This window comes from Lutra lutra, chromosome 2, assembly GCF_902655055.1.
Source record: "Lutra lutra chromosome 2, mLutLut1.2, whole genome shotgun sequence".
Lineage (NCBI taxonomy): Eukaryota > Metazoa > Chordata > Mammalia > Carnivora > Mustelidae > Lutra > Lutra lutra.
In genome coordinates, this window is record NC_062279.1 from 11,270,927 (window position 1) to 11,415,105 (window position 144,179).

The 144,179-nt window shown below is 35.8% G+C and overlaps 1 long non-coding RNA gene across 1 annotated transcript in view; it reads right to left on the bottom strand.

The window, feature by feature from the left end:
- The window catches only part of LOC125094417 (uncharacterized), a 5,658-nt gene extending 353 nt beyond the window's left edge, over positions 1-5,305 (bottom strand). The window contains exons 1-2 of the long non-coding RNA XR_007125497.1: positions 5,229-5,305; positions 2,965-3,028 (exon numbers count right to left, since the gene is read on the bottom strand). This is a non-coding gene — a long non-coding RNA (uncharacterized LOC125094417). The remainder of the gene's footprint in view (positions 1-2,964; positions 3,029-5,228) is intronic.
- Positions 5,306-144,179: the final 138,874 nt, after the last annotated feature.

Genomic DNA, 144,179 nt, shown 5'->3' on the forward strand with positions numbered 1-144,179 from the left:
AAAAAAAATTAACAGTGCTATTTTTATTCATAATTTGATTTAAATACCTGTGCTAACTGTGCTATAGTATTAATGTGTAAATCCAGAAATTATTATGGAACAAACAAAAAAAGTGAGGCCAACTCCGAGGTCTAATCAGGGAACTATTGATCACTGCCAGTCTCGGGGCTAGCCAAGGAATAGATCAAAGAGGGGAAGGAAGAGGAAGAGATCCACACTGCCTTGAGAGTATAGACACTCCTCTGGGATTTTAGCTGTGGGGTAAGAGACTCATCTGGAAAATGGGTTCCAGAATGCAAGGATGTCACCTGGAAATAGGAAGAGAGGCTGAGGGAGGGCAGTTGAGCAGGCTCTTCAAGGTCCACTCTAGGCAAGTTAGGGCAAATACCTAGATTTCTGCCCTTACTTGTTCATTAATGTATTTAAACCACTTCACTGTCAGTTTTGCCATTTGAGGTGTCTGTTGACTACTTTCTCCAAATATTTACACTCCACACTGCTACAAAATTATTAAAGAAGACAAAATGATACAATTTTGCCGAGTTTCCAAATAGCCTTTCCCCCAGTTTTGGGTTTTTTGTTTGTTCATTTGTTTTCTTCCCTTCTGAAGAGCTGTCCTCAATTTATAGGACAGTTGTTTTTCATTCCTCAAAGAACTGGGTTGCAACCTGACCAATATCAAGGTGCCAACTCAGCAATCCAACTATACTATCTTCCCTTTGCTTCTGTGTATCAAGGAAAAGATCCTCGGCTAAGATAGAAATCAAAGGTCCCTATGTTCTAGATGTAGAGCAGTTTGTCTTTCCCTCTGAGTATACAGTTTCATTTATTTTGGGAGAGAAGGCATAAAAAAATTCTGAACAGGCTCTGAATATCACCTTCCAATATGGCCAACTTCAACCCACAGAGCTAACTTTAAAAAAACAAAGCAAAGCAAAACAAAACAAAACATTCCTTTGAAATATCTTGTCAGGTTTTAGCAGTGCTGAACAGTAAAATATTCGTGGCAAAGTTGAACAAAGCCTGGACACAAGAGGCATCTCTAAAGAGGGTGCAAAACCTCCTACCATGGCATGATCCAGAGTTAGTCCCAAAGTCAAGCAAAAGAAACAAAGACAAAGTCATTCCCCAGAGAGCCTGCCATAGTAGGTAGGATCCAAGCTTCATGCAAATGGAGGGCAACCATCACTTCTGTCTGGCCATATCTGAGAGGAACCCCAGCCTGACAGCTGCTAAGTTCTCAGAATGGGAAAGGAGACAGACAGGAGATGATGGCTGTCCCTGGGCGAAAAAAGATCAATAAACAATAGGTTTAAACTCAGAAATGAAGGGACAAGTTAAAATTTTATTTTCCTCTGGAGACAAATTGAAATTTTATTTGCCTGGGCCAGGCACTAGAATAATCCAGAAGAGCTCACTCTGGTAAATCCTCACCCTTGGCCAGTTTCTACCAGTTTTCCCAGGATCTCATCAACTTTGAGCAAGTGGAGTTTATCACAGAGAATAGAGCTCGCATATTTACCAGAATTTGGTGTTTTTTCCATGAATTTTAATTTCAGTTTCCCCTTGGCTGCTTAAGGGAATGAGTGGTAACATTTTATCAGATTCACTATGATTCCCATCAATCATCCCATCAACCCTTGGAGGGGCCCATCCTGGGGCTCTTCAGAGATAGCGTAGGAGCATCTATAAGACCACTAACATGGGGGACTTTTGTTTACCATATTGCAGTCTACTTAGATTGGAAGGCGTTCAAAGGATTAACAGGCTCTGAGTACTCTTGTAAATGTGGAGAGAGGGGAGTAGTAGGAGTCACATCTGTCTTATTGTCTTTGTCTTAAGTACTACCTCTTGTGTCTTTAATTTTTTATTAACCTCTTGCAATAAATATTTCAATGAAATTATTTTGAAATTTTGGAGCTTTTGGAAGTCTTCTACGTGCCAGTTAAAACAACCCATTCTTTTTGTTGATTTGGGAGCCCTTGTGGTCAAGGACATTTCTTAACCACTGAGCTACCCAGGCATCCCAAGGACATTTCTTAAATAAAGAGCTTGTCTCTCTGGAATGTTCCCCATAATGGCCATTGTAATTCTAGGTTGTTTTAGTAAGATTTTGCCATTTCTGTAAATATTCACAATCTCCAGGATGATGATTCTCAGACATAAAATAAGTTGTTATGCCGGAAAGTGGCAGGGCACACTCAGTTCTCTGAAACTTGAGGACCCCATTCCTCTAGCTAAGAGTTGGGTTCCTCTGACTGGAATTAATACCTAGGAAGGATATGCTGCCTGGCTGAGGATCTTACAGTATTTTCCAGTGAACCTTGTCTCACATAAATTTTCTTGAGGTTAGCAAGGGGTGTGGTGTCAATCTAGCTGTTCCATGACCAATGTATCCTAGCACAAGAAATCTTAGAGCTAGGTGGTGAGCACTCTAACAGCTTTAAAGCTCTCCAACCACCAGTTTGACATCTTGGCTTCCAAGATTCCCATTTGCAAAAGATTTATTATTCCTTTCACAAGATTTCTTCATAGTGATAGACACCTTGATGGCTTTTAATGGTCTGGCTTTTGCCCACTTAGATTTTTTTTTTATTAAATTTTATTTTTTTATATAAACATATAACGTATTTTTATCCCCAGGGGTACAGGTCTGTGAATCACCAGGTTGCCCACTTAGATTTTGATTTTGGTGGTCAAAATGGTCTCAGTTTCCTGTGTTAATTATTTCTCCATGTCCATCCATGATTTATGCTGTGGACTTACCTTATGGCATTGTAAGTCTCCTCATGGCCATCACCACTTTTGGACACTGGAATTTCCTTCTGAGTCCCCTCATGGTGCCACCTATTGCCGACTCCCAATTCCTGGCAACTCTCCAGGAATTTAATAAATCCAGAACCTTTCTAGGGCCCCCAAACCTTTCTGGGAACCAGAACTTTAAAGACTCAGCAGGCGCTTCACCTGTGCATCTCCTCCTACAGGCCACTGGCAGTCAGCCCTGAATTTCATTCCTGGTTGTCAAACACTGTTTAAAAAAATGATTAAAGAAGACAATTTAGGTGACATAATCAAAATTTAACACTGCTTGAAGTATACCATTTTTGTTACTGTTTTTCTTGAGAACTGCAAAATGGGGTGGAAGACAAGAAGCTTTTATAGACTAACGCAAGGAAAGAAGAGACAAACAAAACAGCTGATAGGCTGGGGTCCCACAGTCACTTTGTTTGTTGAGAAGACCCGGAGGAGGCTTGGTGTTTGGGAACAGGCTGGCTGTTTATACTGTGTTTCTGGGACATTACAGGGACATGGAAGTTATCTGAGTTTCAGTTTGCTGACACGGCACCCCAGGCAGGAGCAGCTCCATCATGGGCCTAGAAATGTATTTCAACACTACTTATTAAGTTGGCGAAGGTTGCAAAACAAAACGGAAATAAACAAAAACCCCAAGCACGCTAAATTCAGTTGTGATTCCTGGTTGCTTCACACAGTCCTCAGAATATATGCATCTAATAAATAGGAAAAGGAAGTAATAAGGATAATAATAAAGAGGCAAAATAGGAAATTTCTTGTATTAAATATCTCTTGTATTAAAAACACAGCCAAGCTAAAATAAAGGTTTCTAGGAGCATGAAAGAGATATAAAATTCACCTGGCAGCCATGAAATCTTGGTTAGATGCAGGAGACAGGTTTTGTGTTACGTGCTTTCAAAAGTTGGAAGATTTTTCAGCTTTTTTTTTTTAAGATTTTATTTATTTATTTGACAGGGAGAGAGCTCACAAGTAGGCAGAGAGGCAGGCAGAGAGAGAGAAGGGGGGAAGCAGGCTCCCTGCTGATCAGAGACCCCGATGTGGGGCTCGATCCCAGAACCCTGAGATCATGACTTGAGCCGAAGGCAGAGGCTTTAACACACTGAGCCACCCAGGTGCCCCTCATCTTTCTTATTTTCACGACCAATATTTTGGACATTGTGTACTAACACAATGTTCAGGATTACACCCCTTATATACTGGTAACATGAATATTTACGCTGCCATTTAAGACAACTGTAGAGTCCTAATAACTTGAATGATGGTATTTTCTAAAAATTTCAAAGCCCATTGAACGTGTTTGCCTCAATACAAACCCATACAACCTCCAGATCTCTAACATCCTAATGCTAACGACTGCCAGACATGGCACACTAGTGCACTCTTCATTTATATAACCAACAGTTGGTTGGTTGTATTTTTTCTTGGAAGTCTAACATTGAAACGTTGACATCAAAGTTAACATGTCCACAAACTAACTCCTGATTCCTCTCCTCAGCGATGTCTTCAGATCCTCCTCCACTGCAGTAAACAGTAGCATCTCCACTGTGTGGTTTAATCAGGAACCTAAGGAGTAGCCATGTTTTCCTCTCTGGTGTACATCCCACATGAATCAGTAAGTCAGACTTTTTACAATCTCAACATATCTCCAAATTGCCCAGTCTCTATACTTCCTTGCCAGCATCCTAGTTATAATTTTTCACCTGGACTATGGTGATAGTTTCATAATTTATCATCCACATCTATTCTTGGCTTTGCTCTCATCATTGTCCACATACACAAAAAGGGGTAGTTTTCCCCCAAAGATTATTTACCATGCTGTCCTCTTTTCTTCTGGCTACTCATCACTTAGCTCTCAACTCAAGCTCCACTTCCTCTGAGAAGCCTTTTTGATCTCTGTCACAGGGTAAGGTCTCTTCAATAGCTTTCTTTTTTTTTTTTTTTTTTAAAGGAAGACCCTCTTTTTTTTTAAGATTTTATTTATTTATTTGACAGAGAGAGATCACAAGTAGACAGAGAGGCAGGCAGAGAGAAAGAGAGAGAGGGAAGCAGGCTCCCTGCTGAACAGAGAGCCCAATGTGGGACTCGATCCCAGGACCCTGAGATCATGACCTGAGCCGAAGGCAGCAGCTTAACCCACTGAGTCACCCAGGCGCCCCTCTTCAATAGCTTTCATAGCACCAATCATCAGTCTCTTAGAGAAATTCTAACATTACCATCTTATACTGACTACAAGATTACTTAATTGGTATTTATCTTTCCCATTAGACCAGCCTCATGTGAGCTGGGCCATGCCAATTTTATCTATTTTACCCCAGCTCTAAGAACATCGGGCTCTTAGTGGATGCTCTAAACCTGTGTTAGGAGAATAAGTACATCCCTTAGATAAGTCCTCATAGATCTGGACATTAGCTAACCTTGCCGTGGGACTCTTTCCTTTGTCGGCTATACCCCAGTCACACTGAGCTTCTTTCACTTGCCAGAAGGAGTTTCCCATCTCAGAGTATTCCAAAGAGAATTCTCAAAGTAATTTTAGATATTACTTCTACTTGGAATACTCTTCTGATGGTTCTTGATATAGGTGGCTTTCTCTCACCGTTCCATGGCCTACATGTATCTTTCTCAGGGCTCTGTTACTTGAACTCTTTTATAGGTTGGTGGAACTTCTTGGTTTTTCTAAGTTATTGGTATATCATTATTTTCCTCCCATTGTTTACCAAAGTCATAATTCATATTCAAGTGTTACTTATATATTATTTCCTCCTCTATTCTATATAAGCTTTCTGTGGAGAATAACATTATTTTATTCACCAACATATACTCAGAATCTAGCACAGTCCCAGACACATAAGGAGTTAGTAAATATCAAGGGTCTGACTCTTGATTTTGGCTCAGTTCATGATCTCAAGGTTGTGGGATGGAATCTTATGTTCAGTGTGGAGTCTACTTTGGATTCTTTCTCTCTCCCTCCTGGTACTGCTGTCTCTCTCTCTCAAATAAATAAATAAAATCTTTTTAAAAATAATAAATCATAACCACATAAGAACACTTACAATTAGGTTCAAGATTTTCCTCAATAAATAATTTAGGATCTACATTATCTCATATTTGAACAGGTAAGACGAGGTAATAGAACACCGTGAAAATGCTTTATATCTAAATAATTTTAAAATAGGTCTCAGCAAATATGCACGAAGGCCATGTAAAAAAGAGTACACCCATAGAACATCCAACACTAACCAAGGTAATTCTGGTGTACTTTTAAGGGTAAGTTGAATGGGGGAAAAGTTCAACTTTAGTTAACTGAATATGATAGGTTGCTGTGTAGGGTTTTTAGCTATAAACCAGTTCCGTATTTTGAGAAATGGCATTTGTCCAGAATAGTTTCTTTCTTGGCAAGATTTAGATGACAATATCTGCTATTTCTTACAGTCAGCTGGAAACAGTATATTCTACTGATTTAAGACTGTGGCTGTGGTTTCAGACATACTTGGATTCTAATCCCATTTCTATACTAATAAACAGCTACATAGAAATTTGGGCAATTTGTTTAACATTTGTCAGTTTAAAATGAGGGAAAAAATGTTTGCCTCTTCTGTAAAATTAGGGAACATTACTTAAGACATTTTTATCATGACTTCCAATTTGTCAACCTAAACTAGGGTCACCTGTATATAGAAACACATATTATCTTTTGCTTTTTTATGATAAATCCAGGCAGAGAAGGGCTAGACAGCAGATGACCTGGGCAGGCTCCTGGAATGTCAATCTACAAATAGTACTGTTTCTCTGGGATTCTAAATATTACTGAAAATGTAGAGAACTGAATTTATCAGATTACATCACACGTCTGCTTCCTATGTGTCAGGCAATGTTATAAGCTTTTTAAAATATACTATACTGCTTGAATTCGGCTGCTAAATAAAGATAAATGGGGCAAACACTTTGCTCAGCCATCTACGGCATGCTGAAAAGCCTTCTAAATAATGCGTACAGCAAAGTGCAAAGTTTTATTGTGGTTGAGTGGCATATGCAAGTTTATGACAAAAGGGGAATTTCTAGGGACACAATATTGAGAGAGGGCTGACTGCAGTGGTCTTACTTTGCCTGTCCCTTTTGCATCGCTTAACCTCTTTCCAAGTAAATGTTGAATAAATATTTGAATAATTGGGTTTAATAGGGGAACCACTCTTTCTAATATACTTTAAAAAAAAAGATTTTATTTATTTATTTGACAGATCACAAGTAGGCAGGAGGGGGGATGGGAAGCAGGCTCCTCATGGAGCAGAGAGCCCGATATGGGGCTCAATCCCAGGGTCCTGAGATCATGACCTGAGCCAAAGGCAGAGGATTTAACCCACTGAGCCACCCAGGTGCTCCTAATATACTTTTATTATTTGTTCTACTTTTAGATGCAAGCATGTGACTAACATACAATTATGCTAGCAAATCACTGAAATCAAACTTCTATAAGAAGTTTAAAAGATTGGGGCACCCGGGTGGCTCAGTCGATTAGGCATCTACCTTTGGCTCAGGTCATGATCTTGGGGTCCTGAGACCGAGCCCCACATTAGGCTCTCAGCTCAGCAGGGAGCCTGCTCCACCTCTCCCTCTGCTCCTCCCCTCCCTCTGCTCCTCCCCCCTGCTCCTGTGCGAGCTCACAGGTGCGCTCTCTCTCAAATTTAAAAAAAAATCTGAGGAAGTTTAAAAGAGTATATTCTTTGTTATCGAATACAAATTATTACAGAAGTTATCAAAGGACCATTTGAACCAACCCTGACTTTTGGAGTAAAAATCAAATGTAGGTCATTCATGAATACCAGTAGTGGGCTTTGGAATCGAGTTCATTGAACTTAGTTGGCAACATGTTCCTATCCATTAAGGAATTAAACAAAAGTCAGAAACGCCCTGGCTTTAGGTTTTCCCACCTGGGTTTTGAAGTGGTAAACAACTACCAGAGCAGAGGCTTGTATGCTCTTCACGCACAATACTGGCCTGAATATCTCTGTTTAGCAAAGTAGCAACAAGAAAATTCATAACTTTAGAAGGCATATTAGGAATACAGATTATGATCTGGATGAAACAAAAAAATTATATATCTTATCCTAAAATAATATACTAATATGTATTCCTCTTAGGAAGTCTCAAAGTATTTTATTTATGGAATAGTCCTACAAATTAGTTACAAGATATATTTGTCTTCTCAAAATAAAAAATGTTAAACAAATATTTTAATCTATATTATATATCTATATACTCTATTATATATCTATATATTATATAGATATCTATAATATTAATCTTTGATTAATACCATTAATTTAATATGAAATACTTCTGGATTTAAAACTATATTTTAATGCAATAGTGAGCAAGTAGATAGATATAAACTTTATATATCTATAAATTATAATGCCACACTGGAAGAAAAAAATAGGCTTTCCTAAATATAAAATTTATAATGCCCAATAAGTAGTAAGGAAAAAAAGCGTTCTGTTGCTTAAAACACAAAGTTTAGAAATAAACTAAACGATAATGCAATGATAATGATAGCAACGTCTTGGACCTCATCTTGGGGACCTCCGCCTCTCCACCCTGCTCCCCACACCCTGCTCCCTCTGGCTGAGACCACCTTCTCACCTGCCGGCGCCCCTCAGCAGCGATGTGGCTTCTTCTGGGACACGCTGGGTCCTGCCAACCTCCTGCACCTGTGCCACCGTCGACTGGGAGAGAACGGGATGATTATAACCAGCGTCCAGTGAAGGAGGGGCGGGGCAGTGTCAAAGCTCCTCCCCCGGCCCCAGGCTCCGACGCCCGCCCTCAGGGGGCAGCCCAGCACCGGGGCTGATGTGCCTCCCAGCAGCTGTACTGGGTGCCTTCCTCCCATTAAGCTCTCAAACTCCTTTCACCTGCGGAGGAAGGAACGAAAACACAAAATTTGGAGGTAAAAGAAGTAACACGAGGATGATAATGATTTCAACATTTTTGGACTTCCTCTAGAATGAGATAACATTTTTAAAAAATATATGTTCTAGACGTAAGTGAAGCTGCACAAAAATAGAGGAAGGTAGAAAATCTCATTCCTCTTTGACAAGTAAAGGGGTAGAAACTTGGTCTGATTAACTTACCCACGGAAACACGGCTAGTAGGTGATTGAAATGAACTGTAACCCATTGTTGTGCCCAGAACCTACCTCCAAGTCAGTTATAACTTTATTATGTAATGGCCATTTCATCAAGATGTTACAGTAGTAAGGAAGTCTTACAGAAAATATTCTTGCCTATAAATATAATCCATGCTTAATACATCTGTATATAGTAATGAGTTATATCAAAGAAATTCATGACATATGCATTATATAAAGCTTTATATATTTTTCTCATTTATATATTAATCTTTATTTATTAATTTCTTCATTCATTTCATAATATATATATTAAACTCATCCAAATTTCCCGCTACTTTGCTAGTTCTTGTTTTCAAGACTCATAGTATTTCATTTCACAAGTATAAAGAGCAAGAGGATATTCTATAAATTCGGCAAATACTTTTTTTTAACATTTGCTTGATTAAACTTGTGAAACATTTTTTAGCAAATACACAGAAACATGATTAAACTACTTTTGGTTCTTGTTATAAGACCGTCTTAGCACAGTAAGTTTTAGGAGAAAAATATTCACCAAAGTTTTGCTATAGATTCTATCAGAACATTTGTTTATTTTTTGCTACTTCTTGTTTGTTTTAATTTACAAGTAACCATCTAAGCAAACTAGAGCAGGCTTATAAGATATGCATTATAAATTAAAGTCATCTATTTGAATCTCCAAATATTTAGATCAAGGCAATATTCATTCTTGACATATGCAGAAAGGAGAAAATTGACTTCCTGTTCTCATCATGAGCCCTGGTTTGCAAATGAGGAGTGTATACTTTAAAATGCATTCAATTTTGACCTCAAAATTACAAACTGTTAACTTCAAGAGCTATAGATATAGCCTCTTTGTAATGCTCTTGAAAAACCTCTTTAAAGTGCTCAGCATTTCTGGGCACCATCCAGAAAACCAATTAAAAATGTACTGTATGGGGCGCCTGGGTGGCTCAGTGGGTTAAGCCGCTGCCTTCGGCTCAGGTCATGATCTCAGGGTCCTGGGATCGAGTCCCACATCGGGCTCTCTGCTCAGCGGGGAGCCTGCTTTCCTCTCTCTCTCTCTCTGCCTGCCTCTCTACCTACTTGTGATCTCTGTCTGTCAAATAAATAAATAAAATCTTTAAAAAAAAATGTACTGTATGGAGATGGGGAAATACAGTTGTGCCACTAAAGCTTTTGCCATAAGAAGGGAGGCATTAGCTACATTGAATAACCTTACATATCCTTAGCACAATCACCTCAGAAAGTCTTCTCTTAAATACGCGATAAAGGAAACGCTTCATTTTCATTATAGTTCATTTGTATTGATTCACCACTGCATTACCTTTGAGAGTTTTGATACACTATATTGAATTTATGGAATTATAGAAATTAGGGTTGTAAAAGACCAATCAGCCTATCTTGCTCAACTCATCAGTTAAAGATTATTTGGTGTGACTTATTCTTTAGGGTTTAGCAAAATTGTAAATTAGTTAAGCAATAGTGCTTTTGGGAAATGACCTCAGTGATAAGAAAAGTTGGGACATGCATTTTTCATCATTATCACTAAAAAACGAGTTTTTAACCATATCCTAGCCATTGGGATTTCAAAAATACGAATCAGTTTTTTCAAGCATTTGAACTTTCCCATAAGGAACATGGTAATGCTCTAGTATATTTAGTACTAAATACTTCAGACAGAGTAAAAAATACTACTCAAGTGCCCAAGGTTATTCATTTAAAATCATGCTAATATTTTTATTACCAGGAAAAAAATGATTGGATTTTTTTAAAAATGTAGAATATAATATCAAGAAACCCATTCTGTGGGAAACCCATTCTCAAATGTTCTTATTCATGTCATGAATTTTCACAAGTCTGACTTACTAGAAAACTTTCCATGACTGTTTTCCTCACCCTTAGTTATCTCACATAATCCCTACAACTCCATCAACTCCTTTATTCACTCTGACAATCCTCACTTTCTATCTATGGAAATTTAAAAAAAAATGGTCACAGAATCTTTAAAATATTTCAGTGCAATCACCATAGGTTAATTTTCTACAAATGACATATTCAAGAACATTTCCTTCAGTAAGATGAAAGTTGAATAAATCCCCTGATCCCTCATCAAACTCTGTAAGTCAGTCTATGTTGATGAATATTCTGTTACAAACTATTGTGTCTGTTTCCTAGATTTAGCATGGAGTCTGAAATGGGGAAAATGAGAATTGCTCTCACATCCAGCTGCAATCAATCATCTTGGAAAATACTCTCATCCCTGTGAGTGACACAACATAATAATTAAAGTCCTCTTCTGTCAGAAATTGAATAGATTCAGAAACATTTTTGATAGAAATAGACTTTTTAACTTTTAATTTTCAATTGTTCCTAATGAATTCCCATAAGCACACATTATTAGCTCACTTAATTCTTTATTCTTTCTTGCAGAAGCGAAATCCTTTAAGCAATGGGAAATTATTATTTTTTTCATTTTTATTTCCTTCTGCTCATACATTTTATTATATTTATATCACATAGTAGAGGTTTTGACAGGATCATGTGTTTGGGAACTCTCTTTTCAATGTCTATTACTCACATGCGTCTATCGATCAGATGTAAAATACTCTTGATGCAGCTTAAAAAGTAATTTGAATGTGTTCATTTTAAAATAAATTAATTTTTACAAGCATATTTTATTTAGTACCATTGTTTTTGTGGTCACTGTCTCTTAAAATTCAAAATCATCTCTATTACTAATCCATTTCTCTCATCCTTTTTATCTACTTTTTTTCAGTGATTCTATCTCAAAGTGATCCAGTTGAGTAACATTTTTCTTTTTATGTAATCTGATTTTTCCTTATAAAATATTTTTTTTCTAAAGCTACCTTGAAGAAATGGAGGAACCAAATTTCTTACCTTGGTTCAAAATAGGTTCCCTTTCACATTTCAAATGCCCTTGAAACCATTAAATAATTAACTCAGCAGTAACCTCATCATAGTATCTGATCATTTACTCTGTTCAAGTCTCCAAGCTTAGCTATTCTGAGGAAATTAAAGTTTTGATGAATTTTAGATAAAAATAGATCTTTATGAACGATAGAACTCAGTGTAATCAGGAGTGATGGGAAATTTTAGCAGAGAGTTCTGAATGCATCCTTTAATTCACAGATTGATCAAGAAGGCACTGAGGACAGAGAAGCAGGAGAGAATGTTCTCCATGACAGAATAACTCAAAAACAGCTGTCAATAAAGAAAGATGTTTAATTTACATGTGTGCCTAAGGATGCTCATTAGTACTTTTTATATATTTCATTAAATGTTGACAGGGCAGTTAATGTATGTGAGGGACTGTGGTAGGTGTTGACAGAAAACGATTTCTTTCTTTAATATTAGGTAAGTGGAGTAGATAACGATTTTGCTGAGACATCCAGTAGTTTCTATGCAATGAATAGAATGAATAGTTCCTTCAAGTTGCTGGCAATCTATTGAAAGAAGGAAGCAAAAACCACCAAGAACAAAATTATAATCTAAGACTTTACTAACAAGATCTCTCCCAAAGTAGGCTGTGATGAAGTCAGAAGTGATTCATATAGACATCATATACCATTGAATGGAAGAAAGAGCAGTAAAATAACCGTCTACTGATTTCATGCCCTTGAGTTCCTCATCTGTAAGGACCTCATAATGCATGATACTGTGGTACTGTGGTAAGCGACAAATGAGATTACCTATACGATAAATAATATCTTGTATTATTCTAACTTGTGTCTATAATAAAAGGTACATTGTAAAATGTTCAGAGCTATACAAAGGTGGGATTTTTTTTTTTTTTTAGTTTCAAAAAATTATTGTTATATTTGTTATTCAAGCAGTGATTCCCTACTTGGGACAGTTTTATCCCACAGAGAACATTTAGCAATGTCTGGAAACAATTTTGGTCATCAAAACGTGAGATGTGGAGAAGCTACTGGTATTTAGTGAGTAGAGACCAAGAATGATGTGAAATATCCTACAATGAACAGAACAGCCCCTTCACCCAGCATAGAAATTTCCAGCCCAACGAGCCATTCTGCCAAGGTTGGGAAACCCTGTTTGAGAGCATTTAGGAAGTGACTCATAAGTGAAATGTAAAGGATACTACATCTTAAAGAATGGTTACATATTGAAGAGAGAGGAAGTATTCTTAGATGGGGAGGAAGATTGAGTGATAGTGAAGTTTCTGGAAGGAACCTTGTTTTTCATCTATGGATTGTGAAGGCAGCCATGGAGCAATAGAGTGAAGTGGGCTTGTTGGTGCAAATATCCTGGGCTGTGCTTGAGAGAGTGATTACTTAGTTAACATGGAGAAATTTAAAACTATTATGATTTTGGAAAGTTTATATGTTTAACTTGTAAGCAAATACTGAGGCAGAAAAGCCTAGAAACAAGGGGAAAAAAATCCAAAGCTATTATAATAGGCCTTGTTTGTGTTAAGGGAGACATGGCAATGAAAACCAAATGGAAAGGTTGTGGATTGTAGGAAGGGAGATAGAGGCACATAAAAAGAGGTTATCACTGGTTTATCTCAGAAATGAATATTTACTACTTCAGACAATGTAGAATACCATGATCTGTACTGATTATTTGATGAATTGCATATATTAGGATTATTTTGCTAAAGAACTCTAACTCTACTTCTCAGAGATTTTCATTGTCATAAGGTAAATAATATGGAATATCTATAATACAATGTACAAGGAACCACGAGAGCTCAGAGGACTTAGTACACCCTAGTCTCATTTCTGGTTAAAGACGTTTGCTTAGAGAAAATGAAATTAAAACAGAATCTTGAATTAGGGAGAATTCATCAACTCTGGGATTTCCTATAGTTAACCATCTTCAACTCTTTCATCTAACTTCTGCTTTCTTGGGGTAAAGAAAGCTTTGGGTGTTCTCTCACCTGTTGGTAGGTAGAGAATTTTGGGGGTAGGTACATTAGTCTCCTCTTTGTCCCCTAGCTGCTTGAACAGGCACACTATTTTTGCCTTACCTCCCAGGACCCAACAAGAACTAGATAATAAGCGTTCTTGGCTGTCATGTTCTCACAATATTCCAAAAACTATATTCTCTCTCCAACTAAAAAATACCGCAGCCCCACCCCCATCCAACCATGCTGAAAATCTAGCTTTCTCTACAGACCCTACTCTTCTCAAAACAAAACTTAAAGAATTTTATCTTGGCAATGAAAAATATAATGTGGGAGGCAAGGGGAAAATAGTTTTGTCACATAATGTGTACTTCCAAATCTTCTAGTCTTCCCCTCTTATAAGCGATTGAAATTAAAGTCCAAAATAAGAAAGAACATCTCCTCTCACTCTACAAGAGTCTCTGCACCTCCTAAGGTGAAAAGGGAGTATTTTGGGGGAGGTGTGGGGTGGTGGTGCTGGCAGAGATGCTGTCTCTGGATATCTCATAAATCATTTCATCCAGATACCTGTATCATCAATTTGAATGAGAACTGGCATTACTGACTCATTTTAGGCATGCTATCATACCAGCCAGGGGGAGAGACATTTAAACTTGCTTAATGCTTTGCTATTCCATAGTAGGGTCTGTCAAAAGGAGTCATTCAGTAAGAGTTCAAATGGTCTTTCTCAGTTTCTTTATATTACCATTCCTGCCAATCACCTTGTCATTCTTCCAATCAGCCAAGCTAGGAATGTGAGTATTAGTCTTTCACAATTTTCTTTTCTTACTCCATTATGTAATTTTCATGTCCTTCTGGTGCTTTCCTTACAATATTTCTTAGGGTTGTTCTAATCCCTTTTGTTTCTGATATTCCTACTCAGGACAGCATTTAACACAGTTGAAAAAATATGTATGTCCTGAGTGCATTTAAATCTTTGGTCTCTCTCCCCCAGGCTAACCTAAAAATACAACCCAACCAACAGAGGGAATGTAACTTTAATGTCACTGAATCTAAAAGTCAAAGGGTTTAAGACCGTTTCTATGCTATCATGATCATGGGTTTCCCTCTCATTGTTACTTTTACTCATCCTTATTTTTGTTTGCTATATGTGTATTTACAAATTGACACATATAAATTCTTTACATTCCATATTTACTTTTCAATGTTAAATGAAAAATGTCGTATGTTTATAAAATTACAACATGATTTTTCATAGAAATAAATGTATTGAAGGGGAGGAGCAAGATGGGAGAGGAGCAGGAGACCTAAATATCATTGGTCCTGGGAGCTCAGCTCAATAGTTATCATACCATTCTGAACACTTACAAACTCAACAGAAGATTGAAGAGAAGAATAGCAGCAATTCTAGGAACAGAAAAGCAACCACTTTCTTGAAAGCAGGATGTGTGGAGAAGTGAATCTGAGGTAACATATGGGAAGAGAGACCATATCATGGGGGGGTGGGAGGAAGCCTCTGTCAGCCACTTACCAGCAAGCGGTAGAGCAGCAGAGCACAAAATCAGGACTTTCAGAAGCCGACTCCACTGAGGGACATCACTCTAGAGGCTAAGCGGTGGAGCCCTCATGGGGACAGTGTGGTCTCAGGACACTTGGGGTCACAGAAAGACCAGGGGTGTCTGCATGTGGCAGAGCTCCCAGGTATCAGAGCAGGGAAGCCAGCTGCAGAGACAGAGCCGAGGAGTGAGCTCTCAGCTCGGGGTTACCTTAAACCATGATCTGAGGCTCAATCAGGCCACTGCTTTTCAAGCAGGGACTCCACAAGTGGCAGATCCAGGGAGACCCCTCCCTTCCTCCTTCGGGAGAAGTGGCATGGGAGAATGCAGCAGGAATTTGCTGGGTTTGGAGACTCCAAATGGGGCCATGCACCAGAGATAGAAATGCTCCATCACAGGCTGGGTGAGCTCGGAGTGCAGTCAGAGACAGATGGGAGGGATTGACTGCTTTTCTCTGAGGGTGCACTAATTTCCCTAATTAGGCAATGGAGGAGTAGGGCCCCAAGCTCTTGGCTCCTCTGGGCTGGAGATTAGGAGGCTGCCATCTTCATCCTCCTCCTCCAAGTTTGTATAGAAATCTTGAAGGGAACAAAAGCTCCTAAAAGCAAAACCACACAGATTACTTAGCCTGGCCCCTGGCAAGGGCAGTGCAATCCTGCCTCAGGCAAAGACATTTGAGAATCATTGCAACAGGCCCCTCCCCCTAAAGATTAGCAAGAACATCCAGCCAAGACCAAGTTCATTGAACAATGAGGGCTGCAGAACTCCAGAGCTAGGGGAATATAGCACATAGTGTTCATGGCTTTTTCCCCATGATTCTTTAGTCTTTCACAGTTAAATTTTTTAAATTTTATTTTTTCTTATTCTATTTTTTAAAAATTTTTCCTCTTTCTTATTTTAACATTTTTAACTATTAATACCTTTTTAAAAAATCTTTTTAAATTTTCATTGTTATGGTCATAGTCTATCCCTTCATTGTATTAATTTATTTTTTGTATACATGTAGGTTTTTCTTTCTCTACAATTTTCGGATACAGTATCTTCTAATAGATCAAAATATACCCTAAATCTAGTGCATGGATTTGTTCTAGTCTCCAGCCTGATCACATTCTTTCCTCTTTTTTTTTTTAACCAACTTCTTATCTTATCAACTCCTTTTTTAGAATCTTTTTAATTTTCATCTTTACAGTCATAATCCATCCCTTCATCATGTTTACCCTAATTTTTGTATATGTATATATGTTTTTCTTTCTTTAAAATTTTGAGAGGCAGGGCACCTGGGTGGCTCAGTGGGTTAAACTCTGCCTTTGACTCAGGTCATGATCTCAGGGTCCTGGGATCGAGTCCCATATCAGGCTCCCTGCTCAACAGGGAGTCTGCTTCCTCCTCTCTCTCTCTGCCTACCTCTCTGCCTACTTGTGATCTCTGTCAAATAAATAAAATCTTAAAAATATAATTTTGAATTTTGGGAGGCAGTTTCTTCTAACAGACTAAAATATACCCAAAATCAAAATCAAGTGTGTGGCTCTATTCTATTCACCAGTATGTGTGTGTATATATATATATACATATTTCTCTTCACCCCCTGGTTCCAGGTCTCTTCCGATTTGGTTAATGTGATTAGTGTATATTTTTCTGGGGTCATTGCTACCCTTTTAGTATTTTGTTCAATCATTCATCTATTCTTATCTGGATAAAATGACAATGCAGAAAAACTTACCTTAAAAGAAAGAACAAGAGGCAGTATTGATGGCTAGGGACCTAATCCATATGGACATTAGTAAGATGTCAGAACTAGAGTACAGAATGAGGATTATCAACGTGCTAGATGGGCTGAAAATGGAAGATACTAAAGAATCCCTTTCTTGAGAAATAAAAAAAAAAAATCTAACCAAGTTGAAATTTTAAAAAAGCTATTAATAAGGTGCAATCAAAAATAGAGGCTCTTACTGCTAGGATAAATGAGACAGAAGAGAGAATTAGTGATATAGAAGACCAAATGATGGAGAATAAAGAAGGTGAGAAAAGGAGAGATAAATAACTACAGGACCATGAGGGGAGAATTCGAGAGATAATTGATACCATAAGACTAAACAATATTAGAATAATTGGGATTCCAGAAGAAGAAGAAAGAGAGAGAGGGGCAGAAGGTATATTGGAGCAAATTATAATAGAGAATTTCTCTAATTTGGCAATGGAAACAAGCACTAAAATACAGGAGACACCCAGAACCCCCCTCAAAATCAATGAAAATAGGTCAACACTGAGTTCTCTTATAATAAAACTTACAAGTCTCAGTGACAAAGAGAAAATCCTGAAAGCAGCATCTGTAATATACAATGGTAGAAATATCGGATTGGCAGCAGAACTATCCACAGTGACCTGGCAGGCCAGAAAGGACTGACATGATCTATTCAGAGCACTAACCAAGAAAAATATGCAGCCAAGAATACTAAATCCAGCTAGGCTGTCATTGAAAATAGAAGGAGAGATACAAAGCTTCCAGGACAAACAAAACTAAAAGAATTTGTAAACACCAAACCAGCCCTACAGGAAATATTGAAAGGGGTCCTCTAAGCAAAGGGAGAGCCTAAAAGTAACAGACCAGAAAGAAACAGAGACAATATACAGTAACAGTCACCTTACAGGCATTACAATGGCACTAAATTCATTTCTTTCAATAGTTACACTGAATGTAAATGGGCTAAATGTTCCAAACAAAAGACACAGGGTATCAGAATGGATTAAAAAAAAAAAAAGACCCATCAATATACTGACTGCAAGAAACTCATTTTAGACCCAAAGACACCTCCAGATTTAAACTGAGGGGGTGGAAAACAATTTACCATGCTAATGGACATCAAAAGAAAGCTGGGGTAGCAATCCTTATATCAGATAAATTAGATTTTAATCCAAAGACTATGATAAGAAATGAGGAAGGACACTATATCATACTCAAAGTGACTATCCAACAAGAAGATCTAACAATTTTAAATATCTATGCCCCTAACATGGGAGCAGCCAACTATATAAACCAATTAATAACAAAATCAAAGAAATGCGTTGACAATAATACAATAGTAGTAGGGGACTATAACACCCCCCCCCCTCACTGAAATGGACAGATCATCCAAGCAAAAGATCAACAAGGAAATAAAGGATTTAAATGACACACTAGACCAGATGGACATCACAGATATATTCAGAACATTCCAGCCCAAAGCAACAGAATATGCATTCTTCTCTAGTGCACATGGAACATTCTCCAGAATAGATGACATCCTGGGTCACAAATCCAGTCTCAACCAGAACCAAAAGTTTGGGATCATTACCTGCATATTTTCAGAACACAATGCTCTGAAGCTAGAACTCAATCACAAGAGAAAAGTTGGAAAGAACCCAAATACATGGAGGCTAAAGAGCCTCCTACTAAAGAATGAATGGGTCAACCTGGAAATTAAACCAGGAAATTAAAGAAGAATTGAAAAAAATCATGGAAACAAGTGAAAATGAAAACACAACTGTTCAAAATCTTTGGGACACAGCAAAGACAATCCTGAGAGGAAAGTATATAGCAATACAAGCCTTTCTCAAGAAACAAGAAAGGGGGGCGCCTGGGTGGCTCAGTGGGTTAAAGCCTCTGCCTTCAGCTCAGGTCATGATCCCAGGGTCCTGGGATCGAGTCCCGCATCCAGCTCTCTGCTCAGCAGGGAGCCTGCTTCCTCCTCTCTCTCTCTCTCTCTCTGCCTGCCTCTCCGCCTACTTGTGATCTCTGTCAAATAAATAAATAAAATCTTTAAAAAAAAAAAAAAAAAAAAGAAACAAGAAAGGTCTCAAGTATACAGCCTAACCCTACACCTAAAGAAGCTGGAGAAAGAACAGCAAAGAAAGCCTAAACCTGGCAGGAGAAGAGAAATCATAAAGATCATAGCAGCAATCAATGAAATAGAAACCAAAAGAACAGTAGAACACATCAACAAAACTAGGAGCTGGTTCTTTGAAATAATTAATAAGATTGATAAACCCCTGGCCAGACTTATCAAAAAGAAAAGAGAAAGGACCCAAATAAATAAAATCATGAAAGAAAGAGGAGAGATCACAACTAACACTAAAGAAATACAAACAATTATAAGAACATATTATAAGCAACTATACACCAGCAAATTTGACAATCTGGAAGAAATGGATGCATTCCTAGAGAGGTATAAACTATCAAAACTGAACCAGGAAGAAATAGAAAACCTGAACAGACCCATAACCAGTAAGGAGATGGAAGCAGTCATCAAAAATCTCCCAACAAACAAGAGCCCAGGACCAGATGGCTTCCCAGGGGAATTCTACCAAACATTTAAAGAAGAATTAATTTCTATCCTCCTGAAAATGTTCCAAAAAATAGAAATGGAAGGAAAACTTCCAAACTCACTTTATGAGGCCAGCATTACCTTGATCCCACAACCAGACAAATATCCCATCAAAAAAGAGAATTACAGACCAATATCCTTGATGCCAAAATTCTCACCAAAATACTAGCCAATAGGATCCAACAGTACATTAAAAGGATTATTCACCATGACTAAGTGGGATTTATTCCTGGGCTGCAAGGTTGGTTCAACATCTGCAAATCAATCAATGTGATACAATACATTAATGAAAAAAAGAACAAGAACCATATGATACTCTCAATAGATGCTGAAAAAGCATTTGACAAAACTACAGCATCCTTTCTTGATGAAAACTCTTCACAGTATAGGAATAGAGGCTATATACCTTAATGTAATAAAAGCCATCTGTGAAAAACCCACAGTGAATATCATTCTCAAAGGGGGAAAACTGAGAGCTTTTCCCTTAAGGTCAGGAACACAGCAGGGCTGTCCACTATCACCACTGCTATTCAACATATTACTTGAAGTCCTAGCCTCAGCAATCAGACAACACAAAGAAGTAAAAGGCATCCAAATCAGCAAAGAGGTCAAACTCTCACTCTTTGCAGGTGTTATGATACTTTAAGTGGAAAACCCAAAAGACTCCACTACAAAACTGCTAGAACTCATACAGAAATTCAGTAAAATGTCAGGATATAAAATCAATGCATAGAAATCAATTGCATCTCTACACACCAACAGGAAGACAGGAGGAGAAATTAAGGAGTCCATCCCATTTACAATTGCACCCAAAACCATAAGATACCTAGATAAACCTAACCAAAGAGGCAAAGAATCTGTACTCAGAAAACTATAAAGTACTCATGAAAGTAATTGAGGCATACACAAAGAAATGGAAAACTGTTCCATGCTCATGGATTGGAAGAACAAATATTGTGAAAATGTCTATGCTACCTAAAGCAATCTACACATTTAATGCAATCCCTATCAAAATACCATCAACTTTTTTCAAAGAAATGGAACACATAATCCTAAAATTTATATGGAACCAGAAAAGACCCTGAATAGTCAGAATAACGTTGAAAAAGAAAATCAAAGTTGGTGGCATCACAATTCCAGACTTCAAGCTATATTGCAAAGCTGTAATCATCAAGACAGTATGGTACTGGCACAAAAACAGACACTTAGGTCAATGGAACAGAATAGAGGGCCCAGAAATGGATCTTCATCTCTATGGTCAACTAATCTTCGACAAAGCTGGAAAGTATGTCCAATAGAAAAAAGACAGTCTCTTCAACAAATGGTGTTAGGAAAATTGGACAGCCACATGCAGAAGAATGAAATTGGACTATTTCCTTACACCACACACAAAAGTGGACTCAAAATGGATGAAAGACCTCAATGTTAGACAAGAATCCATCGAAATCCTTGAGGAGGACACAGGCAGCAACCTCCTTGACCTCAGCCACAGCAACTTCTTCTTAGAAACATCACCAAAAGCAAGGGAAGCAAGGGCAAAAATGAACTATTGGGACTTCATCAAAATCAAAAGCTTTTGCACAGCAAAAGAAACAGTCAACAAAATCAAAAGACAGCCAACAGAATGGGAGAAGATATTTGCAAATGATATATCAGATAAAGGGCTAGTATCCAAAATCTAAAGAATTTATCAAACTCAACACCCAAAGAACAAATAATCCAATCAAAAACTGGGCAGAAGACATGAACAGATGTTTCTGCAAAGAAGACATCCAAATGGCCAACAGACACATGAAAAAGTGCTCAATATCACTCAGCATCCCAGAAATATAAATCAAAACCATAGTGAGATACCACCTCACACCGGTCAGAATGGCTAAATTAACAAGTCAGGTAATGACAGATATTGGTGAGGATGCAGAGAAAGGGGAACCCTCCTAAACTATTGGTGGGAATGCAAGCTGGTGCAGCCACTCTGGAAAACAGTATGGAGGTTTCTCAAAAAGTTGAAAATAGAGCTACCCTACAACCCAGAAATTGCACTACTGGGTATTTACCCTAAAGATACAAATGCAGTGATCCACAGGGGCATGTGCCCCCGAATGTTTATAGCAACAATGTCCGCAATAGCCAAACTATGGAAAGAACCTAGATGTCCATCAATAGATGAATAGATAAAGAAGATGTGTATATTATATATTATATGTAATATATAATATATATGATAAAATACTTTATATATATAAAGTATATATATAAATATATATATAAAGAAGATATATGTGTGTGTGTGTGTGTATATATATATATACATATATATATGTATACATATATACATGTATATATGTATACATATATATATGTATATATATATGTGTGTATATATATATATACATATATACTTTACATATATATGTAAAGTATTCCATTGTGTATATATACACAATGGAATACTATGCAGCCATCAAAAACCCTGAAATCTTGCCATTTACAATGACATGGTTGGAACTAGAGGGTATTATGCTGAGCAAAATAAGTCAATCAGAGAAAGACAATTATCATATGATCTCTCTGATATGAGAAATTTGAGAGGCAGGGCAAGAGGTCATGGGAGGGGAGGGAGGGAAAAAATGAAACAAGATGGAACTGGGGAGGCAGACAAACCATAAGAGACTCTTAATCTCAGGAAACAAACTGAGGGTTGCTGGAGGGAAGGGGAGGTGGGAGGGAGAGGATGGCTGGGTTATGCGCATTGGGGAGGGTATGTGCTATGGTGAGTGCTGTGATATGTGTAAGCCTGATGAATCACAGACCTGTACCCCTGGGTCAAATAATACATTATATGTTAATATACATTATATGTTAATATATATTATGTGTTAATAAAAATAATTTTTAAAAATGGGGTATTTACTATTATGAAACTACATAAAACTTTTAAAGATTTATAGAAAGTAGAATTGTATATAAATGTAAAATGATAAACTTGCAAGAACAACTCAAATTACTGGCCCATCCTGAGTAACCTAAACTATTAATCATGTGTTAGTGAGTAGCCAGTAAGAAAAGTTTTCTTCTTACATCCACACAAAGGCCAGTAGGAAATCTATTTTATCCCCTTGGATTAATTCCCCAGTCCTGCCACAACAAACTGACACAACTTGGTGACTTGAAACTACAGAAATTCATTCTCTCATAATTCTGGAGACCAGAATTTTGAAATCCAGGTGTTGGCATAGCCACAGTCCCTGAATGGTTGTAAGGGAGAAGGCTTGGCTGTGCCAGTTTCTGGTAGCGTGCCTCCAAACTGGGCCTCCATCTTCACATGGCTTTCTTCCATGTTCCTGTCAGTTCTCCCTCTCCTTTCTCTTACAAGGACAGGATTTAAGACTCAAACTAAATGGATAATCTCATCCCAAGACCCTTAACTTTGTTATCTCTACATATAACTTTACATACACAGGTAGGAGGTTCTGACTTCACATGTATTTTTGAGTACACATTTTTAGTTCATTAGACCCATGGAGGATTAAATTTGAGCTAAAAGCTTGCCTTTACTACTGTCATCCCCCTTACCCTAAAGTGAGATTATCGAAGGCAAACTTTTACCTCTTGTATTATCTGTATAACTGTGTTATGGTATCTACTATTACATGTCAATTATAGCATAATTCTAAGTGCATATTAGTTATTAGTCCTATTAATATAAACATTCTGATTTGTGATGGTTCCAATTACCTACTTCATATATATCATTTGAATATAAGTTGTGTGTGCAAATTAAACATTTTATTTTAAGAGTAAGAGCAATTAAATGATCAGAAAATGTCTTTCCTTGATAAAAAGGATATTTAAATGAACATTTATTCAAATAAATTTGGTACCTCAAATAGGCCATGTGTCATTTCTTTTGGTGACACTCCACTTTATACATTCTTCCTATGTTTGGGAGAATTTCCCTTATCATTAGTCTCTGCCACAGATCATAAATGCCAGATGCTCCTTGTTCCAGTCTCTTTTGTTGTTAGGGTATGGGGAGTGACTTTGTGCTTCAGCAATAAGATGAACCCAACCCACTCTCTGGGCTATACAGCAGGGATGTGGCACTAGCTATGGGAATGGGGACATTTAGTTCTCATGGTGGCAAATTGGGCTGTGTGAGTCACATGGGTTCTGCAGCCAGTGTGCTCTGGGGTCTTACTCCAGGTGGTACAGCATTCAGACCTGCTATGGGCCTTCCCAGAGATTACGTGGGCTATCTGTCATTACTTATTAGACTACTTTTCTGTGTCACTGGCAACAAAGAACAATGACTGATATATCAACTCAATCAGACTCTGTTCAATGGCAACAACAATTAATCCAATATTTCAATTTGAATTTTAAAACTGATGAGGAGGCACAGGGAATGAAAAAGGATCAGAATGTAATGGCTTCTCGTAACACAAAGAAATGAGTAAGACCCCAGATTTCTTCATCAGATACTTTATTTATATAAAATATAAGTTTTAATATGTAATCCGCTCTTCCTGATTTTCAAACTTGTCCAGAAGAAAAGGAATATTTTTATTTTTGTAGCTTGTCAATCTGCATGGAAAATAATAAGTAAAAATAATAAACAAGACAAAATGTATCTTGGTGAAAATGATTTATTTGGTATTGTTAAATCAGGCACAAGGGGCTCCTGGGTGGCTCAGTTGGTTAAGCATCTGCCTTCGGCTCAGGTCATGATCCCAAGGTCTGGGATCGAGTCCCGCATCAGGCTCCCAACTCCATGGGGAGTCTGCTTCTCTCTCCGCCTCTGCCTGCCACTCTGCCTGCTCATGCGTGCGTGCTCGCTCTCTGACAAATAAATAAATAAACAAATAAACAAATAAATTAAATCAGGCACAAGAACTGATGTCATCACCATTGTCAATTTTTTTATTATAAACTATGAATTTCTTAGAAATCTCTCTTATACTCCATAAATATTCTATTCTTTTCCCCAGTAATACACAAAGCCAAGATAAGAAATTTTCATTTTTATTTAATTTCACTATATGTATTTATTTTGCTACCAGTATTGTAAGAAAAAATAGCCAAGTTAAGGATCTAATTTCATACAAACACAAATAAACTTTGGAGAAATTAACCCAAGGATCTAATTATGATTCCATACAACTTATTTTAATCAAATGAAAGAATGTGTTCTAAGTTCCAAACAGCAAACTTGTATGTGAAGTTTTGTAACATCGCTGCCTGAAAACAGAACTTACTAATTAAGCTTCTTCCATAATGAAATAATATGAAGAAGTTATTAAACAATGTCATCGTTGAACGTGAAAAATAAGTTTCGCATATTTGAAAGGATGAAGGTTTCAGAATAGACTTTGAGATTTGAAAAAGTAGCTTTAACCTTCATCTTCAGTTTTTGAGAATCATCACGCAAATTGCTTTCATAAGAGCCATGGAAAGGTGATAGGAAAATAGAAAATAACAATTGTTGCAATATTAAATGCCAGAAAATAAACTTTTGTTTAATTAAGAACTTCAAGAAAATCATTTACGTGATGAAATCAGCAATGAAAAGTAGTGCCTTCAAATCTGTCCTTAACCCTGTGCTGTCTGAACCTTCAAACAAAACCATTCTGCAACAATAGGAGTCAATGACTCATTAAGAACCTTTTAAGAAAAAAAAAATCAATGTATTTTAAACTCCCTCTACATAGAAAATACATAGGCCACTTTAGCAAGCACTTAGAATACGTCCCCACTACAGCCACTTTTATTTGCATATTTGCTGGGTACCTGTCATTTGTTCTCCAGGCTTTTTCTCTTGGCTAATTCTTATTGTCTGACGAAGAGAGACATTCCACAGTTCGTGTGCTTGGGTTTAGTTTTCTTACATTTTTATTTTTTTGGAGATCTTTTGAGGAGAATTAGGCTGAAAAAAAAAAAAAGGATTGATTTGTATTTACCATTGAGGTCAAAGAATGCCTTCCTGAGTCAAACATCTTTAAGCACATTATCTTATATTTTACCGATATAGAAACAGGAAAAACAACGCAGAAAATTGCTGTAATTTAAGGTATAAGTTCTAAATTTAAAAATTATTTATATTTAAATTAATTTGGGACAATGTTTTTCAGTAATTTCTAAAATAATTTTAAAATTGTACTTACAAAAGTAATCAGTACTGATTGATTGATTGGTATGTAAGAATATTACATGACTACAAAATTTCTGAAGACATAAAGCTTGCTTAATGGTTTATGTGCCCTTAAAAAGTTAAAGACAGATAGACACATTGAAAAACACACAAATAATGTGGGCAGTTGTAGTAAAGAAATTTGTACAAGGTTGAGTCATAGCTTTAAAAAAAATGACCAATGATAACTGTGTCTCAAATAACATATTTTTTGGAACTCAATCTTGAAAATTAATTGGTGATTCAGTAATTAAACAAAATTTAAGGGAACAAATTATGGGAAGAAAGAATAGATTATGTAAAGGCACAGAGGCATGAAACAGTATGTTTGGAACTACAGATCCTTTATGAGTTCTAATGTTTGAGGCAAATGTACTACATGGTTTATTTCCTATTTTATTTATTAAGACAAAATTCACATATTGTAAAATTCATTTTAATCATTGTTGAGTGATTCAGTGGTTTTTAGTGTATTCACAGTATTTTGCAACCATCATCACTACTTAATTCTAGAACATTTAATTAACCCCTAAAAGGAATTCCTGCTAATAGTCAAACCTAATTCCTCCTTCAACATTTAATCTACTTTTAATTTAATTATTTTTAAGCATGAGTCATACATTTAATTTCTAAAAACTTCAGTGTACAACACAGAATGAGAATGAGGTAACTTGATAATTATTAAAGTCAAAAGGACTCAGAATTTTAGCTGGGCCCTGGGTATTAGTTTCCTAGAATTGTTGTAAAAAACCACCCTAAACTGGGGGGCTTAAAACAGTGGAAATATATTCCCTCATGGTTCGGAGGCTAGAAATCCAAAATCAAGATGTCAATAATACCACGCTCATCCCAAAGACTTTAAGGGAAGCATCTGCTTGGCTTCTTCTACGAGTTCCTGGTTGTCGTCTTTAATTTAATTTTTTAAAATCTACTTTCTTTCCCAGTTTTGCTTATTCTGGACATTTCATATAAATGGAATCATGCAATAAATGGTCTTTCGTTTCTGGCTTCTTTCTGTTAGCGTCTTGTTTTCAATACCCATCCATGTTGTAGCATGTATCAAAACTTTTTTTTTTTTTTGCTGATTAATGTTCCATTATATGACTATACTACCTCTGTTTATCTCTCCCTCAATTGATGGACATTTGAGCTATTCCCACTTTTTGGTTATTATGAATAATGCTGCTGTATCCATTTGTGTACGTTTGATATGTCTATATATTTTCATTTCTCTTGGGTATATACATAGAAGTACGATGATGGGGTCATATGAAATCTCTATGCTTAATAATTTGAAGAACTGCCAACCTGTTCTGCACAGATTGTAGCACTTTACATTTTCACAAGCAGTGAAATAAATACATACTATTATATAATATATATAACTATAAACTTTATATAAGTATATAAATTAAATGTATATAAAACAAGTTCTATAAGATGTAGAAAATATATATATAATTATATATATGTAATTATAGCCAGCCTAGTGAGTACATGATTGTGTCTCACTGTGGCTTGATTTTTACATTTCCATAATGAATGAGTATGTTGAGTATCTTTCATGTACTTATTGGCCGTTCATATATCATCTTTGAAGGAATGTTTATTCAAATACTTCACTTATTTTTATTTTTTTATTTATTTTAAAGATTTTATTTATTTATTTGACAGACAGAGATCACAAGTAGGCAGAGAGGCAGGCAGAGAGAGAGGAGGAAGCAGGCTCCCCGCTGAGCAGAGAGCCCGATGTGGGGCTCTATCCCAGGACCCTGGGATCATGACCTGAGCCAAAGGCAGAGGCTTTAACCCACTGAGCCACCCAGGAGCCACTACTTCACCTATTTTTAAATTGGCTTATTTATCTTTTAAAGATTTTTATTTATTTATTTGACAGACAGAGATTACAAGTAGGCAGAGGAGATAGGCAGAGAGAGGAGGAAGCAGGCTCCCTATCGAGCAGAGAGCCCGATGTGGGGCTCGATGCCAGGACCCTGGGACCACGACCTGAGCCGAAGGCAGAGGCTTTAATCCACTGAGCCACCCAGGTGCCCCCTTATTTATCTTTTTATTCTCAAGCTAATAGAGTTCTTCCTATATTGCGGATCCTAACCCTTTATCATATATAGGATATGCAAATATTTTCTCCCATTTGGGGTTTTCATTCGTTTTCTTGATAGTGTTCTTTGATGCACAAAACTTTTACTTTTTATGAAGCTTATCAAATTTTCAAGTTCTTACTTTCTGTGAAGTTTAATTTATCATTTTTTCCTTTTGTTGTTTGTGCTTTTGGTGTTATGTAGAATGAAGTATTACCAAATCCAAGGTCACAAAGATGTCCACCTATGTTTGTTTCTAGAACTTTTGTAATATTAACTCTCTTACATTTAGATCTTTGACCCACTTAAAAAAAAATGTTTATTGAAACAATCTCTACACCCCAACATGGGGCTCAAACTCATGACCCTGAGATCAGGAGTCACATGCTCTTCCAACTGAGCCAGACAGGCACCCTCTTTGACCCGTTTTGATTTAACTTTCACGTTTGGTAGAGATCGGAGTTCATTCTTTTGCACGTAGAGAACCAGTTGTTCTAGCACCATTTGTGGAAAAGATGATTTTCCCTGTCTACATGGTGATAGCATGCTTGTTGAAAATCAAATTTCATAATTTACAGATTTAATTTGGAACTCACAATTATATACCATTGATCTGTATGTTTATCCTATGTCAATACCACACCGTTTGGATCACTGTACTTTTACAGTAAGCTTTGAATTTAGGAAGTGTGAGTCCTCCAGTTTTGTTCTCCTTTTGCAAGATTATATTGGCTATTCACATCTTTGGCATTTTATTTGAATTTTAGAATCAGCTTTTCCATTTTTGTAAAATATAAGTCAAAATTTTCATAGAGATTGTATTGGATCTGCAGATCACTTTAGGGAATATTAGCAGTACTGAGTCTTCAAATCCATGACCACAAGATCTCTTTCCATTTATTTTGCCCTTCAGTTTCTTTCCACAATGTTTTGTAGTTCTGAATCTAGAAGTCTTCATTTGCTTAGTTAAATTTATACCTAAGTATTTTAGTTTTTAAAATGCTATTACAGGGGCACCTGGGTGACTCAGTGGGTTAAGGCCTCTGCTTTCAGCTCGGGTCATGATTCCGGGGTCCTGGGATCGAGCCCCATGTCGGGCTATCTGCTCAGTGGGGAGCGTCCTTCCCTTTCTCTCTCTCTGCCTGCCTCTCTAACTACTTGTGATCTCTGTCAAATAAATAAATAAAATCTTTATAAAAAATAAAATAAAATGCTATTACAGAGAGAATTGTATTCTTAATATCATTTTTCAGATTGGTCACTGTGTGCAAATACAACTGATTTTTCAATCTTCGTTGTGTATCCTGCAACTTGGCTGAACTCACTTATCAGCTTTAATTATGTATACATGCATGTGTATTCTTTGGGGGTTTTATGTATAAAGCCATGTTTTCTGCTAATATTTTTTTAGTTTTAGTTATTCCTTTACAATCTTCATGTCTTTTATGTATTTTTTTCTTTACCAGGTGCACTGGGTAGAAGTTCCCCTGCAATGTTAAATTGAGGTGAGGAAAGGGGACATCAATAATAATCAAGGAAATGCAAATCAAAACCACAATGAGATATAACCTCACACCTGTCAGGATAGTAATTTAAAAAAAAAATAAAAATTTTTAAAAAGATATCAACAGTTAGCAAGGATGTGGAGATATTGGGACCCTGTATACTATTGGTAGAGATGCAAAGGGTATAACTACTATTGAAAATAGCTTAGAAATTCATCCAAAAATTTAAAATAGAGCCACCATATGATCCAGCAATCCCACTTCTGGGTATTTATCCTAATGAACTGATATCATGATCTTAAAGAGATACAAGTATTCTTATATTTATTTCAGCATGATTCATAACAGCCAAGATGTAGAAACAAACTGAATTATTTCTTTGCGCATAAAGAAAAATGTGGTAGACACATATGACGGAACTCTAGTCTACCTTAAAAACAAAAAAAAGAGAGCAATATATCACAACATGGGTAAACATTGAGAACACATGACCTCCCTGATGCCCAGGTGTAAGTCAGAGTTTTTCAAAGCCCTTTCTTCCCAGACATTTAGTTGGTCTATTCTTTGCCCCTGTTGTTATCTGTTGCTTTAGGCAGGTGACACCAGAACATTTTCTGTAAATATTTTGACAATGTTCCCCAGAACAGTGGCTTTAAGCACTCTGTGATTTCCCAATCAGGAGAGTTAAAGACACACAATTTGAGCTGTTCTTCCAGGGAGTCTCCAGACAAATCACATAAAAATTCTTCATCAATAAAGTCTGTCCTGCTCCCTCAGGGGCAGGGACCAGAGAAATGCAAATTATTATTTTTAAGTCTTCTACTGAAATGGAGAACAGAGGACAGGAATAGGGTAAATTAAGACACCACAATTTTTGCTCTCACAGAAAATCAGCTGAGATTTGGCAGGGGGAGGGAATGGTTTGTTTGCTTGCTTGTTAGTTTTTTAAATGAATGATTTACCAGATGGCTACAGGCTTTTGGTTGGCTTCTAGGTTTACCAGCCTCCTCCCCAACAAAAAAATTGGGGGGTAGTTTTTTGTTACATTTGTCACTATTTTTACAGAGGGTGGCCTTAAACTGTTTTTTACTCTGACTCTTTCTCTGACATCACTCTACTACTTTGTCCTTAAACCCTAATTATTACTCCTAATTATTACAGTTTGTGGTAGACTGAGGCATCCCTCTACAACACAAGTGTCTGTTCCATAGGAGGATCTGGATAGAGCAGCCAGTGGAGAGTAACTTTCCTGTCCCGCCCCACAAAACACATTGGCTTCTGTTCTATAGTGGAGAAAGCCTGTTCAGGGGAATCTTAAGACCATTTTGCCCCTGTGAAGAGAACTAACTATATTTGGGTCAGACTGTGGATCAATATATGTCCCAGAGACTATAGAACAATAGAGCAATTAAAGGAAGCTGAGAGCTTGAACAGGAAATGTAATCTCTAAGGCACACTCAGATGCAGCATAATTAGTGAATATCTTTCTGGTTCAGAGAGTTTAAACACAATCTCTAACCTATCAGTAGCTGACCACTAAATGACCTTGATCCAAGAGTGGTTCCTAGGAAGTCAACTTCAAAGATAAAATGAAGGAAAAACTGTTTGAGCAGAGCTATCAGAGTCTGCATACTGCAGGGAATATTTAAGTAAGCTTTTGGTAGATGTTGTTTTTTTTTCAAATGATGGAGATTGATTTCTATTGCTGGTTGCCTGAATGGATGCTGAATTTTCTCAAATGATTTTTCTGCGTTCTTGGCAGTATCATATGTTACTTTTTTTTTTCATCTATTACTACGGTAAATTACATTATTTGATATTCCATGTTGAACCAACCTTGCTTTCCTGGGACGAACCCATTAGACTGTGATGAATCATTCTTTGTATGTATTGCTGGATTCAATTTGCTAACATTTTGATGACAATTTTTCATCTAATTCATGAGGGATATTAGTCTACAATTAAATTTTTTTTAATGTCTGATTTTGTTAATGCAATGCTCACCTCATGAACTTGAAGTTGAAAGTGTTTTCTCCTCTTGAAAACATTTTGTAGAATTGGTATTTTTCTTCTTAAATGTTTGGTAGAATTTATGACAGAACACATCTGGAGTTTTCTTTTTTGGAAGGTATTTGTGTAAGAGTTCTGTTTCTTCAATAGGTTTGGAACTTTTCACATAAATCTTCTTGTGGAAGTTTTGGTGGTTTGTGTGGTTCAATGAACTAGTCTTTTTCAACTAAAGTTCTGAATGTATGGACTTAGAATTGTTTGTGGATTCCTTCATCATTCAATTAGTATCTGAAGAATATATGCTGATGTCTTCTCTTTCATTCATGATGTTTCTTCTATCATTTTCTTGGTAAGTCTGACTAGAGGTTGAATTAATTGATACTTTCAGAGTCAACATTCCGTTGCAATTTTTTTCTATTGTTTCCTATTTTTTATTTCATTAGTGTTTTTATTTTCTCTTTTAATTTGTTCTTTTTTTTTAGTTTCTTAAGGTGCAAGCTTAGAACACTGATTTAAGAAAGATCTTTCTCATTTTTTAATTTTAGTGGTGAATGCTAAAAAACTTCTTTCCAAGCACTGCTTTAACTTTATCTGATAAATTGGCATATTATATTTTAATTTTAATTTAGTAAAAATATTTTAAATTAATTTTTCCTTTATCTTTAACACATGGGTTATTTAGAATGTTTTATTTTTTCCAAATTATTTGGAAGTTTCCATTATCTTTCTACTATTCATTACTAGTGTATTTCCTTTATGATCCAATAATATAGTTTTATTTTTATGTACACACACACACACACATATGTATAGTTTATAGTTTATAGAGTTTACTTTATGGACTAGAATACAGTCACACTTGTTGAATGTTCCATGTGTTTGAAAAATATGTATTTTCTACCGTTAATGAGTGTTCTATAAATATCAATTAGGACAATTTGTTGACAGTGTTGTTCAGGTCTTCTAATATCCATACTAAGTTTCTGCCTCCTTGTTTTATCAATGATTGAGAGAGGAGTCTGAATTCTCTCATCGTAATTATGGAGTTGTCTGTTTATCCTTTCAGTGCTGTTAGTCTTTGTCTCATATATTTTGAAGCTTTGTTGTTAGATGAATACAAATTTAGAATGTTTATGTTTTATTGGAGAATTGATCTGCATCTCATTATGTAATGTCCTTCTTTATCAGTGATAATATCCCTTATTTTGAAATTTCACTTATCCAATACTAAATAGCCAAATTTTCTTTTTATTAATATTTGTGTCATGGATCCTTTTCCATCCTTTCACTTTGAACTAACGTTTGTCTTTATACTTACAGTGAGTTTCTTTTTTTTGTTTTGTTTTTATTTATTTATTTGACAGAGATCACAAGTAGGCAGAGAGGCAGGCACAGAAAGAGGAGGAAGCAGGCTCCCTGCTGAACAGAGAGCCTGATGTGGGGCTCGATCCCAGGACTCTGGGATCATGACCTGAGCTGAAGGCAGAGGCTTAACCCACTGAGCCACCCAGGCACCCCTTAAGTTTCTTATAAACAACAGATACTTGGGTCTTGTTTTTTTAATCTCACTGAACAGTCTCAGGTGTGAATTTGCATTTAGATCATTCACATTTAAGGTTATTATTGAAAGGTTTGGATTGAAATCTTCAATCTTTTTGCTATTTTCTAGCTATTTTTTTAGGGTTTTTGTTTTGTTTTGTTTTTCCCCATTCTGTCTTCTGCTTCTTGAATTCCCATAATGTGTAATTAGATCATTTATTAGATTATTTGTCTCATATACTTGGTTGTTCTGCCTTTTTCATTACTTGTTTCTATTAGGTGTTAAGATAATTTCTACAACTTATTTTCAAGTTCACTGATTCTTCCCTCCTTTATATCATCTGTCTTTATTTTACTGTGACTCCTTTATCCCTTTCACTATGTTATCATTTCTAACGTTCCATTTCATTCTTGTAGTTTGCACCTCTGTTGAAATGACTCAAGTGATTTCGCATGCTTTTTTCCATTAAGGTCTTTACATATTAATTATAGCATCTTAAATTTCCTATCCTATGGTCCCAACATCTGTGTCATATTTCCACTTGATTCCATCGATTGTTTTCTCTTTTGAAGGTGCGCTGCCTTTGATCGTCTTTTCTTGTGCTTCATAATGTTTTCTGAAAGCTGATTCTGTCCTGTAAGACAACACAGACTGAAACACCCAATTTTTATTCTTAGAAATTGGCACGCCTTTCTTCCTGCGAGGCTTGCAATATGGTGGTTTGTGTTAATCTAGTCAACAGCTGAACTTGGCGCCAGGTTTGTTGTCACTAGGATCACCCCCAGTATACTACAGTTTTCAAACCCCTTTAGTGATACTATGTATTTAGTGTGAAGGCTGGGTTACTAAATGTTGTTTCTTCGTGTTCCTGTAAGCTCACATTTTGGTCCTCCTTCTGCACTGAACCTCAGGGAGAGTCAGCCCCTCACAGATATCACAGCACTATTCCATTGTTCCATTTACTGAAAGTCTATTAACTCAGTAGTGGAGGTTTGGAAAGTATTAGGTGTTGCTCTGATTAAGCCACTGGTTAAGCCTGATTAAGACAGGCCCCTCATCCTAGGGATATGACCTTCTCAGGTGTTCCTCCCTTCCTCCACATGGTAGTTCTGGTCCCAGCAGGGATCCCCAGCAGGGATCCAGCCCTACCCCTAGTGATGGACAGTTTTATTCTGTTCACTTCACTTAGCCATGATCAGCTTTCACTGTGCCCTAAAAGTGGCAGTGTTTCTTGCCTCTTCTCCCACCCATTAAGACTTTTGTTTCACAGGAGAGTTTTACAGACTAAATTGTGTCTTGAGTCTATCCCCAGCTTGAAGCCCTAAGCCCCAGGGTTACTGTGTTTGGAATGAGGACCACAGGGTTGCAAGAGTGAAGCCTTAATCCTACAGGACTGATGTCTTTATAGGAGGAAGAAATACCAGTGAATTCTGTATGCTTGCTCAGAGGAGCGGCCATGTGAGGACAGCGAGAAGTCGGCCATCTGCAAGTCTAGGAGGAAGGCTTCAGAATGAATACTGTTGTGTCAACCACAGCTTAGTCCTGGACTCCAGCCTCCAAAACTGTGAGAAAGTCCATGTACATCACTGAAGCCACCCAGCCAAGGGTATTTTGTTATTGCAGCCTGAGTGAACTAATACATGAAGACAGAAGACATAGCTTGGAGTTTTGTGAGCCTCCCACTGTGACTATGCCTACCCTGCCCAAGACTTGTGCCACCAGCAAAGCTTTCCAGATACTCTTCCCAGGAGTCTGTATGTGTGTTAGGTAGGATTAGTGGGAAACAATTCTTCAAAAGCCTACAAACTACTCTCCTGGTGTCTGTGGTCCTCAGAATCTTTCCGTTCTCGGCATTCTGCTCTCATCGACTCAGCCTCCAGCAATGGGTCGCCCATTCCAACTAGTTCTTTGTACTTGCATTTCACTGTGTCTGCTCAAGGAAAGCAAGGGCTCAGATCCCATCTCTGCACAGGATACCTCTCTCTCCTCAGGCATAGGAGATGATTTGGTTGTCTTATAGTTCCCTGTGGATTCATGACTGGTTATGAATTTACAGTTTGTTTGATTTTTATATGGTTGGATGCATATCCCCACCCCCTCTGTAAATCCTTGAGCAGAAAATCAACTCACATGTTTTCTATATATGTGTCATTTTGTGCTGCAATCTGGTTATTATGTTTAAGTATATATTAAATATCACTGATTTCTTCTTAGCTATTTCTAAACTGCCATTTTAAATAAGAATGGGATTTTTTTAGGGTGTATCAGATATTTTTAATTATTTCAGAAATGCTAGGATGGCTAAATGCAAATAACTAAAATTACATTTTTTTTAATTTTATTTTTTTATAAACATATAATATATTTTTATCCCCAGGGGTACAGGTCTGTGAATTGCCAGGTTTACACACTTCACAGCACTCACCATAGCACATACCCTCCCCAATGTCCATAACCCCAGCTCCCTAAGAATGGGATTTTAAATTTTACTTATTATATTTTTATTTCTGTTAGAATAATTTTAATTGTGGAATCCAATTTTGATTTTTTTCACAAATATTCTTCCTTATGGTTTCTATTTCCCTTTGTATTATTCTATCATTTTTCTGCATATTTTATTTATTGTCTGAAATGATAATCCCAATATCTAATACCCATAAGTCTCATTTTCTTCTTGTTTCTCTGGTTTCTCACTCAGATTTATTTACTAGTATACATTTTTTAAAAGATTTTATTCATTTATTTAAGAGAGAGAGAAAGAACACAAGAGCAGACCAGAGGGGCAAAGGGAGAAGGAGAAACAGACTCCCTGCTGTGCAGGGAGCCGGATGTTATGCTTGGGGTTTGATCCAAGGTTCCTGAGACCAGGACCCAAGCCTAAGGCAAGGATTAACTGATGGAGTCAGCCATGTGCCCCTTTACTTGTATAAATTTTTTTAACTATGGATGGAGTAGTGTATTCTGTAAAACTGAACTATCCTTGAATGCCAAGAATAAAACATGATTGGTCATTTTAATACTCTCCTGTGTTGGTTTTCTCAGTATTTCATTTGAAATTTCACAATTAAGACTGTTATGTAGTAACCTAGAGTAGTTTTATGACTATCATTTACTTAGTTTGAGCTGCCGTCTTACTCTGTGTTTGGAAGAGCTTAATTGTCATAAGATTTATCCTTTTTTATGAAAGGTGTTTTATAATAGATCGATTAAAAACCTCTGAGTCTGCTTTTAGGTATAGGTGTTTAATCGCTCTTGGAATATCCTTCCTAATTATTGATCTATTCAATTTTTCTACCTCTCTTTTAGTACCTTATGATAATTTACATTTCAAAAAGATATTTTAAACTTAAATTTTAGTGTATTTTTACATAATTGTACATAAAATGATTATAGCTTTTTAAAATTGCATTTACAATTGTAGTTCTTTCATTATTTTGTTTGTATTTATGCATTATTATTATTCTTTTTGTTATTATTCTTTATTAAAACACTTTTAGAAGTAAAATTCTCTAAGTATCCTTCTTAAAATGGACTGTTTTTTTCTAATCTGGACTTCAAAAAAACAGGCTTTTCAAATTAAAAAATTTAAAAATTTAAAAAACAGGCTTTGTATCACTTTTTAAAATGTATCTTATATTTGTTTCTTGTGTTTTTTTAAAACTGATGGACCTATAATTATTAACTTATTTGGGAGGGTTTTTTGTTTTCTTTTCTAAGCTACTTGGATGAATACTGGTGTTAATGTCAACAGTCATCATTCAATTATTAAAATATGCTAACAAAAGATCAATACCCATTTGCTCTAAGATAATTAATGCATATATGCAGTACACAGAGAGATGGTTTTCATTTAGCCAAAACCTTTGATAAATACACCTATTATCCATAATAAAAACAGAAGTACAATGCCTATCAATATGAGTATGGTGCGATCGTGACCTCAATTCCTCCTAATCCTAAAGGCATTTCAATTGAGCTGTGAAATTCATCCCACTGCAGCATTAAGGTGTACTGATGAGGTTTAGTTTACAACCAAGGAGACCATTTAGAAAAATTTTGATAGGTAAATGTAGGGTAGGAGTCAACAAGTTTCTTAATTCAGGTGAAGCAGAAAAGTACTGAGAAAGGGCTAGACATGAGAGTCACTTTAAATGGGAACCAATATTATGTGCAGCTGGTTTCTTTTTCTAAGAAAAATGGTGTGGATCACGTTTGGTCTGAGACTTCAAACTCAGTGACAAATCTCATGATGAGCATTATTAAAAAGAAATTTGATCACTTCTTAATTCATTACTGGATTTGAATTTCCTCTTCAGTAGAATCAAACTGTACCAGAGATGTTAAGACCAGAAAAAGAATATGGAGGCTTTTAGTCAAAATGTGTACATCTCTAGTTCATCCCCTTAGAAAACAACTTTTTTCCAGACAAATTATTGCATACTTACCCTAAGATCCCTGTGTTTATTTCCTACTAGCTCATATGCTCTCAGAATGTGTCTGAAAATAACACTGTAGTAATATTATGTGAAACTATTTATAGGAACTCTATAAAATTACACAGAAAACTAAGAAAATGGTAGATATTACTTGGAAAATCAAGGTACCTCTCTGCTTTCAGGAGTCAATGTTATATTCATATGAGATGGAAAAAAACGTTTTCAAGCTTCTGTTGTTGAGTTTTTATTTGTAAAGAAATATGTCATGTTTCCAGGAATAGAGCCTAAACTTAAAATTGTCTATTTTTTCATTATACTTTACATTTAAATGCTTGTTTAGAGTTTATAAAGTGGTTTGTCTTGTATTACTGCACTAAGATTCTGACAATTCTAGGAAGAAGGGAAATGAGGTGTTTCTGCCGTTGTATATAGGAGAAAGTTAAGATTGGAAAAGGATGGACACAGCTCTCAGATCAGTGTTCTAACTCCACCTGTGCTACCCAGAGATGGACAGGTAGGTCTTTTATAAGAGTGGCTTAAGACACTTCAAATGTGGAACGACTTATAGCTGCAGCATAATATAACCTATCTACACCGGTACTCAAATCACTTCTGCTTATGTGGTAATTACTATTAAAATAGGCAGATGATAAGATGCCTGGTGTGGTGGTACGGTAATTTGTTTGAGCCTCCTTTCAAAAACAGCAAAAATTGTTGATTTTCTAATACGTAGAATTTGAAAAGGGGTAATCACCTCGGATATATTTTTGGAGCACAATTGCTAAGCCTCTTAAATAAAAATTCAATTTTAATTATTCCATCGGATTTGTCTAACAGCCGTTAGCTGAGTGTTCTCTATTTAACAATCCAAATGTAATTCAACTGGTTTTGAGAGATTAAGTGTACTTAATTGTCTAACTTGATTTCTGGCTTCCTTGCAGTACCTCCACCCCCCAAAGGAGGGAGTTCTTTTACTTTCTTTTGAGCTCAGAATATGAGGAACTTGGGAATTTCATTGCACTAAATTTTCTCAGATTTTATAGTTTGCCGTATTATTGGAATTGGAATTATGTTAGTGGCAGTGTATTAAGTGTTAAAGGATCGTGTATACTTATGTATCTGTATGTATATATTATCTGTCCAAATGTTTTGTTAAGGAATCTGTGATTTAAAAAAAAAAAAAAAACCAATAAAATAAATTAATGAATTAATGAAAAAAAGGAATCTGTGATTCTATCATGTTTTCATCAATCAATTAAAAAAATACAAAAGCCACCTCAAAATCACTTTGTTTCTTGCCTGTTTCTGTTCAGATTCATGATTACAATCAACCTTTATGTTGCACGCACTCCGTGATGGCTCTGGGAAAGTCACCTTCACCGGCATCTGTGTTTTTCCATATGAAAACTTGGTGTGGTCCGCATTGTAGGAAACTCAGTTTAGAAAGGTGGGCAGCTGAGAGTCAAAGTCACATATTAGTTACAAAAAAATGACAAGTCAAATACATGCGTGAGTCATAGTCACAAACTACTTTTGTGAGTAAAACATCATGATTTTTTTAAGGGGAAAAAAAACAAACAAAAGGAAAGAGTGTGAATTTGCCACTTCATCTGCCATCCAATGAGCTCTCGTAGGGTGTTTTGGATTTGGTTTCCTGTTTGTGGTCTAGAGTTGTGTCCCAGCTGCCTCCAGGCCTCATCACTGGGGCCAGGTCTAAGCAGGCTGTTGTATCAGTTCTTTTTTTTTTTTTTTTTTTGAATTATTTTTATTTTTATTTTTTAATTTTTTTATTTTTTCAGCGTAACAGTATGCATTGTTTTTGCACCACACCCAGTGCTCCTTGCAATCCGTGCCCTCTCCAATACCCACCACCTGGATCCCCCAACCTCCCACCCCCCGCCCCTTCAAAACCCTCAGATTGTTTTTCAGAGTCCATAGTCTCTCATGGTTCACCTCCCCTTCCAATTTCCCTCAGCTCCCCCCACACTGCTAGGTCTTTCTGTTCTGTTTCTGGTCCATGGTGATTTAAAACTATAGCTTGAATAGGTTTTAAGACTTTAAAAAAAAATCATTTAAACTATCAGAATAGTATTTAGGTTTTGGATAGGTAAAATAAGAAAGGTCTAAAGTAACTGGAAATTTGTGCCTATTGCTTTGTTTCCTACAGCATAAACTTAATTTGTATTTGTGAATGTATCCATTCTACTCAGTGTGACACCTAGAACAAGAATCCACCTTCTTACCACCAGTGTAAGAAAGTTATCTACTAGATTATCACTATTACTAGATCCAACTTAAAAAAAAAAAAATGTGGCCGGTCTTTTTTGGTGAAATGGCACATCTTTCTATTATTCTGATTGCGGTGAGATTAATCAATTTTCATGAGTTTCTTGGCCATTTGTATTCTTACTTTTTTGTTACTTGTATTTTGTTTGGGGATGATGGCTTTACTTTATTGGTATTTAGGAATTCATTTTAAATTAGGGTTATAAATCTATATCCTGTTGCATAAGTTGCAGATACGTTTTGCCAGTATGTAACATAAGCATTAATTCTGAATATGCCATTCCACTGACAGAAGTAAATGTGTTCACATCTGTCTACTTTTTCTTTTCTAACCTCTGGGATTCCTCATTATGTAAAGTTCTTAAGCATAGTGCCTGGAACTACAGAGCAATGCAAAATCATTAGCAGTTATTATTCTCTTTCGCTTTCAATGAAATTCTCCTGAATTAGAGTAGAGGGCTTCATTTTAGCAGAAAGTCTTTCTAAAGGCAGGTTCTGTAAATGCAGGGAAGGAGAAACTTTTCTACACACATGTACTTTATGGTTAATAATCTAGGGAATGGTTAGTTTCCCACAATTATTTCTGTTTATTTTAGTCTGTTGATAGCGGGGGGTGGCGGGGGGGAAGGGGGATTCTCTGTATCTCTAATGGGAAGAATGATGTCCAAGGACAATCTTAATTTTACGAGGTTTGGGTGGGAGATTTGTCTGCTCTGCATTGTTTTTCCATCAAATCTCAACTAAAATTTCTATCACTTTTGGTTCCCCAAGTGATATAATTTAGATGCTCTGGCATCATTATAAATTTATTAATTTTCTTTTTTTTTCTTATTATTATATTCTGGTATTTCAGAGAATTTTAGGGGGAAGTATTGGTAAACATTCAATCTTCAGTCTCGAAGTAGAGATTCAATTTCTTGCCATCATAAGTAAAAATCTTACTTTAGTTTTTTTTTATTATCAGGAGATGTAAAAGGCACAACGATTTATTGATGATAGGAAACACATTTCAAAATATGTGACTCAAGAAAATGCAAATAAAAAGAAGAAGGTTTGGCAACATTTATGATACACATATTGATGTAGAATATAAACATGAAACACAGAAAGCCACAAAATGAGTTCCATTCTTTATTGAAGATATGTAACATTCACCAAAATAAAATATAGAGCAACATTTTTTATATTGTATAATTCATGATAAAAAAAACTTAAGAAATAAAAGAAAAATTTACAAAAATTATGAAAAGGAAACTTTATCACATAGCACTAATATTTTTTTTAAAAATCAGTTGAGTTAATTAAAATACAAAATGTAAGAGATCTGAATAATATTATAATAATAGCATACTTCCTTTCTGAGAGTGCATATTTATTTTTAATCACTTGATGGAAAATGAAATTTATTAGATGATAAGCTATGCTTTCATATAATTTATTTAGGAGAAATCATGTAGACTTGTTCACTGACCATGTGATAGAAATAAAACAAAATTTATAAATTAATTTTAAAAAGAAAAAGAGGACTTATAGTACCACAATCAATATTACCATGTTTTACAATTTAGAAATCAAAGGAGAAAAAAAGAATATTTACTTAAAATGTATGTAGTGTGAACATAACCATTCATAGAAATCCATGCTAGTCTTAAATTATTAGATTATGAGGTAGGCTGAATAATAGTAAGAAGAAAATCTCCCTCAGACTTTTAAAACTGGAACAGCGAAAAGCCTAAAATAATATTAGAAAGTATTTAGTAAGAACTTTAACTGAAATTAATAGTATTAAGAATAAAATTAGAAGCACTACATATTTACTGACAAATCTGTTTCTAATATGAATAAATATATATTCACATGTCAGACTAATATTAAAAAAAGAAAACATTAAAAACTTTGGGAAAATAATACTGATATTATTATAGGTACAGAAGATATTTATATCTTTTTCAAAAATAATGATATTTTATTAAAATAATTAAAAATCTTTTTTTTAAAGATTTATTTATTTATTTATTTATTTGACAGACAGAGATTACAAGTAGGCAGAGAGGCAGGCAGAGGGAGAGAGAGGAGAAAGCAGGCTCCCTGCTGAGCAGAGAGCCCGATGCGGGGCTCGATCCCAGGATCCTGAGATCATGACCTGAGCCGAAGGCAGAGGCTTTAACCCACTGAGCCACCCAGGCGCCCCAATAATTTAAAATCTTTATGTAAAGCTCTGTGTTTCAGAAAAAAATTGCCTAATTAGAACAAAAGAATGAGAAAAGCAATTACATAGAAATTTATTATAAAAAGGAGAATGTCAGCAACAGGGAGGAGTAGGAGATACCAGCCTTAGTCTTGGAAAAACAACTGGACAGTTACTAATAAAGGTAAATATCCCTGGGAAGGCTCAAGTGTTCAATTAAAAATAACAGTCGGGTGCCTGGGTGGCTCAGTCAGGCGGCTGCCTTCGGCTCAGGTCATGATCCCAGGGTCCTGGGATCGAGCCCCACATCGGGCTCTCTACTCAGCGGGGGACCCTGCTTCTCCCTCTGTCTCTGCCTGCTGTTCTGCCTGCTTGTGCTGTCTATCCCTCTGTCAAATAAATAAATAAAATCTTAAACAACAACAACAGCAAAAAACAACAGTCACCCACTGCATTCAGTAACAAAGAAAAATCACCTGAAAAACAAAACAAGTACACAAAAACCTTGGAATTTGCATGATATTTCAGGAGGTATCCAAGAACAAATTTAGTGTATCATTTTATCATTAATTAACAGATAGAATGTATAATATTCACAAATATACCACAAACGTAACTATATTGAGGTAAATTTGCAAGAAAAGTGTTGAATAAAGACATGATTAATATTTTTCAAGTTTTCTATAGGGTATCAGAGACCAGATATTAAGGAAGCATATGATTAGACAAATGATATTCATTGTATTAATTATGTATCCAAAGAAGCCATGTCTGTTTTCTTGGGTTTGCCCCTTAGGATGCACCTTCCTCTTGCATCTTGGCCTTTAGGAGGGGAACCAGAATATGGACTTTATTTGCGGAGCTTTCTTACCCAGTGATTTCAGCCTGGGTTTAGCCAATAAGAAGTGCTGGCAGGGAAAGGAGAGCCTTAGTATGTATTGCCTTGACCCTTCCCAGCATACTCACCTCCAGTTGGCTTTGAACCCTAAGTGGGTGCAGCTCACTTCTCTCTGAGGATGGCAAGGCTTACCACTACCATTTCCCAATACCCACTCTTCCATATGTAATCCTTAGTATGTAAAAATTCTTCACAATATCTTCTTCTAAGCGTGTCATCTGCTTCCTATTACAACCCTGACAGATTCAAGGACAATTCTCTGTAAATAAATTTGTAACATTACCAAATTTTAAAACTTGTTAAAATAAATCTCAGGGAGAAAATGTTTGTGTTTTTTTTGAAAATGTGATGTTTATAGAAATTTAGAATTATATAGCCAGACTGGCACTATTAAATATTAAACATAAAAAACAATGATTGAAACAGTGTGGTAATAATTTAAAAATTACAAAAATAAAGGGCACAGAATGTGCCAGAAAAAAACCCTAAATATGTCTATGTGTGTGTATCTACATGGTGGAGAAGAGGAGAAACAGAGAGAGATTATAGTATCACAGTACAATTGTTTCCAGATTTTTCCCATAATCAGTATTTTAGGAAAAGCCTTTAATTTGAGTCATGCCTCCTCAACCAGTGATGAAATAGAAATAAGAGAATAGAGAAACAAATTACAGTATATAATATGATTATATTTGAAATCATGAGAAAAACACTCTGAGCCTTGGGCATTCACACCATAAGAAGATGAGGACATGAAAAGAAATCTGCAAAGGAATCTGAGAGGGAAAGAAAACAAGATTTTATTACAGAATTGGTGTAAATATGCAACAATGGTAATTGTATAAATAATTTGTAATATAGTCAGTTGAGATCACTGTAAACAGTTGATAAAAATCAGGTTTAGGAAATAATGATAGGGAATATAATTTAAATAAATAAAATAGGTGACATGATACATTGAATATACTTTCATTTTTATTATTCTCTGTATGTTTGCATATAAATATATTTTGTATTATATATAAATGCTAAATTATAAGATGGATATAATAGATTAATATATAATGTTGATGTTTATGCTTTTCCATATTTTTTTAAAGATTTTATTTATTTATTTGACAGAGAGAGACACAGAGAGAGAGGGAACACAAGCAGCGGGGAGAAGGAGAGGGAGAAGCAGGCTTCCCGTGGAGCAGGGAACCCGATGTGGGCCTGGATCCCAGGACCCTGGGATCATGACCTGAGCTGAAGGCAGCCGCTTAATGACTGAGCCACCCAGGCACCCTATGCTTTTCTATATTTTCAGAATTACCCACAATAAATACGCACTCTTCTTATGGTGATATAATAGATGCAACAAAATACAGAATTCAAAAATAAAACCCAAAACTAATTGACTAAAAATCAGGTTTTGTTCAGAAAAAGTTTCCTAGAACTATCTAGACCAGAGCAAGATATCAGAAGCCTAGAACAATGAACATTTCGAAGCCAAGTCTTACTTAACAAGTAAATGAAAATCACGGATACTGAGTTCCTGATGTTTTACAGGGAAATTCAGTTCAAATTTTCTTTGTAATTCTGTCAGTCATTTGAAAGAGAGGAGGTTCCTTTCTTAGGACCTAACTTACTATAAATGTGTTGGGAGCAACTGATTCCTCAAAACTGTACAAGTTTTTGAGAATTTTTTTTATTAAAGTAAAACGATTTTTAAGGAATCTGGTGAAGTTTGCAGCTTAATTAATTTTTCTACTATAATCACAAATATATAACCATGATCCAATTTTCCAATATTTTGTAGATAAAATCATACCACCACCACAGAGACTTCCTCTCATGCCCTGTCTCAGATGCAAATGCTCCCAAAATAACCACCATGCTGACTTCTATTATCATTGGCTAGGTTTTTTATTTTTCCCCTTCCTGTTTGGGACTTTATGTGATGAAATCATAAAATCTGTCCTTTTTTTGGGTCACATTTCTTTTGCTCAACATTTGTTTGGAAATTTTCCAATTTGTTGTGTTTCATAGTGGCTTGTTAATTTACATTGCTCTGTAGTATTCTGCTGTATGGATATACCAACATTTGTTTATCCATTCTGTTGTAGATGTTGGTCCTGGCATAGGGTTTTAATAATTTGCACTGCTGTGAACCTCCTTGCCCGTGTCTTTGGTGAACTTATGTACACATTTCTGTTGAGTATATTCCTAAAGCAGAATTGTTGGGCCATAAGACATGTATTTTCACCATTAGCAGATACGGCCAGTTTTCTGGTCTTTCTATGAGATTGTGACCTCATCAGCAGAATATGGGAGTGTTTTAGATCTTTATTAATAGCACCAGCTCTCGATTTCAGTTCTTCTGTGGGCATAGAGGGGTAGCATATTGTTTTAATTTGCATTTATCTGGTGAGGAATGTGGTTAAGGAGATTATCCTGTTTACAATTTGTGTATCTTCTTTCATGTGGTACCTGTTCAAGTCTGAGGAATTTATCTCTTGGGTTTCCTCTTATTCGTTTATCAATTTGAACATGCTTTGTGGATATGACATATACATTTTTTTCCACTAAAATGTGGTTTTCTTACAAGCTCTCTTACGGGTATCATTGGAAGTACATGGATTCTTCATTTTAAAAAGGCCCATTTATCATTTTTTAAAAACATTTTATTTATTTATTTATTTGACAGACAGAGGTCACAAGCAGGCAGAGAGGCAGGCAGAGAGAGGAGGAAGCAGGCTCCCTGCTGAGCAGAGAGCCCAATGTGAGGCTCCATCCCAGGACCCTGGGATCATGACCTGAGCCGAAGGCAGAGGCTTTAACCCACTGAGCCACCCAGGTGCCTCCATTTATCATTTTTTAAATAAATATGCTTTGAGGTACCCCTTACATATTCTTTCCCTGCCTAACAATCATAGAAATATTCTATATTTTTATCCAGAAGTTTATTAATACCCATATCTAGAAATAATGCTTAGGTATGAAATCTGTTTATATTCATTTTTTTTATGATACAAGAGAGAGATTGAGATGTATTTTTTCCATATGGCTATTCTATATCTCAGTCCATTGTTTTTTTCTTTTTGTTTTGTTTTCAGTCCATTGTTTTTGAAGTATTCATTTTATACTCAGATATAGATGTATATACACAAAGATCTCTATTTCTATCAATCTGTTTTTGTGTATATATGCATATATATGCATCTTTATGTTTGTGTATATGGATATACAAAGTTCATACATGTACACATGTATGCATATTAGCATATATATGCCATATATGAATATACTGACATTCCTATATAGCTTATTTCTTACTAATTATGAATAAGAGGTTATTCTTCTCATTACTATAAAATACACATTTTTAAGGTGCAAAGTACTTAATTACTGATGAACAAATTTATTTACTAACAGGGTAGAATAAACACTACTCTGTTACCTTTTATAGATTTTGAGTGTTTGAATATTTTAATCTTTGCCACCACCATGTACACTTGATGGGACAGATGTATTGAACATGCTGAGGAGATGACTCTTGCCTACTAGAAGTCCTATGACATCTAAGACCATACAAGAGAAAGACAAGGGTCTAATTTGTTCACTGGACTCTGATTCCTCTGCTTCTAATCTCATTGGTTGTACATGAAATGCTAAATTACTCATTTCATAATAATAATGAGCACACTTAGGAATTCAATCAGGTTAGTAGGTACAGTGAAGTGAGTATAAGCACACACAGTGCACCAGAGTTTTCAAAGGTGTTAATGAGTGACAGACTATTGCTTTCTTTACAGTGTTTGACTTTGAAGAATAGTAGACACAGACAAGCCAAGGCAAGCATTAATTATTCTAGCAGTGGAACAAAAGTTAATATTAGGATTTGGGTCTTAGTTGTTGAACTTCACTAACCTGTAATGTGTTTTCAAGCTAAGAACGTGTAAATAACATTACACTGAAAAATGTAACCCTAAAAATTAGAGAATGAGGTAAGTTATTGTAACATTCCTGTAACATTACCATTTCATAGAAAGTGAGGCTTAAAGGAAAATAAGCATACTTTAAAAATATTTATTCAAGACTATCAAATATTCACCAAATGGCAAGACAGTTGCTTATATAGTCACTGCAATGTTGAAGGAAGGTCAATGTAAAAGGATTTTTGAAATTGTAATTATTTGAATTTTGGACCATAACAATGTTCCTTATAATTACATACAAATAATACTCTTCAAAATGATATAGATATAACAAGGTCAAGATAAAAGTCAATATTTTTATACATCAACAGTTAATTGCTTTTGCCTGTACTCTGATCTTATTTCAGTCTTATTATTAAGCTCTGATTAGAAAGCATATTTCATATCCATCTTGAGTTATATCTTGCACTTAAACATCTACATCAGTACATTCTTTCCTTCTTTCTTTCTTTCATTTTCTTTCTTTCTTTCCTTCCTTTTCTCTATTTAATAGGCTACATGTTAAAGAGGTGTCTCTTGATGGAAACACACCTATTCATTTTGAAAGGTGACTTTCTTGACAATATCAGAAAAATAAAAGACTCTCATCATACATGAATTTCAGACATTATTTTATTATCTTTCGCAATACTTTATCAATCTGATCTTACTCATCCTGACAATGTCTCATTTTTTGTGTAAAATAGAAAGAATAATAATGATATATTTGAATGAAATAAAAGATTCCATAGATTGAAGAGAGCTTGAATCCTTGTGTAAAATTTTCAGCAAAACATACAATAAACTAACACCATGAATAATTCACCACTGATTCCAAAATATGTCCCATGAAGACTTTACTAGTGAGTTCTCTTACTCAATATAAATGTTATTCTTCATTGTATTCATTATTCTTTTTAAAGATTTTATTTTTTATTTGATAGACAGAAATCACAAGTAGGCAGAGAGCCCGATGTGGGACTCAATCCCACGACCTGGGATCATGACCTGAGCCGAAGGCAGAGACTTCAACCCACTGAGCCACCCAGGCGCCCCCACTATTCTTTATTCTGTTAAGTATATTTCAGTCTTATGAATGTTATTACCAGAACATATATTGTTGAAAAATATTTTATCAAGGTACAATTGACATATAGCACTATGTAAGCTTAACCTATACAGCATAATGATTCAATTCACATACATTATAAAATGATTACCACAGTAAGCTTACTTAATATTCATCATCTCATAGAGATACAAAAAAGAAAGAAAGAGACTGTTTTTTTTTCTTGTATTGAGAACCCTTAGGATTTCTTAACTTTCAAATGTACCATGCAGTTGTGCTAACTGTAGTCATCACATTGTATATTGTATCTCTAGCACTTTTTTATCTTATAAATGAAAATTTGTACCTTTCACATCCTGTATCCATTTTGCTTCCCGACCCCACCCCCCAACTCCAATAACCAGAAATTTGATCCCTTGGGCTTTGATTGTTTTAGAGGGGACATATAAGTGAGAACATACAATAGTTGTCTTTTTTTTACTTCTTTCACTTAACGTAATACCTCCAAGGCCCATCCCTGTTGTTGTAAATGGCAGGATTTCCATATTTTTCATGGCTGACTAGTATTCTATTGTATGTATATGTGTGTGTGTAGCTAGCTAGCCCATATCTTTATCCATTCATTCATTGATGAGTACATAGACTGTTTCCATGTAAATAATGCCATTATAACCATGGGGTGCAGATTTTTTTTTGAATTCCTGTTTTTGGTTTCTTTTGGTAAATATCCAGTAGTAGAATTACTGGATCATATGGTAGTTCATTTGATTATTTAAGGAGCCACCATAATGTTTTCTACAGTGGTTGCTCTAGTTTACGTTCTCACCAACAGTGCACAAGATACTCTTTCTCCACGTCTCACCAGCATTTGTTATCTCTTGCTTTTTTGATAATAACCATTCTAACAGCTGTGAGGTAGTAACTCATTGTGGTTTTAATTTGCATTTTTTTGATGATTGGTGATGTTGAGGACCTTTCCATGTACCTATTGTACACCATATATCTTCTTTGGAAAAATGTCTATTCATATTCTTTGCCCAGTCTTTAAGTGGATTAAAATATTTATTTATTTATTTATTTATTTATTTATTTTGCTATTGAGTTCTATGAGTTCCTTATATACTTTAGATATTAACCCCTTACCAGCTATATGGTTTGCAAATATTTTTTCCCATTCCATAGGTTGTCTTTTTATCTTGCTAACTGAGTCCTTTCTCTTAGCATTTTTAATGTACAATCTTATATTCACTCTTCTCAAAACATTGGCTTTCAATTTTAATAAAATATATTTTCCGATCTTCTATTGTAGTTTTCAAATTCTATGACACAAGAATTTGGTTTCAATGTCTATGACACATTCTCTCTAACTCCCTGTCATAATCCATGCGTGCAGTTAAAAGACACTTACTGAATACACTATATGTCCTGGACAAAGATGTAGGCATATTGGGCTCAAGAATGAGCCCACAAAACAAGCTCTGGTTCTCCTAGAGCTGATGTCCCTTGAGGAGAAGCAATAATATTAATAAAATAAGAAAATAAGAAAAAGCCTAATTCTATATCTTGAGAAGTTCTAGAAAGGTAGCCAAATACGTTAATAAGATAGAAAAAGAGAGAAGGAAAAGAAGCCTCTCTCAGGTGATATTTGAGTTGAAATCCAAGTAACAGGGGTTCCTGGGTGGCTCAGTTGGTTAAGCATCTGCCTTCGTTCGGCTCAGGTCATGATCCCAGAGTCCTGGGATCAAGTCCCACATGGGACTCCTTGCTCAGTGGAGAGCCTGCTTCTCCCTCTCTTCTGCCCCTCCCTACCACTTGTGCTCACTCTGTCTCTCTATCTGTCATAATTAATTAATTAATTAATTAATTAAATGTTATAAAAATCCAAATAACAGGTAAGTCACTCACATGACATTTTGGAGACTTCATGTAAAGAAGTGGGGATTGAAGCAGCCTTGTGTCAGAAGCCCACCTGGTGTATTCAGGAAATAAAGGGACCAACTAGAGCTGGAAGCTAATGATCAAGGAGAGAGAGAAATGAAATTAGGGAGCTCATGAGAAACAGTGGCAAGAGGCTCTGAATGAAACAAAGTTGCATTCAAATTTAAATTTTAAAAAGGCACTTTGAAAGGGAAGGAGCTGAAAATCTTAGAGAAATACATTTATCAAAATTAAAAAGAAGAAAATAGAATATATAATGTAACTATTAGATTAGTTAGTATTTATGGGGACCCCATTGATTATGATTAATGTGCTAAAATACTGAAGCAGGAAAATTTCCAGAATGTAATATGGATAATCAAAAAGAAGGAAAACAGGAGGGTGATATAGAAGATAGACTGAGAAATCGAAAGAATGGTCATACAAGAAATCCAGAAGGAAGAATAGAGCTTATTTGTGTGTTAAGGAATATAGTTGATCCTCAAAACCAAATCCAAACAAAAATTGGGGATTAATAAGATCCTTATAAAATGCATGTGACTATTTAGAGACCTTTCTTACAAATACCAGGTTAAAAAAATACCACATTCTCACTTCTGCTCATCACACTACCACTGTCTACAGACTAATCCCTGGGTGAATTGGCCTTTATTCTCTTAACAATTAATGATGCTGTGAATCAGAAGCAAGTAAGTGCTGGTAACCCTCTCTCAGATCTACATAATTCTGACCATAAAAAAGAAAACTTTTGAGGTTCCTGTGTGGCTCAGTTGGTTAAACAATGGATTCTTGGTTTCAGCTCAGGTCATAATCTCAGATTCATGACAGAGAGCCCCAAGCTGGGCTCGTGTCCAGTGTAGTGTCTGTTTGTCCCTCTCTCTCTCTTCCGCCCCTGCTCCCCAACATGAATAAAAAAAAAAATCTTAAAAAAAAAAGAGGAAAACTTTTACTGAGAAATCCTTGCTTTGTGTGAAACCTCCAACTGATTTCATCTGACAAGTATCTTTGCAAATTTGGGTGTGACAGACTGTTTTCTGCCTTTAACTGGCTAGTCATCTTATCCACAGAGTCTCCAAATGGCAAAGATCATTTCCTAAACGAGGTTAAACTATCACGGATTTTTTTTCTAATTCAGATAAAAGAAAACCAGCTGAATTCAGGGTGTTACAGGAAGGCAGGTAAAGAATGAGAGCATGAACAAATCTCTCTGGTCTTTCACCTCTTCCTAAGGGTATATTATGATTGTTCCTGATTGGCCGAAATACTTAACTTAGAAAGAAATATAAAAATAAAATGTTTTGAAGAAAGTGATTTTATAGTTTTACGTGCTTTTAACCCAAGTTCATGATTACTGGAATGTATTTCTATTATTACGTTGTACTTAGTTAACATGAGGCAGACTACATTTCTCTTTTGTCAGTTGTTTTAAGTTTGGTAAGCAAAAGGGCTTTCATTGTAGTTTTGCCTTAGATAAAACTTGGAGCCCATTAGACAAGTGTAATTATTTTTAACACACTTTGTTTTACCAGGGGGATCAGCAAACGTTCATAATTCTTCCTAGTCATCCTAGGAAACCAACAGAAGGCTTAGTTATAAAAAATGCCAAAAGAGTTTATTATTCTGAACCTGGAGTTTGAATTTGGGAAAGACACAGTGAGGAGATTTTAAAGGAGACAAGATATGCACTTAAGTCATAAATATCTAAAAGAAATAAATGAAGTTCACATTTTAATAATGCACAGTAGTGAGACAATTATTTGCAAAGTTTATCTTTAAAAAATATGGATTCAAGAACCTACTAAAAAGGACTAGAAAGTTAATATTTGGATGATAAAAAGTAAAGTCTACTATGTAGGCAAAAAGTAAATAATTATTTTAGAAAAGTAGAAACTAAAATTCTCATTTTCTTTTTCTCTCTTTTTCTGGGATATTATTCAAGTAACAATTTGCATAAAAGGATTTAAAAGACACCTTTACTAATATTAATCACATAGACCTATAAACTGACACACACACTCAAATATGTAATGTAAATATGTAAATTTATAAAAATGTATAAACAGATAATCAAGTTAAAGCTTCCAGCATTTTAAATGCCTAACAACGGTATCTATCAACATATTTAACAACTATTTAAAATAAGGCAATATTATTTAATGCATTTACTGTTTTACTAAGTTATGACTGTTACCTCAATAAGGAGATAATTTTCTTGTATACATATTTATAAGTTTCTAGTACAAATGTATCCTGTGGTTTTAACACTTGTGTAGCTTCAGATATTCATATTAATTAAAATCTTTAACCCAAAGCAATTTACTTTGTTTTATCCAAACACAAGAGAAAACTAGACAGGAAAACCCAAACATTTTTTTCATGAGCAAACATTTCACATCACTTAATTTTAATGTGGCAAAATAAGCACTATTTTAATACTATTCAAAGGCATTTGTAGGGGCGCCTGGGTGGCTCAGTGGGTTAAGCCGCTGCCTTCAGCTCAGGTCATGATCCCAGGTCCTGGGTTCAAGCCCCACATCGGGCTTTCTGCTCAGCAGGGAGCCTGCTTCCTCCTCTCTCTCTGCCTGCCTCTCTGCCTACTTGTGATTTCTCTCTGTCAAATAAATAAATAAAATCTTTAAAAAAAAAAAAGGCATTTGTATAAAGTTTTATAGCCTTCCTACTAAATAAGGATAAATTACAACCAAGTTCAGCAATCACTGATTTGTTTCTTATTCTTGCTTAGAAATTGGAAAGCTATCCTAAGATTACATTTTAATTAAGTCAATTGAACATTTGTCTAAGATTTTAAAGTCAACAAAAGGACCTGTATACACAATTTCACTAACAATTTATTTTTTTAATTATTTGCATTATTATGAGATTTTATAAGCTTTAACTTTTTCAAAATATTCTTCATTGTAATTCCCTATAACTGAACATAAGTTTATATGGTTTTTAAAACATTAAACATAAGAAAACAATTATAGCATATTTGACTCATAAATCAATGCAGTTTGGAAAGTGTTCATAAATAATTTAACTCTATTCATCTTGTAGTAGAATATGGTGATTATGTTATTTTTACATAGTAAAACCAAGGTAGAAAAATAGAATTGTCTTTGAATCAATACCGTTAACTTACTTTAATTTGCCATGTTGAATATATAATATCTCAACTATTACATTTAATATTATTTTAATATAATTTATAAACTTCTAAGTTAATGACCACATTTAAGGACTCTGAATTGTGCCAAAATCTGCATGCCCTGCTTTTCTTAGGTTGAAATCTAGTAACCAAAGTTGTAATTAAGAAAAGAAAAAAAATCACAGTTAATCTCTTTTATTCTTTCAGTTAAAGCTTTTAGAAGGAAGAAATTTAAAGAGGAATAAACATACATACACTATTATAAATTTAATGTTTTCGCTTTACTTTAAGCAAGAATGCGACAACTACATTTTTACTAACTCTTCTATTTGCAGTACTAACAAATATCCATGTCAAAAAGACGAGGGTTTTTTGTTTCCTGTTAAAGTTTCGTTAACTTCTAAATCACTTTCATGACCTTGCCAACTAGCCATTTTCAGCAAAATTTTTGTATCTGCTAGCTCCACTAAAAGAATAGACATATGGTAAGAGAGAAATGAAGTATCAAGGACAACTCGGAAACTACCAATATCAACATTTCTTTTTGTCCTGGGAACTGGGAAATTTTTAGCAATGACACACAGATCCAAATGTAACCCAGATTTTAGGTCCACATTAAGTCAATGTTTCCCTTAAATAGAGATTGCATTCTTTGAAGATTTTATTTATTTGAGTGAGAGCGAGTGAGAGAGAGAGCATGAGCTGGGGGAGAGAGGCAGAGGGAGAGGGAGAAGCAGACTCTCTGCTAAGCAAGGAGCCAGATGTGGGGCTCAATTCCAGGACCCCAGGATCATGACCTGAACTGAAAGCTGACCCTCATCTGAGTGAGCCACCCAGGTGCCTAGAAATAGAGATTGAATTCTTAAGAAATACTGGTTTTATATTTTGCTAGGGCAAACCAAATAAGATCAATTATGATAGTTTCAATGAAATCATCAGAACCCAAGCTAATTCCCTTGAAGTTCTGGGAAGGGTGGTTTTCCCTTTGACCTAGTAGAGGTGAAAGGTCTCAGATTATGCACTATTTATTATCGAGCATAACATCCAATGTTTCAGACAAATCATAGTGGAAACTCTAGTTTTGCTAAAGTCCACTAAGAACATGCTTGTAGTCAGAAGAATTTATTAACCTGCCATGGAAAACAAGAACTTACTAATGAAAGGATGGAGTGTCTCAGTAAGAGAGAGTTATGAGGTGATTTTTATATAATTTTGACTTAGCATAGTTAGGTTTTAGTGGAATTCAATTCAAAAACAGAAGGAAACCTTTGCTGGGTTGGGATCTGTTGGGAATTACAACAATTAAGAGATGGCATGTATTAGTAAATTTTATCAATAAGTAGTAATAACATCATAATAGGGTTTTGGAAATGAGAGTGGTCAGACATATTACCTAAAAGAGGAATATGTTTATATGATGTCAGTGTTCTTGGTTCTTTGTTCAACATGATTAAAGAGTCATCTTGTTTTTTTCTTGTTCTACCGTGGTCAAAATGGGTCTGATTATTGCTGATATTTTTTAGATATAGTTTCGGTTAAGAGGAAACATCATGGGGGCATCTGGGTGGCTCAGTGGGTTAAAGCCTCTGCCTTTGGCTCAGGTCATGATCCCAGGGTCCTGGAATCGAGCCCCGCATGGGGCTCTCTGCTCAGCAGGGAACCTGCTTCCTCCTCTCTCTCTGCCTGTCTCTCTGCCTACTTGTGATCTTTGTCTGTCAAATAAATAAATAAAATCTTTAAAAAAAAAAAAAAAGGAAACATCAGGGCCTAGGGACTACTGTCTTGCTGTTGGCGTCAAAGAGGTTGTTGTCATTGCTCTTTATGTGCTTTGTCTTTTTAGTACTGTTGTTGTCAGACTATGGACTGTGTTTGCCAGATAATATAAATGATTAATATGTTGCTTTAAACTATAACTCAGTTTCTTTTTTTTTTTTTAAAGATTTTATTTATTTACTTGACAGAGAGCGAGATCACAAGTAGGCAGAGAGGCAGGCAGAGAGAGAGAGGAGGAAGCAGGCTTCCCGCTGAGCAGAGAGCCCGATGCGGGGCTTGATCCCAGGACCCTGGGATCATGACCTGAGCCGAAGGCAGAGGCTTAACCCACTGAGTCACCCAGGCGCCCCTATAACTCAGTTTCTTAGTGGAGAAAAAGAAGATGCAAGTGTGAGATGGGTAAGATTTGAATTGGAAGTACCAGCATAAACTCCCAATGTATTTCAATTAAAAAAAAAAAAAGCTGTGTATTTCATTGTTCTATCCACTGAATAAGAGTAGAAACAAGGGTCAATCCAGCATTAATAAGCTCATTTCGTGACCAGACTGTGGTTTATATATACCAGCTTCCAATTAAAGAAAGCAAAAGTTTTTTGGTTTTTTTTTGTAGATTTATCCATTCATTTGAGAGAGATTTTATTTATTTATGAAAGAAAGAGATAGCATGAGCAGGGGGAGGGGCAGAGGGAGAAGTAGACAAGCAGACACCCCACTGAGTGCAGAGCCCGATATAGGGCTAGACCCCAGAACCTTGAGACCATAACCTGAAGTGAAAGCAAAAGCTGGACACCGCACTGACTGAGACACCCTGGCACCCCAAGACATCAAAAGTCTTGAGAAACAATTGACTCTAGACTTGGGGCAGAAAACAAAGTAAACACTGAATTTCTTGTCATATCACATAGCAAAGAAGCTATCAATTACAACTGAGGGTTTGTCAAGGAAAAAAAATTTCCATCTTGATGTCTGACCAAAGAAAGACCATCAGATTTTAGGTTCTTTAAATAGAAGCCTCTCCCACAAGATAAGTCAGATCAATTGACTATTATCATCACACCTGAATTTTCCTTTTAGAAAAAGAAACCATATTTAATATTCAGCCAGATTGTCCATATGTTCTAATATCCTCCCGTCTTGGGTTTCTTCTTCTGCTGCTGCTTCTTCTTCTTCTTCTTCTTCTTCTTCTTCTTCTTCTTCTTCTTCTTCTTTTTAAGATTTTATTTATTCATTTGAGAAGGAGAGACAGAGAGATTGTGAGCCGGGGGAGCAGCAGAGGCAGAAGGAGAAGCAGACTCCCCACTGAGCAGGGAGACTGAAAGGGGGCTCAATCCCAAGACCCTGAAATCATGACCTAAGCTGAAGACAAACACTTAACCATCTGAGGCACTTGGGCACCCCTTGGTTTGCTTAGTCTAGGAATGGACTGAGGGGTTTTATTGCAGGAGAGCTACATTTCACTGGGGGCACTTATTGAGGAACTTTTTAAAGCCTTGACTTTTAACCCAAAATACCCATTATTTTCAATAGTCTTCAGGAAAAATACAAGAAAAGAGTAAAATTAAAACTAAAATGTGCCAAAGTTCCCAGGTGCTCTAGAACTCTGTGGCCTAAACCTGTTGACCTAAGCTCTTCCTTTGTGAGTTAATAACATGCTGAACCTTGAATTTGGGGAATTTTCACTACTGATCTTAGACTGCCTAATGTAAACTAGTATGAGTAACTCCTGTAAAAACTCATATGGTGCATACAGGTTTAAGATCAGTAGGCACAAGAGCATTTTCAAGACACCCAATATGTTGACCTAACCAGGTCCTAAATAGGCTGAAACCAGAAGACTTAGTCCCATGATAGAAACATCCCAGAGGTCATTTTAGAGTCTCAGTGGAAAAGACCTTGTTGAAAACTGTTAACAATCGTAATATAACTCCAGGATACCAAACCTTGGATTCCTGCTCCCTAAATTAAAAAGTATTTGCTCTTCTCTATAGATCTGTGGCCTTTCATTTCTTCATGAAAGTTAAGATGAAGATTCTTAGGAATCCTCCAGAAGCCTATAACCTTTGGGAGAAAAAAACCTAACCCTGAATGCTTTGAACAAGCAGATGTTGACATGGCGTAAACAGATTTAACCCAAGATGATGGGTTAAAGATGGGTTTAACCCATCTTTAAAGATGGGTTAAAGATGATCATGCAAGATGAGATTCCAGATTATATTTCTGATAGATCTTCTCCTTGTTTTCTTTTTCTTCTTTGGTTTACCACTAATCTTACCTAGTATTATGTAGTGGCTACTCCTTGGCAATCTCCTAAATTTGTTTCCCTCACTTTATTTATTAATCTAACACTTTACTATTGTAAAAAGTTTGATTACAAGTCAAAGTATTTATGCTAAAATCATTAAAGCAGAACCAGACTCACATAAGGTGGGGACCCACATTGGGTCATCTGTTCTGTCATTCCACTGTATTCACTCCAGGATTTTGATCAAAAACTATTTTAAGTGCACTCAGAAAATCTACCTGGTTTAGGTAAACAATATTTAATTCATTTTTGTTATGGTAAATGATAGATATATGGCCAGCATTATCTGTGACCATTAACCCACTAATCCACTGTTTCTTTGGTAGATAATACTTCTGTATCAAGTAATTAAAATTCATTTGCTTAAGTACTTTGGTAAACAATTTAGAAAAGTAGATGATTAGAAAGATAGATGATAGATGATAGATAGACAAACCGATCATCCATAAATCAAATGAAATATCTATACTAGATGAAAAGAAAAGCCACCTCTCTAGAACTGTCCCAGAAGAACTGTGGGATGTCTGTTCATTTTCATGACTTGGGTTTCAGAGCCTTGGTTTATAGGCTCTTATGAATACTAATAATAATTTTGCTGAGGTAATTGCTTATAATGGTATATGCTTTTTTTAAAAGTCTTAAATGCTATTTGTTAAGAACTGGAGAATCTCAGATTTCATCCTACCTGTAAGCTAACCAGGATAGCTCGCCACGATTCTGTGGATACTGGCAGAAGACATGAGACTCTCAAGTCAGAGAGGAAGGACTTTATTAATCAGGGCATAGCACACAACAAAAGTTTTCACTTTCATATCCCTTCCCTTTGTACCCAGCTTATAGAGATTGGCCCACATGAATGGTACACACACCACTGGTTTGCATCAAGGCTGAGAATCTTTTTGTTGTGGAAACACCAGACATATTTTAAGAGTCTTCAAGCAAATTTTCAAAAACTCTGTCCCATAAGGAAACATCTTTCTTAATAGTGGAGAGTGTGCTGCTATGGAGGTAGACACGATCTCTATATCTCAAGGCAATTTGCTACACAGATATTCTTTTTTCACTTATTTATAAAAATTTTAAATAAAAATTTTGTATATTTAACATACATAATATGATGACTGATGTACATATGCATAGTGGAACGGTTAATGCAGTCCAGCTAATTAGCGTGTCATCTCACAAGGTTACTGGTGGTTGTGTGTGATGAATGCACCTGAAATCTACTCTTTTAGCATATTTCTAGTATTCAATACAGTACTAAGTACTGTACTGTAAGTCATCATTAGACCTCCAAATTTACTCGTCTTCCATAACTGCAGCCTTGTTCCTTTGACCAATGTCTCCCTAGTTCTCTGACACCCTCAGCCCCTGGTAATTACTGTCGTACTCTCTGCTTTTATGAGCTTGACTTTAAGTTTTAAGGTTCCACATGTAAGTGAGGTGACACAGTCCCTGTCTTTTTCTATCTGGCTTATTTCACATGGCATAATGCCCTTTATGCCCTCCTACGTGTCACAAAAGGCGGGATTTCCTTCTTCTTTAAAGCTGAACAATATACAATTGTTCACATTTATCACAGCTGCTTTATCAATTTGTCCATTGACAGACACTTACATGGTTTCTATATTGTGGCTATTATGCTATGATGTTTCAATGGACATGGGAATACAGGTAATTTTTTGAGATCCTGATTTCATTTCCTTTGTTTATCAGCATCAGGACTGCTGAATCACATGGTACTTTTAATTTTTTGAGGCACTTCTATACTGTTTTCCATGGTGGTTGCACCAACTTACATTTCCACCAACTTACATTACACAGGGTTCTTTTTTCTCTTCATCTTAACCAAAACTTGTTATCTCTTGTCTTTTAGATAATAACAGTCCCAACAAATGTGAGGTGATATCTCTTTGCATTTTCCTGATGATTAGTGATGTTGAGCATCTTTTCATGGACCTGTTAACTATTTTTATATCTTCTTTGGAAAAGTGTCTAAACATGTACTTTTCTCACTTTTTAATCAGGTCATTTGGTTTCTTGCTATTGATTTGAGTTTTTTATATATTTTAGATATTAACCTCTCATCAGATGTATGGATGCAAATTTTCTTACTTTCCATAGGTTGTCTATTTATACAAATATTCTTGAAAAGAAAGGACAGAAGTACAAAAACTATCCATGCCTCTTCTTAAAAGACATGCAGAAATGAAAGACACCCATGGAAAATTGTCTCCCAACGCCTTAGAGCAGACATTACCACATCAGACTATTCAACAATCATGCAATGGAAGAAACAAGGTGTAAGTCTAGCCTAACTTCAGACAACATTCTCTTACAATCCCTGGACCATAACATATGAAGAACATTGTAGATCTGAACCCTACAGAAAACTCCTCTGCCCTTAACTTGATTAAAGTAGGAATTATGTGAGGGGTGAATATTTATCTAGAAACCAGCAGAGGGCAGCTAGGCCATGATCTCTCACCCTGAAGAGGAATAATTTTCAGAGAGCATTAACAATAATCAGACAGCGTTCCCTACTTGATCATGCAAGAATGAAAAGGAAATAAAATTGTTCAATAATCACATCTGGACAAAGTCCATATATAATCACATTAATACCCTAGTATTTCCTTCCTCCTGCTCGTGTAAGTTACTGCTGGCTTATTAACAATGATAACCTAGCCAGGTGATATTCTTCCAGTCTTTTAATAAAATGTATTAAGAAAACCAATCATTGAATTGTCCTACCTAGTCAGACAACATTGAATTGTTTTCTTGGATGTCCTCCAAAAACTTGAATAAAATACCAACTCATATAGTAAACATCATCAAAAATCTTTTTTTTTTTAAGATTTTATTTATTTATTCAACAGAGAGAGATCACAAGTAGGCAGAGAGGCAGGCAGAGAGAGAGAGGAGGAAGCAGGCTCCCCACCAAGGAGAGAGCCCGATGCGGGGCTCGATGCCAGGACCCTGGGATCATGACTTGAGCCAAAGGCAGAGGCTTTAACCCTCTGAGCCACCCAGGCGCCCCTAACATCATCAAATATCTCTTGCTGAGATATTCCACAGTTGTTCTAGTGTGTTCTTTTTTCTGCAGCAATTTACTAACACTAACTTTCTTTGCATTCGGGGGTATTGTTGGTAAAATTTGCCTAGTGGGCTTCCAAAAGCAGGCACTATCACCAACGTTATAATAACTAAACGGAGTTAAAATGAGCATTTTAGAACTTTGCTCTTTTTAACATTTTCCCTCTCAGTGAACATTTCCTTGTGGATATTATGTCATTTTACTGGGTTATTTAAGTCATCTGAAATGGTTCCATTCTGTATGATAACGCTGTGAATTTACCATATAGTTAGATTCTTTGGTTTTACTTTGCTTTTAACTTGTAGGAATTGCTTTTGTAAAAAAAAAAAGAAAGAAAGAAAAAGTCATGAATATTGTATCATAATTTTGTAAAATATTATTATGGTTCCCAAAACAAGTTGAAAAGAAATATATTCAGAAGTATCTATCTTATATTTTTGTGCACTCCATCTAGTTCCCTCTTTTACCCGTATGTAAAAATTGGAGCATACTTAGGCACTTTTCACCATTTTGCATTTTGTACTTATGCTCTGTTATGTTACTTTCCTTCTGATACCATTCCAGTGGTATTTTGTTTGGAACTTCATAGTACTCCACTTTGCTTACTATAGCGTATCATATTTATTTAACCAGTCCCTTAATGACGAGTCAGGGTTTTGTCCTATGTTGGGCTATCACACTTAGGACAGCAACAGAAAGACTGTATATTTCTTTGCTTTGTTGTAGATTAGCATTCAGAATAGAAAGACAAGAATAATATTAGTGGGTCAAGAAGTAAATGCAGGGGCGCCTGGGTGGCTCAGTGGGTTAAAGCCTCTGCCTTCGGCTCAGGTCATGATCTCAGGGTCCTGGGATCGAGCCCCACATCGGGCTCTCTGCTCAGCAGAGAGCCTGCTTCCTCCTCTCTCTGCCTGCCTCTCTGCCTGCTTGTGATCTCTCTGTCAAATAAATAAATAAAATCTTAAAAAAAAAAAAAAGAAGTAAATGCATATGACATTTTACTATTTCTAAATTTCCTTCCGTAGAAGTTGTATTACTTTAATAGGAACTTTAGTATTTCATGCAGGCATTACACCATGGTACCCAAAATACTGCAAAAGAGTATTGCCTTCTCAGGCCCTCACCAGCAGAATTCCATGTCAGGTTTTTGGACTGTTGACAAAATGACAGATAAGAATTGACATTTAATGGAGTTTTCATTCCCCCTTCTTTTATTATGCATGTGGTTGGCATTTTTATAGGTATAAATTCCATTTTCATTATTTTTCCTATAAAGGGTCTATCTATATACGTTTTTATTTTCTGTTAGATTTTATCCTTTTCCTCTATATTTGAGGCTTTCTTTATATTCAGGACATTAACTTTTTTTCTATTGTATAAGTTACTTGTATTAATAATATTTTGATATCACACATCTTTCGTAAAGTTGTATTTTACTCAAACATTTTTAAGCTTGAAGTGTTTTATTAGCCTATTTTGTTTCTCCACAACAAAATGAAGCATAAATTCTATATTTGTATAAGTAATTATTATTTTTTAAAGTTCTCTTTTTTAATGTGAAGTGTAATTAACATATAGTGTTATATTAGTTTCAGGTATGAAATATAATGATGCAACAAGTCTATACATTACTCAGTTCTCATCATGATAAATGTACTCTTTTGTTTTGGTTTTTGTTGTTTATTGTTTGTTTGTTTCAAGAGAAGAATTTAGTGACTCATCCCTTACATGTGACTCCTGATGCTCATCAAAACAACTTGCCCTCCTTAATATCCATCCCCCACTAACCCATCCCCCACCCACCACCGTTCATCAACCCTCACTTATTCTCTATAGTTAAGTGTGTCTTATGGTTTGCTTTGTTCTCTTTTTTTCCCCTTCCCCTATGTTCTTAGTTTTGTTTCTTAAATTCCACATACGAGTGAAATCATATGGCCTTTGTCTTTCTCTGACTGACTTGTTTTGCTTAACATAATACTCTCTACCTCTAACCATGTTGTTGCAAATGGCAAGACTCTATTCTTTTTGGTTGCTGAGTAATAACCCAGTGAGTGTGCATGTGTGTGTGTGTGTGTGTCACATATTCTTTTTGCATTCATCAGTTGATAGACATCTAGGCTCTTTCCATAGTTTGGCTATTGTTGGTAACATTGCTATAAACTTTAGGTGTATGTGCCCCTTTAAATCTGTATTTTTGTATCCGTAGGTAAAACCTAGTAGTGCAATTGCTGGGTCATAGGGTAGTTCTATTTTTAACTTTTTGAGGAATCTCTGTGCTGTTTTCTTTCTTTTTTAAAAAAGATTTTTTTGGGGCGCCTGGGTGGCTCAGTGGGTTAAGCCACTGCCTTCGGCTCAGGTCATGATCTCAGGGTCCTGGGATCGAGTCCCACATCGGGCTCTCTGCTCAGCAAGAAGTCTGCTTCCCTCTCTCTCTCTCTCTGCCTGCCTCTCCGTCTACTTGTGATCTCTCTCTGTCAAATAAATAAATAAAATCTTAAAAAAAAAAAGATTTTTTGTTTTTTTTGAGGGATAGGAGATGCAACATGGGGGGTTAAGGGAGTAGGAGAAGAGTAAATGAAACAAGATGGAATTGGGAGGGAGACAAACCATAAGTGACTCTTAATCTCACAAAACAAACTGAGGGTTGATGGGGGGAGGGGGGTTGGGAGGGGGGTGAGATTATGGACACTGGGGAGGGTATGTGCTATGGTGAGTGCTGTGAAGTGTGTAAACCTGGTGATTCACAGACCTGTACCCCTGGGGATAAAAATATATTATATGTTTATAAAAAATAAAATTAAAAAAAAATTAAAAAAAAAAGATTTATTTATTTATTTGACAGAGAGAGAGAGAGAGAGAGATCACAAGTAGGCAGAGAAGCAGGCAGAGTAAGAGAGGGTAACAGGCTTCCCACTGAGCAGGGAACCTGATGCAGGGCTTGATCCCAGGACCCTGAGACCATGACCTGAGCTGAAGGCAGAGGCTTAACCCACTGAGCCACCAAGGCGCCCCCCCTCCATGCTATTTTCCACAGTGGCTACACCGGTTTGCATTCCCACCATGATGAGACACCCCCTCACACCTTTCAGAATGGTTAGCTAAAATTAGCTACAGCAACAACAGATGCTGTTGAGGATATAAGTAATCAGAAATAGTAAAACATTGCTTTTTGGAAGAGCAATTCATAGTAAGATTGTCAAGGGAATAATTAATTGTGCCTGAACCAAACCAAACCAAACAAAAACAAAAACAAAAAAACCTTCTGTGAGAGTAATAGTTCTATCACTTTGTTTCACATTTACATCTCTAAGAAAGTTATCACAATAGGATTTAAAATGCATTTAAATTTTATAGAGTAGGTAAAGGATGGATGTGAACTAAGAATGAAAAAGGAGAACCCTCTAAAACCTTGCTCAAACGTATGTTCTAAAACAAATGAACTTCAGAAAAATTATACATGAAAGTTGAGGATCTGACAGTTTCCACAGAACTATATGTCCCTGTCCCTTTGGAATATGTCCATGAATGACCAGATTACACACACTTCCCTTTGTAGATTGCTAACCTGCTTGGTCCTCTGACGAGGGATGAGTTATTTGGAAGAATCTGAGAAATTCAATGTCCCAGAGCATAGATAACAAATGGAAGGATACTTGAAAAAAAAAATGGATAAAAATAAAATGGTCTAACATCTAAATAACACAAGTTTAAAGTACGATATTAGAAGGAATAGATCGAGGATATCATTTAATCAAAATAATGATTAAAAAAATGAGAGAAAGAGGAAGAAATTATTCATCTGGCAAGGCATGATGGAACTGCTGTGAGCCAAAGAGGAAGAGGAAGTCTTGACAGCAGTTGGCCCTGGACAGAGGTCGCCTGCAAAGGAACTTCAATTAACCTAAGAGCTGAATTTTCAAGGGCAGGAAGGGAAGTAAAGGAAATTGTTATATCTTTAATGTGCTGAAAGAAAACACATTTCAACCTAGAATGTTGTAAGCAGTGAAATTATCTTTCAAGAGCAAGAGCAGAACAAGGACAGAACAAACACAGAATAAAGACATTATCTGACAACCCAAAAGTGAGATGTTTTTTTCCCTCATTTCAAATAGCCAATAAAAGTTAACAGGGACAATTACTTACAAAATAGGGCGAAAATAGTTTAAGAGAGAATAATGAACCTCAAAATTAAGCAAAATGGAAAAGAAGAAAAAATAGCACAAATAAGATATTAGAAAGAAGGCAATGGGCACTTGGGTGGCTGAGTCCGTTAAGGGTCCAGCTCTTGATTTAGGGCAAGGTTATGATCTCAGGGTCATGAGATCAAGCCCCTCATCTGCTTCTTTGCTCAGCAGGGTGTCCGTTTGAGACTCTCTCCCTCTCCCGCTGCCCCCCTGCCCCGCTTGTGCATGCTCTCTCTGTCTAAAATAAATAAATAAATCTTTAAAAAAAGATAAAAGGGCTGAGTCCAAGAGATATACCTGAAACACAACATCAAAAACTTGAAATAAATTCTAAATAATATTAACCTAGATATATATTAATTAAATTAATACTGATACATAACTATTAACAGCAAAATAGAAATCAAAGCAAAAGTGTTAGCATTATATGTATTAACATCATATATATCATATAAGATAAAAAAAATTTAAAAATCCAGGAATATATATGAATATAAAATTATTGTTATCCTAAAGAAAATTATCCTATAACAAACACATATGTAAAGAGATCACATTCATTTGAAATACAGAACTCTTCTAGTTCATAGATCACAATAAAATCATAATTTAAGGGGCGCCTGGGTGGCTCAGTGGGTTAAGCTGCTGCCTTCGGCTCAGGTCATGATCTCAGGGTCCTGGGATCAAGTCCCACATCGGGCTCTCTGCTCAGCAAGAAGCCTGCTTCCCTCTCTCTCTCTCTCTCTCTGTCTTCCTCTCCGTCTACTTGTGATCTCTCTCTGTCAAATAAATAAATAAAAATCTTTAAAATAAAAAAAAATTTTTTAAAAAAAATCATAATTTAAAATGAAAAGCGTCAGAATTTAACAATAAAGGATGTGATGCCAATTAAAACATGTAGAAAGTTTACCAAAATGTTGACTGTTTTTTTTAAAGTTTTTATTCAAACTCTAGTTAACATACAGTGTAATTTGTTTCAGGTGTACAATATAGTGATCAACCCCTCCCATACATCACAAATGCTCATCACAAGTGCCCTCCTTAATGCCCATCACCTCTATCTCACCCCCCATAACCATCAGTTTATTCTCTATAGTTAAGAATCTGTTCCTCAGTTTGCCTCTTTCTCTCTTTTCCCATTGCTCATTGTTTTGTTTCTTAAATTCCGCATATGAATGAGATCATATGGTATTTGTCTTTCTCTGACTGACATTTTTCACTTAAAACAATACTCTCTAGCTGTGTCCATATTGTAGCAAATGGCAAGATTCCATGCTTTTTTAAAGGACAATACCTAGAGATGCTTAGGATCTAGATAACTTGACAAAATATGCAGTGAAAGAAGCCAGAAACAAGAGAATATTCCTTGAATATTAAGGAGTTCCTTGGATATTAAGTCCCAAATAGTCGTTCCTTCAGGCACCATGGATTGGATGTGAGAGGGCCAAAGGGGGCCTGCTGGTGAAGGTGTGTGGTCCACGGTGGTCTATATCCTCAAGTTCTGTTCAAACTCTGCACCTTAACATCGTGCACTTTGCTTTATAAAATTCTGTCTCAATAAAAATAAGTAAGTGAATAAATGTAAATGGCCACTGTATAGTGGTCTTATCCAAAATTTGTGGAAAAAAATTAAAGCAACATAGAGGAAAACGAAGGAAACATATATGAAAAGAAGAGAAATCATAATTAACTACCCCCTTTTAACAAAAAGAAAACAGAAGAGTAGGAAAAACTGAAGAAATTAAAGGAAAGAAGTAATAATGGTGACTCAAACTTAGTGAAAACACATGGAAATAAAAGTACAGACTTCTTTTCACAAAGATGAAGTAAATAACCTTCCAAGATTAATAAAGAAAAATGTATATAAGGTACAAGACATGTATTTTAAATAATATAAAAGGCTTCAATGTGGGTTTATAATTATTCAAATCTTAAAAATAATATTTGATTTTTATCAAATTGAAAAGCTAAAATGGGAAAAATATAATTCACTCAAACTGACTCAGGTGAAATAGAAAAGCAAATAATTTTATAATCATTGAGGAAATTGAACTTTGTGTCAAAATCTTTTCACAAAGAAAAGCAACGGGTCAAATAATTTTAAGGACAAGTTTTACTGCTCTTTAAAGTAATAGATAATTCTGATTTACTGAATCTATTCCTCAATGTTATGAGATTAGTACATTTTTGATACACAAACCAGACAAGAACATTAAAACATATACAATTTATAACCTGATCTCTTTTGTGGAATTAGAGGAAAAAATACTAAGGTTTAACCATTAGCTAATGAACACAGCAGATGTTACTTCTGGATCGATTTAGAGTCATACCAAGAAGGCAAGTTTGGTTTAACATTTCAAAATAAAATGATGTAGGGGCCCCTGAGTGGCTCAGTGGGTTAAGCCTCTGCCCTCAGCTGAGGTCATGATCCCAGGGTCCTGGGATCTAGCCCCGAATCGGGCTCTCTGATCCATGGGGATCCTGCTTCCTCCTCTCTCTGTGCCTGCCTCTCTGCCTACTTGTGATCTCTGTCTGTCAAATAAATAAATAAAATATTTAGAAAAAACAAAATTTAGAAAGAACAAAATAAAATGATGTAAGCAGGCAGATTTTAAAATTAATAAGAAAAATATAACTAACATAATAGGTACTGAGAAAAGGATAATGAAATCTAATGTCCAATCTTGATAAAAGCAAAGAATAAAAGTTATTTATTTACAAAGTACAGGCTGTATCACACAATTTACTACAAATGTTATCCTTACTAGTTAAATTTTACTGCATTTTTTGAAGATTAGGATTGAGACACAGATGCAAACTATTTACACTTCTGTTCATCTTTACTCAGGGAATCCTAGACAGTTTACTTAAAAAAAAATTTACAAGAGTAAAAAAAATTATAATTATCCTCAAATGGAATTCTTGTGTACTTAGCACATGCAAGGAATTTATAGATTATTAGGGTTAATAACAAAGTTTAGCATGGTTGATTAACAAAAAATCAATGCATGTCAACAATTATTTCTTTAATTTCTAACATTTCCAAAGTATGTTTCAATACTTGTCAACATCAATATCTTTTACAACGGAAATAAAAAATAAGAAGCATCTAGGAGTAAATCTAACAAATGATGTGAGAGGCCTTTAGGAACAAAATTATAAAACTTTATTGAACCATATGAAAGCGAAATACCATTAACTATCATAAAGATGACAATTTTTTCCCAATTGAATCAAAAAAATAAAGTGAAAGACTGTAATGTAGTATGTTTATACAACAGGATAGCATATGGCAATAAAAGTGAAAGAACTATAGATGCCTGCATGAAAAATGTCAAATAGCAAAAATATAACTTTGAATAATAAAAAAAGCTTCAGAATGATCCATTTTACAAGTATTTTTGTAAAGTGAGAAAAGAAGCAAAATTTTAAAAAATGCACACATTCCTTAGGACTGTAAACCTGTTATTCATTTGCTTACTTTTAGCTCCCCTCAATACCCAAACTTTGAGAATTCATTTCTTTCTCATGTTAAGTGTCTGTAGCCTACGTTCCTCTTGGACAGTAGCTTTACCTTGCATGGTGACTCCGTTTACATTGTGACTTGATCGTCCTCTAGAGTCACAATTTCTTTTTTTTTTTTTAAGATTATTTATTTATTTGACAGAGAGAGATCACAAGTAGACGGAGAGGAAGGCAGAGAGAGAGAGAGAGAGAGAGGGAAGCAGGCTCCCCGCTGAGCAGAGAGCCCGATGTGGGACTCGATCCCAGGACCCTGAGATCATGACCCGAGCCGAAGGCAGCAGCTTAACCCACTGAGCCACCCAGGCGCCCCTAGAGTCACATATTTCTTTTCATCCATCTGGTTGATGGGGAAAGGGAACATGGAAAGACACACCCATTTCCTAAGCACAGTGATTCAGAAACTACCTGTATCTCATCCAACCACATTCCATTTAGTCAAGGACTTGTCCTTATCACCCACCTACACACGAGGGAGTTGGGAGATAGAGCCCTTGAACTGGCAGCCAGGTCCTAGAGATAATTTTACACCAAACAAGGAATCACACGTTTCTTGTGTAGGTCAAGGCACTTTGTGATAAAATGCAAATGAAAATCTCAAAAGAAAAAAACACAGTGGGGCACTCAGGTGGCTCAGTTGGTTAAGCATTGGGACTCTTGGTTTCAGCTCAGGACATGATCTCAGGATCACAGGATGGAGGGCCCTGGAGGCTCTCCATTCCTCTTGGAATCTGCTTAAATTTCTCTCTCTCTAGGGGCATCTGGGTGACTCAGCCAGTTAAGCGTCTGCCCTTAGGCTCAGGTCATGATCTCAGGGTCCTGGGACCGAGCCCTACCACATCAGTCTCCCTGTGGGAAGCCTGCTTCTCCTGTCCCTCTGCCACTTCCCCTGCTTGTGCTCATTTTCTCTCTCTCTCAAATAAATAAATAAAATATTTTTAAAAATAAATAAAAAATAAAAATATTCTCTCTCTCCCTCTCTCCGCCCCTCCCTGCCTCTCGTTCTCTTTCACTCAAAAAGAACATTTTTTTTTTAAAGATTTTATGTATTTATTTGACAGGCTTCCTGCTGAACAGAGAGCCCAATGTGGGCCTCGATCCCAGGACCCTGGGATCATGACCAGAGCTGAAGGCAGAGGCTTTAACCCACTGAGCCACCCAGATGCCCCCCAAAAAAATTCTTTTAAAGAAAAACATAGGGATGAATAATAGAAATGTAAACATTGTGGGTATTTTGAGACAAGTTTGGAAAAGTAGTCATCGTGGTACAGTGGATTTTTTGAAGATACAGATAATGTACATTGTTTGGGGTAAGTACATAAATGTTCATATTATTAGTATTGAAAATGTGCATAATTTCTGTGAATACTATATATTTGTTTAAGTATAGCTTTGTGTGTATGCATATATACACATACATGTGAACAACAAAAAATGAAAGATAGGATAGAAGCAAATATTATAATAATGATAATTATAATAATAAATAACATTGGTTAAGACTTACTACAGACTGAGAGTTGTTTGAAGCACTTTAAATGTTTGGTTTAGTGATCATAACAAATCTATAATAGCACTGTAATTCCCTCCATATTAAAGATAAAGTGAGGGGTGCCTGAGTGGCTCAGTGGGTTAAGCCTCTGCCTTCGACTCAGGTCATGATTTTAGGGTCCTGGGATTGAGCTCCTCTCTCTCTGCCTGCCTCTCTGCCTACTTGTGATCTCTCTCTGTCAAATAAATAAATAAAATCTTAAAAAAAAAAAAAGATAAAGTGATGCAGGAGAATTACTTGCCAAGGTCACACAGCTTGAACAAGCCAAAAATTGCAAAGCTAGTGAAATGGTAAAGGAGATCCTCCATTATCTCTCACAATTTTAACAGTTTTTCTAAAAGTGCATTAATGAAGAGACAGGCCTTCCCAGAGTAAAGACTCTCTCCACATGTGCTCTGAGTTTCTCCCTGTTCTCTGCCCACTCTTGGCTTCTCTGAGGACTTTCTTATGCCCTCTCCCCTGTATGGCTTGTCAAGTCCTGGTTACCGCCTCCCTATATCACGTAGAATCTCTCACATTCAGTCAACCCAGTTCTTTACTTTGCGCCCCGTTCCACAGTACTCTATGGAATAGGAATAATCCTCATTTAGAAATAAGGAATAGACAGGGAGAATGGTTAATGGGCATAAGAAGGATCTCAAAACTGTTAGATTATTTAGCCTGGACAGACATACAAGTCAGATTTCTGGCTGATTCAGTAGCTATATCTAGCCAGGGTTGGTGAATCAAAAGATGTAACATGAGGCATTTGCTTGGGTCCAAATAGCACCCTCAACAGTGTGGTTAACAGGTTGAGGAGAATGTACCAAGTTCCTCTGCTCATCCCCTAAGAAGCTTCACTGAGTTCCCCCCAAAAAAGAAGTTATAATTTTACTGAAACCCAAATCTGATTATGTTATCACTGTTTTTTTAGCCAACACACTGACATATTTAAGTCTTTTGAACAAGGACAAGCCTGGGGACCCTCCCCAATACCATCAGAACAATGGACATTTAATCACTTTTGCCAATGGTCACTTTTGATTATCTCATTTGTTCTACCATTTTATTTCTGTTTTCCTTCAAGCCACAATATTAAAACACAAACATAACTATTCTTAACTATATAATTTTGTAAGATCTTTCAAACTTTCAAACTTTTTTCTGTTTAATTAGAATAATATACATAAAACAAATTAGACTTCTGAAGACACCCACAAAATATTAAATTTATTTCTTAGTGTGCTGCAACGATTTTCAACGTTAAAATACATGTACTCATTGTTCTTAACCTTTTCTTTCCTATTTGAAATTTTTTCCCAAAACTATGCTCATGATTATGGATTGAGACAGAAAGAAATCATGAGCCCAGATTGAATAGTGTCATTGCTGAAAAGTCTTCATGATTAAAGCAGTCTGGCATCACTAAGCTTATATTATCAACACAAAAAGCTAATTTTCAAATATAGAAGATATCACTTCAAATATTTCCAGTCATCCATGAATGTCACTCTGATTACTTAACAAAAGAAAGTTAAAGTTTAGAATTTTACTAATGAATAACGTGTAAAAGATATTTCACTATTGATGATAACAGCTATTAACATTTCCGTAATAAGAGACAGCTCTGTGTGTGACTGTGGAGGGGGAAGCTTGCAGGAAAAAAATATATATATTGCTGAAGTGAGGAGTATTTCCTTGAAACTTTTTTAAAAAGCTCTTTTAACTCTCTAACACATTAACTAGAGGTGAAGATGATCTCAAGAAACAAAAACATTGGAAAATAAAATTTTAACCCATTAAGTATTTTTATGTCTCTCTTATGATCTAAACTGTCCTTTAAATTAGATTTTCTCCACTATATGAAATGTATCCAGATTTCACTACAGAACATAAGTTCTTCTAATTTATTCAAATGTTTTATAAGTCAGTTGTAAATAACTTAGCATAACTATAACATGGGCAAAATGTCTGAAAATACATTAATGACTTAATCTTTCAAATATTTACTTATTTTTGAATACCTCTATTATTTATTTCATAAATCCAAACTTTAAGACAAATGAGTGTTTTTGATGAATTTGAAAAATATCAAATAAGAGTGCTTTAGATATATGAATAAATATCAAGAAGTACTTATAGGAATATTTCCTGCAAAAAAAATCCACTGTCTTCATATGAAATAGTACATTCATTATATTTTAAAGTACTTTAGAACTAAGAAAATAGCTTATAAATATTGAAGGTAAATAGTTTTACAGTATAATTCAATTTCCAACAAATATTATAAAGAAAAGGAAATTATGACCAGGTGATGGATTGTATGAAGCTTATACATCTTAAACAGCCAAATTTCACATTGCATTGATGGGAGTATAAATTATATTTGACGAATATAAATATTTCCTTAATGAGTTAATAATATAAATTTCATTGGTTAAAATGGTTCATTCAGGTGTCATAATATTCCTTAAATATTATTTCTTCTCTGTTTATATTCAAATGATAAGATAAACCAATATTTCATATATTCTCTCCTTTCATGATGACAAATTAAAAAAAAAAAGAAAAGTCCATCCACATCCCCTCTAGTAGTCATCAGCTTGTTGTCTTGAATTAAGAGTCTGTTTCTTGGTTTGCCTCCTTCTCTTTTTTTTTCCCCTTTGCTTGTTTGTTTCTTAAATTCCACATACGAGTGAAATCATGTGGTATATTGCTTTCTCTGCCTGATAAAATTTGCTCAGCTTTATATTCTCTAGCTCCATCCATGTCATTGCAAATGGAAAGATTTCATTCTTTTTGATGGCTGAGTAATATTCCACTATATGTTCCACTTCTTTAGCCATTCATCATACTTGGGCTGTTAGGAGATAATTCTGCTATAAACATCAGGGTGCAAGCATTCCTTTGAATTAATATTTTTGTATTTTTTGGGTAAAGAATAGTGCAATTGCTGTATCATAGGTAGTTCTATTTTTAACTTTTTGAGGAACCTCCATGCATACACCAGTTTACATTCCCACCAATAGGGTAAAAGGGTTCCTTTTCTCCTTATCAACACTTGTTGTTTCTTGTGTTTTTTATTTTAGCTATTCTGTCAGGTATGAGGTGATATCTCACTGTAGTTTTGATTTGTATTTCCCTGATGATCAGTGATATTAAGCATCTTTTCTTGTGTCTGTTGGCCATCTGGATGTCTTCTTTGGAAAAATGTCTATTCAAGTCTATTTCATGTTCTCGGCCAAGTTTTTAATTGGATTATTTGTTTTTTTGGGGTTTGTTTTTTATATATTTTGGATACTAACCCATTATCCAATATGTCATTTGCAAATATCTTCTCCCATTCTGTAGGTTGCCTTTTAGTTTTGTTGCTTGTATCCTTTACTATGGAGAAGCTTTTTTTTTTTTTATGTAGTCTGAACAGTTTGTTCTTGCTTTTTTTTCCCCTTGCCTCAGGAAACATATCTAGAAAGAAGTTGCTACAGCTCACGTCAAGGAGGTTACTCTCTGTGTTCCCTAGGATTTTTATGGTTTCAGGTCTCATATTCGATCCTCAATCCATTTTGAATTTCTTTTTGTGTGTGGTGTGAGAAAGTGGTCTATTTTCATTCTTTTGCATGTCGCTCTCCAGTTTTCCTAACACCATTTGTTGAAGAGACTGTCTTTTTCCCATTAAATAATTTTTCCTGCTTTGTCACAAATTACAATTGACCATAGAGTTGTGGGTCATTTCTGGGTTTCTGTTCTGTTCCATTGATCTATGTGCCTGTGTTTGTGTCAGTAGCATACTGTCCGGATCACTATAGCTTGGTAATATAACTTGTGATGCCTCCAGCTTTGCTTTTCTTTTTCAAGGCTGTGTTGGTGAGCAGGGTCTTTTGTGGTTCCATACAAATTTTAAGATTGTTCTAGCTCTGTGAAAATATGCTGTTGGTATTTTGATAGGGATTGCATTTGAACCTGTATTTTTTGCATCTTGCTTTTTTTTTTTTTTTTGCGTTACTTATGTTGGTGTTTATACGTTAAGTTCAACTATAATATTTTACTGTACCCTAGTTTACTCATAGTATGACAATACCTCATCTTATTTAACTATTCCTTTAGGTGGGTTTTATGTTTTCTACCCCATTATAACTAATATTACAGTGAATATTATTGCATATGTCTCCTCAAATACAGGTCTGAGTGTTTATCCAAAATCCGTATTTTTGGATTATAGCCTATGCACATCTTCAGCTTCCTTAAATATTGCCAATTGCTTTCCAGAATAGCCGACCAATTCATATTCTAACCAATGTGAGAATTCTTGTGTCTTCATGCATTGGGATGAATCACATTTTTAAATTATTCCACACAAGAGGGATTTGATCTTCTAAAAAATACAATTTCTTGATCAGTGATGAGATTAAGTATCATTTGTGTACTATAACCATTCAATTTTATTCATATTATTTGTCCATATTTTATAAGTATGTATGTTTTTCTTATTACATCTTTGTAATTCTTATATTCTGCTTCCTGCTTTTCATCAGTTACATGTGTCATAAATACATTCTTTCAAGTTCTACTTGATTCTCACCTCTTTATGGTGTCTGAATTTCATATTACTCTTCCACCTTTCCTTCTGAATACATTTGCTTATCAGTGTGAAAGTACTATTTTTTATTTGAGCAATTGGTAATAGCAATTACTGCAGACAGTCCGTAATGTAAATTTCAAGCATCACAGTCTGACCACGACCTTCTTTTTCCAATTCAAAACCTAATTTCAAGGATTCACTATTCCCAGTGATAGCCCTCCATCTCTTTCCCTTTATATACTGTCTTTTCTTTCTCATGTTCTTTCATTTCCAAGGTCTACATTTATAATGAGTCTTTTAAGTATACACCCTCCATAATCTTGTTTCTCTTTGAGAAACAAGTTGCTTTGGTAAAATACACCCATAGTTAAAACCCGATTCTCTAGTCCTGTTTGGCTAGAGAAAAATAAAGAGTCATGCTTAACATCCTCTCTTTAAATTTATGGCAAATAAATTTTCTCTCAACTTTCACTCTCTCACTCAACCTTCAGTTGAGTGTTACGTAATGTCCAAATAATGGCTGATTTTGTAGATATCTTTTTGTGATGGATTTACAAGTTAGCCTAACTGTAGTCAGATAACCTACTTTGTAAGAATTATATCCTTTCAAAAATATTGATTTTGTGGCCCAAACTAGAATCTGTCTTGGCAAGTGTTCTATATTCACTTGAGAAGAATGTGTATCTTGTGAATGTTGAATGAAGGATTCTAAAAAATGTCATGAGGAAGTATTGGTTGATAATATTTTTCACATATTTTATATCTTTACTAATTTTCTATGTGTGTTATCAATTATTTTGAGTGAGATATTTTGGGCTATTTCTCCTTTCAGCTTTGTACGTGTTGGTTCATGTATTTTAAATTTCTAAAAATGTCATAAGGAAGTATTGGTTGATAATATTTTTCACATATTTTATATCCTTACTAATTTTCTGTCTATGTGTCTTATCAATTATTTTGAGTGAGATATTGTGGTTTATTTCTCCTTTCAGCTTTTTAAAAATACATGTTGGTTCATGTATTTTAAATTTCTATTACTTGCTAAATGAATGACTAGATTTGCTATGTTCTCCTGATGAATTGACCATAATTTTATTACTCTCTTTATCTCTATTATCAACATTTGTTCTGAAACCTACTTCGTTATTAATAGAGTAATAGCGGCAACCTAAATTTTATTCTTAATGATGTTAGTATGGTGTATCTATTTACAAAGTTGTACTTTTAACCGCTTTCTGACTTTATAGCAAATAGGTTTCTTACTGGGCAGCATGTAGTTGGTGCTTTTTTTAAATTTCAATATGAAATTGCCTTTTAAATAAGATGGTAAGACCACTTACATGTAATGTGATTATTGATATGTTTGTGTTTAAAACTACTGTATTGTCATTCATTTTCTCTTTCTCCCATCTATTTTTTTGTTCCATTTTGTCTTTATCCTGCTTTCTTTGGAAATAATTAGTATTTTTTTCTGATTCTTTTTTATTTCCTGTATTGATTTATACCTTTTTGGTATTATTTTAGTTGTGCTTTATGGTATTTGTGATATTTATCTGGTATTTATATATATGTATTTATGATATACATATGCTATTTATGGTATTTATAATATTTATGGTATACATTTTAACTCCTTAAAATTTACTTTCAAAGGCTAGTATGCTACTTAACATAAAACAAAATATTCTAATTATCCCTTCCCAGACTTTACTTTGCTGCTGCCATATATTTTAGTTCAACAGATGTTGAACCCTACAAATATTGGATTGAGTGTGTGTGTGTGTGTGTGTGTGTGTGTAAGTAGTAAATTCATTTTAATTATTTAAATAATAATGATAATCTTTGTATTTACTCGTGGATTTTCTATTTTTGCTGCTCTTTTTTTCTTTGTATAGATCCAGGTTTCCATGTGGGTTTTTTTTCCTTCTGTTTGAAGGATTTCCTTTAATATTTCTTCCAAAAAGCTTACCTTGTGATGAATTTTTTTAGCTTCTGCATGGCTGAATGAAGTCCTTATTTCACCTTTATTTTCTTTTTTATTAACATATAATGTATTATTAGCCCCAAGTCACCTTTATTTTCTAAAAGGTATTTTCTCTTAGTGAAAGATTATAGGGTGATTTTCCATTTTTCCCTAGTACTTTAGAGTTGTTGTACTACTGTCTTCTCACTTGCACTGGAAAATTTTGCCATTACATCTTTAAATACTTTTTGCTACTACCACCATGCCCACCCCTTCACAAACACACTCTGTAGAACTTGTTACCCACATATTTGGCTGCTCGACACTGTTCTACACTTCAGTGATGCTTTGTTCAATTTTTTCTTCCCGTACAATCTTTCTCCCTCTGGCTCAGTTTTTATTAGGTTTCTTTGCTATACCTTCAAGTTTACTAATCTTTGCTTCTGAAGTATCTCATCTAGTATTTATCAACTTTAGTGTATTTTCTGTTCCTTTTTTAGAAGATTTTATTTAATTTTTTAGTGAGAGAGAGCACATGTGAGCAGGGGGAGGGGAAGAGAGAGAGGGAAAGACAGCATTTCTAACAGACTCTGTGCTGAGCTCAGAGCCCAACATGGGGCTCCATCTCCAGACTCTGAGATCACGATTGAGCTGAAATCAAGAGCTGGCCACTTAACTGACTGAGACATGAGGCACCTCATCTTTAGTGTATTTTTATCTCTGATATTGTAGTTTTCATGATTAGAAGTTCAATCTTGGTACTTTGTTATTTCTTTTGTATCTCTATGTAACATTTTCCATCCATCTCTGACATAGCTTCTTGATGGAGTATACAATAGAGTAATCTAGTTTTTAAAGTCCTTGTCTAGGAATGCCTGGGTGGCTCAGTTGATTAGGCATCTGACTTTGACTCAGATCATGATCTCAGGGTCCTCTGAGCCCCATAGTGGGCTCCCTGCTCAGCAGGGAGTTTCCTCTCCTTCTCCATCCCCCCACCCCCGCCATGTGTTCTCTCTCTCTTTCTCCTCCCTCAAATAATTAAATAAAATCTTAAAAAAAATAAAGTGTTTGTCTATTCTATTATTTGTGCCATTTCTAAATCAATTTTGATTGATTTTGTTCCCCACCATGAGTTATAGTTTTCTACTTCTTTTGCCTGACTCAGTTTTTAATTAGGTGCCAGATGCTGTTCATTTTATGTTTGTGTCCTGGATAGTTTTTAAAGATTCTTGACCTTTGTTTGATAATTTACATGGAAACAATTTCATTCTTTTGGGTATTGCCCATAAATGTTCTTAGGTCAGAACAAAGCAGATATAGTATAAAGTATAGGGTGTTTTCCCTGCTACTGAGGCAAAGTCTCCTCACTACTCTATTTGTTGTCCCATTAACTGGGCATTTTGCATTCCAGTTGGAGAATACAGGCCCTAGTCCAAGCCTTGTGTGAATGTTGGACACTATTCCCCCTAATCCTTTGAGGTGCTTTCGTTGCCAACCTCTCAGTTTCCTCACATAGTTGTGCTGATCAGCACAGGACTGTATACTTGAAGGGGACCCTCTGGAGATCTCTGGAGTTCTTTCTCTGTACTTTTCCTCCTCTGATACTTGGACTGGCACAGTGTAGATGCCTTGACTTGCAACCTACTCATTCAGTGTCTGGGAGTCCAGGGTCTATCCCAAGACCTCAAATACTTCTGTAACAAGCTAGAGAAATTGTAGGACTCACTTTGTTTATTTTCTATCACTATATTTCATTGCCCGAATTCTAATATCTTGAAAGCCACAGTTCTGGTCAATAACAGAAATTCAACTGAGTGAACCATTAAGATCTAATTGGTTTACCAAGTGATTCATGAATCAGGCAGCATCCCATCCAACAATAGAAAAGAACTCCTAATAGAAAGGGCTACAGAGAAGAAGACCATGTTAAAAGCCGGATAAGGAAGTCCTAAACAAAAAAGATTGTGTCTGGTGAGGTATCTTTCTTTGGGAGACCAAAGGATCTGTTAGGGAGAGGATCATATCTTCCTTCAGGGTGTGGGGGTGGAGAGCGGTTAGAAAGGGCCTATGTGGCAGTTTACCTCATTGGTGCTGGTGAAAACTCCAGATTTACTGGTTAAGATTATAGTTCTGGGGAAGATTGAAACTGCAGATAGGTCAGGTATTAAATCTTAGTCTGGTGTTCTGGGCTTAACGTAAGTGACTCCGTTTTGGGCCTCTTGCTTCTTTTTAAAAGCTCATATAAAAATTCCGGATTTTTATTTGTTAAAAATAGAGGTGGAAGTTGTAAATTCCACCCCAATTACTGTGTTGTCTAAGTAGGTGGAAACTTGTTGTATGTTCTAAATGACTGTTAAGCAAGGTAATTACTTCTATGTTGATATCCCTTTTTGTCATTACTGTCATATAAACCCCATTATCTTCCATCATTAACTGCTGCTGTAAAAACATTGTTGTAGGACTGCTTATCATTATACTTGTTAATATATATTTTTTTCTGATATTTGCTTTAAAATACTTCTTTATTCCTTGTGCTCAGTTTCTCAACATGCAACTGCCTATGTGGAATTTTTTCACTGTTAATATACCGAGTGCTATTTCAACATCAAGATTTCCTAAGAAAAATACTCATGTTGGAAATAACTGAGTTTTAACTCTGCATATCACTTCTTTGCTGTTCCCTCCATTCTCTGTCCTCAAACTTCTCAGAAAAACAATGGCTTCTGAATTTATGTCTTCCTCTTTCTTACTTTTTACATTTTTAAACTTTTTTATCTTTTGATACTTAATTCTGTGTGATTGTTCTCAATTTTATGTTCCAATTTGCTATTTTTTATACTGCCTAGAGTCTATTCCTTCTATGCATTTTGAAATTTTAAAGGCTGCATTTTTTTTTTTTTTATTTGAGAGAGAGACAGTGAGAGAGAGCATGAGCGAGGAGAAGGTCAGAGAGAGAAGCAGACTCCCCATGGAGCTGGGAGCCCGATGCGGGACTCGATCCCGGGACTCCCAGGATCATGACCTGAGCCGAAGGCAGTCGTCCAACCAACTGAGCCACCCAGGCGTCCCTAAAGGCTGCATTTTTGATGTGGAAAAAAGTTTAATCCATTCATTTTCTTATTTCAATTAGTCTGCTTCATTCGATTGTGTTTGTATTTCATCATTTCTTATTTTTTATGGTTGTGATGTCTTCATTTATTTCTTTGATAATAAAGTTAAAATACTAGAATTTTCTTTACATGAGCGTTCATGAACAAAGACATGTTAGTGCTCTGTTAAAATTACTTATCTTCATATAATTGGATTTTTTTCTTTCTATTTGCTTTTGCGAGCTCATTTTAAGTGGGAAGTATCTACTTTTTCAGTTCACAATTACTTGATTTTTTTCATTCTGTTCTTCTGTGCTCACCCCTTCTTATATGAGAATTATGGAGTTGCCATGTTCAAAGACAACTATCTTCCTGTCACATTACACATTTCTACCCTCCTGGTGACAGTCCTATGTTATAGATAGACTCTGTACTAGCTGATAATAATTGTTTATTTCTGTATCATCCTTCCTCCCTAGGCTCAGAGTTCTGTAGCCACAGGCTCCTTACTGAGAAACAATGCAAGCACATTCCAGCTTCACACCTTGAGACAAGTCTTAGAAAGCCCTTCTATTCCTTTTCTAACCTACTAGATTCAAACCACTAAAATGCTTTCCTGCTATATACACAAAAGACTCAGTCTCATTCACCACTTTATTTATTCCCTTTTTTCCCAATATACAAAGAGATCATTTTTGAATCTAAAAAAATATATATAACTAAATATATATATAATATTTACATATTATATGTATAACTAAATATATATAACTAAAATTGATATGTTTGAAGTAGGAGCTCTAATCAAAGCATGTCATTATTTCTGTAAAATCTTTAACCAGATTATTCATTATAAGAAAACCATCATACCAACTAATAATTGCATTTTTAACACTTTCATTCAGTGTGACACTTTTCTAAAAAGAGCAAATAAAAAAAAAACCTCTGAAAGAAATTAATAAGAAAGATGACTTTCAAGCCTCTCCTACCATCTTCATCTTATAAACTGGGAGACAAACATTAATAATTTTTCTTAATTGAAATGACATGATTTTTAAAAATCATTTTTTTAAAGAGAAAACCATAAAGAAGGTCAGCTATTTATAATCTGAAACAGAGAAATTAAACTAAAATACCTAAGTTATATATAGATGTCTGTTTCCAAAGAATTAGCTATAAAAGTACTTTTTCAAACTTCTAGCTTAGATAGTATGTATCCAATTAACCATTACCTTAAAGGCTTTTCTACTTGCACCTCTTGAGGTAAGGGTCAAACAGAAAAGTTAATTGGAAATTTCAAAGTGGAATTTTAGGACAAATTAAAGAATTGCTCTTAGAAATCTGATTCGTTAGAGATACCTTGTAATTGGCTTGAAGCTGTACCTCCACCAATGACTCCATGTAGAATAGCTCTATATTGACTAACAACACAGGGTGTTAAAAGATATATTAGTTTAATTATTTCATTGAATATATGGTCTCAATTTGGTCAGCCTGTTTAATGATGAATTAAAAGTAAAAACATATATGGTGTTAAGAAAAATGGCATAATAGTTATTTAACCTTACCAACAGGATAATCTCAACCCCAAGCACAGAGTTAACTGTATTCTGACATGCAGCTCAGCTACAGGCTACTATTTTAAAAAGATAAGTTATGGATGCCTAAAGACTATTGTTATCTTGAATAATTTATTACCACTGACTTCCTCTATCCCATCAAATTTCACTATGAAAATTGCTCTTTTCGAAGAAGACCCTAACATTAGCTTGCTACCTATCATTTTGTCACTTCTGAAATCTCACTGGGATCATCACACAACCGAACAAAAAATGGAAACTGTATTAGCTTGAGTGAGTGCTTAGGTTAACTTGAAATAGGACAAAAAACAAAACAAAACAAACAACAACAACAAAAAAGATTCTGACTCCATATACTGATTTCTTTGTCCTTTGGCATAAGTCCTTTTTATTGAAAGGGATGAAAAAAAAAAAATCCCTGGGGAAGTGTTACCCAGATGTATTGCGGGGGCTTATACTTAGGCAGTGCAGAACATAAGAAAGAAAATCCCACATATTAAACTATAAGACACACATACACACACAAATTTATTTTTTTTTAAACCTGGGATTCAGGATTCAGTGATGGTTCAGTGCAACTTGTAGACCTTCAAGTCCATGAAAATTTTTCTCAAATGTTTTGCCCTTTGTCCTCAGAACAAAACTTTACTATGTCTAAATGCCATGACCTTTTTTGGCTTATGGCTGTACCCTTGTTGAAGATAGACTCTGATTTAGAGAGCAGAGAGGGACTGAACAGCTTAGGTAAGATCACCTTTTTCTCTGAATGAATGAAATAGATCTTCCTGAACAAAGTATTTTTTTCTTGGGACAGTCAAAAGCCCTTTTGTTTACTCATATAATGCAGTTTGAGGGTGTTTGGTAATTACCAAAGTATTCTACTCAATTGAAGTTGAGGAAAATTCTGTAAATTGAACAAAATTTTCTGGTTTTTTTTTAGATGTTTTCTTTAGATGTTTTTCTTTAGATGTTATATTACTGAGAACTATCCCTATTCTTTCATGCCATATTAGTTCCTTCACTTTACCATATTATCATGCATTATGTCATGATTTATTCATATACTCACTTGTTTTAGGTTCTTCTGTGTTATGTCTTGTGAAGAGTACTGCCGTCACCTTTCTTGTACATGTCTTCTCTTTTATATATAGGATTTCTTCTGGATTATCTACCTGTGGTTGGGATTGTTGAAGTAACATGTAAAATGTGATACTGCTTCTTAACCTCAGCAACCTGAGGGACAGTGAAGGCTAGAATCATAAGTAGCTTTATTTTGATTTAAAAACTTAGCGTATCAAATTAAATTTCAATTCATTTATTTCTATTTCACTAAATTTTACACTATGTTACAACATGAGAAATTTCAATGGATAGAAATAGAGCAGAAATGGAAACTATGAAGTTCTAGGGCACGGGGGAGATTGCCCTTGCAAAGAATGGTTAGGGTCGGCCCTAGATAACACTTGTAAGTTAACACTCGATGCTATACTTGAAGAAGGTGAGGTAGGGACCATGAGGAATAAGCCATGAAGAATCTGGAGGAAGAAGGAAATAAGATCCCAAGGCAATGGCTGAGGAAGTTCAAGGAAGAGCAGAGGAGTTCATATGGCTGCGGTAATATGAATAAGGGCAAAATGATGGAGATGTTTCAGGGTAACAAGAGAGGGATGTGGACAGCTCCTGTAGAGGCCATCGTGAGGTCTTTGGCTTTTACTCTATATGAAAGGATATGATGTTAATCAGAGGAACACTGTGATCTGACATGTCTTAAAAGACTGTTCTGGGGGCGCCTGGGTGGCTCAGTGGTTAAAACCTCTGCCTTCAGCTCAGGTCAGGATCTCAGGGCCCTGGGATTGAGCCCCGCATCGGGCTCTCTGCTCAGCAGGGAGCCTGCTTCCTCCTCCTCTCTCTCTGCCTGCCTCTCTGCCTACTCATGATCTGTCTGTCAAATAAATTAAAAAAAAAAATCTTAAAAAAAAAAGACCGTTCTGCATCACACTTGAGTGAAAGAGAAAGAGTGATGAATGTGAAAGAAAGCTAAAAATGAGTCTAAGGATACGCCTTTATATTTATTGCACTCCGTGTTTGGGGGCAGCAGGTGTGCTTATGTATTGCTGGTCCGCACCTGGCAAGGAGGCAGTGTGGACTTTCACTGCACTCTCTAGAGGGCACAAGATATAGAAACATATACTTAAAATAAGTGAAGGTTCTGACTTCAACAATCCTTACAATAGTATTCCGTGCATGAAATGAGTTCACTAAAAGTCCAACCTACTCAGGAAATTTTTTTTTTATACCTAAAAGATGACTGATGAACATTAAGGTTTAAAACAGTACTGCTCTCTGACAGTTGAGTGAAGATGTCATTGGTCATGCGAGAGGGAACATTGAACAGGAAAGAATTTGGTCAGATCGTTAAGGCATCTGGATGTATTATTGTCGTGTAAAATAATCTCTGTTCTCATTCTGAAACTAGATGAGGTATTTCTTCAACGTCTGAGCAGAAAAGTTTTTTCTAGACTCTTACACTTTCCCTAAAGATTTTTTTTTTTTTTGCCAGAGGTCATTCAGAAAAGTTTTGTCCTTGAAAGGTTAGCTAAGTCAATAGATTTTTATTTGAAGTTGCAAGCACTCTATAGCATTTCAGCTGTAGGTGCTGATTTCTGCAGTGGTATGAGACATGGTTCTTGTAAAAATTTTCATCTATATAGTAGAAAATCAAAAACAAGTATTGTAGAGTGTATTACTTTCTGTCGAAGGTTATTCAGATACTGTTGAATGATGAGGTTAGTTTTCTAAACAGTTAATGTCATTCTCAAGATCCTATTTGATAAAAATAACAATGACAATAGATGAAATTTACAAATCAGTTTAGAAGCTAAAAGGGTCGTGAATCAGTTATTTTATGATTTCATGGAAAGTAGAAAACATGCAAACATTTTTAGGCAGTTTCATGAAGCCTCAGGAAATGGGAGATAATATATTTATTTACAGAGAATTTATGAAGCTAAGTTTCTTTAGAATATGTTAGGAAAGACTAGAAGAGGTTGGATCATGTCAATAAATATCAAATTGTTTTGAGATATGAGATCTTAAGATATAAGTTTTGAGTCTTTTATCTACGTACCTAACCATTTATCATCCTTACATATAGAATATAAAGGCTAGGAAAAAAGTGGAAAGTTAAGCAAGGAACTTCAGAATTAAAACACATACAAATTGAAACACATACAAAAGACATACAAGACTCTGAAACTCCAAAAAGGGGAGAAAAATGATTTAAAAATGAGCTGACCTAAGAAGAGCATAGAAACGAGGTACACCCTTGTACCCCTCCATTTTGGTTATGCGCAGTAACAGATGTGCTTAGACACTGAACACAATCCAGAGGTTCCATCCAGACAGTAACATTATGTAGGCAACCACTGTGAATAACCAATACAAAGGCATTTGAACGTCAAAGAACTCCCTTCCTGTTCCTTTATTTCTTACCATAATTTAATAACTTAATTACAAATGTGATGAAAGTATGAAGGAATGACCCCAGGGTCATTTTCTTTGGCCATGTAACTTTACCAAAACTTTAACATTGCTAAGTCCACTGGTCTGCATGCTATTGGGGTGGGGGAGATTGTTCTGGAGAGGACATCATTTGCCAGCCTGCGAGGATGATCTTTGTTTAGAGAAAGCAACACTGTACGATTTGATTGGTGACAGGATTACAGAAACCTTCAAAGCCAGGCATCTCCTCTCAACGAGGACAGTGGCACCTGGTTGAGACACTCAATAGCATGCTGTCACTCACAGAGATGGAATCAGAAGGTGGGATACAAAGAGGCAATGACACTAGGTTTTTTTCTGGCAGCCCTGTTGGAATCGAAGACAGGACTGACAACTGTTAATGTCCGGTGGTGCCAGCAACAATAAAAACATCCTAACCACACTGGTGCTGAGTTGCCAAGCCTCTGGTCTCTTGAAGCCCCTGATTCCAGTGAGATCCCAGGATCTGCTTCTCTGGGCTTCTTATTCTATGAACTACTTCTTGTATTTCTAAATTGATTTTCTACATATATGACCAAAGTCAATTTCTAATGCCTGTAACCAGCAGCCAAACCAGCTGATGCCAGTGTTGAGGAGTGTTTCCCAGATATCGACAATTTTTTAATCATTTGTTGATTTTAGTAGCTTTTTAGACTCTCATTTAAAAAATCTGGTGATAGGATAATTATGCAGTACTTTCTCTCAGAATTTGTCACAGAAGTGTATTGTACGAGATGGGTGAAAATGGATTTTAATAAGTAATTTTTGTGTTATTTTTCACCTTTGTGATTTTGGGTGTCGGTAAGTGGATTCTTGAAATCGATAAAGTGCTTTCATTAATTGGTTCATAGTAGCACATGATTTTACTTATGTAACTTGGAAATATTTATTTTAATTTCAAGAATTCAGTAAGCAAAAATCATCTGTACTTTATTTTGAGATAAGTTTATTTTTATAGGATTAAAAATGAAAGAGCTATCTTAGAAGAAGAAAGAAGTAATATTTTCATCTTCTTTCTCTTCTTTGACTTTTAAACTCTTTAAGTGGAACCAAGTATCCATAAACACTAGGGAGACCTGACCTTTCTGTGACAAGTATAGAATAAGTGCATGAACCTCAGGGGGCATATTTGAAAGGAAATATCCTAAAGGTAATTAAGTACATTTTTCAAACTAGGGGGAAAAAATGCCTGTGTGGGGCATATTTTTAGTTGAAACTCATTTTTTAACCTAAAAATATAGGAGAAAGATTATTGTTGTAGGTTTTCAATAGGAATTGCCTTGAGAATCCTTCTCTTTGAAGCATTTCCCTGAGTTGCATAGAAAATTTGCAATAACAAAGTGATTATTAGCATTGCACTCATTTTCCCCTCATATTTAACATACCCTGTAAGTGAATCTATACCAAACTGAGTACAGTTCCCCTTTAGCTAAAAGTGTACTTTCAGCTTTGCTTAAACCAGAATGGAGAATTTAAATTAATGGAGTGGTGAGATCTGTATGGATAAAAGGAAAGGTTGAAAACTAGGGCATCCTGGATTTCTTAGTTCAAATCCCATCTGATCTCTTCTTTTGCTGTGGTACAAAAGTTGGCCTTCGGATGACCAAGCATAAAACTGGCCCAAATCTAAGTAGAATCTCATTTTAAAAAATGAATACTAAACTAAAGCTCTTGACTATAGGAATTATAAAGATGCCCTATGACCGCAGGTTTCATAGATGGAGACAGCGCAAAGTGATATGGAGAAGAAATAGTTACATATGATATACTTTGTTCATCTCATGCACAATTTGCTAGTAACTTCAATGTCAAGATGCTCTTTACACAATGTTGTAAGTACAGCTGTAAATATGTGCTATACCTTTTAAATCTTGATTTTTATGGCCATTACACATAGTAGAGTTGTGAGAATTTCACCAGGGATTTGTATCAAGTTCAAACAGTCCTTGAAAGATTTTAGTAAAGAATGGATATCCAGATCCATGATACTAAAGTGTTTCATGAAAATCTACATTGAATAGAAGTAGATTGTATTGCATGACCCAGGATTCAGAAATGCAGTAAAAGAAGGTAATCGAGAAAAATGCAATGGAAGAGAGAGCTATGTGGCACTCGATCGTCAGATTGGGATCATGTAAATGGAAGTAGCTACTTCAATTAGCTATGTGCACCCTTCAAATAGGAACTCTTTTTTGAGCTCTTAGTTGACCGAACAACGCAAGTCCTAACATTTCTTATCACCTTCCATACACTTATTTATTCAAATTATATATATGACAGATATATAAACACACACACACATATATGTAAACATATATATTCATTCTTATTGTGTGCAATGTGCAAAGGTGGCTTGAAGTTCAAAGAAGTATGAGCACTGACTCAAAGTGAAATTACCTATTGGGTAATAAGCCAAGGAGATATTGCAAATTGAAAGTCAATTTGATATTTAAATATTCCCTCTGTAGTTAAGATTGCCAATCAAAAATATAGCCACATTTTGCCAATAAATTATTGAGTTTTTAAATATTTAAAATTAAGGGATTTTGATACAAAACAAAATACATCTTTGCAGAGAAGAATAAAACCTCATATATACTGTTCTATATAGTAATTCACTATAAAATTAAAAATTCCCTAACTTCTAATAAATGATATGCTTTATTTGCTTTATGACACACAAAGGTGAGCCAACTTGAATTAACATATGAATAATTTCGTGTAAAAGTTGTAACAAATTAAGGTTAATCCTACCCTGAACATAGAAACTTACTATCCTCTGAAACAATGCTTATAGCTGAAGTATATAGACGACACACATAACAAAATCAGTTACTGAAACTTTGTTTCAAGGTTCTTTTGTGAATTTTGATGTATTCTAAAGAATTTGAACATCTAAAAGGAAAATACAATAGGCAAAATAGTTTTAATTTTATGAATACATATTTTTCTCCTTCATTTTATTAATAAGAATATTCTTCCTTTTTCCATTCCCCCCACCCCGGGAAGCAGTTAAGCATTTTATCTCCATTATTCTGGTGACAAATAGAGAAGTCCAGAGGTTATGGCAAAGGCTACTGATATAATCAGCAGCAGATTCGCAGTATGGAGAAGTATTCCTAAGCAACTTCGTTCAAAAGCCATAGGGCAAAAGTCTGTGATGCTCTCTTTTATGATTTCAAGAATTTTCCTACTCTGTTCTACCTCCTTGCCAAAGTTTTAAAGGAGAGTTGTGCAATTAGGCTTCAAAATAGCTCTTAAAAATTAGCAGTGCAAAATTTGAAAGGGTAAAAATAACAATACCGTACGAACTGGATTCACTGTTCCAAATCAATTGAAATATATATTTTCGGCCATTCAAGTATGGTTTTCTTTGAGATTTCAGCTGAGATTTCGCTGAACAAAATATGATTCAAACATAATGCTTTAGGATAATTTTCTAAAGTCCAAGAAAAAAAAAAAAGAAAAAAACCTGTCACAAGAATCAAAAATTAGAGTTTGTTTAAACTAGAACTACTAAAATTAATATATAAATGCTGTCATAAACACACACAAACACACAACCAGACATACAAACGTATGTGTGTTTGAAGAACATAATGGACTATGTGAGAAAATTCTAAAATCTCTGTAATAATTGAAGGTCTGAAAAAATTTATGGTGGTTATGGATGTCTAGAATTTCTAAGTGGCCTAAGAAATTGAGACGTGATAATTTTCTTTTTGACAAAGAATAAATTAGAGTACATCATTTTTCTTTTTGACAAATGATTATCTTTTATATAATGTTAACAATACAAATTACATTATGTCAGACCTTACATCAGCTATTCAAAGCTCATTTTTTAATTAAGATTCTCATGAGCTACAGGCAAAGTGAAAATTAGTGAGTTGGAAAATGGAGGTGAGAAACTCTCCCAGAAAACTTTTTAAACAAATCTCAGGTAGAAAGAAAATTTGAGAAAAATAATCAATACAAAGGATACAATTCAAAGGATTAAGTTCTCAGAGGAGCCTTGGAATAAAGGAAGGGACTGGAAAGGATCATGTGTGTTTATAGAAATAATATCAAGTGTAGCAGCCCAGGGAAAAACAGTTTAATGTAAATGTCCTAGTGTGTGTTCCCCATAAACCAGTGCCCAAAGCGTATGGGTGCATTGATCCCAGGAAGCAAAAGGGAAGAAGTGGTTGAGCTGGGATAGGGAGAAACTCTTTGCTATCGAGCCACCAAAGCCCCTTTCTGACAGAGAGCCTGAGGACCTCCATGGAATGTGCTTCAGACATGTCTTTCCTAAGGACAGAAAGTTGGGACTTCTATCCACTGACTCCCAGAGTGGCCTTTTGGGGGTTCACTCCTGAAACCCGTGGATTGCCCTAGACTGAACAAGGCTTTTTCCTAAGGCAGAGAAGCAGAAATGCTAGGTACTGAGGTGAGTGGCTGCCAGGACACCAAGAGACTGTCTACCATCGCTGCTTTTGAAGCTGAGGGGATGGTGTCTAGGACTCAAAAGTGTGTCTAATACATTTACACTGAAATGGCGGGCTCATAAAATGCAAAAAGGAGAAACAAGAAATAACTTGTGTTATACATGTGCTGGGGGAATTTAGGAATATCGCAACAATCTCTCAGAAAGAATACAAAAATACATCACATAAAAAGAAAGAATATAAGATCCACATCAGGTTTCTCAACGACAACACTGAACGGAAGAATAAAATGAAGCAATATCCCCAAATTGCTGTAAGTAAAGCACTTTACGCTATCATTTAAATGCATAAGTGCCAAGTAAAGAGACTTCAGGCATTCAAGTTCTCAGAAAACTTATTGTACATAGAACATATCTGGGAGGGAAAAAAATCCTTTATTTTTTTTTATAAATAGGCAATGACTTACAAATATAAACATCAGACATGAGTGTTTGGGATCACGGGAAAATAGAAAAGATGTGTTCGGTGTTTAATGTGGGCAGTGAACATAAGAATGAGTTGTTTTTTTTTTTAAGATTTTATTTATTTATTTGACAGAGAGAGATCACAAGTAGGCAGAGAGGCAGCAGAGAGAGAGAGAGGAAGAAGCAGGCTTCTGAGCAGAGAGCCCGATGCGGGGCTCGATCCCAGGACCCTGAGATCATGACCCAAGCCGAAGGCAGCGGCCCAACCCGCTGAGCCACCCAGGCGCCCCATAAGAATGAGTTTTAACATTGACGAGGAAAAAGGTAGAAAAGCAAGTCAGAAAGATTAGAAGAATATAATGGGTGAAAATTTACCCTTAAATCTAAAAATTGCTAATTATGTGAAATTCATATATTTCAAAAAGAATATGTATTGGGAACACACGATTATACAGCTTAAAGGCTACTGATAAAAGGAGTGTTCATCCTAGGTTATCAATTATCAATTTTATTATCAATTATCAATATTATTATCAATCCCAGATTGAGATAAACACTAGCTGGACCTTTATAGTCTTTCAATCTTGATTCATACCCTTTCTTCACCTTGGAATATAGTCATAACCATGAATTCTTCCCCTTTGCTTGGTTTGATGATTCTACCACTTATGCCTTTATGTATCCATTGACTGATCTATTACCCATCAATACTCTTGTTGCTTTTTTGTAGTTGATATAAATGGAATTTTGTATCTCATATGACCAGCTTGCTTTCTAAAGTTATAGTATATTTTGAGCATCAGTCATGTTTACGCACACAGCTTAAGATCATTCGTTTTTACTGCTACATAGTATTCTATGGGATGATTACTCCATAATGTAATCCTTGTTCTACTCTTCCATACATTCTATCATACTGTTAATGTAAATTTAGGCAGCTGCTTGCCTTTTTTACCCCCATATTTTGATCAATGACATACAGATCTTCTAGAAAGAGATTTTTCACAAGGATTTTACCACAAGGCATTAGTAAAGTAAAATACATAATGAACACGAAACTTGAAAATTCCCGTAGCAAACAATACTAGTTAAGCCACCTAAGCAAAACTGAATGTAGCTTATTTCGTGAACATAGGCAAAACATAGGTCATTTCATTTTTTCAAGAGATATTATTTATTTATTTATTTATTTATTTGACACAGAGAGACAGCAAGAGAGGGAACACAAACATGGGGAGTGGGAGAGGGAAAAGCAGCTTCCTGTCGAGCAGGGAGCCCAGTGCAGGGCTCCTTACTAGGACCCTGGGATCCTGACCTGAACCTAAGGCAGACTCTTAAAGACTGAGCCCCCCAGGCGCCCCTGTAGGTCATTTCTTATAAATATCTCTGGTAATCATAAAATAAACTATATCATCTTCTTAAAATCATACAAAATAATCACTTCTAACCAATCCCCAGCCACCTGCAAACTCTCATTGTAATAGTCATCATAAAACTTAAATAACTTCCCATTCTCACTTTATAAGCCTTCCTGTGTTGTCATGCCTCTGAGTTTCATATCAGTTTTGCATTTGAAGACTTCCAGTTCTCCAAATGTTGTTCTCTGTACAATAAATTCTTATTAAATACTATTTTACTGATTCAATTTTTACTGTTTTTGGAATTTTGACAGTGCATTTGATTCAACCCCTCTAAGAGTTTCTACATTGTTTTTCAATGTGATTGTACATGTTTATTCTCTAAAATCAGTGGTGTATAATGGGAATATTCATTATACCACATACCAGCCCTTCTGTAGGTGGCAGTGTTTTTTTGTTTGTTTTGTTTTGTTTTCCATGAAAAGAAGTTTGTTCATTTTGGTACAGAAAAAATAATCAGTATTTCCCATTATGGTTTGTATCATTTACATTTGATTTAGGAAATCCTTACTACCCAAGGAGGAGAAAATACACTTTTATAATATTTTCTAATCATGTTTTGTCTGTTTTCTCTTTCCACAATACGACATACCCTTAATACTGTCCATACTCTTGTTCTTTATTTTTCAGGAAGGGCTTGGCTATTTCTTACTTTTAATCCTATTAAATTTTAGAATCATCTTATTGAGGTTTAAAAACTAAAAAAAAAAATGCCATCGAAGTTGTGACTAGGATCGCATTCACACGCGGAGAGAATTGACAACTTGACAGTATTGATCTTTGCGGTCAAAATTGTAGTAAATTGGGGCGCCTGGGTGGCTCAGTGGGTTAAGCCGCTACCTTCGGCTCAGGTCATGATCCCAGGTCCTGGGTTCGAGCCCCACGTCGGGCTTTCTGCTCAGCGGGGAGCCTGCTTCCTCCTCTCTCTCTACCTACCTCTCTGCCTACTTGTGATTTCTCTCTGTCAAATAAATAAATAAAATCTTTAAAAAAAAATTGTAGTAAATTTCTTTCTGTATTTATAGCTGCTTCCATGTCTTTTATTTTTTTTAAATATTTTATTTATTTATTTGACAGAGAGAGAGATCACCAGTAGGCAGAGAGGCAGACAGGGAGAAGGGGAAGCAGGCTCCCCGCTGAGCAGAGAGCCCGATGCGGGGCTCGATCCCAGGACCCTGAGATCATGACCTGAGCCGAAGGCAGCGGCTTAACCCACTGAGCCACCCAGGCACCCCCATTTCTTTTATTAACATTTTATTCTCTTTAAGTAAATATTCTCCTGGAAGAGTTTGCATGTCTTAGGTAATTTATAATATTGTTATGATTGTCATTTTTGGATCACATTTAAAATTCCTGTTCCGCGTCTATAACACTGCAACTGACTTGTCTATTAATAATGCACAGAACGTGACACATTTATTTATTAATTCTAAAATTTCCATGTCATTTCTTTTGAGTTTTCTGCATGGACAACCAGATGACCTGAAAAGAAATTGTTTAATTTCTTCATTTTCAATCAGTTTTTTTCTTCTCTTTTCTTGCCCTAAAGTTGAGGGTATTTACTACAATGTTGAGTAAAAGTGGTGACACTGGGGGCACCCGGGTGGCTTGGTGGGTTAAGCCTCTGCCTTCGGCTCAGGTCATGATCCCAGAGTCCTGGGATCGAGCCCCACGTCAGGCTCTCTGCTCAGTGGAGAGCCTGCTTCCTCCTCTCTCTTCTCTCTGCCTGCTTCTCTGCCTACTTGTGATCTCTATCAAATAAATAAATAAAATCTTAAAAAAAAAAAAGTGGTGACACTGTATCTAGTCCAAAAGTAACTGCTTTTTTTTTTTTTTAAAGATTTACTTACTTTAATTTTAGAGAAATAGAGAGTATGTCAGGAGGGAGATGGAGAGAGAGGGACAGAACCTCAAGCAGATCCAGGGCTCAATCTCACAACCTGAGATCACAACCTGAGCTAAACCAAGAGTTTCCTGCATCACCCAGGTGTCCCCAAAGTAACTGCTTTTAATAATTTGCCATTAAACATTGTATTTGTGTTACTATTTTGTGATGCTCTTCATCAGAATGTTCTACATTAAATGCTAATAACTTATTTTAATCACATATAGATATAAATTTTTACTGAAAACTTTTTGTGTATTGAGATAAATTGCATATTTTATTATTTTCTCCTTTTATCTGTTAAAAGGAATCAACCCAATTGTATCAGGTTTACCTCATCTTTTTTCTTCATTACTGGTTTCATTTTGCTGTGTATTAATGTACTGTGTATTAATGACTAGACTCGTGTTTTTTTACTCCTATTACATTTGTTGTCACCTTTTGGTATCAGGGTTTTATTAGCCTCATAAAACAACGTGACAAATACTGCTTCCTTTCCTATTCTCTGTAACGGTCTGAGTGAGAGTGGAATTTCTTTCTGTATTTGGTAAAATTTCCTTCTAAGGCCACTTGGATCTAGTGTTCCACTTGTATAAAGATTTTATTAAGATATGATTGATAAACAGTACTGTATAAAGTCTACAGCATAATGATTTGACTAATGTGTGTTCTGGAATGATCATCACAATAAGTTTTCTTAACATCCATCATCTCATATAGATATAAAATACAAGAAGAAGAAAAAAGTGTTTTTCTTGTGATGAGAACTCTTAGCATTTATTCTTTTAACAACTGTCCTATGTATCATACAGCAGTGTTAACTGTAGTCACCACGATGTACATTATACCCCTAGTACTTATTTATCTTATAACTAGAAGTTTGTAATTTTGTGCCTCTTCCTCCAATTCCGTCACTCTCATCCCCCACCTCTCGTGACCACAAATATGATGATGAGTATTTGTTTGCTTGTTTTTAGATTCCATGTATAAAAAGGATCATACAAATTTATCAAATTTATCTATCTATCTATCTGACTTAAGCTGACCTTATTTCACTTAGCACAATACCTTCAAAGTCCATCCATATTGTTGCAAATAGCAGGAGTTCCTCACTTTTATGGCTGAATAATACTCTACTGCATATATATATATATATATATATATATATATATATATATATACACATATATATATGTATGTATGCAATAATATTCCATTGCACATATGTATACACACACAAATTCTTTATCCATTGATGGGCACTTAGGCTGTTTGTATGTCTTGGTCATTGTAAATAACGTAACCATGAACATGGGGGTGCATATATCTCTTTGACACAATGTCTTTGTTTCCCTCAGATATACTCCCAGAAGTCTGATTGCTGGATCACATGGTACTTCTATTTTTAATTTTTTGAGGAACTTCCATACTGTTTTTCGTAGGGGCTGCCTCAATTTACATTCCAACCAATAGTCCACAAGGGTTCCCTTCTGTTCCATATCCTTGCCAACACTGGTTATTCCTTGATTTTTTTGATAATGATATGGTATGCTATGATATCTTGTTGAGATTTTGATTTGCATTTCCCTCATGATTAGTGGTATTAAGCATTTTTCATTTACCTGTTGGCAACCTGTATGTCTTGTCTGGAAAAAAAATTTTTTATTCAGATCTTCTGCCCATTTTTTTAACTTAGAATTTTGTGTTCTACTTATTGAGTTATATGAGTTTTTATAATATATTTTGGATATTAGCCCCTTATCAGATATAGGATTCGCAAATATTTCTCCCATTCTGTAGGTTGCCTTTTCATTTTGTTGATGGTTTCCTTTGCCATGCAGAAGCTTTTTACATTTTTGAACAAAACTAAATTCCTTAGAACCCTTTTACTTGGAAGCCCTTTCTCTGCATACTTGTAATTTTTGTGCATATCTATCCATGATTTTTAACCTCATAGTTACTCAACCAGTATTTCCTTGGGAATATTTACCTATTGGCAGGATTTTTGTTTTATTAGTTTTTATGTGTTTTTTGCTTTTTGTCCATGACTCTTCATGCATATGCTCCATCTGGGACAGCTTTTCTCATGACTACAGCACATCCTTTTTCCCCCCCCTAGTTGACTCACTTATTTTATTGAATTAATTTTTCAGAAGGGAAAAATTTATATCAACTTTGAAATTTTTAAGGCATTTAAAAGTGCACAATAAAATATCATTTTGTGTCAGTCTCAGCCTGTCCATACTGGGCTATCAGCTTGGAATGCGTGGGACACACATTAGGAGTATAGTACTTGTGGCAAATTCCAACAGATTTTCCCCAACTAGATCCACTGTTGTGGCTGGACTGGCCCTTGTAGTTCTTCTTCTGATCACAAGATAGACCTCAGCAACAACCATCAGGGAACTTTGCAAAACTAAGTGTCATGACTAACAACTCCTAGATGGAATGCAGAACACTGGGGCCTTGCAGCAAGGTCATGGGGAGAGAGAGAGAGAAAGTGAGTCTCAACCCAGGGTTCTGCATTTATTAGAATCAAGTATGGGGTGCCTAGGGTTTCACAATTTCACTTTTTTGGTGAATTTAAAATGTAACATTGGAAATTAAAGCTCAGGAAGGGAAAAGCAGGAAGGGAAAAGTAAAGTGATTAGTTATCTGTGTCACCCAGGACTCAAATGGGAACTTCATGGGGAAGGCAGCCTGGCTTTCTTGTCTAGTTGTATATCTGGCAATGTGTTTATTCAAGATGGATGTTAATCAAAAGCTTAATGTCAGGCACTTACATGGCATATATATATATATATATATATAACTATTAAAAGTGTTCGTCTGTGGGGAGGAGGGGGCCCTGGGAGGCTTCAATGGTTAGGCATCTGCTTTCATCTCAGGTCATGATTCCTGGGATCTAGCCAAGTCAGGCTCCCTGCTCAGCGGGGAGTCTGCTTTTCCCTCTCCCTCTGCCTGCTGCTTCCCCTGCTTGTGCTCTCTCTCTCTCTCTCTCAAATGAATGAATAAAATCTTAAAAAAAAAAAGTGTTCCTCTCTACCACTAGAAGCCAAAAGAGACTTTATATTCAGAGTGTAACAGAAAATTGTGTAGCACATTCTTTATAAATATTGTAAATGCGGTTGTGTTGGCAATAAATGCAATCAATTTATTTGCTTGAATAATGTTTATTTTCTTTTGAACTGGCAAAGTTGTTTTGCTTGGTGCAGAATTTTAGATTGACATCTATATATTTTTTTCTCAACCCAGTTTTCATGGTACCCTATTGATTTATGGCTTCCAAAGGGTGCTGTTATGAATCAACGCTAAGATTAATTCTGTTCCTAGGTGATCAGCATTTTTATTTGACTGTCTTTAAAATCCTCTGTTGTTTATATTTTACAGTTTTGAAGGATAAATCTATGTGTGGCTTTCTTTTCATTTGCCAAGGTAGAGGTTCCATGGAGGTTTCTGAAGCTGAACATGACATTTTTGGACAGGTCTAAAAAAATTATCGTCATTTTATTATCAGATACTTTCTCTTCTCTTCTGTCTATATTTTATTATTGCAGACATTCAAGTAGCTATACATTACACTTGTTCATTATATCCTACATATTTCTTAACCTTTTAAAATTTGTCCTATTTTTTTTTTTCTTGTCTTAGGGATGTGCTTGGAATAATTTCTTTGTATCTGTCTTCCAGCCACTTATTCTCTCTTCAGTGATGACTAATCATTTTGAAATTCTTTGATTGAATTATATAGATGGAGAGAGATACCTACATTTCAACTAGTAATATGTAGTCCTGTATCAGATCTATCTGGTCATTTTGTATCGGACTCTCAATCATACTTTCAAAATTTTATTTATGAAATCCTATTGTATATAATTTTCTTACAGTTTAATGATTTCATTATTAGTCTTTGAAGGCCTAATTCTGTTTGTATCACTTTTGTCTTTCATGTGTGGTGCCCGTGGTTTTTTTTTTGTTTTGTTTTGTTTTTAAAACGCCTGTGTTTTAAAAAGCTACATATTACTCGTGATCTTTGAAGTGGCTCGTCGGAGTTCCTGATGAATGAGGTATGGTTGCACCTGTTCAGAGACTGTTTGCATGCATTGAGGAGGACCTTATCAGTCTTGGAACACTTTGAATTAACGGTTTGCTCATACTTGGAAATCACACATGTGGTTCAAAGTTGGGCTTTCATTTTCTTGATACCCCAGCTTTTATTATCAAATTCTGACGAGAATTTGCTTTTTTCTATTATCACTCAGCACCAGATTAAGTCAAGACCCATTTTTGTGGATGGGATTAGTTCTTATTCATCTGCATGTTCAGTGTGAGCCTTACGTGGAACATTCCAAGTAGACGTTTCACCTTGGGCAGGCTCTGTACTGTCTCTCTTTGGAATGTGGGTCTGCTCTCAAAACGGAAGCTCCTGCATGATTTACCTGATATCTTCAAAGTGAATACGCTGGAGTTGCCTTTCATCCCAAGGTCACTGTTTTCAATTTAATTTTGGTGTCTGTATGTATCTTACATTCTTGCCAGGTCAGGTATTTGTTTATGAAGATTTTAAATATGTTATCTGAATTATTTTTCTTTAGTTTTTGTCAGGGCTGTAATCAGTGTATCTAGACAGTGATAGTGTTAGAAAACATGGTATAACATTTAAACCAAAAGAGAGAAAAAACAATCCACATGTAAATAAGTCATTGAAAAGACCTCTGCCCACCACAGAAAGTATAGAAAATAAGAAACCCAAACAGAAAAGCATGATATTTTGAAGATCCATAAAAGACTGGGTTAGAACTAATTCAGAATAAAGCATTAATCTATTTAAGGTCATCACTAGAAACTGTGACTGAAAGAGTGCACAAAAATTAACTCCACCACCTGACCAACAACAAATGTAATTCATCAAGGAGTTGTCCACAAGATAAAAATACTTAAACTGATACCATGGACAAATATATTAAAAAAATAGAATTTGGGGCACTTGGGTGGTTCAGTGGGTTAAGCCTCTGCCTTTGGCCCAGGTCATGATCTCAGGGTCCTGGGATCCAGCCCCGCATTGGGCTCTCTGCTCAACAGGGAGTCTGCTTCCCCCTCTTTCTCTGCCTGCCTCTCTGCCTACTTGTGATCTCTCTCTCTCTCTGTCAAATAAATAAATAAATAAATAAATAAAATCTTTAATAAAAAAAATAGAATTCAAGGCCAGTGTGAACCAAACAAATCAACATTAGCATTTTTAATAAGATAATTTTAACACCAGAAAAATCAGAACTTAATAAAATAATAATTTAAATGGCTTAATGGGATATATGCCCAACAGGTTAAAATGATATGATATGACAATTAAATGAGCTATTGCTTTCATAATCTTCTTTAATCAACAATCCTAAACTCTCAATGGCTAACAACAGCAACATTAATTTTTCTTACTGACACACATCAAATGTGACTGTTGAACTCAGCCAAGATCAGCTGAGCTTGGCTTCTCTCTGTCAGTGTGGACAGGTCTGCTCTGCATGTATCTCCTTTGTGATATCAGTAACTACAGGGCCGAGTGTTCTCATGAAGGAATTCAGAAGTATAAGAAGTCAACATCAAGACGATCAAGCACATTAAGCCTCCCAACACATCATGTCTACTAACATTTATGGATCAAAGCAAGTCACGCGACTACGCTCAAAGCCAGTGGTAGGAACACATTCTCTACCCGTTCTGCTATGATGCCCTCGATGGTTACAGGCAAGGACGTGGAAATGTAACTGTGGAACAGGGAAGTGAGAACTGGAAAAAGGATTCAGTCTGCTGCATATTTGAACATAATTGTGATTGAACTTTCTAAATATATATATATATGAAATATATGTTATATATAATATATAATATACATTATATATCCATAATAAAATTTCATCTGGCTAGAGTATTCTTTAATATAAGAATGTTCAGAAGTCAGTGGGACACCTTTCATATAACCCAGAAACTTTATACCAAATATAGAATTAAAGCCAACACAAAAGAGATTTAAAAAAACTCAAGGGCTCATAATCTGTTTTTACACATACAGGCTTCAAAAGTACATGAGAACATATTCATGTTCCTTGTTCCTCACATACCAAGAATTACTCATTAGAATGTAAAGAATAGAGGGGCTCCTGGGTGGCTCAGTTGGTTAAGTGTCTGCCTTCAGCTCAGGTCATGGTTTCCAGGTCCTGGGATCGAGTTCTCACACTGAGCTCTCTACTCAGCAGGGAGTTTGCTTCTCTTTCTCTCTCTCCCTCTGCTCCTACACCTTGCTCATACTCTCTCTCTCTAATAAATAAATACAATCTTTTAAAAAAATATAAAGAATAGGGGTGCCTGGGTGGCTCAGTCAGTTAAGCATCTGACTTTGGCTTAGGTCATGATCTCAGGGTCCTGAGATCAAGCCCCTCGTGGAACTCCACACTCATCAGGAAGTCTGGTTCTCCCTCTCCCTTTTCCTCTGCCCCTCCCACACTTGTGCCTGCACAAGCTTACAGTCTTGCTGTCTCTCAAATCGATAAATAAAATATTTTAAAAATAAAGAATAATAGCAAATCTAGAGAAATTTTTAAGAAATATATATAACCTAATAATGAAGATTTTAACAATTGTATTGGGAGAATTTTAAATATATGAAAGGTAATACATTAAAAAAAACCCACATGTTCGAAAAACATAGACATTTTGGAGAAAAATCTCCATTTGTCCAAATTATATTATAGCTCTATAACCTGTAAATTATGGCAGCAATATCTTCTTTTGCATTCATGTTTTTGGTCCATTGTGGATCAGTGATGGTCTTACTAAATATATCTTCCTTCAGGAACCCTGGTGAATGAAACTGTCCTATCTGGGACATTGTTGTTTTTGTGGCCACGTCAAAATCAAGAAAGATGGTGGAAACATGTGATGGCTCTTAATATTTCTCCTTGGAAGTGGCATATCACTTCTGCTCATGAACCATTAATTAAAGCAAGTCACATTGTAAAGAATGCTGTCAATGTGGTAGGCATGTATAATTTCCCACAGGGATGAGAACTGAAAGTCATTTTATTAGTTTCCTACTGCTACTGTAACAAATTACCATAAATTATTATTTTATAGATTTATTATCTTAGAAATTTAATATTATAGCTCTAGAAGTCAGAAGTCTTAAAATCAAGATATCAACAGGACTGCATTTCCTCGCTTTACCCAGATTCTAGAGGTTGCCTGCATTTCTTGTTTTCTTGGTTAATGACCTCTTTGTCTTCAAAGCCAACAGCATAGCATCATCAGATATCTTCTCGCTCTCTCTCACCTCTGTATCTATCAACACATCTTCCTCTCTCACTCTGACCCTCCAGCCTCTAATAAGGATGCTTGTGATTACATTGCTCCCACCTGGACAATCCAAGATCATCACTCCCTCTGAAGATCCATAAACTAATCATATCTTCAAAATTCTTCTTGCCATGTAAATTAATACATTCATAATTCCTGGGGATTAGGACAGGGACATCTTTGGGAGACCATTATTTATCCAACATAACAGCAGGGAGGAGGTAAATGGTTTGGAAAAATAAGCAATTTACACACCCTTCTCTTGGTCACAAAAATTCACTTACCTTTCTTTTACCTGCATATATGTTCATCCACCTCCCTCCCTACTGTACTCCCAAAGCACATCCAAGAATCTAGTCTATCAGAGTCAGTGTCCTGTGTCTGCGTCAGATTTGCATATAACTTGTCTTGATCCAGAGGTCAAAGAATTTAAAGAACACACCCAATAAATACAGGGTAACCTGAAAGAACTCTGATTCCAGAAAGGGAAGAATGAAAGCAGCAGAACAGAACTAACTACGAGCCAGTTCTGACATCTCACTGGGAGAGGGAGCATGGTGGTTTATCTAGTCTTTTCAGTGCCACTTGCCTCTGCCTTTTGGATGCTCTTCCTTGGTTGTGTCTTTTTTTTTTTAGATTTTATTTCTTTATTTGACAGAGAGAGACAGTGAGAGAGAGAACACAAGCAGGGGGAGTGGGAGAGGGAGAAGCAGGCTTCCCGCTGAGCAGGACACTGGGATCATGACCTGAACCAAAGGCAGATGCTTAAGGATTGAACCACCCAAGCACCCCCCCGTCCTTGATTGTATCTTAAAAAGGTATCAGAGAGAAGTCTATCTTTGACAGCTAAGCTGAATTTCCATAATTTGGAGTATTTGGGATTCAAGGACAGTCACTGGTGGGTTGCTTAGTGTTTTATATCTCTCGTAAATGTATCTTTTCCTCCAATTAGTTCCATGTATTATAGCCATATGCAGAAGTTTTTGGTAACTAATGCTCTCTCGTCATGATTATAGGTATTTGGTACTTAAAAGGATCACTGTTCCTTAGACCTTTCCCTCTGAAGGACTTTTGACCAGTGGTTGGTCTTTACTGGGTACCAGCATAATCAGAATTTTAAGTGGTAACGGAGGAAATAACCTCAATTGAGTCCTTACCACAGGTTGAGTTTCTATCTTGCTACCTGATGGCCTCTTTTTGTTTTGTTTTTCACAGTTAAATGAAGATCAGTTGCATTTCTCTACCCTACAAGTCCCAGAAGGTGCGCTCAATAAATTTTCTTCTAATCCTATTTGTAGAGGATTTGCTTTTTAAAACTCATCTTGGAGCACCCTGTGAGATGTAGCCAATGGTAATCAACAGCCTATTTCCTGACTCTCTCAACAAAAGCCGTGGACTCATTTAGTACATTTATCTGCTCCCGGAATTGCCACAGAAAACACTTAGAAAATGTTCCACCACTCTAATGAGAGATTCCTCAGATATCCCATCCATGAAGAGAATTTTGGTTATGAATCATACAGTTGTAGCTTATACAATTTCCAAGGAGGATGCTTTGTGAATATAAAGATTCTAGGTTTGTTTTCCAAAAAGCAATCCTAAACTGCAGGAGGTCTGCTGAAAGCATTCCACAGATAAAGACTCTCCCTTGGCAATATAATTAGTCTATTTGCTAAGAGGTCCAATTATTAGCATGTTTCCAGGAAGATTAGCCTGGGTCACCTGCCTTCCTTCTCAGAACGTCCTACAGGTAAGGAGAAAAAAAATGGGTCATAGTCCATTTGCTTTAGCATACTATCAGATAAGCAAAAGTAACAACAAAATTGAGAAATTGATACTTATTAGTTTTTCTTTTGCTTTACATCACTGTAAGTTAATAAAATGGCTTCTTAAAACCCATTTACTAGTTTGTTAAGGAACTAGAAACTATATGCACTTCTTGATTGTGAAAAGTATTGAGTACTAACTTATCTTGTGGGACAAATATACTTATAGGTAAAAAACTATAAAGTAAGGATATACATACTACAAGATTAATTATAAAAGAAACTTTTAATAACCAAAATAAACTACCTTATAAAAACAAGCATAATAAAATGTAGCAACTCCATATCAACATGAAAAACTGATTATCATGAACACCCATATGTAGAAAGATTCAAGTTATACATCCAGTCTTCTTTTTTTTAATTTAATTTAATTTAATTTTATTTTATTTTATTTTATTTATTTGACAGAGAGAGAAAGAGAGAGAACACATGAAAGCACTCAAGCAGGGGGGATGGTAGGAGGAGAGGGAGAAGCAGGCTCTCCACTGAGCAGGGAACCCAATGCAGGACTCCATCCCAGAACCCTGGGATCATGACCTGAGCCAAAGGCAAACGCTTAACCCACTGAGCCACCCAGGCGCCCCTCCAGCCTTGCTTCTAATCACCTGTCCTTATTCTCTGTCCTTTGTTTCAAAACATCATATGAAAATTGATGGGTTATTGCAATTGCTTATTGGGTAGGATAAAAGCAGTTATTATGTTTTCTTTCAAATTTAGGACAACAGGTAATAATAGACTTACCTATAACTGAATAAATAAATTCCAAATTTTAATGCAAAGAAATATCCAGAGTTAATGTTCCTCAGGGCTATAACAAGTACATACTCATTCCAGGAAAACTAGTATGGTCCTGAAAGGATACAATATATAGATAACAAATACATACTTTTCTGTTAAATTTCCTTTATCTTATATTTGGAGAACAAAATGAGTTACAAATCAAAATTCATTTAAACTTTAATAATGGAAACGCATTTTGTCTCTAGCATCTGATTTAAGCATCTTGCTTTAAAATAGTTCATTAGAAGAAGGGAGGGAAAAATGAAGGGGGGAAACCGGAGGGGGAGAGGAACCATGAGAGCTTGTGGACTCCGGGAAACAAACTGAGGGTTTTGGAAGGGAGGAGGTTGGGGCGATGCGTGAGCCTGTTGATGGTTATTAAGGAGGGCATTGATTGCATGGAGAGCTGGGTGTTATATGTAAACAATGAATCATGGAAGATGACATCAAAAACTACTGATGTACTGTATGGTGACTAACATAACATTATAAAAAATTTTTTTTAAATGCAATAGTTTATTTTTATCTTATCAACTCCAAAACCCCTAAACCCAGAGTAGGTCCTAACTATGGTCCTCTGCCTTTGGTTGGATTCAAGTTAATGTTAAGCTTTAATGATAGTGATTATGATAATACTTTTGATGTTTCTGAGGATTTTGTGATAATTTGAGTTGACTAGTGATAGAATTTTTATTTAAATGATACTAAATGTTGCCTTCTTCTTATAATGCACTTCATTCTAACATTAAAAAAAAACTGTAGAAGTTTTCTTTTTCTTCATGTTGATATAACTACATCCAAGGACAGCAAGTAGATATAAATATAATGTGTTTTATTGCCAGCTCTTTTCATTTTATCCATACAATGGAAACCCAAGAGCAGAGCCTTCAAATTACAAATGCAAATGCATTTAGATACTGTATATATGAGGAAATTTCAATGCAAATAAAAGTTTTCAGAATACTTTAGTTCATATATAATTGCTGTAAACCTTGGATATGATCCATTCTGCTTTTACTTTATTACTCTCTCCATATGTTGAAAAGGTAGAAAACTACAAATTATACTGCAACTCTAGGAATAGAACTACTCCAACCTATATTGTTACAATACAATCAAAACCTGTGAAATAACAGCCTCAGAATTTAAAAAAAGAATAAGGTTTTCAGCATATTTAAGATACCTAATTTAGAAACCATTTTAATAATCTTCTTTTGGGGGCACCTGGGTGGCTCAGTGCGTTAAGCCTCTGCCTTTGGCTCAGGTCATGATCTCAGGGTCCTGGGATCAAGCCCCACATCAGGCTCTCTGCACAGCAGGGAGCCTGCTCTCCCCTCTCTCTCTCTCTGCCTGCTTCTCTGCCTACTTATGATCTCTCTCTGTGTGTCAAATAAATAAATAAAGTCTTTTTAAAAAATTAAAATAATCTTCTTTTAATGGAATTATTCAAGAGTTGCTCATGGTACTCTCCTGCTCGGGGAGGGGAAGAGAAAGATATCAACATGACTGTTATTAGCAGAATATGTATATATAGTGAAATTGACAGCTAGGTTTTCAAGTTGTAAGAAAGGCTTACTTAGTGAGATAGAAAACCAAATTTTAATATCACAAATCTCTAGTTTATTTTTGTCATATAAAATGTTTCTTATCGCCCTCTTGGTGGCATTTCCTTAGTTTTGTTTCAGCATTAAGGTTATTAAGTTTGCCTTTTTTGTTCTCATTACTGGAATATTTTATAGGTAAATCCACTCAAGGAAACTATTGTGCTTTCTGATCAAAGTGGAAAGTGATGCCAGGCTATAATAAGCAATTTAATTTTTAATGAGCTTATTCGTGCCCAAGGTCATAACAAAGGTAAAAAAAAAAAAGTTAAAATAAAACTACAGCAAAACACTAATGATAATGGCCCAAATATGACCAGGGCAAAATAATATTTGGCAGAGAGCACTTTCAAAGCATCCTAGTGCTAATTTTTAAAATTTGCTTCAGAATAGTAACTTAGTTCAAGGAAGGTAGAGCATATTAAATAGCATAGACATAGATAAAAGTGCATGAGACTTTACTCCTAAAAGAAGTAAGCTAAGCTGTTTATGGAATTTAAATTTCTAAGCTAAAGATGTTTGAGTGTCTTTTACTAAACAGTGTCATTAACCCACTGTTATTTCCTAAGGAGATAAAAATTTTGGCACATTCTCTGACTATGTTTTCTTGCAATTTCAAAATTTTTTAACTTATAGAAGCTATGATGTGATAGTACTTTAAATAGTTTAGTCTGTTGTTTAATCATTTGTAAATGCTTGAGATGTTACAGAGAAATTTCTTTCAATTAATAAACATTGAACAAGCCAGAAAAATATTTTTAAAATAATAACATTTATTTTATATTTTAAGTCATGATGTTTATGAGTTTATATGTTTTCATTTTTATCTGAATATATTACGTGTTAAAGAGGAAACATAAGTTCTCGGTTAAAACTTACTTGGGGAGCATAAGGAATAACACGGAAGACATCAGGAGATGGAGAGGAGAAGTGAGTTGGGGGAAATCGGAGGGGGAGGCAAACCATGAGAGACTGTGGACTCTGAGAAACAAACTGAGGGTTTTGGAGGGGAGGGGGGCGTGGGGTGTGGAGGGCCTGGTGCTGGGGATTAAGGAGGGCACGTATTGCATGGAGCACTGGGTGTGGGGCATAAACAATGAATTTTGGAACACTGAAAAAAAAATGTAAAACTGCTTTTGAGGAAAACTAAGACCATTTCTCATTAATAGATATGTTATCCCCTCTTTGTGTATTTGATTTCTTCAAGAATTCTTTCAATTCGTTCATGTTAATAGGGACAGAGCAATGGAAAAACTTTGAAAGTATCTTTGGCTCAATAAAGATCTGACTACATTGACCCTACTGTTCCACTGATAAAGAATGACAATTAACTAACAAAATAGGGAGAATAGGACAGAATTGGGGAAAAGTTTTAATTAGCTGATATTTTTTATTCCTTTACACATTATCTTAAGATCCAATAATTTTATATGCTAATATTTTATCTATTCACTGTGGGGTAAAATCTAATGATTTTAATTGAAACAGGGCTTGTTCTTGGTTTGTCCATGAGGAAAATAAAGGACATAACTGTTTTGTTCTTTTGTTTTGCAGTCAGCTTATATATTCCTGAGAAAAAGAGGACAGAAGTTAAAGAGAACCATAGTCATTGACTCGACAGAATTAGATCACTGCATGAAGCTTGGAAAGGTTCAGGTGTGATTTTATTAAATAGGATTAATACTTTTTTGACTCCATGTTAAAATTTAAAAGTTGGTGGCAATCCTCTTCTTTTATTGAAATATAATTGGATTAGTTTCCGTTAAATATTACATTGCTGTAATATCAGTAACACTGAAACAGGTGTCAAAAACTCATGTTGACAATCCTTAGATTCAGTTTCTCATTTCCTTTTTTCTTCATTCAAGTCCCCAAATTTTCCAAACAAAACTGGAACAGTAGAAATATCTTTAAATTTTAAATATAAATATAGTAAAAAATACCAAAAAACACCTGGAAAATATGTATCATTTCCTGAATATAGTGAAAGATAACAAAACAACCTGGCATTGTATAATAACCCTGAAAAACATTAAGTGGGATTCATGACTTTCTTCCAGATCACTGTTTTGATTTGTCAACATAAGTATTATTAAGACTGACCAACTTCACACTGCCTATGCTCTGACAATTTTATACAATTTTTTAAATGTTACCAGTTTTATAAAGTTTTTAAAAGTTTGCACTTCAACCTTTGTTTTTTGCATTGTTTGTGTATTATTTTTCTTCTGCTGCATAACAAATTACCTCGAACTTGGGAGCTTAAAACAACACACATGTGTTAGCTCACCATTCTGAACACCGGAAGTCTAGACACAGGTTAGCTCTGTCCCCTGCTCAGGGCCACACAGGGGAGGTGTGAGAAATCCATGTTTGTGCTCCTTTCCGGAGGCTGTGAGGAAGACTTCACTCCCAGATCCTTCATATCCTTTGTTGACAGATTTTTGTTTCCTGCTGGTTGTGGGACAGATGTCCCTGTTCCCTTGCTAGGGATTAGCTGAGTCCATTCTCAAAAACTAGACGCTTGCTTTCAGGCCCATGCCTCATGATGGCCTCCATATTCAAAACCCAAAATGGAAAATCTGTCTCCTATGTCTGATCTCCAACTTTTGTCTATATGACCACTTGGAGAATTTTTTTTTAAAGTGCTTCTTTAATTAGGTCAGTCATGCTCTAGAAAATCTTCTTTCTTAAAGTCAACAGCACCATTTAACATAACCTGATGATGGGAGAGAATTCCTTGCCCTCAGTGTCAGGGGATTAAGCAGGTTACCTGCACCAGAAATGATGGGGCCTACTTTAGAATTCTGTTTGCTTCAGATTGCCTTTTAGTTATTTTCCTATTGCTAATTATCTGAGCGATAGAAAAAATATATATCATACAAAAGTGAAGTCTAGGGGCGCCTGGGTGGCTCAGTGGGTTAAGCCGCTGCCTTTGGCTCAGGTCATGATCCCAGGTCCTGGGTTCGAGCCCCACATCGGGCTTTCTGCTCAGCAGGGAGCCTGCTTCCTCCTCTCTCTCTGCCTGCCTCTCTGCCTGCTTGTGATCTCTCTCTGTCAAATAAATAAATAAAATCTTTTTTAAAAAAAAAGTGAAGTCTATTTCAGATATAATTAATTAAAACAACTTCTACGTTATTATCTGTTTGAATGTGTGGTTGTGTGCTTGCCTGTGTGTGTGTGTGTGCGAGCGCGCGCGCGCGTGCATACCTGAGTGTGTGGTTCGTGATTTTTATTCTGTTTGTGCTAAGACTAAAAGGCCAAAATACAATTAAGATCTAGAGAAGATGAACTTAAACAGGAAAGACTTCTAGGTATCTGTTATTGCCACTTACCAGAGAAAATTAAGGGTTTACCCTAATAGATGTAGTAATTTTTTTTTTTATAAATCAAACAGCCATATGTTCACTTTCAGGTTCTTATGATATCATTACTTAATGTGTATTAAATGCTATAAAATCTAAGAAGATTCTTTCATGAAATGCATACTTTTTTATTTTTTTTAAAGATTTTATTTATTTATTTGACAGAGATCACAAGCAGGCAGAGAGGCAGGCAGAGAGAGAGAGGGAAGCAGGCTCCCTGCTGAGCAGAGAGCCCGATGCGGGACTCGATCCCAGGACCCTGAGATCATGACCTGAGCCGAAGGCAGCGGCTTAACCCACTGAGCCACCCAGGCGCCCCGAAATACATACTTTTTAAAAGGTAAATTTATAGGGGCGCCTGGGTGGCTCAGTGGGTTGAGACCCTGCCTTCAGCTCGGGTCGTGATCTTGGGGTCCTGGGATCGAGCCCCGCATCCGGCTCTCTGCTCAGCGGGGAGCCCGCTTCCCCCTCTCCCTCTGCCTGCCTCTCTGCCTACTTGTGATCTCTGTCTGCCAAATAAATAAATTTTTAAAAAAAGGTAAATCTATAACTTCAAATCATAATATCCAATCTTTTAATATGTTCAGGTTGACATAAAATGGAATTCCTCATTTGCATGATTAACTGTAGCATGGCTGATGGGTCAACATTGATATTCATTGTCCACAAATAATTCAAGGGAATTAGAGAGTAGATGAAAATTTAATTATCAGACCCTTGCTCTCGTTCATAATATGAAAAAACAAGATCAATGCAAAATAACAGCCCGCTTTATGTAATGTGGAAAGGTATATAAGAAAAGACTAATAATATCCGCTACCTGTGGGGCTTTACTGAAACCTCTCATAGTGTCAGTGAGTTTTTTCTGACATTATTTCTTGAAGTGTGTGTGTGTGCATGTGCGTGTTTAAAACAAGACAATATATGAACTGCTGAATTGAAAATGATTTTAAATATAATGTAGTGCAACCTCGTAATTCTGTCTAGTCTTACCATGTAATTTTACAGGTCGATCAATACTATCTACTCCAACCCCAAAATTTCACAAACAAGAAACCAGATGTAGTCCTACAAAATGGAGTGATTTACAAAACACAGTGGCTCCTCCTGGACTATAAACCATGGTCCTATTTTCTACATTTTTATTCTGTTCATTTTTCAAACATATTAAATGCATATGAATATCTCCTAACATCCAGAGTCTAACATACATCTCTATCACTAGGCATATTCCTGAGATTCCTCAGAGGCTGGCTTAAGAAATTCCATGAAATAAGAAAGACAACTACCATATGATCTCCCTAATATGAGGGAGCGGAGATGCAACATGGGGGGTTAAGGGGGTAGGAGAAGATTTAATGAAACAAGATGGGATCGGGAGGGAGACAAACCATTAAGTGACTCTTAATCTCACAAAACAAACTGAGGGTTGATGGGGGGAGGGGGTTGGGGGGGTGGGGCTAGGGATATTGGGGAGGGTATGTGCTATGGTGAGTGCTGTGAAGTGTGTAAACCTGGCGATTCACAGACCTGTACCCCTGGGGATAAAAATATATGTTTATAAAAAATAAAAAAATTAAAAAAAAAGAAATTCCATGAAATAGTACACTTTGCTCCCATATCATTCTTCATTAGTGCTTTTCTTCTATCTTTGATCCTGGAAACACAGACTTACCCATGTGTCACACACACACACAAAGGACAGATAACAGTAAGTTAGCAGTAGACTCAGTTCCTACTTTGTCCTTTTTATTCAAATCCTTTACTTAGGAAACAATTTTGTGGGCAAAAGAACACAAATGAATGACATTCAAAAATATTTCAAGAAATGGACAAGGAGTGGGATAAATTTGGTTTTGTTTGTTACCATATGTCTTTTAATATTTCTGTAAAGCCTGTTCTTTATTCTCTATAAGCATTTTCCTTATATGGGGAAGCAATATGAGCATTTTTATGTTTGTTTTTGGTCAGGGCTTTCTGAGCAAAAATTACTAAAAAACATGAATGGGACCGGGGAGAGAGACAAACCGTAAGAGATTCTTAAAATCAGGAAACAAATGGAGGGTTGCTGGAGGGGAGAAGGGTGAGAGGAATGGGGTGGCTGCATGGTGGACATTGGGGAGGGTATGTACTATGGTGAGTGCTGTGAATTGTGTAAGATGATGACTCACAGACCTGTACCCGTGAAGCAAATAATACATTATATGTTAATAAAAAAAAAAGAAAAAAAGAAATTGAAAAAAAAATGAATTAAATGTCAAGCTTTGTAAGTTAAAAGATGATTGAATAAACAGAGAATTTCAGAGTTCTAGATTTATTCCTGCAGAATTATATGTCTGTTTTCCAAAGGATTATAAACCAGGGACTTTTCCTTTCTCGTCTTGGAGAGATTATTATATATATATATTTTTAGAAAGATGAGGAAGGGAGGGTGTCAGGTGGGTACCACTTACTCTATAAGACCCCAGACTCACAATTTCGAGAAGTCTCTGTTATGGCACAGACCCCGTCCACAGAGCCACTTTGCTTCTCTCACCTCGCCCTGAAGGAGGTAAGGGTGGTTAGGAAAACTGTGAAGTTATTCCTTGTAATTCTATGTCTGATTCAGAAACCTGTGTGTGTTTTCCAGGCCAAAGAAACATAGCATTAAAATTATGTCAAGTGCTTGTTGTTAATCAAACTTTGTTATGCCTGATTGATTAATTAGCACTGTAGACTAATATCTAATAGGAGAGACAAGGGAACAAAGAAACGTTTAATAAAATATTTTGATCCATTTCATGAGAAAAATAAGCAAGCAGTGGTAGTGAAAAACAGGAGGTGAGAAATATGCAATTATTTTTCTGCCCTCTTATATAATATTAAACGTAACTACTTTATAACAAGTATAATATTGTATTGTAAATTAGTTTTTCTTCGCTTCCCTTATCTATTGGCTTGTGAGATTTTTGAGAATAATGAATAACCTTGTTCTGTCTATCCTTGGTCAGTGTTTTTTGGAGTTTAATATATATTTCTGGGATTAGTAAACTAATCGATAACTCCACTGCTTTGATTTAAAATTACTAATCTCGGAGTGCCTGGGTGGCTCAGTGGATTAAGCCTCTGCCTTTGGCTCAGGTCATGATCTCAGGGTCTGGGGATCGAGCCCCGCATCGGGCTCTCTGCTCAGCAGGGAGCCTGCTTCCCCCTCTCTCTCTGCCTGCCTCTCTGCCTACTTATGATCTCTGTCTGTCAAATAAATAAAATCTTTTTAAAAAAATGAAAAAAAAACAAAATAAAAATAAAATTACTAATCTCAGGGTGCCGGGTGGCTCAGCGGGTTAAAGCCTCTGCTTTCAGCTCAGGTCATGATCCCAGAGTCCTGGGATTGAGTCCCGCATCGTGCTCTCTGCTCGGCGGGGAGTCTGCTTCCCCTTCTCTCTGCCTTTTAAATTCATTTAAATTCATTTAAATAAATGAATAAATAAATCTTAAAAATGAAATAAATAAATAAATAAATTCCTAATCTCAAGGAAATTTACATTTACAATTTTCTTCCCAACCCATCTAAGTATATCATCTTGAGAGCTGTTGAAAATTTGGAGAACAAAATATCTCCTGATTTTACAAAGAATTTTTGACTAACAATAATGTAGTGCCATTTATTTCAATTAGACTGGATACACATTTAATTTCAAAGTCTCCAAGCTGAAATACCAGGAAGGGAATCCCAATATTCAAATTAAAGGAAAAGATACCTTCAACAGAAAATGAATCCCATCTGTTTTAGAAGCCCTGATGACACAGATACAATTAAAATATAATTCATACCTGCAAGGACAATTGTTTATATGAAATAAATATGGACAATAGGAAAGGAGTAACCTTTTCATGACCCTGCACGAACTTTATACCAGTTTTTCTAAATTTTTTTTATATTCATTTTCATCTCCATGTACACACCAAAAACTACTTTTGGTGGAGTTATTTTCCTTCAGTTTCATTTTCCATTTCACAACCTTGATGCTTTCGTGTGGAAAGCACTCCAAAGGCTGTGGTTTACGCTCTAGTGCTCTAGTCTCCGCAGAAGAGTCCCACTTGGTTTGCTCGTGTGTGCACTACCTCTTCCATCAGGCCTTCTCGTGGGCTGTAAGGGCTGTTTTCTTACTCAAGTGTAACTCCGGTTTTCCAGGTGTATCATTTGGAGACATGCCTCCAGCTTTCTGGTTTTATTTATGAAACAAATAATCATGTCTGTGCCTATGTGGTGTTCCTTATGCTGAAGTCATCTGTACGCAGTGGACTGAAGAGAGCTATTTGAGCTCCCTGTGATGAATCATTATACCACTCCTGGTATCACATAATTAGAGATTTGAGTTCCTTCTGTTTGTTTGCATTAACCTTTCTTCATATCAAAAAAAAAAAAGGTCTTAGGAAAATTATAGATGAAGTCAGGAAGATCGTGGAAATATTGAAATTTTAGCTTCAAAATGTAAGGATATCTTCATTTTTCACAGTGTCTTAAAGATCAAAGCAGAATAAATTGGTGATATAAATGCCAACTGTTAAAATGGGAGTGGATAAAACACAAACATAAATCACTCAAATGGTATTTTCCTTTGCATGATGTAAGGACTCTTGATACATGGACAGCTGAAGAATGTATTTATATACTATTCCCCCACCCAAAACAAGATTGCATTTTAGGAGTCACATAATAATTATATATTAGTACAGAGACTAATGGAAACGACGCATTAAAATATTTTATTAAGGGGTACCTGGGTGGTTCAGTTGGTTAAGCATCTGCCTTTGGCTCAGGTCATGAACCTGGGGTCCTGGGACTGAGTCCCACATTGGGCTCCCTACTCAGCAGCGAGTCTGTTTCTCTCTCTGCCTCTCCCCCTGCTCTTGTTTTCTCTCTCTCTCGCTCACTTTCAAATAAATAAATAAAATCTTTTAAAAATAAGTAAAATACTTTGTTAAATACTAAAGGGAGAGCAGTGAAAAGTGAGAACTTCATCATTGGACTACCTGTGTTTGTATTCCAATCCAACCATCTACTAACTGTGTTCCTTTGGACAAATTATTTAACTTCTCTGCTTCATAGAGATATAATAATACATCTTCATAAGGCTGATTGAAGAATGAAGTAATTGAGTTATCCTGTAGTTTTTACTCAAGTTGAATATAAATTTAATTAAAGAAACACCATTGATTTTACACCACTAGAAAGGAAATAAATGCTTTCCATTTCAATTTTAAGACTCACCTTACAATGGTAAAATGCATTCCAATGAGGGAGAAATGGTGCTGCTTCTAGAAGAAAGTCTTTCACAAATATAATGAAAATTACTGGTTATGGGAAAAGTGCAAAAGGGAGAGGAGAGGGAACCCTAACACAAGCTAAGTGTCATTAAGTAATAACATTAGAATTCTTAATGAAGTTTACCTAATCCTGAAATTATTTAAGAAAATAGAAAATAGAATTATCCTATTAACTAAGCTTTCTGTTTACTTTTATGGGAGTCTCATTTTAGGATGAGAAATTTTAGTGAGATTCAGAAAACCTAAAATTGACACGAAACATAGTTAAACTAATGGATGTGGCACTTTTGAGGAAGGAGCTACCGAATCAGTGGTAGAAGGTAAATTAAGCTCAATCTCATTCATAGAATAAGCTACATATTGACTGATAATCTACAATGCTTTTTCTAAAGAAAAAAAAATCACTGCTTTCAAAATTGCAATATTCTTATGTTCTTTTTCAAATCTTACTGTAAACATTCCTTAGTGTACTACAATTTATTTCCTGCTCTTTATCATGAGATGAAAATTATCTCCTTCAAATGATCCCTAACCTTTATAAAAGATTGATTTTATTTATTTATTTATTTAGCACACACAATCGGGGGAGGGTAAAGGGAGAGAGATACTCTCAAGCAGACGCCATGCAGAGTGTGGAGCCTGACTTGGGTCTTTTTTTTTTTTAAAAAACATTTAATTTATTTATTTGACTGAGAGAGATCACAAGTAGGCAGAGAGGCAGGCAGAGAGAGAGGAGGAAGCAGGCTCTCCATGGAACAGAGAGCCTGATGCGGGGCTCAATCCCAGGACCCCAGGACCATGACCCGAGCCAAAGGCAGAGGCTCTAACCTACTGAGCCACCCAGGTGGCCCCTGACTTGGGTCTTGATCTCAAGACCCTGAGATTGTGACCTGAGCCAAAAATCAAGAGGAGGAAGCTTAACCAACTGAGGCTCCTCTGTTCATCAGTACCTTTTAACATCAAAAAAATCACAACCTCCCAATCCTTTTTTTTTTTTTAAGATTTTTTATTTATTTATTTGACAGAGAGAGATCACAAGCAGGCAGAGAGGCAGGCAGAGAGAGAGGAGGAAGCAGGCTCCCTGCTGAGCAGAGAGCCTGATGCGGGGCTCGATCCCAGGACCCTGAGATCATGATCTGAGCCGAAGGCAGCGGCTTAACCCACTGAGCCACCCAGGCGCCCCCTCCCAATCCTTTTTTATCCATACTGCTTAATGCACTGGAGTGCTTGTTATTTTTTTTAAAGATGTTTATTCATTTATTTGAGAGAGAGAGAGAGCACAGAGGGAGAGGGAGAAGCAGACTCAGAGCTGAGCAGGGAGCCTGACTTGGGGCTCGATCCCAGGACCCTAAGATCATGACCTAAGCCAAAGGCAGACATTTACCCAACTGACCCACCCAGGTGGCCCTGTGCTGCAGTACTTGGGGTCCTGCAGATGGACCTGCTCACACAGTCTGCTGGAGGACTGCTAACACCCGCAACCAAGCAAAACCACGGATATCACTTCAGATAGCAAGAAAGGCGATGAGCTGATAAAACCATCATATGATACACAGTGATTAGGGAGAGTGGGCAGCAGGATACAGAACATCTGAAAAACATCTCTTTGTGGAGGTGACATCCGTGACAATGGGATTGCTGAAACAGTGAATGCAAAGATTGATGGGAAGAGAACTCCCTGGAAAGGGAACAGCAAGTGAAAGTGGGTGTAGGTTCAAGTCAGCTTTGTTCGAAAAGATAAAAGAAAGTCACAGTGTTTGCCATGCAGAGAGAAAGGAGGAGATAAATGAGACAAGGGAGAGTCATACAGGGTTTTGCATCTTTTCATTTGTTTGTTTTCTCTGCCCAGGATCCCAACCATACCATCTCCTACAAAAACAAGGAGGATACCCACATTCCCTGTACCCTGCCACTTCTGGGTCACACTATCTAAGTTCACATTATCTAATAAAATGTCTCTAGAGAAGAACTGGGATATTAGGCAATGACTAAATGCAAGGATTCTCAAGTGGTAGGAACCCCGCCATCCAGGGGCAGAAATAATGGAGTCTAGTGGAAGCTGCCAGACCAGGGTGGTGGGACTAGACTATGTATGTTGGGTAGCCTTTGCCGTGGTTCCTCTCACCAGAATCTTTGGTTACATTTATTTTCTGGCCTTGGTTCCCTAGTTTCTGTAATTTACCCAGAACTTGTCCAAGTTCTTCTTTCTTCCCTTCCTCCTTCCTTTCCTCCCTCCCTTCTTTCCTTCCTCCTTTCCTTCCTTCCTTCCTTCTCCTCTCTCTCTCACTCTTTCTTTTTTTAATTAAATCAGCAAGAGTGTTTCTACTACTTGCAACTTAGAACTCTGACTGATAAATTGTTATAGAATGCTGTTCACTACGGCTGACATATTAACATTCATTCCTTTCCTGGCACCTAGAATAATTATCTCTATAATAGTTTATAGTTCCCCAAATACTAAAATCAGTTTCACACCTTAATGTCTTTGGACGTGGTCTTCTCTGTGTCCACCTGCAAACACTGTTCTTCCCCAAATCCCCTCTCACCTCTACCAAAGTTAATTCTGTTCTCTCTGCCATTTCCATATTTTATTAGTAAGATATTGTAAGCTGTGCTACATTTCATAAACATCTCCAAGATCTCGGTGGCTCGACTACTTCCACAAAGTTTACCATGAGTCCTAGCCATGGCCAAGGGCACTGGTCCACTTTGCCAGGTAACCTAGGCAACCTTGAGCTTATGGTCTCACAAGAGGCTTCCATGATTGTCACTGTAAAGTAATGGAGGAAATGGAGATTACACGGAGATTTTCACAGTTTTAACTTTGGAGTCGTACATTTCTAGTTAGTCTACATTTAACCAGCCTCATTAATAGTCATATGACCTTGGCTACCTGCACTGAGTGAGGAAGGATAATTTTCATAATGCTTGGGGAGAAATACTATGAGAAGATTGTGAATGCACAAAATTGTGTCTGGCTGATTTATCCTTGTTTTCCCTATTTTCTATACATCACATTATATTATAATTTATTCGTTTACAAGTTGGTTTGTATCTTCACTACACATGGGTCTTTAAGAATAGGAACCACTATTTATTTCTCTCTGAAGCCTGAATACTAACTATAATGCTCAACTCTCAATAAACCCTCTATAAATGCATATTAAATTTACAGGATTTATTGAATGAAAGGATGAAAAATGATTGTTATTTTTTCCATAGTAATTTTCTCTGTATTATAATTCCATGATACAGTATCAACCATCCTTCACTGAACATTACAGTATCAGAGTGCTCTGTAGGGACTTCTGTTTCTACCAATGCTGTAGATTAAACTCTCTGGGGGGCCTTCCTCATACTAAATCCTGCATAAAAGATAAATTATACTTTATTTCTGGACTAGCAGGATGTAAGAGAAAACACTACAGATAAAGAGACAGCTAGAGCACATGTACTAGACAGAGAGAGAGAGACATAGAGAGAATGAGATAGAAGAAAAGCACAGGTTTGAACCTGAGCAGTGACCTGTGAACACACATAAAGGATAGGTTTGGTGGTCAGGAACACTTATCAGTACTGCTTTTGGGACACTGGGCCTTTCTCCAGATTACTAAGGAGTATCTGGAACCTGGAACTATACAAAACTGAAGATTTGGGGGCACCTGGGAGCCTCAGTCAGTTGGGTGTCCAACTCTTGGTTTTGGATCAGGTGATGATCTCAGAGTCGTGGTATCAAGCCCTCCACACTTAGTGGGGAATCTGGTTGAAGAATTCTCTCCCTCTTCCCCTATGCTCTCCCCGCTCCCAGCATGTTCTCTGTCTCTGAAATAAACAAATAAATCTTAAAAACAAAACAAAACAAAACAAAAACTAAAGATTTGGCAGGGGATAGTTCTGGGCTCAAGTCTAAAGTGCTTTATTTAGGCTCTGGGCATATCAAAGTCAATCACTCTCTGTGGGAAAGCATCTTTTGACCAGTCTCCAGTTTCCAAATAATGCCATCAACCAAATATAAGTCATAATCAAATAACACCAAAGGAACAATGAATAAACCAGCTTCATTGAGAATTAGAAGAGACAACCAAAAGTATATTTAGGTTACAAACAACTTGATGGTCATAGTACATGAGCTATATTCACAGGGATAATGACCTTGTTATCCTCACTTAGATGCTCAGTGAATTTTTAAAATTATGTGGTTTTTAATAAATGCACAAAACTTTGTCACATGTAGAAAATCTCACACTTTGTCCTCATATTTTATTTTTTCAAACAATTTATATAAAATTACAATGAATACATGATTAAATGTCACTCTATTAATACTGACATTTCTCAAACTGATTAAAGAATTATTAATCTCTTGGTATACTGTCTTTAAAACATAGTAGATAAAGTGACATAATAGGATAAATATAATTGTTGATACTAAAAGTTAATTTAAATGTTTCTATGTGACTATATTCATGGTATTACTTCATTTAACTCTGTTAATTCCCAATCATAAATCATCTTCATTCTGATTTAACCAGTATTTGGTAGTATTGTCCTATTATTCTGACAGCGATAGGAAAATGTTTAAATTATAAAATTTTGAGTTATTATGCCTCCCAAATCATTCTCAGCAAATTTAATTTCTATATCATACTGTGCAGAAAGGAGTTAACATAGCAGTGCTGAGACTGTTATCCTGCGGAAGAATTGCTTGCATGAATAACTCTCGGTTGGCTCTAGAAACATGGTTTCGAAAGTACTTCCTCCATCATGGGGTGCCTGGTGGCTCAGTGGGTTAAGCATCACGCCCTTGATTTCGGCTCAGGTCATGATCTCAGGGTCCTGGGATGGAGCCACACATTGGGCTCTCTGCTCAGGAGTGAATCTGCTTCTCTCCCTCCCTCTCTGCCTGCCCCTCCCCGCCCCTCCCCACTGCTCATTCTCTCTCTCTCTCAAATAAATTAAAATCTTTAAAAAAAAAAAGAAAAAAGATTCTCTCTCTGCCCCTCCCTCCCCTCTTCTCTTGCTCTCTTAAAAAAAAAAAAAGTGTTATTTCTACCACCCTGACTTCCTGAGAGTGTCATGATATGCCTAACAGGTTTGTTCACGCAAAATGGTTCATACTAAGTATCTATTTTCTTTCTGGGAGTCTGAAGTTTGTTTTTTGTTTTTTTGTTTGTTTGTTGGGTTTTTTTAAAAGATTTTATTTATTTATTTGACAGAGATCACAAGTAGGCAGAGGCAGGCAGAGAGAAAAGGAAGCAGGTTCCCTGCTGAGCAGAGAGCCGGATGCGGATGCGGGGCTCGATCCCAGCACCCTGGGATCATGACCTGAGATGAAGGCAGAGGCTTTAACCCACTGAGCCACCCAGGCGCCCCTGGGAGTCTGAAGTTTTGATGTGTTAGCCAGAGATTTCCCACACAACCAGCCCAGAATAAAAATCTCCAGACACTGACTCTTTCCTGGGCTTCCCCAGGGGACATCACCCATGTGTTGTCACAATTCACTGCTGAGGCAATTAAGCATGTCTGTGTAACCGTAAGGAGAGGACTGTTAGAAGCTTGTGCTTGGTTTTTTCTGGGCTTTGCCCCATGTACTTTTTCTGATTGTTGGCTTTGATTAGTTTTCTGCAATAGATAATCACCTTGGGTAGAACTCTATACATGTTAATTCTCTGGGTCCCCCTATCTAATCAACAAAACGGGGAGTGGTCTTGAGGACACAGTATTTAGGTATGTTATGATTACCTAAATGTATGTTTAAGTAAAGTTTGATAGAGATTTAATCACATTATAGTGAAAGGGAAAATAAGAATCATAATTATGAAGATGTAATTTATTCTCTTTCCATGAAGACAACCATGGTTTATGCAGTCATTATGTGAATCATATTATTCACATTAAATAGTCTCTTAGAATATTCCTTTTTAGGGCCACCGTCATTTAAATGATTTCTGCAGAAAGAGAATTGTATGCTATGCCACCATGAGAGTCCATTTTTATTTTTCATTGTTTATTACTATGAATAGATTTTTATGGAAATAATACCTTATTTCTAATCTATTTCTGACAATACATGAGCTTTAAATTAAACAGAATGACAACATTTGCAACACACACTGCTGTGTTTCAATCTGTATTTCTTTTTTTTAATCATTTTTTTAAATTTATTTTCAGCATAACAGTATTCATTATGTTTGCACCACACCCAGTGCTCCATGCAATCCATGCCCTCTCCAATACCCACCACCTGGTTCCCCCAACCTCCCACCCCCCACCTCTTCAAACCCTTCAGATTAATCTGTATTTCTTTGTAGAAACATTTTAAGATAATTTTCTTTTCTGTTCGCTCACTTAACAAGAGGCCAAAACTTTCAGGTATAGAATGACACATTGATTTTAAAGAGATTTCAAATTCTGTTTAAAAAACAAAACAGGAAAAAAAAATTTATGGGATAAATTTTAAACTTGATTTCCAAAGACAGTTCGAAGAACATTTGCACAAATAAGTATATTTGATGACATAAACTGTTTTCAATATAATGTTTTTTCACATATTTACTACAAATCCTTTCAACACTATGTTGTGTTTACTAAGTGCAAAAAAAAACACCTCAAATTTTAACTTCTTGCTTAAGTTTGTCTAAAGCTCAAAACCTGTGGAATATTTATTATTGTAGTTTTTTTCTGTAGACTTTAAATAATTGAATTTTTTCTTCAGATATATTATCATAAATTTAACCTTACACGCAATATGCCATTTTTCTGTATTTTGAGAACATTACCATTTCAGTAAAAAAGTGCGTACTATAGTATTCCAATTTCCAGTTTAGAAAAAAAGGATGATTTATTTTAGAATCAGATGTCTCATTGGGCTATACTACTTCATTATAATATTCCATAATATCTCATTTTGACAATAATCCTGTGAGTTAGATTTTCTCTATTTCCTAAGAAAATTAATTTTACAAATAAACCTTAACAAGATTTTTGAAATTTTTACTCTGATGCATTGTTAGCTATAAAGATATAGATGTCTATAGTTGAAACATAATTTCCCTTTAGAGCAGAAATTCCCAGGGTTGCTGAATAAATTATTTCAAAGGGGGATAAAAAATGATTTTAGTCATCAGTGGTTCAGTATTACTTGGAATAAAACTTACCTTACTCAATACATCACAATGGAGGTAACAACAACTTTGCCCTGTTTTAATAACTCCAAACACAAGTACTTCACCTGATTACTGTAACATAGGTTCCTAGTGTCTTCAAAATCATGTGCATATGTTTCTTGCTGAAGTGTGTGCAAATAAATAATTCACATTGCCAAGGCACCAATATTAATTTTTTAATAAAGTACTTAAGAAAAGAACTCACTAGAATAATTCTGTTTTTGACATTTGTGAAGGTTAAATTGGCTATTACTTAATTTTATATCTTTAAGATAGATAACACTCTAAAGATTACATAAAGATAATATTCTTGATAAATTGTTATAAAACACATTTCAAAAGCTAGACTTCTCTTTCCGATAATCAATCACCAATATTGTATTTCTGGAATATATTAAAACAAACAGAGTGTAGGAATAAGGCCGATACCATTTCAAATAATGATCATTTTCTATATGTAGACAATATAAACAAAATAAGAAATTGATTAATAAAAATAATACAGGTGATGATACATAAACTAAAGATATCTAAATGCATTTTATTCAAATATTTTGATATTTTTAAAGTATGTTGAGCACCAAAGATTTTTTTTTAAAGATTTTATGTATTTATTTCAGAGAGCAAGAGCGTGAGAGAGAGAGAACATGAGCAAGTGAGTGAGACAGAAGGAGAGGGAGAAGCAGGCTCCCCGCTGAGCAGGGAGGCCCATGCAGAGCTCAATTCCAGGACCCTGGATCACAGCCTGAGCCAAAGTCAGATGTTTGAGCCACCCAAGTACCAAAGATATTTTTACATTTTTTCAATCCTACATGTTATGTGACAAGTCAAGATGAGTAAATATATATGACCCTACAAATAAGAAATGACTATAGCATTCATTAATTATGGAATTATTTAAGAAATTTTAGGACTGCTCTCTAACTGAGATATATCTATGTCTACCAATCTGCAGAGATATCACTGAGATACCGTTAAGTGAAAAAAAAAAAAACTGTTGTAAAGTAATATATTTGAAACAATTCCTTTTTAGGAGTAAAAAAAGAAGCAAATAATAGGAAAAAATCCTAAACTAAATTTTTTGTCTGTGTGATAGTGTGTGCATGGGATAAGGTGGAAAAGAATACCTATAAGCAAAGCCAAATAAATAAAGCTTATTTTCATCAGTTATTTATTTTTAAGGTGTTTTCTATTTATAACTTCATTTTATAATGATGCATAAATATATTTTCAATGAAAAGAGTCAAATATAAAGATTAAAATTTGAAATTTTCCTTTACTAACTTCCTTGACAGTTTTTATGCTTCCAAATTATTAGTTAGAAATTAAGATTCCAGTCTTTTTTATTGATTCATATACTCACACACCTTATATCTCTTACTCCTAAATATCTCTAGGTCTCCAGGTCATCCTATTCTTGTGGTACATTTGAACCCCAAGTCAGTTCTTCTCTCTAGATCCTGGGACATATTTCCCTTCCCCTTTCCCTTTCCTTTCCCTTTTCTTCTCTTCTCTTTTCTTTTCTCTTCTTTTTTCTTTTCCCTTCTCCCCTGCCCCCTTCTTCTTCTTCTTTTTAGAGAGAGATAGAGAAAATGCACTCACACAGGAGGAAGGGCAGAGGGATAAAGAGGGAGAGAATCTTAAGCAGGCTCCATGCACATCACAGAGTCCCATGAGGGACTCAATCTTATAACCCTGAGATCATGACCTGAACTGAAAATAAGAGTCAGATGCTTAACTGACTGAACCACCCAGGCACCCCTGGGATATATTTTTCTATAGAATCCATATGAGTCATATAGATAATCTTCTAGTTCGGCATTTCCAAAGTCTGTACATTTTAAAGCTTTCAGTTGTGACCATGTGTCCAAGACATTCCTTCTCAGGCTGACAGCATCTTTGAAATAGCCTGATTTCTCCTCGGTTAGTTTCATATCATCATCTAAAAAGGTATCTGATACCTTAAGAGATCATGTCTTTGGACATTACGACAAAACAAAATACCATTCCTGAAATCTATTTTTAATTTTAATGTTAAGATTGTGTTCTCTGCTAATATGTCCCATTCAGAAAAGAGGTCATTTGCAAATGTGACTTTCTTCCTGAATCTTTGGATTTCTGGTGTCATTCCCAACTCATTATGCCCAAGGATTAAACCGGGCCTTGACCCTGAATGGTTGTTCGGTTGACCGGCAATATTAGTAAAACTGTGCTTTTGGTTTGCCTCCAGAGAGGTGTTCAGTCCAACATATACCTTTGGTTCAAAACTCAGGAACAGTTCCTTCCCACAAATAGAAGTCCTTTGAAACTGTGACTTCCCTATTTTAGTCGTAGAAGATTTAAATTTAAATAAAGTTATATATAAGCATTAAAAATGACAATTCTAGTTCCAGATAAGATGATGTGAACACATTCTATCCTGCCTCTTTCACTGAATGTAGCTACACAGCCTGGACAGAATTCATGAAATAGCCATCCGAGGACTGATCTGGGGGATTAGGAAAGACAGAAAGTCCCAAGTCTTACCTAAATATCAGCTAAATCAGATGCAGGTGACCTCAAGGCACAATTCATCCCAGGTCAAATTCCTCTCCAACTATGAACTTGGGAAAACAAACAAGTTACGTCCTTCCCAAGAAACGGTGGGGCTGGCATAGGATAGAAAGATAAATTTCCATTTCAAAAGGGAAAGAGAGTAAAAAAAGAAAAAGGTACTAGTTCTAGGTTCTAAAACCTAACAGGACAAACACCACTCAACTTTAAGGCTCCAGAATAGTTCTCTTTGGCTGAATGTTCTGCCTTCTAAGTCCAGTGAGGTAGCAATATCCCCATGACTGTGAAGTCCAAGAGGAAGGACTAGACACCACTAGATCTGGTGTCTGGTGATATCCCACTTACGATTCATAGATCGCTATCCTCTCACTGGGTCCTCACATGGTGAAGAGGCAAGGGAGCTCTCAGAGGTCTCTCTTTCTCTCTCTTTTAAGATTTATTTATTTATTTTAGAGGGGAAGAGGAGCAGAGGAAGAGTGAAAAACCCAAGCAGACTCCCCCAGTGCAGGACTTGATCCCAGGATCCTGAGATCATGACCTGAGCTGAAACCAAGAGTTGGACCGTCAACTGACTGAGCCCCCACCAGGCATCCCTAAGGTCTCTTTTATAAGGGCGTGAATCCTGTTCGTGAAGGTTTTACCTTCATGACCTAATTACTTCCCAAATATTCTACCTCCTAATGCCATCCCTTTGAGGGTTAGGATTTTACCTATGAATTTTAGGGGGATGCAAACATTCAGTTTGTAACAGAAGCTCTAGGAAAAGAATTGATTCCTTGCTTTTCCAGATTCTAGTTGCTGACCCACACTCTTTGTTTCATTGATATTTTCCATATTAAAAACTGTCAATCTCGTAACCTAACCTTTGCCTCTCATCTTAGGTGTCCTCTGCCTCTCCTCTCTCTCTTTCCCTTATAAGTACCGTTGTGACTACATCGGGCCCACTTGGATAATCCAGGATCATCTCCTCACATCAGTGTTCTTAACATAATGATATCTACAAAGTATTTTACCTTCCACATTAACATAGTCACAGGTTCTGGGGATTAGGATGTGGACATCGTTGGGGGGGGGCATTATTCTGCTTACTACTATAGTCAAGACAAAATCCTTAATGGTCATGTAGAAATGAAAGATAAAAATTACCAGATAATAAAGTATTTTGTTCTGTTGCATCCTCTTTTCAGAATTTTCTATTTTCCCCCTGGCCTTTTGAAATTTCATTACAATAATACCAGATTTGGAATTTCTTTCACTCATCTTTCTTCAAAGAGTAAGAAATTTGTAATATCCATAACTTTATTTTCTTCTTTTTGAGCTTTGATAATTATTTCTATCTTTTTTGTTATTTACTTCTCTCCATGACTCTATTATTTCTGCAATGCCTATGTAAAAGGTTTTGTGTATTTTCTCTTTGTTTCAGAAAACCATTATTGTCCATTCTCCCTTTGTATTTACTTCTGGGAGAAATATTTGGTTTCATTCTTCTGTTCCCTAATTTTCCTTTTCTCTGCATTAAGTCTAATAATCAGCTTTTTTCCTGTCCAATAAAACATTTTTTGGTTTTAGTTTTATTTATCTTTATTTTTTCTATTACCTTTGGTTTCTACTTCTTTCATTCCATGCTCTGCGCATGGCTATTTAATGATATTTTGTTTTAATGTTTTCTCTTTTTTTTCTACCATAACTTTGTAATGATACTGCTCTTTTCTTCAGTGTTGTGAGTTACTTTGTTTCAAGTGCCAAATGTCCTCAATTTCCTATTGATATTTTATTTTTTGGTAAAAATCACTGTTTACTTGTCCAGAGATACTTTGGATGTTGCAGATTTTATCCCCAGACACTGTTTCTGCCTGAGAACAAATACTTTTGCCACTGACTGTCCAGAACACGGGGGGAGGCCAAGCTGCCCAATCTGTTCTGAATGTGCTCTTGAGTCTGTAATTTCAACAATGATCATCACCCTTCAGCTGCTGGGGCAGCCATACCCACCTCCATCTCAGCGTTCTTTCTATTTTTAGCTGTGATTCGTTTCTGTTTTGCTCGTTCTCTGTTATTCTGATCCCGTTTCTTTTCTGTCTTTAAGGAATGCCTCCGACATTCTGATGTTTCAATAGCACTCTTTGGTGTTTTCCAATGACGGCTATTATGAATCTTTTAAAATATATTTTTTCCTATTTCATGCATTTCTTATGGTTCAATTTTCACTACCTTCCTTTAGTCAATCTCGCAACACCTTCTCGTATATTTCAAGGATCCACTTGTCCCCTCCTCCAGTAGGTTTTGTTTATTTCAGCGTGGAAAGGTACTCCAGTAATACTCTCACAAATCCACTGGTCTTTCTCCTTTCGATCTCAATCAGTCAATCTCAATCAATGTGGTAGTAATTCAATGCTTCTCCCTTGGATGGTGAGTGACAAGAAAGAGTCAAATTTTGTCTTTATTGTTCTCTGTTATATTCAGAAGTCTTCATAGAACACTTAGCACATAGCAATTATAATTTTTCCATTAAAATATATTACTTTTGAAACCATGTTTTTGTTGATACTGTTAAATATGGTTGAGTGACTATGATAAAGGATGGGGTGTTCAGCAGCACCATGTGAGAACAGGCAAATAGGGACAGTGGGTCACAGGGGCCATGATATTAGGAGGCACCTAGTCACAGGGAACATAGGAAAAGATGTGTGTACTTCTTGTCACATACATTTAATATTGATAAGGGAAGTGTAAGAAATTAAACAGAAGAATTATTCAGTAAATAATGTTGAGGGCACCTGGATGGTTCAGTTGGGTAGGTGTCTGCCTTTGGCTCAGGTTGCGACCCCAGAGCCCTGGGATTGAGACCTGTGCTGGCTCCTGGCTCAGGGAGTCTGCTTCTCCCTCTCCCTTTGCCCCTCCCCCTGCTTGTGGGCCTGTGCTTGCTTGCTCTCTTTTCCTCTCAAATAAACACAAATAAAATCTTTCAACAAAAGTGTTAAGATTATTGTTTAGTAATTTACAAAGAAATATATTACTACCTTAATGAGCTGTAATTCAAAATAAATTTCAGATTAAAATATTAATATAAAAACTAAAAACAGAAGATGAACCAAAGTAATACTTATCCAATATTGGTAAAAGGAAGATATTCTATACTTCAAAGCTATAAATCACAAGGGAAAGGGTAATTGGATTTAACCAGATGAAAATTTAAAACACTCGGGGCGCCTGGGTGGCTCAGTGGGTTAAGCCGCTGCCTTCGGCTCAGGTCATGATCCCAGGTCCTGGGTTCGAGCCCCACATCGGGCTTTCTGCTCAGCAGGGAGCCTGCTTCCTCCTCTCTCTCTGCCTGCCTCTCTGTTTACTTGTGATTTCTCTCTGTCAAATAAATAAATAAAATCTTAAAAAAAAAATTTAAAACACTCATACGAGAAAAAGATAAGTAACAAAAAAGGGGGAAAAACTTGGCAGTGGATTTGGGTTTAATTAATAAGTTAAAATAATTAATATTATAGTGTTATTTTCATTTTTCAACAGCAAGAAACTGAGTTTAAAAATCCAAGAATATTTCTTGTCTTTCATTCTCTTTCTTTAAAAAAACCTCTGAATACCTCAATTGCATTCCTAAAGTACAAACAATCAGGATTCCATATAAATCATGGATTTTTAAATTATTTTTTTAAAGGAAGTTTGAATGAATTACTAAAATTTGGAAAAGAACTGGAATCAGAATGTACTTTGAGAAAAAAAAATAACACTTGACATTTACACTGAAGTATGGTTCAAATGAAGTGACGTTACATGATTCTGGGAGGTGGAACATTCTGAAATTTCTATCCTAAATAGATGACATCTTCTTGCAAGATAAAAGTGATTTCTCATTTCCTTGTAAATGTTATAAAAAACAGTTCACATTCTGCCTTTCAGAGAACCGAAAGGGAATGAGGTTTTTAATGGGACCGTTGAGGATCAGAAAAATGACAGGATAATAAGTACCTGGTCTCATGCAGAAACATCCATGTCCATAACGATAAAGGGAATTATGATGTCAACACTCAGTTCCAAAGGTGAATGTACTTTATTTTATGAATGAACATTTTTAAGTAAGATAGTGTACAGTAGCTATGTACAGTAGTTTTTTCACTTAAAAAGTGAGTTTTCAATTGACTTCAGCTGTGTGTAATCACAGCCTGAGCATTAATGCCAGAAAGAGTTTATGAAATCTAATTTTTGACAGAGTCAGGAACAAAAGTTTCAAGCTATTAAAAGTTGCGCAAAGTGCAGTGGTAGGGGGTATAGGAGGGAGGGACGATGTTGTGTGATTTCTCAGGAAATCTGAATGGTCCAATGATTATATAAACCTTTCCCATGCATGGCCCCTCGAAACATACTTTCTTCCTAAGGAAAAAAGAATCCCCTATAGGAATGTACATTTTCCTTGCTTTCACTGCCTTATTCTCTGACAGATCTTGACACAAAGCATTAGAAGGTGTTGTTTTATAGAGATGATTGTGCATGGTTATTTCCTTATTTTAATCATCAACTTATTTAAAAACTAAACATTCCGCAATATCCGTGGCCTTTGTATGACAATGTTATAACTCTATCAAGGCTGATTGTGCTCAGGTAAGTTCATGAGATTAATCAGTTAGAAAAATTACGTTAGGTGTTGCAACATGCTCGTATTTTCCCAGACAAATTATTCTGGTGAAGAAAAGAGTGCAGAAACAAGGAAAGAAATTAAAGACTGTGAAGTTGTTTGCGGTGCCCTAGTCCTAGGCAAATGAATGAATTAAATAAAGATTATTTATTGAATTATTTATTATTATTTTTTTAATGACAAGAGAGATAGCAAGAGAGGTAACACAAGCACAGGGGAGCTAGAGAGGGAGGAGCAGACACCTGATGAGCAGGGAGTGCGATGTGGGGCTCGATCCCAGGACCCCGGGATCATGACCTGAGCCAAGACCGATGCTCAATGACTGAGCCACCCAGGTGCCACCCAGGCACCACCTAGGTGCCCCCCAGGCGCCACCCAGGTGACCCTAAGTAAAGATCACTAAGAAAGCCATTTAAATTGATCTTTCTTGGTGTCCCTTTTTTGGTCTTTTCCAAGCAGCTCCTTGCAGCTTTCTACTGGCCTGATTCTTGTTGTTCTGGTGCTTAATGACACTCTGGTTGCGCCCATTAGGGTCTGTCTCTGCACTTGGCCTGTCCTCACACGCACAGTAAGTAGAGAGTTTTCTCATTCCTTAAAGACCTTGCTAGGTGATTGTCTGACTATTGCTGAAACGACACTGAATTGTCAGTAACACTTTCCAATCTTCCATCTTTCCAGAAAGAATGGCCACAACTTAGGATCATTTCAGGTTCTCTGGTGCAAGGCTGAGTTTTCTTTTTTTTGTTTTTTGTTTTTTGTTTTTCTGGTGTTTTTTTTTTTCTTTCTTTCTTCCCTTTTTTCCCCGTTACTGCTATTTTGTTGTTATCTGTGGGTGAGGGAAGGAGAGGACTAAAGAAGGAAAAATATAAATATTTAATCTAACATCCTATAGGCAGAGGGTTTCAAAGGGTGGTCATAAAAGACCAAGTACTAGGTTACTAGGAGTAACCGGTTTTCCATCACAGTATTTCCAAAATTGCAGCCGAATGTCATTCGACAAGGCATGACTTTTGTTGTTTGCCAGGGTCAACCTCAAGGCTGCTGGGCCCGGCCCCTGCCGGCCTGTCCCGGTGCAACACGACCCAGGCCTTTCTCTCTCACATATAAAACCTGTATTTACTTTCTCTAATTTGATTTTTTACTGAATTTGAATTTGAAAAGAAAGAAAAAAAACACGATCCATGTCTGCAAATAAAAAGTCTCAGATAAGGACGAGGTTTGGGGCTACTGTTTTTCAGGCTTGCTGCCCATAGGAAGGAAACTATTTGGAAAACTGCCTCTCTTCTGTTTCTTTCATTTGCCATAGGATGCGGCTGGGTAGGGACCCGAACACAATCACTGAAGATAATAATTCAGGTTCCTTTGTATTGCCTCAGCCTCGTTTACAACCATTTGCTGACTGCGTACATCCACTATGACATTTCCTAGAGTTACGGGTAACAAGACACCCTGGGGTCAAAGTTGAAGGAGAAGGTCACACTCAGGTGTCCACCATGTTCCCTCAGAGCCTCCTTAAATGCTGAGGCCGAGGCATCTAGTTCTTAAGAAGGCACTGATAGCAAGCTTCCTTACAGATTACAAATCCATTACAAAGCCTGTTCATACTGAGCTTAGCTACATTTCTCATAATTCAACAAAAAGTTCTCAGTCACTACGTAAAACATGAGTTCAGTTTTTAAGAAGAATGGAGACTGGGTGATGTGATCCCTGTTACTAAACAACATCAGTGATTGTGTCTTTGGATGCCCTCCCCCCCCCAACCCCCCACAAAGGACTTTGAAAGACATCTGTTTCCAGCAAGTGTCTACTCATTTCCCTTCCTAACTTCTATATGGTCCAAACCACCATCCCCTCTGCTAAGACTACTGCTACATTCCAGTCCGAATTCACTGTAGAGGAGAGACCCCTTTCCTGCGTGCTGCAGGGGACCCTGTGTGGTTCTTTCCCAGTAAACTGATGGACACATTTGTCATGTCGGACTTTGTCGCAGACAGGGAGTCAGCATACCGTTGGACAGAACTGGTACTAGGAGCACAGATGACGGGACGTTGTCAGTTTGGAAACCAGAACTGACTTCTATTAGGACATGATTTTCTTAGAAATTAGCAAAAACAACCAAAGCAGACCTCGTTAGGTGACTGAAGACGTGGATTCTGCAAGTGGGCATTATCATAGGGAAATACAAGTATTAATGTTTCATGACTTCATAGGTACCCACATGCTAGTAAGATCTGAGTTCATATGGGTCACATTCTAAAAAATTATCCTGAGTAAACTTCATCTCATTGTTTACCTTTTGACATTAAGTGTTAAGCCCTTAGAATAATGAAGCTCCTTAATATGTTTTGTGCATTTAATTATTGAGAAGATTCAACATTTAAAAACTATGTTGGAAAAGCAAACATTTAACAAATTTTATAGGTTCTGTTCATTTGCATGAGAACTGGAAAGAAAAAAATCTATTCTTATCTCTTAAACAAAGACTTATGAGGTACTCATTTTCTTCCAATCCACCAAATAAATTTAATGACTAAGTGAAACTACCTGTAATAAAATAATTGACTGTATCTAAAATTATCCTGAAAATTTAAGTCAATCATTAGCAAATAATATTGGAGCATCCCTGGTACGTTACATACTGGATACTATGAACCATCATTTGGGAAATATTCTACTTAACTTCCTTCACTATGAAAATTCATTTTCTCTTGGTTAAGGATTTTTTTTTAAGTTTTTACTTTAGAGTAATACATAACTTGATTTTTTAAAAAAGATTTTATTTATTTATTTGACAGAGAGAGACATAGCGAGAGAGGGAACACAAGCAGGGGGAGTGGGAGAGGGAGAAGCAGGCTTCTTGCCGAGCAGGGAGCCCAATGTGGGGCTCGATCTTAGGACCCCGGAACCATGACTCGACCTGAAGGCAGACGCCTAATGACTGAGCCACCCAGATGCCCCTTGATTTTTAAATCATAAGTTACTTTTTCTTATCACTTGAAATTTTTAAAACTTACATAACATGCTTGATATGTACATAAGAATGTCTAATGATTAATCACTTAAATTAAGAATTAGAAATTAACTGATAATAATTGTGTTTTCTTGTGTTCTCAATATTTCCTTTTCTCATCAATGGAAGTTATTGCTCCCTTGAAATTTTTATTATACCATTTAAACACTCTTTTTAAATGAACTTTATAAAAAAATTAATACCAAGAAGATGAATAGCTGAGTCAGAGCTTTGCATACATTCTGCTTTGCAAGATAGTTCCAAGTTGTTTTCTAAAGACGCGGATCAATTTTTACTTCCTTTAATAGTGCCTACTGGTTCATATTGATTGACACCCTCACTAACACTTTGACTTATGAGACTTCTTAATTTTGCCAATCTGGTAAGTATAAAATTGTGTCTCATTATGGTCTTAATTCCATTTCCCTGATTACCTATAGGGGAGAGTATCTTGTCATGGATTAATTGACTATTTCCTGTTATGCAAAATGCCATTTCGTGTGTTTTTCCAGTGTCTTTCTGACTTTCTTTTATTTTTCTCTGATTCATTAGTAGAAGTTATACACTTTACATACTAACACTTTCTTGCTTGTATGTGCTTCAATATCTTCTTTTAGTTTTAGTGTCTCTTCACTTTACTTAGGATGCCTTGTGATAAATAAAATGGCTTAATTTTAGTGTAGTAGAATGTTCAACATTTTTAAATATGTTAGTTGTTTGTTTCTTTCTTTTTAAAAAGATTTAATTTATTTATTAGAAAGAGAATGAGGGCAAGGTGAGGGGCAGGAGGAGAGGGATAGTATCTCAGGCAGATTCCACGCTGAACATGGAGCCTGACACGGGGCTTGATCTCACCACCCTGAGATCATGACCTGAGCAGAAATCTGAGTCAGAGGCTTAACCAACTGAGCCACCAAGGTGCCCCTAGTTGTTTATGTCATTTAAATAAATTCCCTCTTAAACCAGATCCATGAAAACAGTCTATTATTTTTTTCCTCTTGATTATTAGATACTCAATCCATTAGGAATTTTTTTAATATTTGATGTGAAATGGGAAATCAATTATATTATCCCCCCACTTTAAATAGCCACAGCCCAAATTTTTCCCAGGATATAAAGTGTTACCTTGTCATCGAACCATTCTCCTTACAGATGTTGGTCTTCTGCCTATATTTTTACCAATTTTTCTTTGGCTTAATTTATAAATTTAATAAGTTTTGTTGTCTGGTAAGGTGATCATTGCCATCTTCAGGAGGGGTTTGGATAGACCCTTACTTTTTCATATTAATTTAAACTTACCTTACTAAGTACCTCAAAAAATCCTATTGAGAATTTGAATGAAACTAAAGCTATAGATCAATTTGGGGATGAATGTGAGTTTAAGTTTTTGTTTTTCTTATTGTAAACATAGATTGCTCTCTATTTAATTTTGTCTTCTATTTAAATTTTATTATCTTCTTATGAAAAACTTCACACTTATTGTTAGATTTAACACAAACACACACAAACATTTCCTAGGTGTCTTGATATAGTGTATCTGATTTTAATTCAGTTATAAATGTTTCTTAATTCCTTATGATTTTTTCATTGACCTGAATTTTTTTAGTTATGTTAATCGATTTCATATCATTTGTGGGTTTTATCTTTATATCTGTTATGATTACTAGCACACTTCCATTATGGTGAGAAAACATCATAAATATAATCAAATTATTTGAAATTTGTTGAGATTTTAATGTTTTATGATCGTCTTAAGAAAATATCCATGAACATTGTGATGGTTAATTTTATGTGTCAGCTTGATTGGCCTTGGGGTGCTAAGATTAAACATTATTTCTGGGTGTGTCTGTAACAATGTTTCTGATTAGCATTTGAATTGGCCTACTCTTCCTAAATGGACATCTTCTAATCCCTTGAGAACTGAAATGGAACAAAAGGCAGAGGTAAGAGGAATTTGATTCTTTTGCTTTCTGAATGTCTGCTTAAATTTAGAGATTTCATTTCATCTTCTCCGGAGCCTCAGAGTAGGTTTATACATCAGCTCTGCTGGTTCTTAGGAAATTGACCGAATTATACCACTGGTTTGCCTAGGTCTCCCGCTTGCATAAGGCAGACTGTAGGATTTCTCAGCCTCCCTCAACACAGGAAATAATTCTTCATGATTAATTAACTTTGAAACTGATTCTGTTTCTCTGGAGAATTCAGACTAATACAGTCACTTACTAGTTATATATGTTGAAGTTAGTGTATTAAATGTATGTAATTTTGGGATTTAAGAATTTTCCTCACAATTGGACCTATTTACTATTTGGATCTGATCTATTTTATCTATGATAATACTTTTCTATTTAATAATACTATTAGCTATTATTAAAACACTAACTTTCTTTGTCAAATATTTCTCTCAGGTTTTTTTTGTTTGTTTGTTTGGGTTTTTGTGTTTTGTTTTAACTTTCAGTATTTCTGGTGAAATTTTTCCAATGTCTACTTCTTTTTCTTTTTTTCCCTCCTTTTTTATTAAGCCTTTTTGGGGGGAACAGTTTTAGTTCCATGGAAAAATTGAAGGAAAGATAAGAGAGATAACTTTTGCCTCCGCACATGCATAGCCGCTAGCATTGTCAACATCCCACACCAGAGTGTTACCTTTGTTACAAATGATGAACCTGCCTGACACATCAAATCACCCCAAGTCCATGGTTTCCATTACAACTCATTCTTGGTGTCCTACATTGTGTAGGTTTGCACAAATGTTTAATGGCATATATCAGTCATGCTGTATCAGAGTATTTTCACCGCCCCAAAGATCTTCCGTGTTTCACCTACCCATCTGTCTCCTGTCCTCCCCTTCCTCAGGTCCTGGCAACCACTGATCCGTTCACTGTCTCCATAGTTTTGCCTTTTCAGAATGTCACATAGTTAGAATCATATAGTATGTAGCCTTTGCAGAATGGCTTCTTTCACTTAGTACCATGCATTTAAAGTTCCCACATGTCTGAATGTGGATGATAGCTCATTTCTTTTTAGTGCTGAATAATATTCCATTGCCTGGATGTACCACCAGTTATGTATCCATTCACTTACTGAAGGACATCTTGATTGCTTCCAAGATTCAGTAATCATGAACGAAGTTCCTATTGATATCTGTGCATCTGTTTTCATGTGGACATGAATACTTAGCTCCTTCAGGTAAATACCAAGGAGTACAAGTACAGCATCCTGTGGTAAGATAAAGTTTCGTTTTTAAGAAATTGCCAAACTATCTTCCAAAGTGGCTGACCATTTGCATTCTCAACTACAATGACTGAGAGTTCTTACTGTTCCAAATCTTCACAGCATTTGCTGTTGTCAGTGTTCTGGATGTTGGCCATTCTAATAAGTGTTTGGTGTTATGTCATGGTTTTAATTTGCTTTTCCATAATGATGGCATATGATGTGGAATATCCTTCCATGAGCTTATGTGCCATCTCTGTATCTTCTTTGGTAAGGGGTCCATTAAAATCTTTGACCCATTTATTACTTGGGTTGTTCCTTTTCTTACTGCTCAGTTTTAAGAGTCCTTTGTATATTTTGGATAATCGTTATTTATCAGATGTGTAGTTTGCAATATTCTCTCCCAGGCTATGGCTTGTCTCCTCAGTCTTTTAAAGATTGTCTTTTTCACAAAACTTTTAATTTTACTTATATTTAGCTAATCAATTATTTACTTTATTGGTTGTGCCTTTGTTGTATCCTAAAAGTCACTGCTGTACTCAAAGTCATCTATATTTTGTCCTATGTTACCTTCTGGGAGTTTTGTGGTTTCAAGTTTTACATTTAGGTCTGAGACCCATTCTGAGTTAGTCTGTGTAAACAGTGTAAGGTTTGTGTTTAGAATCACATTTTTGCGTGTAGATATCCAGTCATTTCAGCAACAGTTGTTGAAAAGTCTACCTTTGCTCCATTATATTGTCTTTCCCCTTCTGTCAAACTCAGCTGACTATATTTACATGGATGTATTTCTGGGCTCTCTGTTATGTTCCATTGATACATTTATCTATTTTTTGCAAACATCATGCTTTCTTGATTACTGTCACCTTAGTAAGACTTGAAATAAGGTAGTATTAGTGTTTTTCGTTTTTCTCCTTCAATAATTTGCTGTTTATTCTAGGTCTTTTCCCTCTCCACATAAACATTAGAAATAGTTTGTTAGTATCCACACCATAATTTGTTGAGAATTTAATTGGGATTTCACTGAATCTCTACATCAATTTGGGAAGAACTGGCCTTGAGTATATGGGGCCTTCCTATCCACACATATGGAATATCTCTCCTTTTATTTAGTTGTTCTTTGATTTTGTTCATCAGACTTCTGTAATTTACCTCATATAGATCTTGTATATATTTTGCTAGATTTATACTTATTTCATTTTTTAGAGTGCTAATATAAATGATATTATGTTTTTAATCTCAAATCCCACTGAATTCGTCGTTAGTATATAGGAAAGTGACTGACTTTTGTACATTAATCTTATATCCTGCTATAATCACTTATTAGCTTCAGGAATTTCTTTGTTCATTCTTTTGGGTTTGTGTTACAGGTTATCATGTCATCTGTGGGGAAAGGCAGTTCTCTTTCTTCTTTCCTGATATTTTTACCTTTTCTTTCTTTTTGTTGTCTTATTGCATTAGGTAAAACTTCTAATACAATGTTAAAAAGAAGTAATGAGGGGCGCCTGGGTGGCTCAGTGGGTTAAGCTGCTGCCTTCGGCTCAGGTCATGATTTCAGGGTCCTGGGATCGAGTCCTACATCGGGCTCTCTGCTCAGCGGGGAGCCTGCTTCCCTCTCTCTCTCTGCCTGCCTCTCTGTCTACTTGTGATCTCTGTCTGTCAAATAAATAAATAAAATCTTTAAAAAAAAAAAGTAATGAGAGGAAACATCTTTGCTCTAAATGTGATCTTAGTGGAAAAGCTTTGATTTTCTTACCATTAAATATAATGTTATGAAATTATATTTTAAAGGTGTCTCTTATAAACATAGCTTGATTTTGTCTTCTGTACCAATTTGACAATCTATTTTAGTAGGCAATTTCATTTTGTTTATATATATTGTGATTACTGATATATCTGAATTTACCCCAATTACATATGTTCCATTTTTTCCATGTTCACATTCTTCTCCTTCCCTGTAATTTTAATTAATTTAATTTATCTTAATATCTATTTGAATTAAACTGTCTGTTTACCTTAGTACTTACATATGAAATTTTCATGCATATTTTGTTTAACGAATTATACCATTAACCAATATATTCACCCACACCTACTCAAAAAGAAGCTTAGACTATTTTAAGTTTATTAACTACCCATTCCAACCTTGCAGGCTATTACTGTTCAATATTTAACTTCCTCCATCTGAATTACCCTTCAAATTTAGTTATGAAAAGTTTTATTTCATATGGTCAACATTTGTTTGGAATTACCCACATGTTCATTAATATATTTGCCCATTTTTCTTTGTTGTTTTCCATGTACCTTTAAGAGCTATCTTTTTATTTCTTGAAATTCATCCACTGAAAGATTGACTTAATAAATTTCTAGTTGTCTGAATTGTCTTTCTTTGCCCACTTTCTTAATTTATATTGTAGCTGCTTATATAATTCTAGATTAACACATACTTTCCCCTTATCAACAAGAAAATATTTTTCCACTATTTCCTTAATTGGAAAATCATTTGGTAATTGTCTTTCCTCTGTGAGGTAATCTGTCTTCTATTTCTGTTACTAAGATCTTTCTTGATTTTCGGTAGTTGATGTATTTAGATGTGAGTTTCTGTTATTTATGCTATCTGAGATTCATTGTCCTTCATAAAGCCAGAGAGTCATTTTTGTCATTAGTTCTTGAATATTCCTGTTGCTGTTTTTCAAAATTATTTCTCCCAAGTTTTTAAAAATTTCTTGTGGATCTGCAATTGAATGCATAGTTCCTCATCTTATTCTGTAATGCTCATATGTTCTATTTTCATTGCTGTTTCTGAATTAGATTCTGAAATTTTGCTAGTATTTTGTGATTTGTGATTTGCTAGTATTTGTGATTTGCCAGGATTTTGCTAGTATTATGTGATTAAAAGAAACTCTGTGTTTTCAAATGTGCTTTCATGTGTCCCTATCCGACCCTAATCTGAAAAAGAAATCTTGTACATTTATTCACTTTTGTAACAAAACTTCAACATTGATATAGTTTCCACAATAAAAAAAAAAAAATTAGTCTTCGCTCAGGTTAAAAAAAAACACCTAAGAGTAGTCTAGGATACACATGATGATTCAATAATTGTCGTGAACCTAGTTTCCTTCTATATGTATACTAAGGCATTAATAACTAAGGCTACCAAATTATAAGTGAGTGATATATCCCTGCATTCCCTGTTCCTCACAGAAAGAGGTGAAAACAAGAAGAATATATTCTCCTAATGAGATTTAGCAGGTTACCCACCCAGTAATTACACTTGTACCTCACTGGATAGAATTTACATTTCTATCATTACTTCTTTCTGGAAGGATGGCTGGAAATGCAGTCTTTAGCTGTGCACATTGCCAACCAAATGAAATCAGGGTTCATGATTAAGATGAATGGGAAACGTATATTAGATAGGCAACAGACATAGTCTGTTACATGAAGCCAAACTCTTTTTTCTTATTAATTGCAACCACTGACCTGAAGAGAACAAATCAAGAGAACTGCCAGAGGAAACAAAAGACGGTACCCTTCAAGGGCCATATGAGCACCAACTTTCCCCTAGAACTAGGGATAAAAAGTCCCATGATATTTTGAAACTTTATTTACTCGTAAGCTCAGCTATGTACTTCAAAAGTTGTTTGCAGTATTTTATCAAGTGCTTTGTGGCAAGACATTATTTCAGAACACAGCCATCTTCCACTTCATGTAAATGATCTAATTCTAAAAACCTAACATTCTGTGTAAAATATTTAAGGGAATAATTACCTATTCCCCATCATTTTAAATGGGAAAAATTATAATGTGTCTCACCTCAACCAAAACCCTCTACCAATTTCCTAAAGCATTACTAAAGGCAATAAAATGCTTACTTATAAGTTACAAAATATTGTGTTTGGATGTAAAAACGCTTAAAACTTTGCTTCCTGATCAACAAACAATTAATGTGGTAGTTAAATTCATTTTGTATCCTGTAAAATGTACAGTTTGCATGTCGCACCATAAACATTCTGTTTATGATATGGAAAGGCCAATAACACATAACAATACATAAATTTGCTGGAAAAACTGTATGCAAAAATTTACAATAAAACAGCAATTTCCTGTAATAAACTATAACTCACGATTTGTGTTGGAGATGTAAGACCTGAAGAAAGCTGAGAATTTAGGAGTGGAGGATGGTTGAACAATCATTATTTTTCTCTGGAACAGAAACCGGTGGTGCAGATGAATCATGTGAACAGGTAGCAAATTCAGGTCGGCTGGCCAACTCAGAAGAACCAGTACAGATTCTTTGCTGTTCTGGTGCTGGATGAAAAAAAAAAAAAATTCCAAATGGAACTTCACACTTCAAATTGTAAAATTCAAGCTTTTTTCTATAATACCATAAGACAAAACAGATCTTTTCATATAGAGGAGGTATTCCCAGTCTATTGCCGTAACATCCAAGAAAAAATGTTTATTATTGCATGGACATAACTGTTGCACTATGATACCTCTCCAAGTGCCAACCACACTTAGGATTCACATACCCTTGTTGAATGACCATTCGTATGTTTTTCAAAACGTCTTCATGTAATTCTGACATTCTACTCATTGTTTCTAGAAAGCAATTCAAGATTAGTTCCTTACATAACTTGTTTGAAATGTGTTATTGTGTTGAAGGATAGAGGTGTGTGTGTGTGTGTGTGGACACCAATATATATTTATAAATGAATTTTGGTTTAAAAAGTTATCCGGGGAGATACGTTTATATTCTGATACTTGGCTAATGAAAACTAAAATAATCCCCTCAAGATGCAGTAGCTACATTTCCCCCATGTCCTCCCTCTTACAACTAAAAATCCTAGGATGAAACAAAACAGAGAATAGGGAGATTCTGAAATGTGTACTTGAAGAGGGAAGCACCTTTGGACTTGAGGAAAGAACCACCAACTCCCATGAGCCCTTTACCATAAGGGCCATGGAAGAAGATGTGCTCCCACCTCATCTTTCTGAAACCAAGGAGGTATTAGAGCTCCATTTTTGCAGGGATGCTATTGGGCCCATAACGAAGCTGAACATACACAACCAGTTGGTTCTAACACTACACCTCAGTAGAGGAACTGCCTACAAAAAAAAAAAAAAAAAGCTTCAACTCTATTCAGAGTCCCAAAATATAAAATGTCCAAGATACAACTAAAAATCACTTGTTCTAACAGGTTGCAGGAAAATCACAATGTGAATGAGAAAAGACAATCAAAAGATACCATCACAGAGATGAATCAGATGTCGGCATTTCTGACGAGCCATCAAAGAAGCAATCATAAAATTTTTTTATTACTATTTTATGATTATGAGTTATCTTGAAACAAATGAACAAATAGATAATTCCAGGAAGGAAGTAAATTATAAAAAGAAAGAACCAAGTAGAAATTACAGAGCTGAAAAGCAAAAGAACTAAAATAATGTCATTGGGCAGGTTTGCTACCAGAGTAAAGATAATAGAAGGTATAATCAGTGAACCTGAGGACACAGCAACAGGATTTACTTCATCTAAAATTTAAAAAGAAAAGAAACTGAAACAGTTATCTTGTGAGACAATAACAAAAGATCTAACACCAGGGTTCCAGAGGACAAGAGAGAGAAGAATTAAAAAGTATTTGAAGAAATAATGGCTGAAACCTTCCCAGATTTTATGAATAAAGAAAGATAAACCTACAGGGTCAAGAGGCTGAGTATGCCCCCCATTGGAAAATCCTGATGAAACCTAATTGAAACACACCATAATTAAACTTCTTAAAACTGGAAACAAAACAAAATATACCACTGAAAATAACCATGGAATAAGAACACATTATTCACAGGGGGATATCAATGGAACTCAAGTGATTTGCCACCTAAACTATGGACAAATCAATTGCTGAAAGAAAAGAACTGTCGACCACATTCAATAAAAACATACTTCAGGAATATGAACAGGGGAAAAAGGCACTCTCAAATGAAGGAAAACAAAGAGGATCTGTAATACAAGCCTACCCTTGAAGAATGGCTAAAGGAAATTCTCTGAACAGAAAAGAAATTATAACAGAAGAAGGCTTAGAACTTCAGAAAACAACAAATACCATAATGAGTCCAACAGAGCTGAAAATGTTTCAGACTATCCTTTCTCCCATGAGCTTTTAAGTCACATTTGATTGTTGGGGCAAAAATATATAATTCAATACAGAACCCAATATAGGTCAAGGAAATACTTGAGACAAATACTTTTTTTAAAAATTTTATTTATTTATTTTTTTTGACAGAGATCACAGGTAGGCAGAGAGGCAGGCAGAGAGAGAGGGGGAAGCAGGCTCTCTGCTCAGCAGGGAGCCTGATGCGGGGCTCGATACCAGGACCCCGAGATCATGACCTGAGCTGAAGGCAGAGGCTTTAACCCACTGAGCCACCCAGGCACCCGAGACAAATACTTTTTAGAATTGGGGAAGTGAGAAGGACCTCAAAGATACAGGGTTTCCGCATGTCATTAGGTAGAGTAAAATGTCAATTCGTGTACTTTGGTGAGTGGCATTTGTGTATTATAATACCTAGAAAAACCACTGAGATAATTATTCAAAGTGATAGACTGGAAAATACCGTGAACAAATCAGGATTAAACCTGGAACAATGCTCCAATAACCCACAGGAAGACAAGAAAAACAGAAACTGAGGAATGAAAAAGAGGAGAAACAGAAAATAAATAATAACATGGCGGACTTAAGTCCTAACATATGACTAGTTATCTTCAATGTAGATAATCTAAATACGCTAATTAAAAGAAAGATGTTGACCGTGCTTAAAAAGCATGGCCCACATTCATGCTGTCTGTAAGAAACTCAGTGTAAGGAGCGCCTGGGTGGCTCAGTAGGTTAAGCCGCTGCCTTCGGCTCAGGTCATGATCCCAGGTCCTGGGTTCAAGCCCCACATCGGGCTTTCCGCTCAGCGGGGAGCCTGCTTCCTCCTCTCTCTCTGCTTGCCTCTCTGCCTACTTGTGATTTCTCTCTGTCAAATAAATAAATAAAATCTTTAAAAAAAAAAAAGAGAGAGTTTTTAATGGTTTGTCTCCCTCCCGATCCCATTTTGTTTCATTTATTCAAAAGGCCAATTTTACACAAACAAGTATTGAGTAAGTGGAAAGATATACTGTGTTCATGATTTGAAGAGTCAGCACAAGAAGATGTCAGATCTCTCCTAAGCGACCTTCAGGCTTAATCCAATTGTTTTCAAAATCCCCACAAGGTTTTTGGTTTTCAATTTTGGCTTTGGTTTTGGTGTGTGTGTTTTTTTTTTTTTTTCTGTTGTTGTTATTGTTGTTGTTGATAGGGACAAGTTTATCCTAATGCTTATATGGAAGGGCACAAGAGAGAATAGTCAAAACCATTTTGAAAAGAGAAGAAAGTGGAGGAGTCAGTCCATCTGATGGGCAGGCTCGCTGTATCGCTACGGTAACCCAGTCTGGGTGGTACTACCGTAGGGATAGATGTATATATCAATGGACAGAAAGACAGAACTCAGATGTAGACCCACACAAACATGCTCAATTGAATTTTAGCAAGGGTACAAAAGCCAGTCAGTGAAGGAAAGGTAGCTGTTCCAAAAAATGGTGTCAGAGCACTTGGAAATGCATAGTTTAAAAAATGAAACATCACCTAAATCTTGCCCTTGGTATGGAAATTTACTAAAAATGAATCATAGATTTAAATGTAAAATGTAAGACTATAAACCTTTTTTATAAAGTAGCAAATATCTTATAAAGTAGATTTTTAAAGAAGTATCAAGTTCTAATGGTAAGAATGAGCTTTTGGGATAATTTAGAAATAGCCTAGTGTCCCTGGGTCACAAGGAGGGGCCGAGGGGGCAAAGTGATAGATACATTTTAAAACAAAGACAGGAGTCTGATTATACATTTTCCTGGAGACCAGAGGAAGATTTTGTTTGATTCCAAGTGAACGGAAAAGGTGTAATCTCCCAGAAAGTGGTGAAATCTCTGAGTTGGTATCAATGTGGTACATTTAAGGAAAGTAAACATTTGCTATTCAGTAGGCTCGGTCTTGGCACTAAGAGTGACCCTTGCTGTAGACGTTGAGTGAAATAGGAAAGTAAATGTTTCACTGGGGACATAGGAAGAATCATGCATAACAAGGGAAGGGACCTCTATGATGTGCTAATGCTAAATAAATGAGAATTTTCACAACCCAACTATACAGACATCCCTTTCCCTTCCCCCTGACTATTGATTGAGATGGCATTTTTCATCATTCCAGACAGGAAGTTTCATAGAATAATAAGTTTTCTTTAAAAAAAAAAATAAAGATACTGATCTTTCCTTTATATTTGAGTTTGTGGGTAGAGATTCAGGCTCATAACATTTCTAGTCATATTGAGTCTAGCTACTCTATGCTATTAAACATTAAAAATATTGGATTTTTTTTTATTGTAAACCCAAGAAAAGACAGACATCCAACAGGGCCACAGAGAAAGCTAATTTCAGTGAGCTTGTTCTGAAGTCACCAAAGGATATATGCTAATCCCCAATAACATCACATTTCATATTAACTGCTGTGTGGGGACCAATGGACAAAGCCCAGGGTCCATGAAAGATTGGAAGGACCATAAAAAATCTGTTAAACAAACAAAAAAGCACTAACATTGGAGGAACACAGGATTGATTATATAATCATCGAACTAGGAAACAAAATATTTGCATAAATACAAAAATAATTTTGTATTTAAAATTTGCTTTTGGTGGTGGAAGATAAATGTACTTTCTGTTATTCTGTGAGACTTCAAACTGAATTGAAATTATTTAAAGTTTGAAAAGACCGCATATAATAAATATTTTAAAGTAACTTTAATAAGAGAAAAAGAAAAAAAAAAAAAGGAAAGAAAAGGATCCATGTGTTCAGTAGAGATACATTTTCAGCCCAGGCCACAGAACATCCACACAGCTCAAGTTTCAGCAAACATAATAAGCTTATAATCAGAAATCACAGAACATGAGGAAATACAACAATAAATGAAAAATGACAAAACAATATATTCAGACTCTAGAAGGTGGTGTAGACTGGATTTTTGCATAGGTGACATTCTGATTTGGATTTGGATTGGTGGTTCAGGAAAACACCATGTGTGGGAGCAAATCAGATCCACATGTCCTTGAAGTGGAGTAAGCAGCTCTGGACAGTGGGGAGATTAAAAAAAAGAGTGAGAGAAGGAGTAAGATGAAAAGGCCATAGACTACAGGATCGAGGATAGACATTTTACCGGGAAAGAGTCACACACACATACACACATGTCATAAGCTTGGGTGCAAAGTGACTGTGCGAGCTAACTGTTCTGATAATTTCATGCTGATTCCCAAGATCTTGGCCTTGGTGTGTATTGATTTTTGCTGAAATCGTGGGTGGCCCTCCTTTTATTCTTGTTTGTTTACCCATTTTTCCTTTATTTTGAACGTTGCGGTAGCGTACTATTTTATAATTTAGTTTTGCCTATATGTATCTTAGATGAACAAAATTAATTCTAGGTCAATATATCTGCACAAACTTCAGTGATATTTGAGAATTTTTTTTTTTTAAGATTTCATTTATTTATTTGAGAGTGAGAGAGGAAGAGAGCACAAAAAGGGGGAGCAGCAGTCTCCATGCTGAGCAGGGAGCCTGACGTGGGGCTCGATTCCAGGATCCTGGATCATGACCTGAGCCAAACCCTTAACTGGCTGAGCCACCCAGGGTCCCCATATTTGAGAATTTTAAAAAGTCATTAAATTTTACCAGGCCACTGGGTGGTTTAGTTGGTTAAGCGTCTGCCTTTGGCTCAGGTCATGATCTCAGGGTCTTGGGATCAAGCTCTGTGTCAGCCTCTCTGCTCAGCTGGGAGTCTGCGTTTCCCTCTCAGTCTCCCTCTGTGCTTAAATAAAATCTTTAAAAAATAATAAATAAAAAGTCAGTAAAATTTAGTTAAGTATTTCCACTATTAATTAAAAATATATGAAGATTCGCTGCTATTATTATTTTGCTTGACACATACCCAAGATGAAAACAATTTCTAATTTGCAGTTGTTTTTAGCTGTTTAAAAAAAAAAAAAACACTTGAAATTGTAGAGCATAGTTACATTGTCATTCTCTATTATCAGTGTATCATACTACCATATTAACTCTTTAAGATTTTTAATAACTTCCTACAAATAATTTACAGCACAGTTATAACTGATTTCTATCTTATAATAGATCAGTTCCTTAGTATAGTTTGAAAACCATTAAAATATGTTAAAACATTATATAGAAAACACATGTTTTCCCTATAATAAAGAAAATGTTAGGTAATGGGAGTCTTGAATATTCTGCTAAGTGGGATGACCTCGTTTTAGTGATAAATTGTTGAGATTAGCTCTCTAATTCATTACAGTCAATTCTTTTGAAAAAGGTAATAGATATTTCAGTGAATTAGAGAATTAATCTAACATTCTGCCAAACAAGTTAACCTGATAGTTTGAAGCTTTCCTAAGTATAATGTAATTTTAAACTAAGAGAGATCATATCCCATGAGCAACAAATTGAGATACTCTATGTAACTTAATTTTGAATGGTAATTATATTAATGAAATAAGATTTTAAAAGCATTGCAAATCCATACATTCCTATAAAGAATTGTTTAATCAGTCCCCTAAAGCAGGAGCTAGTTTAATTTTCTACATTTCATAAAATACTTGTCTTTAATAAATACTTATCGGTGACAAAGTGATCAGTCCTTCCTCATCTACTTTTTTAAAGTTGCTTTTTTGTGTGCACCATCTGGGCAAAAGTGCACAGGTGTATATATCTTATTAGTGGAGTGTATCTTATAAATAATCAGGAGAACTTGCTGAAATTGATTCAGAGAATGTGAATGAGAGTGGCAGAGTCAAGTATTGGGGTTATATTTATTAAATTCAACATGCCACGACTGGTTCTGTTTCGAACAAA